At 46.8% G+C, this 144179-nt stretch overlaps 1 protein-coding gene across 2 annotated transcripts; it reads left to right on the forward strand.

Annotated features, from left to right (window-relative positions):
• The first annotated feature begins 4115 nt into the window (after positions 1-4115).
• LOC142577974 (uncharacterized) lies at positions 4116-65686 on the forward strand. 2 transcript variants are annotated; one of them, XM_075687399.1, is made up of 6 exons: positions 4116-4311; positions 19244-19353; positions 23634-23829; positions 62079-62188; positions 63548-63770; positions 65465-65686. In XM_075687399.1, the coding sequence occupies exons 1-6, from the start codon at positions 4213-4215 to the stop codon at positions 65480-65482; spliced, it is 756 nt and encodes a 251-aa protein (XP_075543514.1). In that variant the 5' UTR covers positions 4116-4212; the 3' UTR covers positions 65483-65686. The 2 variants fall into 2 exon arrangements, with proteins under 2 accessions (XP_075543514.1, XP_075543515.1); XM_075687400.1 differs by having other exon boundaries at positions 63548-63706.
• The last annotated feature ends 78493 nt before the right edge of the window (positions 65687-144179 follow it).

Consider the following 144179-nt stretch of genomic DNA (forward strand, 5'->3'; position numbering starts at 1 on the left):
GACGCACGGTATGGAATGGAGAAGTGCTGCTGAATGCCATGAAACCTTAGGCAGAGCCTAAATTCATGGGAATTGAAAGCATCGCCATAATCTGACAAACAGTGTCCAGGGACGCCGTAGCGACAGAAAACTGAATCCAAGTAGTGAACTGATTGCTCTGTGCTAGTTGCAGACATTGCACCAGGTTCTACGAAGTGCGTAGGAAAGTCGATTATATTCAGCGTATACCTAGTGCTCTCACCAATAGGCATTGTAAGTTGATCAATTAGGGCAGCATTGAATGAGACCTCCATCGTTGGCATAAATCACATATCTCCCACATTCTAGTTGTAGGGCGGTTGTAAACTTGACATATCTGACAGCCCTGCACATATTGAAAGTGAAAGTGAAAGTTTATTTCTCAACAAATAGAGGGCGCCAGCACAAGTCGCAAAAGTCTGAAAAGGTTCTGGTCCCGCGTAGGACAGCTAGCATTGAGCATGACGCAGCAAGTGAACATGCATGAATTTGTACATGAAAAATAACAACTACAAAAGCATAGACAAGTTATCGTATGAGTGATGCAAACGAAGATATGTAATAATTTTTTTACAAACATATAAAATATGTTTGTCACAATACGCAAAACAGTAATACAAAGCTCGCAACGTGAGCGTAAGAGAAATTCATTTCAAAGGTAGTAAAATTAATAATGAGTATATCGACTAAATTGTTACGTCATTCCATTTGTTCCAATAGGAGTTTTTTAATGATAGATATAAAATGCTTTTGGGGCAAGTAATATTCAGCCTCGAAAGGAGATTGACCTATTACTGTGTTGAACTAGGCAGCTTAGTGTTAGCCTCAGAACATTGACGGACGTGTCCGCCATCATCACGCTCAAAGAGACGTCGACACCAAAATTTTTCAAAGTCTGACCAGTGCCGTTTACAATGCGTAACAGGGCTCTTGAGGAGCTGCAGCGCATGCAGTACGAAGGGATAATACGAACCGTGAGGGCTTCTAGGCCGAGTGGCTAAGCACAACGATCGAGTGTGTATATGTGGTGATTTTAAGGTGACCATCAACCTTGCTACGATTTAAGAAAGCTACACGATCGCTAGGATTGAATAACTGTTTGCCAGATCTAGTCGCGGCATGAAATTCACGAAAGTTGGAAGAGATTTGCAGGTAGAACTGCGTGAAGACTCGCAGGAACAGGTAACAATTATAACGTTGAAGGGACTCTTCCAGTTTACGAGGCCCCCGTTCGGTGTGGTATCGGCGCCTGCCTTGTTCCAGCGGAAATGAATAATTTGCTCGGCGGCCTGCCTCACGTCGCTATTTCGACGATATCTCGGTGACTGCTACGGGTGACGAAGACCACAGGAAAGAATGTAAGCGGGGTGTTAAAGCTCGTCCGGGAAACTGGCCTGTGGCTGAAGTTAGACAAATGCGTGTTCATTACGGAGCGCGCCGAGTACTTGGGCCACATCATTTCGACGAAAGGTTTGCACCCAAGCCCGGAAAACGTTGAAGCGGTTAGTTTGGCACTGAAACCACGTGATGTCTACGCATCCAAAGTTACATAGATAAACCTTTACCACAAGTTCATTCCTGATCTGGCCTGATCTGATCTGGTTCCTGATGTGGTTCATTTTGATCCGGGAATATGTAGAGCGTTGGTTACGGACGCGTCTCCATATGATACTGGAATCTTCGGGTGAGTCTTCAGGTGAAGAGAGACCGATAACATTGGCGTCTTGAAGCTTAGTGACGGTGGAGCGAAACTACAGCCATTTGTAAAAGTGGCCTTTGCCATTGTGTTTGGTATGACATGGTTCAAGGCGGACCTACGGGGTCGTCATTTTGAAGTCACAACTGATCATAAACCACTACTGGGCCTGCTCAGGGAAAACAAACCAATTCCCAAGTCGCACTCGACACAAATACTACGCTTTCCTGTCGGGCTACAACTACACACTGAAGTACAAGCCTGGTGGCTAGATTCGCCATGAACATTGACTGAGTCGTTTTCCGATTCCTATGGCTTAATGTCTGGTAGAGTGGCTAGCCGAAGTATTTATGCCCCAGGGATGATAGCCAAGACTTGTCGACTTATGCTCTGATAACCAAGAGTTGTCGGTTGAGGAATCAGCGACCACAAGCCGAGACCCGTGCTTGTAAAAACCTCGATTGCATTGTGGGCTGGAAAAAGCGTTCCTCCGGGAGAAATCTGGGTGCTGTTGTTAGCTCGCTACGAAGAATTGATTGTTCAGAGCAACTGCATCTTGCTTGGAAATCGAGTCGTCATGCCCGCGTTGTTTCAAGTTGAAGTACTGCGGCTATTACATGAGGGACATCCGGGAATTTAGAAAATGAAAGCTGCTTCAAGGAGCCACGTCTGGTGGCCAGCAGTGGATGGCGATGTTACGGCAGAAGTGCAGGCGTGCCGCACTTGCTGGGAGAATAAGCTAGCCCAGAAACTAGCACCCGTCAGTTTGTGGCTATTCCCGGAGAGGCCATGGTCTCGGCTACATGTAGATTTTGCTGGACCTTTGAGGGTGAGCTACTTATTTATAGCTGTCGACGCATATTCAAAATAAATTCAGGTGTTCCCAGTGTCAAAGCCATAAGCACCAGCTACCATTCACCGTCTAGGGATGGTGTTAGCCGCACAAGGCCTCCCAGATATGTGAGTGTCTCTGATAATGGACAGGCATTTGCCAAAGATGAATTCGGGAATTTCCTTGCAGAGGAATGGTATTCAGCGTAGACTCGTTCCCCCGTACCTCTAAGCGTTAACGTAACGGCTGAGCGAGTGGTACAGACAATCAAGCAAAAGATGAAGAAAGCAGAGTCCGGTGACCTACACACACAGATCGCAAGGACATTGCTGCCCTACCGAACAACACCACACGAGGTGACGGGCTCTTGCCCGACTGAACTTCTCATAGGCCGGAAGTTGAAAACAGCGCTGGACTTGCTCTGACCGGATTTGCGAACTGCAGTACTTTCCAAACTTCTGGACCAAAGCATCCAAAAAAATACAAATTCCGCCAGACCTGTGGTGATAACAGCTGCAGCAACCGTATAGGCCCGTAATTTGAGGCCTGGTCCTTCCTGGGTACCAACTACAGTACAGCCTGCCCAGGGATTGGCGACGACGTTTTGGCTGCCAGAAAGTTGTCAATGGATCGGACACCACGACCACGTACGCGTAGTGCCACAACAGCTTGAGGCGGCGAAGACGCCCGAGCATGTGTACGTGTCAATTCTGCACGACGTAGTACTGTATCAGCTGACAATAATTCAGATTTTGCTTCCTCTACTGATACTTCGCATACGCCACTTCTTGATCCCAGCTATGCTCAAGCTACCAGTGCTGCGGACGACGAATGTAGCGACGCTCAGTCATCGAGTCAAACTGCGTACCGCTATGCCGCTTCGGGACCACTAGGACACACACAGGTTCATGATCACCTGCGGCCGCAGCACTCGAGTACGACAGCATGTTGTGCAATACAGGCCCCTGTGAAGGTACAATAAACTTTCTCGTGCGGACAAGCTTTGATTTGTGTTCCCTTGAAGATAATACCTCGATAAAGGGGTAATAAAGATGTTATATCCGTTGTCATCTGGCGGACCGGAGGTTTTAAATAAACGGGCTCTGGTCAGACCGGCCAGCACGCACTTGCACACCGAGCCTTGTGCGTGTCTTGTATCACGACCGAACATAAGAGTAGACGTTTTCGCATCATTTTGCTGAGGGCTCGAAGCCTGCTTTACCTCCGCCGCGGGTTGGCCCGGTATTGACGACCTCCGGGGTCGACCCGAAGGTCGTCACTTTTAGTTTTAACCTCCCTCGTTTATTTCGCTGTTTAGATACTGGTAAGGCACTCAGTGACTGCATTCTACATGCTTTGGCATTCATATCAAGATTAAGGATAGCCAGGCTTCTCGCGTGAGACGGATGAGCAATTGTTCTCGGTTTGGGCGAAGATATAGGGCCCTTCACGGAGAAACGCGTGGCGCCTGAATACATCAAAAAAGCGCAGTGGATTGTTCTAGCGGCCGGGCTACGTCCGAACAAATGCCCTTGGCAACAATAACACGCCATTCTGCAAGTAGGCTGCACCAGGTCCACAGCGCAACATAGCCGGAGCGCAAAGCTTTCTGTTTCTTAGACTACTTAGGTGAAAGAGCGGACCAATTTTTCGCGTGGTTCTAGCGATGGCGTTTTCTACATTTCGTTTGGATGAATACAGCTTCGCTCAAATAGAAGAAATCCTTGAGCAAAGAAATAGGAGCGGCTTTCACGCTTATTATGAGGTAAGCATGGGTTCCATTTCTTAGAGCTTTCGTGAAAATTAAGTTTGTAAGTTAAAATATATTGTTTCCCTCTCTAAAGAGTTATGTAAGAGCTTGCAGCAGGGAACGCAAGAACTTAATCTTACCTTTGCATGATCGACACTGCATATACACGGGAGTGTCACATGACAATATTAGGTATAAACATCAGAAATACGAAGATGAATAGAGGGAAATGCTCGCAAGCAAGTCTCCGTACGCAAAGTTCCTACGGAGACCGTACGGGCGCTATGTGTTCATGATCTGCTTCGTTGGAGCTCAGATCGCCCTGCTGCTCGGCAGTATTACGCACGGGCAAGTCTGAGGACGCTACAAAAATATCGTTCCCGTTCCAACAGTAATGACCTTTTCTGGTCCTGAGGCGGAGAACTCAAACCATAAAATGTGGCAAGCAGAAAGCATGTCATGCGGGCTTGAGAACGCAATGGCCGCACCTACGGCCAGTGGCACTACTACCTAACACCAACCAAGCCACGTACGATGTGCTGATCCCAGGATTCAACGCTTGAAGTGCGCATTTCCTATTATTCTCCAAGTGAAAGCTGATGAAGAATGACACGGGAGCAGGTTGCCTGACGAAAGCTTACTGCGGGAAGTCATGCAGCTATTCGCTTTTCTTCTTCTTTTTTCTTGCCACAGATTCAGTGTGGACGCACGTGACCGCGCTTTGCGTATGGTCACATGGCAGTGCCCGTTGATGTGGATGTCGGCAATTTCGAAGCTATCAAGTTCTTTTCCTGCAGTGTCTGGTCCATTCTTTCTCAATGCTATTTATTTTGGGTTTGTGCAATGATTATTCAAAGGCAAAGTAATGATGAAAATTGGACGGAGTTTCCGAAATATATACTCGATTTTTCGTCACTCTAGGCTTAGCGGGGGACGGTGAGCTGCCTATAGGTGGTCTTCATCCCGCGACGTCAAGGTGATGCGGTAGGGCTGTCGTCAGTAGTGACGTCAGTAGAAACAAGATTTGGCATGTATCTGCTGCAGCCTTTAATGTGGAGACCATTCAGCCCATCCTAATGGAATGCAAAGGCATTCAGCTAGTGAAACCCGTAGGTACACTATCCAGGAGCGCTTGGATTTAAAGCGCAGGAGAGCATGAACCGCTCAGCAGCCGAGATGGCCGAGATAAGCATGATACATTTAGAGTGTTAGTGAAAGAAAAAACACAGTAAAGAATTTTACGACCGGATCTGTTACAGGCTTAGGAAGTGGTATAAGGTGGATAGGCAGGCTTTGAGGAAGATAAAAATGGTTAAGATAATGTATCCGGAAATGTTTAAGTGGAGAACATGTATAGCATGCCTGATTCGCTCAAACAGGCTAGGTGTGTATTTTTCACCACCCCGTTTCAAAGGAGACGCGAATAAGTCATCATCGTCGTCACTCAGCCGGGGTAGGCACCCCGCTGGCTCTGCCCATGTATAGTTGCCGCGGCGTTTTCGCACAGGCGTGTACGATTAGCAGTGTTGCAAGAAAGAAAACGGAATAACCTGACGATTTGCGTTGTGGTGGGTTGCGCCAAAGGACACAAGAAAAGAAGATTAAGTGGTTATCTGCTGAAGAAAAACACTGCAAGCAATGGACCACTGCAGTAAATGCGAATGCTGGGTTCCAACAATGGTTATTTGGTTGTGTGCTGCAATGGCGTCGCAGTAACGCGTCAGTGCTATTTTGCGGTTGGCATGGCGTGCTTCATTAAAAGAAAGTGTTAAGACTTGTGAAAAATACGCTAAAGGCAAATATTAAGCTGACCTGTACTGTTAAATTCGCATTGAAAGAACCTCCCAGCGCTTGTTTCGTGTCAATAAAAGACAGTTGAAGAGCAAATTGCGTCTGAGGGGTCCGCATACCTTTAGCGTAATTCAAGTCACCCGCCCGCTGTCGGGGCAGTGGTGGTGACGTGACATACGTCATCATCGCCCTTTACTGCCGCCGCTAAGTAATATGGCGCCCGAGACACTGCGCTGTGTTCTTTGTGCAAAACGCAAACGCGCAGCCATGGACAAACTGAGTAACGGCAGAGCGTTGAATTCTCCGCTGCTGCTTCTTTCGGTGAAGTGGCGTGGATCGTTCGGGCATCCGCGACATCACATGGACGTAAACTTCTCTGGTACTTTCAGTTCGTGTGAGTTTCGCGAGGCAGCAAAACCAGCGCACTGCTGCGCGATAAGGAAACTACTGAAAATCGAAAGCGTGAGCGCCGCAGAGTCGAGCGAACACAAAACGTTTTGAACAACCGCGACGTTGTCAATGGCAACGTTAATGAGTCCTTTTTTTTAAACATCGAATAGAACATTACAAGCAGCATTTTTTACAGTCATGTTATGCAATGCAATGATCTTTTTATTACGAAAAGTTGAGCACCAGTGACCGAACTATAATGAGGAGTGCCTCCGTCATCGGGCTAGTACTTGAATGCAACGGGTGAGTCGCAAATCGTGTCCTGCATTTACCTCTATTTGTCTATTGCTAAAATATTATTCCTAATAAGGCGGACGCCTTAGACGTTCTCGAGCATTAATATACATAATTTGCTTGACTTAAGATTTGTCTTTAGTATCTCGGTTTTAGATTGCCATTATTCCTCCGTCGTTAATTATGACGACACGTCATTTTCCTTATGCCGTAGTTTTTTTTTGTTCATCATCATCATCACAATCACATCACAATCGCAATTTCTTAGTAATGGTTCCAGTGTCCTTCATGCTACTGTCGTCATGTCATCTTTTTCAAGCGCGTCATGGACGCGCCAGAAGTTTACGTCTAGCGATGCGGGTTCCCGGTGAAAACGCGCCCGACTTTCTCGTGTGTTTTATAGGCTGCATGCTAATCAAGTACAGCGCTCTTAGCGAACACCGCTAAAGAAACTAGCAAACTTGTGTCACCTGCACGATCATCACATAATTTCCAGCAAAGCTGTCTCATTTACTTCCAATTAAACCGCAGATTTTAAAACGTTCCCTTATAGGACCAGCCCGTTTGAAGCCTTGCCAGCATCTACTGTCTTCGGGCACTTGGTGATGAAATTTTACAAATGCAGTATTTATTCCACACGCATTTTACTTAGCGGTAACATTGACCATACTGTTTGCCGCATTTTCACTGAATATGCCCTTGTTCGCGTTTGTAGCTTCCCCAGAGCAGCAAGGTAAGTTCCGCTTTGTTTCTAAAACACAGTTATAATGCTGCGGATAGCCTGCATACGAAACCTGCACTTCATACGTTATTTACGATTTACCTGAAGCCTGCCTGAATTTTTAAACTAATATAAAAAGTGTCTTCGTAGTTCATCGAGGATAGCGGGCAGACCTACAAAGAATCTCGAATAGCACAATAAATAGTAGAAAAAGAAAGTTCAGTATTTATCTGCAATCTTTCTAATCATGCCAGAAACATGGACATTTCGTCACACGGGGCAATAACATGACCTATTTTTTTCAGCAAACATAGGCTCCTTCTAAAATAGAGTTATCGCGCGTTGCTTTGGATGTTGAGCTGACAAAGAGTGTAATGACGCTTTTGAGTACTTTAGATTTCGTGCGCTAGTGAAAGACTACTAGCGTAAGGCAGTGCTTACAGATTTAATTGATTACAAAAGCCGCAATAAACTGACGCACTTACAACTTTGCCAAACAGAAACTCAGTGCCTTGTTTAGTTCACCGAAGACACCAGGTGAACGTCGTACATTATAAGGAAATAACGAAAAAAATCGAGGGTTGAATAATTATTCATACCGCTCTTAATTCGGTCAGCAACGTAATACTTTCGGGACACGTTACACTTCAGATGCCCCCCATTTCTGTTAAATATAAATATTGTATAAAGCAAAGTTTTTGGGAACATTGGGAAACAGCTTATAACGGCAGCATGACACTTGCGAACAGTTCTTTAAGAACTTCTCTGCAAAAACTATTTGAGCCACACGCATTTAACTTCGTACGTAAAGTTGCCATAGGGCACCACCCAGTTTCACTAAGTTTGATGCTAGTGGCCTATATAGGGTGCCCCAGCTAACTTTAGCCAGAAACCCGCAGGTGCGTCACCGTCAGCAGGCCTTCGTGTGTTGCGACACCCCGTACCCGAGCACCCGCGCGTTGGATTCCCGCGCATAGCCATGCCCGGTTTAGCCGTGTCTGGGGAAAGGGAGATCCTAAAGGTTCAGCCGCTGCCGGATGTTTCGAACTTTAAGAGCCCCCGGAGGAGGCAACACACTTGTTCGGCCTTTGCTTTATGTAGACGGCACCTACAGACTGAAGCCACCTGGAGGAAATTGGCATTCGCCTTTTGCTGGTCCGCCTCTTCAATATTTTGCTTTCTCTCTCACTGTTTCTTCTTTCCTGTCTTCTTATCACTTCTTATCACTTGTTCGCACTATCGAATTTCTGGGCAGCAGGGGTTAACCTTGTGTGGGTAGCCAGCCTTGGCTATACCATATTTGGTTATAGCAGCAACATACAGCTCGTTCTTACAGGACGTGTTTTACACTTTGTGTGGCGTCCCCTTATTGGGCGCCACGGTGGGCGGGTGGCGTTGCTGCCGAACACTGGACACTCCTTATGGATCACTTCTTTCCGCGACACCCTGATCGTCCTCAAAAACGAGGGCGCACCGAACTAATTCAATTCGTTGACCACCGCGGAGAAAAGCTTCCTGAGTACTCAGAAAAAACAGAAAAGTCCGCGAGTGATATCACCATTCCTTGCCGCAAAATGTCTAAGTGATGCCATAGGCCTAGGTTTTAAAGCTACGAAGGTAGCTAGTGGTGAGCTTCTTTTGGAACTGCAGGATAAAAAAACATCATGAAAAGCTAGAGAACATTGCCTCTTTTGGGGACATTCTAGTTACCGTGACTCCGCGCAGAACTATGAACATTATCCGCGGCATTTTCCTGAAGACGACCTGATGGATCTGACAGAGCGCAAACTTTTGGAAGGTTGGAAAAGCAAGATGTGATACATGTCAAACGAATTAAGATTAGGCGTGATGGGAAGCAAATAGAGACAATGTAGCTCATTATCACCTTCGGTTCAAGCGTACTGCCCGAGACAATCGAGGCAGGCTATGTAAAGATCCGGGTCAGACCATGTGTCCGGAACCCTCTGCGGTGCTTTAAATACGACCGATTCGGTCACAGTTCACCGAACTGCCAACGCCACCAAACTTGTGCGAAATGCAGTGCTCACGGACACTCCTCTGAAAACAATGAAACTCTCTGCGCTGTGAAAACTGTGTTGGGGCGCATGCCGCATATAGCGCTCCTGCCCCTCATGCAAAACACAAAAAGAAATTGGGACAATCAAAGCAGAGGAAAGCATTTCATTCAGACGAGCACGCAGGCTGGTATTGTAGCTGCCAAAGAACAGCTCTGCCGATGTGGCGCCTACGGGTGCAACGCCTTAACGGTCTCCGGCTGCTGTCCGGCCCACTCACAGTGACCCGGAAGTCGCGACATCTGCCCCCTCGGCGGCTGCGGTTAGCACTGCTCCGCCATCCCAGAACAACGGGCCATTGACTCCCGGGCTGGTGGCCTCAAGGGTATCGTCCTTTGAGAAGAGGCCCCCTCATCAAACAAACCGCTCACAAGAGCTGTTGTTCAGCGCCTCGGACGAGGTGATGGACACAACACCCATTCAGACAGTGCCCTTCGTGCCGAAAGAGTGGCGCAAATCCATCGACAGCTCCAGAAACGACAAACCTTGCATCACGGCACCCAGAAAGTGCTCTGTGAGCTAACTCCTTTTTCTTAAGCACACAGCACCAAAACCACAGTCAATATGGATGCACAAATATTACACTGGAGTATAAGAGGCCTCCTCCACAATGCCGACGACATTAAATAGCTCCTACGTGTACGATTCAAAGGTGCTGTGTGTTAAAGAAACACACCTCAAACATTCGCAAGCAACTTTTCTCCGACAATATGCAGTGTTTGGAAAGACCTCGACGACACTGTCGTGTCGTCGGGTGGTGTGGCTATCATAGTCGACAGAGGCGTTCCCTGCCGGGAATGAAAACTTCGTACGCCTCTAGAGGCCGTTGTTGTCCAAGGGGTGCTGTTTGACAGGCTAGTCACTATTAGCTCTGTATACATCCCTCCTAATTATCAACCTAATAAAACCGAATTTCCAAACTACATAGATGAACTTCAGGCACCCTACACTCTAATAACAAAAGTTCCGGGCACTCTCTTTGAAGGAATAACTGCTTGTCCCGTATTTCACTTTTTGCGAGAGGAGATCGACCCTCTTTGAGAGAGAGTGGGTCAACTCCTCCTGACAGAGTTTTGTTACTCCACCGCAAGGGAGTGCTAGTACTCTTCCACAGAGTGCCAGTACTCTCTCCACAGGGAGTGCTAATACTCTTTTGCAGAGTGCTAATACTCTCCTCACAGGGGTAATAGTACTCCCCTAGACCGAGTGCTTCCACTCCCCCAAAGCGAGTACTTCTACTCCTCCAAGCCGAGTGCTTCTACTCCCCCAAACAGTGCTTGTACTCCTCAGAACAGAGTGCTTGTACTCTTCCCAATAGTGTGAAAGCACGATGTAGATCCATGGTCACGTTTGAAGAGATTTGCAATACTCACATGTGGGAAATATTTGATTCCTTCATAAGCAGCTTCCGCACTTATGTTTGGTGAACAAGATGTTCTCTGTAGGCGCCGAGTTACTGGAATGAAACATTTTCTCTCTTAAAAGGACAAAATCTTTATTGATCAGTCACAAGACAAACTGAATAATGATTTGAGAAACATACTGACAAACACATAAAGTCAGATTTCAATGATGCCCATGAAGTTGAGAACATATTTTGCAATAAAACATAAGTATATTCTCTAACGTTTCATCAGTATTACAGTGTACAAGTATCCTTTAATTTCAATTGGCTCTTTCTTTACAAAAATATACAATGGAAAGTTAAACATAGAACAAACGTGTGCAAACTCACAAAGCATTTACACTATGATCGAAGAGAAATATGCGCCACGTTACTGGCCAGCAAACGCATTTCTGGCACGAAACGCGTGCACTTATATGGCAGAGGTTACCAGATGAGCTGCTAAGCATGGGGCTGGTAATGTAGATAAATTGTGCAAGAAACTTGTTTTCGTGTGCCATATTCTAAGAGCAGCTCATATGATAGTGTCCTGTACAGCGCATGGATGTTCCTGACTGAGAGTACAGTGCATTTAGAATTGTGTTGTATATTCTCATGTGAGGCCGCATGTCTAACTTTGCTTATATTTCAGAAAAAGTTATTTATGTATGGGGTGCACCCCATTGTTTCTAAGTGTGTCTTGTCGTGGCTCTGCGGCAATATCCTGGGGACCCGGTCTGAAACCAGTACAGAGGCGTATTATATTTCCTATTCGGTTGGCCTCCTCACGAAAGTAGTTTCCTGGTGCTGTTGGGATTCATCCGTTACACTTTCTCACAAATAAATAAAATTTACATTATCTGGTGTGTAGCACATGAGTATTAAATTGCAAGGAGCATTGGCTATAAAATCTTGTGCATTCAATTTCTTGTCATATATGGTAGCTTTGCATTCCCACTAGGGTAAGAATGCTATACTTCTGAGGAGCAGCTTGCATAATTACATGATCAATTACTGTGACTCGCTGAGTATGCGATCTCACTAAAGTATAGCATGGCTTCAGATGGTGAACCAAAATCAGATGTCACGATTATGCACCAAAGACAATATAAGCATAAGTACAGACAGAGAAGTGCACGAAAAAACAACGAAGCAGAACATAAATTGAGAATGGCACCATCCTGTTTCACATATCCCTTCCATGCAAGCGGATTTTGCCTGCGACTATGCATATAATTGCACAATGAACCAACTACCTGAAACCAAAGATTTTTCCCTACTGAAGTGGTTACCTCCACTAGCATAATTGGTTGGAAAGTGGACTAGACAAACCACAATTTCTCATTTTAAAAATAATTTGCAATTCCAAGTGAATCTCCCGCTTCTAAGACGTAAGGTGTGCACCACGATGTACACAGATGCCTTAATTGCTCCTTGCTTGCGCTTCGGGAGGCACGAGCGGTTCTAATGAACTGGTTTGATGAGCATGCACGTAAATGATAATGACTTCTTAAACATAGGATTCTCTTCCCCCAATGCTTCCCCTAATTTAGCCATAATTCTAAAACTAGGTGTAAAAATAGATAAAAAGGAAGACATGAAAATCTGCTTGCTTCATGTTAGCATTTAAAATACAGAATCACGGTGGTTTGTATTTGCACACATGCATTCATATGCTGTTAAATGTGAGCTAATAAAGCTTTTAAATGTATGTAAACACCTAACCAAGCATGAGCTGTTGCTTTTTATAGTGAACACAGGAATCATGCTCATTGCAAGCATGTATCATCTCACTAAGCAAATGTGCAATTTCATTACACCATTATTTTTTATCATATGGATATATCTATTGAGAGGCAAGACAAAAAGCAGTCACTTCTCACAACTAATGAGCTTTTTTTAAATACATTTCTAACTTTTCAATGACACTTGCTCCTATGCATTTGTCTCCAGAGAGCATACATGAATTTCCCTTTCCCATCAAGGACAGTACACACAGATACCATGTTAACATGACTGCCTAGAGCACGTGAGAATTTTCATCTTAGTGTGACATACTCTATTTTGATTTTGTTGACGTTTAGTCAAATGGCACACTCAATATACCCACATTCTAGTTTTCTTGTCCAAATTGCATGTCAATGTATTTTGATTCTTTGGCGAGCGCTCCTCTGCGCTATGTGAAGTCGCGCTGGGCGGGCTGTTTGACGTCCTTGTGTGATTGCGGCTGCCATCTTGCGTTATATAAAGCGGGTGCCTGAAAAATATCGTGTGCAAAAGTCCGCACGAGGACGTGGTGTAAAACAACATCAAGACAGCCAAGGTCCTGGCACTAAACGAGAGTCTTAGCTCTTAGTCTTCCTACTGAAATGCATGCAAAACTTCTAAATGACTGCAACAGTCAACTGCTAAACTTCAATTTTTAGATGTAAACAAAAAAGAAATAACTGACAGTTCACCCTCGTCCGGCACCAACGTTAAAATACTCCCGCTAATAGACAGAATATTGGTGATTGTCAAATGTCATAGGCCTGTCATTAGTCTGGTGTGTCGCAAACACGACGTGAAAAATCCTAAGCAGGTGCCCAGTGTGCCCCCGCACCATCTCTGGTTGTGCCACTGCTCAAGCCATAATTTGAGGATCATATCTGCAAACATGATGCTCAGTATGGATGAAAATATGGTCCTCCAGTTCAATGTATATGACTGGATGTGCCTATAAAAAGGGCCAGAAGGCTTGTTATGGCAAGCTTACCCACATTTCGATAATAACAAGAAAGTTCACTGTGGCCTGAAAAGGGCATTAACTTATTTTCATTTATGAAGTGTGCAATGGAGTTCATTTTTTGCAGACTTAAATACTGCTATAGTTTGAAATCTAGCATTTTACATATTTGAAGACATGTAAAAGCTGCAGTTAGACCACAGTTATTAGTTTATTAGACCAACTCTTTGTTTTGTGTACGACAGACGACTGGTAACACGGAATTTAAGCAAGGTTTTAGTTTGATACTTTATTTCTCTACTAAAGATACCAAAGCGATAACCACATTTTGATCTGCCATGCAATAGCAAGATGCACACTTTACGCTTGTAACCCCCAGATGAAGGGTGATTTAGCTGTTCATGTGACATAACTCTGAAACACCAACTCATTAGAAAATGCACAGGCATGTGCAAAACAATAAGTGCATGCAAAGCGCCCCTGCAATTGTAATTCCACACAGCAGCCGTTATATTCGATGCCTATGCATAACTCGATGCTTGACAATTCACCGAGTTCGTAGACATAAGTACGATTTCAGATTCCAAGGCCGCTGTCAGGGCCTTTCAGATGGAAATGGTGGCTCCCCAGGCCCTACGTATCATCCGAAATGCTAAATACATCAAACATCACTCTTTGGCCTGGTTCCCTGCGCACCTTGGAACCATTGAGGGTGCGTCGCTCAACCCCAACGAGGAGGCGCACTCGGCTGCCCGAGGTTTTACTGACCGTGCGCCGGGTAACGCGTCCTCTACTGGGCGACCCGGGCCTCTCTGCTCGTGCAACGAGATCTGCAAAAATAATTATCTATCAAGAAGACTCCTGTCTTTGCCGCACTCCTCGCTGTTCACGGCCCAGGCAGTTACTTTCAGACTTCTGCAAACAAGCACTTGCCCAAGCCCCGCAGCGCTGCACACAATGTACCCAGAACGGTTCCCAAGCCCGGACTGCGCTCTGTGTGGTGGTTATGCGTACTTCGAGCATGTCCTGTGGGGATGCGCTTGTGCCGGTCCCCCTTTCAGCCAAGAGCAAATGGTGAAGCTCATTAGGGCACAGGACCAGGCCTCTCAAATCCTGGCAGTCCAGAGGTCTCGCGAGAGGGCCGTCAGGTTTCACCTGATGGTCCCCGAGTGGGTCTAGCCAGGTGACGTTGAGTTTCCTCGCGTCTATTGTGGACCAAATAAAGTTGTTTCACTCACTCACTCACTCACTCACTCACTCACTCACTCACTCACTCACTCACTCACTCACTCACTCACTCACTCACTCACTCACTCACTCACTCACTCACTCACTCACTCACTCACGGTGTTCGAAAACCGCAACAACAGACATAACATCAGCCATATGATCACACCATTTCAATACATGAGCAAAAACAGTTCAGTCTTAGGGCTAAACGCCATGAGAGCGATTTAGTGCTCGACGGCGACGAGCTACGGCTTCGAGCTACAAAACGGGCCGTCGCTTGAACAGATCGCTCGGTTCTGGAAATCTAGAAATCGTCGCTCGTCTTCGGGAAGTGCTATCAGCAATTAGCCGATAGCGCGAAGCCGGAACTGGATGTACATTGCTCAGTTACTACCGATTGTCGCTCGGAACGAGCAAGCGATTGAATTTTTATACGTGCAAGAATAAGAACCTAGTGCAAGACCTTCGGAAATATTTTATGCCACTTTTTACAGTAAAATACATCAACTTAAATTACTAAAGGACGCGTCACCTAGTTTCGACGCGTGTTTGCAGCCTCCGTTGCGGCAACACCGTGGAGGCGTCGCTCAAAATCGTCGCTCGCACGGAGAACGACTTGTAGGCGACGAGCGAACGCTGTCGCGCGCAACATCGCTTACATGGGGTTTATACTTTATGCAGAATAAAACATGGATTCCTCATGCGTTTTCAGTAAGTTCAAGATTACGCGCCCAATTGACCTCTTGCAGCATTCAGCTGAATGCCTGTGACAAAGTTTCTAACTAGCACTGGTGCGGTACGTAACTTCAGTGGTCGCAGATTACCCATGGGCGAGACAACCTCAACTGCGCGGCTTATTTATAACGAAAGCATGCCGCCAAGAAAATGAGGCGTTCTGTTATGTGACTCCTTAATTCAACAGCGTTCCGTACCCAGTAGACTGCCAAACTGATTAAGTTCAAACACACAAAACGCACGCTAAGCACGCTCCGCATAGGTTCGGAATCATGGGCTGGCGAACAAACCATTTTAAGCACTCTCTAGCCTCACGTCTTATGAAGCATACCATGGTTCTGGCAGCGTTTGCGATTTTCAAAGCTCTTACGGATAGCGGCAAGTGATAAAATCACATGCAGTTATCGCGACGACTGGCTTTTTCGATTGACTTCGAGAGACACAGCGTTTTTGCCTAGTCTGTTGGCAATCGCGGCGCCTAAGCGCCGCGACGACTTCCTGGCGATACCATGTCATATACGCAGAATGTGCACCTAAGGTAGAATTCACTTACCGTGGAGGATTTGTTGTTATATCCAATGAATAGCGAATGACTGTCGTGTTTTTGCGGCGACGCGATGTGACTGACCCACGACCTCCCTTGGATAGCCTTCGTTGCAGCTCGCTGGACGGATCAGCTTTCTCCGGTGCTGTGATGTTCCGCGATGTTAAGCGCGTGCGTGGTGGAGCAGCTCCGAGTGTAAAAGTAGAGCGCTCGATACGCGTTCTATCGAACTGTGGTTGCCTGCTCTCTTAGAAGCAAAACGGTGTGTTCTTTGCTCAGCGTGCGTGAGCGATACATCGCCATGTTCGGGGTCAGCCTCCTACAGTTGAAGCAGGAGATTATGCGACGTATTGTTTTTTATTGCCGTAAGAGTAGAACGCGTATTCTACTCTGTCTCTGGAGGGCAGAGTGAAAAGCTCATTTCACTCTGTCCTTGGTGACGGAGTGAACAATGCATTTTACTCCACTCGATATTTTGCGAGAGTGAAACAACACTTTGAAGAGTAAATCGGCTGCTTCACTCCTGCGATACCCTCCCTAGGTTTTAGAGTGTATGTACTTGTTGGAGATTTATATGCAAATGCACACAAAATTAGCGCGCCATAGGCCGCTCGAGGCACTTCGCGTGTGTTCGCGTGCTTCTTTCACGCTCGGGAGAACACCTTTATGTAGCATGTACTGAGCAACAGAAAGCAGTCTCGAGAGTTTTTCACGTCGCTCTACAATTTTGTCATTGACACTGTTAATCTGATTATGATATTTGAGATGTTGATTAATGAACGACGACCATTTATCTATTTAAGTGGAATGAAAAAAAGATAGTTTTAGTGTCTCCAAGCAAAGGCAAACAACCTTACCTTTATTCCGTCCAACTACGTGGCATTTGCATATTTATTTAATTCTGGCTAAATTTAGCTGGGACACCCTGTATAGTTATGTCATGGCAGTGGACTAAATTATGCGTCGCTAGTAAAAATCAGTCATATATCTACTGGAGTGCTTGATTACGTAATTTATTGCAAAGCGCGTGATTAACCAAAACACTTTCAATTTCCCTACACATTATCCATAACTTTCCCCCTGTTTCCTTAAAATGTAATCTTGGCGTGACGTAGAGTTCCCTCAGGACTCCGGAAAATATACCAGGAAGTGTAAACGTAACGCATTCGAGCGCATCCTTAAAAAATTGTTCGCAAATGTTGGATTTATTTTAGAAGTATTTCATTTCGCACATTAAGTTAATGTAGTTTGTCCCGGATGCTTGTTAATTTTAATTCTGATGGCCCTGGCATTTAGCATGTCAGGACAGGGAGCTAGATTTCGCGCAGCTTGTACAAACCAGTCATAACGCTCCGGAGCGCTTGCATGTGCAATTTATTCCCAATGCCACAATAAACCCACCCACTTCACATTTTGCGTGCACATCACTCTAGACCTGCCTCTTACTTTCGCCGAACGAGCGCCGCGTTTATGGTTTAGCTCATCAAGGACACCTTGCGAAGGGGTACAGTGAACGAAAATACTGAAAAAAATTAAGGTTCAAGAATTATTTCTAACGCTCTTAACAAAACCAGTAGCGTTTAAATTTTGGGAAACGTCGCACCTGAGATTCCCCTTCCCCCCGTTTGTGCTACATGTCACGACTGTGTAACGTAGAGTTATTTATAGACCGTGGGAAACGTTGCTGATAACGGTAGCGTGACACTTGCGAAGACTTGCTGAAGAATTATTGTTTTTACCAAAGCTCTATTTGTCCACACGCATTTAACTATCTATGGCCATACATTCACCACACACGTCCTCCCATTTTTGCTAAGTTTGATTTTGGTAGCCTATTTAGTTATGTTAAGGCAGCGGGCTAAACTTTGCGGAGCTGGTAAAACAAATTCTTAACGCTTCGGAGCACTTATATCCGTAATTTATTGGAAATGCCGCGATTACGCCACATATGTCGAGCTTTCCGTATACGTCAGTTGTAACCTGGCTCGTCGTTTTGCGCAATATCAATATAAAAAAATGCCTGGTCTAGTAGGCAGATGACCCAGCAGAGTGACAAATAAAAATATGGAAAATACGAGTGCTCAAGTTTTTCGCAGCGTTTCTATTGAAACCACGAACACGAACATTAGGCCACACGTTACATTTAACATTGCCCGTAGTTTCACTAAGTTTGAAGCTTGTGTTTTGTGCAGTCCTTTTAGGAGTTTTACGACTTCTTAGGACTTTTAGGAATTTAGGCAGTCGAGTATGGCAGTCTAGAAAGCTTGAATAAGTAACTTTCTACAAAGGCATCCAGCTACAGAGATGAAACATTTATCGTTCTACATGCATTGCATGTTTGGTACTTCAGTCGAATATAAGCGCCATGCTTCGAACAGCTCGTCCGTGAAACCGGGTAACATCAAATACATGCCTTTCATGAAGTACAAAAGTTGTGAGAAGACCAGTATTCAGCAAATTTTCAAAGCGCATAATTGTCGTGCACATTTCAAATTTTAGGTAAATTACGATTTCGCTTAATTACAAAACATCTGCCCTTTATGGCACTCAGAAAAGAGCGAAAACATTTCCAATATTTTCTATAATGCTTCGAAAGGGGTCGAAAAGGATGATTTACAATTTTCATTTCATTCTTGACACAGCCATGATATATTTCGAGGGTATTGCCTTTAAGAATTCGCATATCCTTGATCATACATACGTAGTGACCGATTTCAATTTTCAAAAAACCTTCAAAACAGGCATGAAACGTTTCTGAGAACTTCTTGCCACATTAACAACTTCGCTAATAAATTAGCCTAAACATATTTCCATAGCGCGTGGGACCTAAATATTTTGTAGCAAACCAATTACATATAATATAAACGCTGAAGAACTTTATATGCCAGTCATCACTGTTTTATGAGAGGATATTCACGAAGATTATATTTTAAGGAAATCAGGAGAATGTTAAGAACAATATTATGTGGATTGTTAACCGACAAGCTAGGAGCAATGAATACGAGGCTGAGGCTTCGTAGTACCCCAAGTTTACTAAATTTCTTCATAACGTCCGCAGGATGGATATGACCAGAACAAGTTCGTCTGTATCGCTCCCTGGTACATGAGCAATGGATCCATGCTGACTTCAGTGCTCAGGTACCCGTCTAAGAAAACTGGCGAACTAACGTGAGTACGGTAATTTATTCCTGCATATTTCAGTGTTAGTGCGTGATGAAACTTCACACATAGACTGGGACACTAGTGTGCAAAACTGGGAGCAGTGTTCATTGACACGCATTCTCTTTCGCGTGATATCGCCGAGCACCTTATATCGCCGAGCCGTCTATCTTATGCATTGAACGCCCGAATTCGGTGCTCGATAAAAAGTAGAAGTAGTAGGAAGTAGGTAGTAGTAGGTAGAAAGTAAGTAGTAGTAGAAAAAGTAGCAGAAAAATAGAAAAAGCAGAACATATCGCTCGATAAATGCGGACGTAAATGCGGTTAGCATTGAAGCAATGTATCGATAAACCGTACTGTCAATGCCGAAACATGTACGCACCAGGGCCCCTCTATCGCGCTTGTTACTGCACACGGTGTTCCATCTAGCGGTGCCGCCACAAAGGGCGCCCGTGGCGCGTGCTGAATTCTGCTGAACATCGGAAAAATGCAAAGGCTCATTTTTATCTTTGTAGAGTAGTACAAACCCAATGGCATGCATTTGCTCAAACTCACAACAAGGAGGTTCGCTGAATGGTGGCACGTACCCACTGGTGCACGCCATCTGACACATACCCAGTGGTGCAAGTTAGAATGAAAATTTTCGATGAGGAGCAACACAGCCCGAGTGGATCATATACAGTGCTCCAAGTCCGTGGAAAAGAGATTCATTGATTGGGAGAGACAGAAGGAAGGCGAAAGGCACGGAGGTTAATAAGAGGTGATTATTTTCGATCAGAGCTCGCTATCGCGATTGCGAGCGATCTTCTCTGTAAATTGCAGTGGGGATAGCGGTACGTGCCCGTATGACATATCCTGCGCAGCATTACCAGAGTTAATGAGACGCCACAGAAAGAGGCATACAGTGCCATACAGCCCGTTGGTCTGACGGTTGGTTTCAAACCTTACTTCAATAACGCAGCATCCCAAGGCGTTACGTGCTCACAGGCCACGGACTACTGAGCGATCTAGGTTTCTGGAAAATCCGTTAGATAGGTAGATAGATAGATAGATAGATAGATAGATAGATAGACAGACAGACAGACAGACAGACAGACAGACAGACAGACAGACAGACAGACAGACAGACAGACAGACAGACAGACAGACAGACAGACAGACAGACAGACAGACAGACAGACAGACAGACAGACAGACAGACAGACAGACAGACAGACAGACAGACAGACAGACAGACAGACAGACAGACAGATAGATAGATAGATAGATAGATAGATAGATAGATAGGGCGTGGTGACCCCAACGAGAAGAATGAGGGCCCAGTCGCATGCTTTTAGTGTTATCCATAAATACACAGCGAAGACGTTGATTTGGGCAACATTGATGCATAACTTAAATTGAGGACGATGCGACGAGAAAGAAGAATGATGGGTGTAACGTTAAGGGATAAGCAAACAGCAGATTGGGAGAGGGAACAAACGCGAGTTAATGACATCTTAGTTGAAATCAAGAAAAGGAAATGGGGGGGGGGCATTGGCAGGACGCGTAGCGAGAAGGGAAGCTAACCGATGGTCATTAAGGGTTACGGACTGGATTCCAAGGGGAGGGAAGCGTAGCAGGGGGCAGCAGAAAGTTAGGTGGGCGGAAGAGATTAGAAACTTTGCAGTGACAACATGGCCACAATTAGTACATGACCGGGGTAGTTGGAGAAGTATGGGAGAGGCCTTTGCCCTGCAGTGGGCGTAACCAGGCTGATGATGATGATGGTGGTGATGAGGATGATGATGATGCATAACTTGTGTGTCTTCGTTCTCGTCTCTTGTCCTCGTGTTATTTTTTGCGCTTTGCCTAAGTTATGCAGTAGTAACTAGCCCAGCAGTCTGATCTCTTGAACCTTGATGCCAGTTCCAGCCTTTGGTAGCCTTCGGTAACCTTTCGCGTTCGTGTTTTTTTTTTGTTGCTTGCCTGCAAGAGGGTCCAGAATAGATTTCGGCCTCGAAGTTTTAAAGCTTCAAAACACAAGTCGCTAACTGACCGAAGTGTGATGGGCGGGATTGCTTCGCCAAATGCTTCAGAACACACCAAAGAAAAAGAAAGGGGGTGAGCGGTGCCTGGACACCGTCATAGAACACGCCTTTGTGCCACCACGTGCCACCGCAAGAACTTCTCGCAGTTAATAGAAGGCTTCAGGAATGAAGGCTACTGACCGTATTGTAGTTCTAAAATATATTGTACGTGCCTTTTAATATGAAAATAATTCGAGTCTTCAATGTGATAAGCGATGTGTGGTGGCATTGTTGACAAAGAGTTAAGCCAGCCGCTGTAAGACTAAAGAGTTCGGTGAGCATGCACAAGAATATTTAAATAAACGGGTTATCCAAATATATTAGAAAAAATATCGCAGTTAGCAGTTTGGACTTATTCCCTTAATTATCAAAACGCACAAACCTGATAGGCCTTTTACGAGCGTTTTGAGTGAAGTGTAGGGGGGGGGCGCCTGGCCACACTACTTTATCTGATTCCTGTTGCGCACCATGAAGAACTTTCAGGTGGCCAATCAGTCCTTTACAATGAACTCGGCGTGTATGACTGAATTCGATGAGGGTGGCAAGAATGTCCTGTTAGCCCTTTTAAGTGTGCATAAAGGTTCATTCTGTTGTATTTCTCATGATAAATTGTGCGTTCGCCTCTCTAAGGCCTTATGCTGAAGGAAACGGAGCTGTTTTTTAAGAACTACGCTTGTTTGTCCGGCAACAAGATTATAACACTTTTAGAAGCTTAGATGAATGTAACTTATACTGAGCTGGACAAATAGTTTTTTCTTGTGCTTGCAGAGAAAGGGGATTTGTTATGAGTTTTCCATAGCATTAATACGGCGGACATTTTCTGTTCGATAAATTGAACAGTTTGGACAAAAGATTCAACACAGTGTGTTTTAAAGAGCTTTAGATATGCTAAATTTTCAAAGGAGTGTGATGTGACAGAAAAATGTGGTGGTCACCGAAATATTATGATTCTTCAGATAATGTTGGTGGGAAGTGCATTTTTGATGTGTACTCATGGGCGGTAGTATTAGGTTATTAATGAGCAAGCATTCCCTGGCAAGCTCACCTGCTCTCTCACTCGAAATGTTTAACGCCCTAAAGTTATACAAAAATGCGTAATTTGTCAAGTTATGACGTTTAATCGTTATTACAGTGGATATGTAAATGATTGGTACCTTTCAAGCCATGTGGAACAAGAGTGGAACAAGTTCAAGCGAAAAATAACATTAAAACAGGATACCTACAGAGATGCAGAGGGCTTGCATGGGGAAGCTTATAGTAGAAGTGGGTCGACAGAAATTCGGAGGTGGGTCAACCTGAAATTTGGATGTGGGCCAACTTAACATTTGTGGCTAGGCGGACTTGTAATTTGCAAGTGGGCCAACTTAAAATTTGGAGGTGGGCAAGATTTTGGGGGTGGGCGGCGATAAAAGTCTGACAATTGTCTATTAAAGCCTAAGCATTCTTTACTACCGGAAAGGACATGTGTACACGCGAATAAGCTAGCAAAAGCAAGTAAGAAAAACTAACCAAAAATGAAGTCACAGCCGAGCCGTACAATGATAACGCATTAGTAGACAATTCTCAGAATTTGTGTAGCTTTTTAGTTTAAAAGAAAACTGAAGATCAATATACACCGTGCCCATTTTTTAGTACAACGGAAAGCTTACCGGTGAGAGTGCCTAATCATGAAGCGGTAACAGCGAAAATACCGTGAAACATTCTTCAGAACTTCTCGAACGGCAGTGAGGATGTAGTCGGCAGTGAGGGTCTAGAAAAGCGTGCATTTCAAAGTCGCTGGTCAATGTTGCAGGGGACGCATGTATTCGACGATAAAGTTTGGTCGTGGCTGAACGAAAGGGGAAAAGGGGAGTACTCGAAGTGTCCTGGCCAGAACCCCTAAAGTGGATGTCGCAAGTATATAGCACTTGAAAGTCCTAAACACGCTTCGGTGTTTCCAACAAAGAATTGCGCTCTTGAGACAGTTTTCTTGGCACTCCCATGGTTTCCGTCGCGTTTAATCTCGCGGTGATGCGTTCATTGCTTGTTCATTGCCTTAGTGTCAGTGTTCGAATTTTTCGGCTAACCTTGAACTGGAGTAGCAGAATCGGGTTGTTTACAAACTCTTCATCTAACGCCCGCAATCAAGCCTGCCTACCAAGATGATTAGGGTGTTGCTTTCATAAATGGAAAGTGAATTGCTAAAGACTATGGTGCATCCCGAAACGAATGTTCTTTTTTCAGGGACAATTCAGAGATTAGCCTTGGACGGTACAACCGCCACAGGTACGACAGGATCAAAATACTCTTCGAAAAAAATAATGCCATTTTTATGGATTATGTTCGCGATGAAAACTCTAAGGATAAGGTCAAGCTGACGGACAAGAATGTAATAGGGTCTCACGTCTTCCGATTTGTCAGAGGTGATGACGAATTAACGGTACGTGCATTTTCGTTCTTTCATTATTTTGCCGCTGCCGCACGTTTTGTCACTTCCCGTGTACCCACAGCGCTAGCTCCCTGACTTTGGTGGTGAGCTGCAGATCAAGAGATCAGACATACAACCCTTGTCCCTGCGGCCGCATTCATACGGAACGAAGTGCAAAAACATTTGTCTACCTTGCATTTGGCGCACGTTAATGAATTCTAGGTTGCCAAAATAAACCACAGCCTCGCGTTACAACGTGCGTCATAAGAAGACTGTGGCTTTAGCACGGGAAACCAATGAATTTGATCTGATACGATAGTTTTAGCTATCGATAGCGATAGCTAGTTTTAGCGATAATTTAGCTGGGCGGCACAATTAAGAGCAATGTATTTAAATATTGTTACACTGCTAAAATCAAGGGTTCACATATGAATATCTATTTAGAGTATTTAGAAGTAAGGCAACAATGCACAATCAAGATAGCTACCATGACCAATTTTACCTTGACATGTCAAGTCTTCCGCTTCTGTCTTTGGCACCACTCTTGTAGCGTAACCTAATCACCGGCTATGAACATGTAGTATCGGCTCTAGTTATGGTGCAGGAGACCTGGTGGCAAAGTAAGGCTTCAGCAGAGACAAAAGCACAACGTCAGCGGGGATGCGCGAGTTCAGCAGGGCAATCTCGTAGTTAGCATCACCAAGCGGACGTAATATTATATGGGGCCCTGTGTAGCGCGGTAGCCACCTTTTAGACAAGACGATGTGGCCACATGGTGTCCATAGGACTACAGAGCCAGGGGGAAATCGAACGTCCAGTTGTCGGCTGTCGTACCGCATCTTCTGTGTGGCCTGAAGCACAGTGAGTCGAGAGCCCGCAATCTGGCGCGCCGTGTGAGCCCGGACTAAGACGCGTGGATCACACTCAGTAGGAACGTTCATTGGCGAAGGAAGGAGTGTGTGAAAGGGCAAATTGGGCTGGCAGCTGAACGGAAGATACAAGTGAAAAACCGAGCGGTCTCTTGGCGGAACGAATCGCATGCGAAGTTCACAAAGGGTAACATGTTGCCCCACTCTCTCTGGTACAAAGAAAGGTACCTAGACACCATTTATGTGAACCTGCTATTCAGCCGCTTCGTGATTCCATTTGTCTGCAGGTGGTAGGCAGTGGAAAGTTTGTGCTCGGCAGAACAGGAACGAAGTAGGTCTTCAACAACTCGAGACAAGAGAAACAAGAGGGTGAGGCCGCCATCAATGAGGAGCTGACAGGGGTATGTCGAAGAAAATTCGCAGCTCAGTTGCAAAGCTTGTGGACAAAGTTCGCGTGCTCACGTACCGGGTCGTCGCAACACTGTCCCACTTATTGCCAGGCTTCGACGTCGCAGCATGGCCGAAACGATCGAGACCAACTCGAAAGAATGGTTGCGAAGGTACATCTATGGAATGAATGCTCCACCAGGCAACACAACACGCTTTTGCGGCGCTGGCAGAGCACACAGGCTGCAATGTAGCGGCGCACGGAGCGGTACAGGCCTGGTTAGCATAATCGGCGTCGAACGCGGTCGTAGCTACGTACGAGAGACGCCGATGGCCTGTAGCAGGTTCGTCTTGTTACTCCTCATGAAATGATATCCTGAGATGGAGTTGTACACGAATAAAAATTCTGGTGATTCAGGCGTAATCTGCGACCATGGAGAACGTCGTCGCGGAGTACGAACGTGCGAAAGGGGTGCTCGGACTCTTCAGAATTGAGACGACAGGCAAGAACATGTAAGCAGTCATCACGACATTGTTCAGTGAATGTCGCGCAGACCTGAAAAGGCCATAGCGCAAGCGTCAGTGTCATACGCATCTTATTATGTCGGTCAACAGGATGAGGGTAGGACAGACAGCCGGCGCACTTGTGCGAGTGGCGTACCCACTATAAAACACATTAACATTCTAGGAGCCGTAGCGGCCATGAACCAAATCATCAAATGGGCATTAAGTGAGGAGAGTCAGCACAAGGCATAGTGATCGGTAACCACGGAAAATGTGCGGCCATGCAAGTAGGGGCGGAATTTGGCTACTACCACAACTAAAGTCAGGATCTCCAGTTCAGCAATTGACAAAATGGTCTCGGCAAGTGGCAGGAGGCGGCTGACGTATGCAATTACACGCTCTGCGTTACGCTGCCATTGAATCAGTCCAGCCCTAATTCCATGGCCACTGGCATCCGTGAGAAATTCAGTGGCGGTTCAGTGTCAATGAGCTCTAGGACACTCAGGCCAGCGACTACATTAATCAGGTTCTATTTGGTAGGAAAAGTGATCAGAGGGTTTTGTGGTCGAGTCGGCAATGCACCGTCACCTCTAGGAGCTGCAGCACTTAGTTTTTCTGGTCGAGTCGTTAGTCCACCGTCACTTACGGAAACTGCAATGCTTAGTTTTCCGCTGACGGGCGTCGGATTTTATCAGCGACGCTGGGCGACAGAGCCTGTGGCGATAGGAAGGACGGGTGACAATGCATGGTGGCAAATGGTACTGGTGACGCCGGAATGACAACGACCGACTCTTCAAAGTGACACGAGCACCATCGTTAGGCTGTTGCGGTTCAAATGGAGACTGGTAACCATGCGTGCTTGGGTCGGGGTAATAACTGGTGAATGGCAGTCACAGAGGGTAGGGGACAGTACGGTTATTACAATGGCAATCAACGCGACCGATACCCCGTCATGCGAAAAGATTGGCCCATCGTCTCCGGTTCACCACTCGGCTGGATTTCGGTTGCGTAGGTGATACCGCTGACCAGTGGAAGGACCACGAACATTAGAGAGCGGTGAAGCGGCAACTGCACATCCAGAGTGAACAGCAAGATTAGCGAGTTATTCGCGGACTATTGGGTGCACAAATTGTGCTTTAGGCAAGTTTTTCGGCTCACAGGGGCAGGAAAAAAGGGCTACAGGAGCCGTGACTTCAAGTTCTCGCCGCACTATCCGCGTCAGGTCATCTGATGATGGTGGTCGCTGCATTCTTGGCCTGTCGCCACAAGTGATGGCGCAGATGCGGTGGGCTTATGCGCGAACGGTGTTGTAAAGCGGCGGCTCTTGGCTTGCTCAAAGTGTTTAGACCTGTTCATTGCTACGGCAATCATATGGACACTCCAGGCGTGTTTTTTTTTTTGCTGTCGTCGTCGGCGGCGCCGTGATCTGTATAAAGCCCAAGTGCGATAACCCCGTGGCCACGTACAGCCTTATGCTGTACGTGCGAATGAAAGCAATACGAGGGTGGTGGCTTCATTTTTCGCGCGCAAAGACGGAAGGCGGGAGAGGAAGCGTGCCGTTTTGCACTGCATTAGTCGCTCAGGGAGGGAGGTTAAGGCCTTCTGCTCCGGCTGCTGCTGCTGACTACGTTGTTGCCGAGCCTTCTGTAATCACGTCACATCCGCGACGCGAATAGCGCTGTAAATTCTGGAAGGCATGGAAACACAGATGATCATGCTGGAACCTTACACTCCAGTCGGTGACAACTTGATAATTACAAACAGGCTTCACCCACAGAAACGCAGTGTACCTGTTCTTCACCTGTCAAAGAAACCTGAAGCAGCTGGAGTCCGTTCACAGATTAGTGGCTTTGGTCGGCTAATATAAATGCTAGGCTAATTGGAAAAGACCACCTATTTCTCTCAAGCTAAAATATTACTTCTGGCTGAGCAGTGACATCATGATGTCCTATAAGATCTACCTAGGCATTCAGCTTGCAGCCTGAAACAAGTGACACAAAGACTGATCTGAATGGATTAGATCGCGCATCTTTCCGTGCGTATCATCAGACTGGGCACCACGCATTGTGTCTCGGTTGCTTAGGTGTAGCAACCATGCGCAAAACAGCGTACGTACATCACCCAACGAAAGTCTGGTGCTTTCTCTGTCACGTGTACCTGCTTAGACAGCGGTTGACGTCATCATCGACTCCATTGAAGGTTTCATAGGTGCCGGAGGATTGCACTATCTGCAGCATTTCGGCGGCAACAAATTCTTCGCAGCTGATTGCGGCAAAAGGCTCTCTGCTGTTCGCCAACAAGGTCGTACTGCTGACACGCATGGGCGCTTCAGGGATTTATGCGATGGTGTATCGTCTTCCACCCTGTGTCAGTGTCAAATCCCTGATTGCTGCTAAAACTAAAACCGGTAGAAATTGCTGCTATAACTAAAAGCGGCTACTGCTGCTTTTAGTTTAATTAGGGCTGTCTGATCAGGCGACAAAGCAATATATAGTTTCGGCATATCAGTGCGTTCAGCTTACCTTCCTTCGAGGTACAATACGGCAATGAAAGCTCGATGGTCTGAAATTTGACCGGCGTCTGCGGGGTGTTCGAGGATGCTCCACTGGACAATTTTCTATGCTAATTCAGGGGAAATACTTTAGATCTAGACGACACTGCGATTACCTTTGCTGCCATGTGACCCCAAAAGTTCCACCGTGCACAAGTACCCAGACATCTGATGAATTGCATCCTTTCACTATACGAGATAATTGAGCTGCGTGCGCATTGGAAGCGTTTTGACTTGCGACTCATGAGTCGCGCACACGGTCGAGTACATAGTTAAAAACGCCAACCATGAAGAATGGAGCCTTGCAAAAATGTCATTGTGGTCTGGGCGTACGACGGGCCCACATACATTCAATGTCGGAACTTTCCTCTCGCCCAAGAAGAAACCAAAGCTATTACACTGCATCCTGAATCATATTCCATGTAGAAGCTCCCCACGAAAAACAACTCCTACCCCGCGATATAGTACGTGGCTATATAAAAAATACGCTTTTACAAAAAAGTCATCGAAAAACCAAGCTTTCTAATCCTTGCTTGTTTACTTAGTTACACGCCTGAAGAAGCAGGAGGTGGACTTTTTTCTCGCGGGATAAATGAATTACTTGTGTTTTCTTATCTGTGGTAGGAAATCCTTGTGCCTTAAGTGCCGTTATGCGCAAATGCATAGTGAATTAGTTCTTTCCGTGCAAAAATAAAGGCAAATGGCTTATCACAATTATGTTGCGCACTGAATCGGCATCCTACAGAGTTGCAACAGTCAAAACGCAGTAAAGCAAAAAACGATCATGGCCCAAGCACTCCGTGAAGATGGTTAACGATCGAAGCTAAACGCGCGGTCCCAGTGTTTATCACTGAGTTAATCCCGACGGTTCATTAAACGACGACTTTTTAAACTGCCGGATCTTCGGTACGCAGTTGCTTCTTGCGCTCGGCTACACGAGCGTGTTCTTGTGCCCGGCCGGATCAGCACGGCGTAGACGAGCCCGCTACAGGTTCCGCTTGCGGCGTTGCTGATCGAAAGCTGCCTGCTCTTAAGTAGTACGTATGACGCGTGGCCTATCGATTTCGGAGTCGGAGGGAAACTGCAGCGCGCGCGCTCGGCTGCGACGAAAAGCAACGACTTCACTACTGACGCAGCTAATGCAACACCACCTAGAAGCACAAGGCCGTTTCATTCCGATCTATGACATCATGTTACCTGGCCAGACTGTCATAGAACCTAATGGGGATGCTCCCGACTCGGCAACAGTCATTTTGACGTCACCGCTTTGATCACGCTAGCCTTGTCAATAGAAATTTCGGACGAGATAGTGTGACGTCATGGGTCGGAGTAAACAGGCCTTGTGCTATCTAGGTGGTGATGGCTCATCCCGCACCTCTCTGTCGCTTTCTATTTTTCGCGCATGCGCATGGGGTTACGCCGGGGCGTTTTTCGGCGTACAGGCGACCGAAAGACGGACGGACGGAAGAATCGTTTAGTCATACAGAGCTTAGCTTAGCTTAGTCCATTCCGTTCTGCGATGGATGGTTGACCAGCAGAGCTGTAAATATTGTGGGAAGAAACTTCTGATAAAGGCTGTTTTGGCATCCCTCATTTTCCTTCCCGACGGTCACAATTGCTTTGTAGTCGCTATCATATACACTGATCGGCATACTCGCAACTGCAATCACATTCTTTGATAATGGCAAATCGGTGCACGTACGCCGCTGGGTGGTCGGCTGGGCCGGATTGATGTGGCATCGCTAGCGATATGTCTCCCACATGATACGCGTAAAGCAGTCCCTTTTCGGTCCCGACACACCTAGACTGAAATCACCGACAACGACCACAGGGATAGTGTCATCGCCACTAACCCGCACAAAGTGAGTTGCCATGAACATTATGAGGCTATGAGACATTGCATTTTTGTCCTGCTTATGGGAGTATGAGCCATTGCTCACGGGCTATTGATTACTGGGGTATGAGCCATTGACGTGAAAGTTTTGATCATGTTGTTCTGTAAGTTGTATGTGTGAATGGAAGGAATGTACGCACTGTTCGCTTCACTTTGCTGAGTGCTTGTAGCCTCTGCCTTACGGGACTATGAGCCATTGCATTTTTTGCTCGCTTACGGGAGTATGAGTGCAGATAGGAATATGAGCCATTGATGATGATAATTTTCGGGGCGGACACGAAAATCCTGCGGTACCCTAGCCATAAGAGCTCCGCTGCAAGAAAACCCCCGGTATATGTAAAAGGAAAGCCGCGACAGATTTGCTCTCTCCCACCATGTCAATGTCTTCGATGATCGTATCTGGCAATCAACACAAGGATTTAGAGTAAGACTCACTATTCATGCATGTTATATACAAGACACAACTTGCTTTACATAGAATGAGTTGTTATGCGTGGACTGTCACACTGCATTGCTTCTTGCTAAAAAAAGCAAGAACGAAAAGGAAATACTGCGACGCTTTTCACCGTAACGCTCAAATATCTCTCAATGTCAATCTCCTCAATGTGCTTCTCGAAGACAACTCATGTTGGAGCGTTGAATACACTTGAACGAAGTGCTTCGCTTGTGGCGAGGGAACTAGTGCAACTTCCGCGCGCCAGAGCCGCTGCCACGATGGATGGATGGATGGATGGATGGATGGATGGATGGATGGATGGATGGATGGATGGATGGATGGATGGATGGATGGATGGATGGATGGATGGGTGGATGGATGGATGGATGGATGGATGGGTGCATGGATGGATGGGTGCATGGATGGATGGATGGATGGATGGATGGATGGATGGATGGATGGATGGATGGATAGATGGATGCTACGAGCGCCCCCTTTGGGACGGGACAGTGAGCTGCCTAATCAAGCTCTTGTTATTATTTTGCTCCAATGTCTTATATATCTTCCAAAAAAGAAAAATAGTTATCAGGAAAATTTCGGTACCTGTATTGGAAACATTGTTTTTGTACGCCTCCGGTGTTTGCCGTCTCTACTTTTCTTGCACCAAACTTACAATCGCTTCTCACTGATCTCTACTGTGGACATGTTCACTTTCCTCTTGCTGCCCATGCAACTGCTAGATGTCGGGACACCTTGTGGAATATAACGGAACTGCAATGCGAATTTTGTACGTATTGACGCTGCGCGGCGCGCATGTCAAATGGCACAATACGATGGTAATGATGATGAATTAATGGCATTCCCTTTGAAACGATAGGACGAAAAACAGTCACCTAGCCTGCTTGGATTAAGTAGGTATGTCACAGATGTTTTTAATTACATCAATATTTAGACATCTTCATAATCTTTGTTCAAGACTTCTATATCTATCTTGCACCGCTTCCTATGCAGCCTCTACATGGCGTGCCATTTGATCTAATAATATGCAACTAGGAATGTAAAGGGCGCACGCATAGCCGCTACGCGGCGCGAATATCACATTGCTAGGAAAATCGCACGATATCATGCTAATGATGATGCTTTATGGCATCCAGTTTGAAACGCGGTGGTGACATGGTCACATAGACAGCTTGATTTAATCAGGTACAGAATGTATATTTTTTAGCATTCTTGTGTGCATCTCCTTAAACTTCTTTTTCTTCCTCAAACCTTAGTTAACTGCCTTGAACCACTACGTGTGCATCTACTAAATGTTATTCTACTTGGTGTAATAATATACAAGTGCAATGCAAAACGTGCACGTATTGACGCTATGCAGCCCGCATGTCACATCGCGTGTCTCCTCGCGCGCTAGGGCACGATTATAGGACGTTCTTCTGCTGCATGATAGCAAGCGCATTGGAATCAGTGTCCGCTGCGATATCTTCGTGTGCCTCGCGATAACTCCCGTAATAGTGGTGTTCATTGGACGCCCACGATAACCACTATCCGTCGAAAGCTGACAACCTGGCAGGGACGTCACCTCTGCATTTTTGTGAGTGCTAAGGCATGCAATATATTACTTGTTTCAAAACTTCTTTATGTTCTGCAGGTCTTGCACTGATCACGTATTGATCTTCAGGGATTTCGTAGAATATTTTCATGTCTTATTTGGCGTTCATCATGGGGTAGCCAAGAGAAGGGACAGCCTTTTTCTTCCACTGGAGAAGGGATGCCTAAGTCTTCTGCATTTCTGTGTGCGACAATTGGTCATGCGATTATTTTACCTTAAAAACTTCCATCATCCATTCCTTCTCGCAGTAAATCGAACACGTTTTGCCTCACACCTCCCTTTGCTTTTTGTCACGACAAACTTTGCCCAAGAACTGCCATTATGGGGCTTCCTAAAAGAACTTGTCGACACTATTTCATTTTAGACTCTAGAATATTTCTTTAGCGTTGATCGAACGTCGCTAAATATAGCACTTAGACATAACCTATTCCCTGACCCTATATATAGGAAGCCGTGTATTTCTCTGTTTGGCCAATTCGGTCTTTGCTGCGTCCGTAGAATGTGTATTACGTCAACAGCTAGAAAACTTTTCTTTAAGCTGCGTACTTCCAACCTACCAGTTAAAATGTAGCTTCAGAAAAAAGGCTTATGTGAACGCTAAAATACAAATGGTAGGCTTTGCAGTCATCAACGCGAGACAATAGAACATTGCTTTATTGTTTGTCGTGGCGCGTTTGATTTTGGAGACATTTTACAAAGAACTATAACAAAACCTTTCTCTAACACCTTGTGGTATCTGGTTTCTCTCTTTCGAAAAGACAGCCAGTAACGCACCATGCGATTTGCTTATGTTATTAGCACTTTATTCATTATGAAGGAGCCAAATGAATGACAGATATGCCGAGCCACCTCGCTCGACAAGATCTGTCTTTCGTGAAGAGGCTGCTCAAGTGCACAGTGTGGACGCTGCCGTTGATCCCGTACCTGAATGGATTTCGCATTTGGACACTTGTGTTTGCTTTCCCGAATTTCGAACTTTCATTGGACTGCGTACCATATGTCCATTTCTTTCTCATGTGTGTGGAAATGTAATGTTACAATTTTCGGATGACAACACTCATAATTCAATGCAATAAAGAAAAAGAACGCTGACGTGGCTCAGTGGTAGAGTAGCTGACTCCCACGCAGCGTGCCCGGCTTCGATCTCGGCGGGAACTGGTGTTTTTTCTCATTCCCGGTTAGCTACTACGGACAACGGGCGGCGGCAGCGGACACCATCGGCACCCACAACAGCTTGCACTCTAATATTACGAAAAGTTTCTTGACAAAAGTTACAAACTTATTGTCAAATTTCCACTCCGTAAACCCGATTTTTACCTTAACACACAAGCACAGACTCGCGACTCAATGCGCTCGCACACGCACGCACACAAAAAATACACGCACCAAAACATCGAACTGAGGGATCCAGCTTGGCCTGCCTGAGACACAGGCATATTCGCACCTTTGCACGCTTTTCTTTGTACGGTACTATTCGTGTAAGCCTATAGGCGACTCTGAATAACTCTTCAGCCATAGGGATATGTTTTTGTTCTAAGAACTCCCCTTTTTTATCGCTATTGTACCTGTAGTAGCCCAGCGCGAACCATTACAAAAAGTACCTTTATGTTTGGTGAAGCATCTTCCGAAATAGCATGCTGTGTTGCCTAGTGGTAAAAAAAAAGACAGTTGAACCACTTATTTCGGGCTGTATTATTCTGTCTTGCCACTTTCGACCTCTCAGGTGTTTTTTGATGGTAAACTGGTGTCTTTCAATAATGAGAAAGTAAGAGGCCCCGAAATCGACGATTTTGTGGTGTTATACACGGACGAAAGCAAACCCAAGTTCTCGATGGTGGAAACGCACTACACCATGACCGACACGACACTAATAAGGACGGTGAGCTTGGAATCGGATTGCTTTGGTAGTTGGAGGATATGGGGGGGGGGTGTAGGGAGACGGCATTTGAATGAACTCTCAACCCTCTTGCATCCAGCTCGAAAATCGTGCACAGCACCCTCATGCGTACATCAGTTATCGCTAATAGACCGAGAAGGCAGCAGAAAATGAACCTCAAAGAGAGCCTGCGTATGTGTACAAGCGTCTGGATACCTTAATTTTTGGCCCTGAGATACTCCTCCTGACTATCAACACCGCCTTACCTCCTGCTCAGGCAATATGAGAGGGAGGAATGGAGCTTGTACATAGAGAATTACGAAATAGAATTTGTGCTTGTTGCTGTCTTCACCATCATCACCATTTATTTTACGTTTAAGGGCTCCCATTGGTGCATAACCTAAAGGGGAGCAGGATTAGGAAAGTACAGCACCTGGTCACTAATTCGAACAATGCACCTTATGCCGTGCACCTACTTAGCGAGGAGTTTACCTGGAGGGTTATCATAACCGCCGTCTCCCTGTTTATGTTCGCTGCAGAACGAAGGCCGCCATCGGCGGTCTTCAATTACCTTTCTCGTGAGCGACCTCATCCCCATCTGATGCGTACAAATTTGCAAATTTTTTGACACCACCTAGTTCTCTGCCGCTTCCGAGTGTGTGTCCCTCCCCTTCGCAGCCAATGCCACTCGCACTTGCTCTCAAATATAAACTCGTCCATGCCCATTTGCTCTCAAATCTACACCGCCGTTTTTCTGTCCCCACGCCTGCCGGGTGAGTGAGGTCAGCTGTACCCATTCTAGTTTCTTTTCGGAATGCTGGTACTTGTGCTTAAGCTTCAAGCTGTCTTCCCCTTCGCCGCCCCTGCGGAGCTTGGTTAATGGCATATGCCATGACATGCCGGTTGTTGCTGAAGTATACTAGAGCACCTCCTTTTCCTAAGTGCGACACCTATCAGGGAAACTTTTCCAGGGAGTGCGAAGTCATGGCACGCTTTCGCGGGAAGTGGTTCACCTGCATTCTAGACCCCTCAATGGCTGCACCCACGTTCGGGACACGGGAGACACGCGTGGGAGCACTCCCGTCTGTGTCCTAGAGGCCTCATTGACAGTCGCGGTCATAGCAGGGCATGGACTACCAATAGTGTGTGTTGCAATTTTGGTCAGCATTGGAGACAGTGTATACGGTGACAGCTCAGAAAGCAGCTTTGAAACATGGTAATAGGACGCATATGAAGCCGTCCGGCAGATTTCTGTGCGACGTGACGCATACTCCCGTCGGCAAGAAAAGGCGAAGACAGTGACATATTATCGCAGCTTTGAGTTTGTTTCGTGTTCAAACCCATAAAACCACAACGTATCTTACATTTACTATTTAAACAGGCGTGACTACATTTTCCTATGAGCTGACTAACTGCCAGTTTAGTTCCTAAGCCCTCTCCTCAGCCGCCGCCTTGTTTGGATAGCAAATTGGCCTGCATTGTTTTTCGCTTCGATGCTGTTGTCTTGAAACTGTCTCTTTTGCGAGTTTTTTCAAAGATGGAATGACAGAAAAAATGGCGGCTGTTTGCCTAACTGCCTATTTAGCCATTTACGGCGATTATTAGAACATAGGCCAAGTCCCCTGTAGCGGCAGCAGAGTATCGTAAATTTCACCTTAAAGGAACCGTAAAGAAGACGAGAAGAAATTGTGATAAGAATAAAGTAGGTTACTCGTGCGCAATATCAAAGCGATTGCTCTCAATTTTCTCAATTTAAGAGGAGGTTCGCTCCTGAATGACGGCAGAGGCCGAGCCCCTCTGCCATCACACGGGCCCTCTGGACAGCCCTGAGTTGGTCCGCCAGCACTTCACTATGCAGCATCCGCTGCCACCACTGTTCACCTCGAGAATCATCACCGGCCAACGCCAAGCAGCGCCAAAGCATGTGTTCTAAATCGAGCAAACCCCCACACTTACTACAATATACTGAAGCCCCGCAGTCCGCATTAATTTTATTCATGATGAACGGGTTAGGGTACGTTTGTGTCTGCAGAAGCCTTAATGTAACCGCCTGTGGTGTATTTAATTTAGAATGTGGCAGGGGCAATGCCCTGCACCCTAAGTAATAGTGCTTGGTGATCTCGCTGTAGGTTAACAGTTGGTCCCTGCACTAAGGAGCGGGAGATCCAGCCCCTTTAGGGAGCACACGGCCCACTAATCCTCGTGCCTCTCTGTGCGCCACCTCGTTGAGGTTACGCGGTGCTCCCTCCACTGTTCCCATGTCCGCCGGGAACCAAGTAACTGTATGCGAAGTGATATCCCTACCCTGCAGCAGTCTGTTAGCCGGTTCCGCAACAAGTCCTCTAGAGAAGGCTTTAATCGCAGATCGCGAGTCACTAAACACCAAAACTCTTCTTGAATCAGTTAGTGCTAGAGCAATAGCCACCTGCTTGACGACCTCCGGATCTTTGGTTAAATGTAAGCGGCATTTCTAACGCTCCCTTTGCCATCCACTACCACCACCGAATAAGCATGTTCCCCATTTATCCATGCGGCGTCAACAAACGCAGACTCTTCCTCCTGATCCTTCGCCTCTCGCAACAAAGCCCTAACCCTCGCGACCCGCCTCTCTACATCGTGCACGGGGTGCACATTCCGCGGAAACGGACGAACCATGATGTTGGCCCTAAGGTTCACGTTCAACTCATGTAGGGGCGCCCCATCGTGCGACACAGCCACCGATTCTTCAATTGACTTTAAAATATACCTACCCGCTGGTGTACCTAGCAACTGCTCCCTCTGTGCGGCACGCTGAGCCTTGGCAATTTCATCTAAAGTATTAGGCAAACCCAGTCGTAACAACACACCGCTTGAAGTAGTCACAGGCAGACCAAGCGCAGCCTTGACGGCCTTTCTGATGCAAGCTTCCAATTTATTTTTCTCCCCCTATTACAATTTAGCATAGCTGCCAGATACGAGAAATTACACATACTAAATGCATGAACTAACCGCATCACACCTTCTTCTCATAAACCTCTATGCCTATTAGAGATCCTCCTTATAGGCATTATGGACTCCTACGTCTTCTGGGTAATACGCTGAATGGTTCTAACGTTCGATCCATTCGCTTCAAGTACAAAACCCAGGACCCTGATTGCTTCAAGTTTGGGTATCAACGACCCTTCCCTAGTATAGATTCTAAGGCAAGGTTCAACTTCCGGTACCCAACGTTTCGGCCTACGACCTAGCTTCTTAGATTTGAAGATCAACGACTCCGACTGTTTAGTGGAGCACTTGAGCCCGATAAGACCCTAACACTCTTCCGGAAGCATTACCACCTTCTTCAGCCTAGTCTCAAGCTCTCCATCATTACCACCTACACTCCATATAGTAACGTCATCCACCTAGATAGAATAGCCAATATCCAGGATAGTGTCCAGTGTATTATCCAACTTCGACATCGCCACATTGAATAACAGGCGAGAGTACGGATCCCTGTGGAGTACCACAGCAAACCAATTTAAAGATTTTCAACTTTATCTCCCCAAACCTGAGACATGTCCTTCTATCCATAAGGCAACCCTTGACAAAATGGAAAAGCCGCTGACCCATATTCAAGTCCGGTAGCACGCGTAGAATGAAAGATTGTCGGATTTTAATGAAAGCTTTTTCCACATCAAATCCAATTAGTGCCTTAGTATCCCTTGTGCGCCGGTGAAGGAGCTGATGCTTAATCCTGGTCATAGCATCCTGAGTCGAGAGGCCGGGCTGAAATCATTAATCGAGTGCGGAAAGACCCCATTGCCCTCAACATAACGCGTTAGCATATTGAAAATGATATGCTCAGCGACTTTCCCCAAACACGATGTCAAGGAAATGGGTCTAAGATTTTGAAGCCCTATGGCCTTCCCCGGTTTGTGTATAAGAACAGTAGTTGAAGTTTCCACTATTCCGGGAAAGAGCCTTCCTTCCATCAGCTATTGATCTCCCGCGTAAGGAACTCCATTTTATTAACATTTTATTCGTAATGTCATACGGCCCTGATGCCGAGCGTCCATTAGGATTCTGCAGCGCCATCTTTATGTCACTTTGAGTAAATTCCTCATCCGTAACTGTATTTTCATCCCCACTATATTCCAAAATCACGTCAGGTGTATTGTGCCAGGTCTCCAACGGCAGTTATCTCTCAGCCAAATCCTTCAGCAACTCCTGCTCTGTGGAGTCGCGACACGGCTGATGGACCAGCTTACCTATCACAGTCCTCTGATTAGATTTAGTGTTTGTCTCATCTAGTAAATGAGAAAACTCCAGGCGCCTCCCCTCTTAATGAGCCCATCAATAGAATTGCATACTTCATCCCATTGCTGTTTGCACAGTACCCGACAATGGCCTTCGATTTCCTGATTAACCACTGCTATACGTTTTCTAACCCTTCTATTCAATATCTGACCCTTCCATCTCCCTAACATCACCTGCTTCGCTTCCAACATCAGTGCCAGGCGACTATCCATGTTTTCCGTGTCAATATCGCTCTGAACTTCTTTAGTGGACGCCTCAACGTCACTTTTAAGCTGACTAGTTCACTGTTCCAAGGTCAACTCGTTTCCCGCATCTTCGATTCTCTGCGCTCTTCGTTTCCTAAAGGCATCCCAGTTAACCATCCTGAATGTGCGCTCCTTTTTATTAGCCACTACCAAAGTAATCATAGGTATGTAATGATCGCTACCAAAATCTATATTAGAATTGGACCAGCACGAATTCACCACCCCCCGAACAAAAGTGAGATAAGGTGTCGAATCTCTACATGTCGACGTGCCACATCTGGTGGGATATGAAGAGTCTGTAATAAGAGTTAACTTCAAGTCTAGTGCCTGATTCCATAGTCTCTCCCCCTTAATAGTGCTCTAAACATACTCCCACACATCATAGGGTACACTGAAGTCTCCTCCAATAAGCAACGGGTTATCCTTAGCCAGATTGGTTACATTGGTCAAGAGAGATTTGAAATTCTGCTTCGTGTCCCGGGGGCTACTGCAGAGGTTAAGCAGGTAAACGCTCCTCTGACATGACCTTTGCCGACCTAAAATTACCTCCACCATAAAATATTTAATCTTGCAATCCGCCATGTGAAGATCATGTCTCATATACGCCTACCTCCTATTAATGAGAGTAGCGAGTACCCTGCCCTGTTCATTATCCATAACCTCCGCTTTGAAATTTGTTAAGCTCACGTTAGACGTCAGTGTTTCCTGTGACATGATAACTTGAGGTTTCACACCATGCGTTTCAACAAACTTCAGCAGAGACGCCTTCTTATAGTTGGACCCCCTACAATTACACCGCCAAATACTAAATGGAATAGTTAATAGAGCCATCTTGACGAATAAAGGGAAAATCAGACATCCACCCGTTCGTAGCAATTGCTACAAACGAAACCCATACGGGTTCCTCGAAAGAAAAGCCTCATAGTTGAAGAAAGACCCGTCCTGGTCCGGGACTCGAACCCGGGACCGCCGGCTCTCCTGGGCAGCCGCTCTACCATCTGAGCTAACCAGGCGGCTAGCAGATGGCAGGGCGAAGTCAAATTTGGCGACAACCCGAAGCAAAGGCAAGAGTTTCACATAGTAGTTCTGCGGAAGCCCGCAAGGTGGAGAGAAGTAATGAGTAAAGGGAAAATCAGACATCCAACCGTTCGTAGCAATTGCTAGAGAGGAAACCCAAACGGGTTCCTCGAAAGAAAAGCCTCATAGTTGAAGAAAAATTCGTCCTGGTCCGGGACTCAAACCCGGGACCACCGCCTTTCCGGGGCAGCCGCTCTACCATCTGAGCTAACCAGGCAGCTAGCAGATGGCAGGGCGAAGTCAAATTTGGCGACAACCCGAAGCAAAGGCAAGAGTTTCACGTAGTAGTTCTGCGGAAACGCGCAAGGTGGAGAGAAGTAATGAGTAAAAGGAAAATCAGGCATCCACCCGTTCGTAGCAATTGCTAAAAAGTTCCTTTGCAGCAATTTATACGAACGGGTGGATGTCTGATTTTCCCTTTATTCATTACGTCTCTCCACTTTGTGGGTTTCCCCAGAACTACTACGTCAGAGCCATCTTGACCACGGAAAATCGGTGAACTAGTTTTAAGCTCAAATCCACTCGGCGACTTACCCTGCTGGGCTAGCGGCTGAGTGAACTCCCGTTCCATAACAGGCACCACCGCCTCGTTTAGATATATTTGAAGTTTGCCTAATCTCTGATCCGTGATATTTTCCCGCTCTTCTATGCGCTCCAGTCCACTAATAATCTGATTTACACTTTCTTGCAATGTTGCCATCATTGCTTTAAGCTCGGAACCGACTTTGCCCTGAATCCACACCGTCGAGGATAGGGCCGTCTTTTTCGGAGCAGGGATCTCCTCGTCAGCCACATTCTCTTCTGCGACCTCCACAGACCTCGGTACCTCTATCGAGTCATCATGTTTCCTAGCCTGTCCTAAGCTACCGCTGTTACCGGAAGGTAAGCCGTTCCTAAGTTCAGTTATCTCTTTGATAAGCCCGTCCATGGCTGTTTTTAAGCTATGATTCTCTCTCTCCAATTGCGCATTCCTATCTCTATCCCTATTGCCATCCACATGCTCCTGGCGCTGCTCACGCGCTCGGCCGGCGCTGATGCTGCCCTTGACCTTGTCAGCCCAGGTGGTCTGGCCTCCAGCTGCGCCGCCACCTCCACCAGCTGCAGGAATGCGCACCCGCGCCTCCCTAGAAACGGAGCGGCTCCTGGTGGTTGGAGCCCCAGACGATGGCCGCTGCCTCGACCTGGAATAGCTCGTAGAGCGCGAGCGCCCCAAGAGCGTTGGCGGGCGCTCACCAGCTGCACTATCTCGGCTGCCTCCTGTTCCGCCGTTAGCTCCACCCTAACTCTCGCCTGTCTTCGAACACGCACGACGTAGGGAAGCTGGTATCATTGATTGCATTGTTTATCCACAGTCAGCTGTCGTCCGTCACAAAGCTTGCAACAAGATACACAGTTGTGATCCTCTTCAGGGTTCCGAGCCCCGAATCCTCGGCATTCAGAACAATGGGGTGCCGGACAGACATCCGCCCGGTGTCCAAGCTTGCCACACACATAACAAACATCTAACTACTTTCTATACAGGAAACACCGCACCAGGGTTGGCTCATATCTGACAAAATTGGGCACTTTTAACCCGTCGAAAACAATGATAACTGATCCTGTATTCTTAATTCGTTTGGCCGCCATAGCCAGTGGATTGCGATCGTTAACGATGTTCCGCTCAAGTGTCGCTGGGCCATCCATAATTTCTACATTGCGAATGACCCCTTTACACGTAGTGCGTGGGGCCGACTCGTACACACTGACTTCAAAATACTCGTCTGCCATTCTCACTGACCTGAGTCTCAAATATCGTACAGCGTTGTTCCTTTCTGGCGTACTAGCCACCACGATACTTTGCATAAAGTTAGGGCAAATAATACCTTCGCTAATCTGCTCAATACTGAGACCTGCAGCGTCTACGATTGCCTTGCTTTAAGTTCACTTTCTTTAAGTTCTGAAAGTTCTGGACTGAACTTTCTTTAAGTTCAGTCCACCCCATAGGCGAATGAATATGTTGATATGTTCTTGTGGCATCGGTGGCATGCGCGACGCCTTCACAATGCGATACTTGATTGCCGAGCCTGCGCGCCGTTCACCTGCGCCCCGTCGATCAGGCATCTCGCCTTTTGAACCGCCATCACCCAATCCAAGCCTCATCGTAACTCTAGATTTTCGGCTGGACAAGGTCCGCTATCCCAAATATTCAGTAATGTCCTACGCAAGGAGCACTTCCCCTTCAACGTGCATTGCTGCCATGCCGCGCTAGGTCTACCAGACGCTAGCTCTCGGCCAGCATGGCGTGAGCACAAAAGTTCTAATAAAGTCCAAAAAGGGGTTGGCTCACCTCAAAATCAGGTATCCGCTGAATCCGCTCGTCTTCACGGATCCGGCGATATCAAATTTACGCCACTAGATGACCAAAAAAGGCTCGGATGCTTTGAAAAAGACGGGCCCATAAAAGCCCACAAGCCTCCTGCGAACTTCGTCGTCTTCCCCCCCCCCCCCCCGGGATAATCGTGACCATCATGAGTTTGTTTCAACGCGAATAAATCTAACTACATCAACGTTTTTACGGTTATGTTCCCATAGAAGTCCAGACACCCAGAGGGCATTGGATATGAAGTAGAGCGCAATGTTAATTACGGTGCAGTCACTGAACAGGTTAAGGTCCGATTCAACCAGCCGACATCAACCCCATGGTGCCTGACGTGTGTGACAACATCAAAGACAGCGGGTCCGCCGTGGTGGATTTGTGTCTACGGCGTTGTGCTGCTATGCGCGAGACCACAGGATCAAATCCTGGCCACGGCGGCCGCATTTGGATGGGGACGAAATGCGAAAACGCTCGTGTACTATGCACTGAGTAGACTGTAAAGTCTCCAGGTGGTCAAAATTATTCCGAAGCCGCCACTGCTTCATGATTATATTGTGGTTTTGGCACGTAAAATCTCAGAATTTAAAATAAGACAGAGCGGAGCTCTGACACTTTGCGGCAAAATTTTATTGAAATTTCTGGAATAAATATCGGCTTCAACAAATGGCGGTCCTTAGTTTAAGGCCCCAAAATCCGCCCGCTGAGCCCCCGGGCTTCCATCACGCCACACGGCCCATCAAGTGTTGCTCGGCTATGGCTGAAGTGGATGAGGTGCGGCACCCGGTAGGCGGACACTGACATTCCAACTTTACATGGCGTAACGTATAACATAGAAAAGCTCCGAAACCTGGAAAACAGTCGCGGTTTGGATCCTTGACCGCCCACTGGCGCAGGCGACACACCTCTTTGACCTCTGCTTCACATAGACGGCGCCTCAAGACTGACCCACCTAAAGGAAATAAGCAGTCGCCTTTTCATGTCCTTCTCTTCAACCTTTGTCTCTATGACTTATTTTTAATCTTTTCAGTCTTTTCTATTCCATTCACTTCCAACAGTCCTTGCTGCAAGGGTAAACCTTTTGTGTCATAACCACCTTCGGTTATAGGTATTTGGTTATTTCGGGAACGTACAGCTGGCGTTTGTATGGCTTGTGTGTAAAGGCCCTACAGCGTCCTCTCGTCGTAGTCCATGGGGCATGGCTGGCGTTGCTGACGGAAGATTATTATTTTTCATGACTAGTTGATCCCCCGCGCTACCCAATCACTCCCACAGTATGGGGCGCAGATATTCAAATTTTTTTGGCCGACATACAGTTTCCCCCATTCCATGTCATTTATCGGGAAAAATCTGAAAAGACGGCGAGGACGATCTCAGCTTTTCTAATTCTAAAGGGTAAACTTTAGCATTTGGTGCATAGTACAAACTATCAACGATGACTAGCGGCGATCTCCTGCGGGAATTACGCGACTGGTCCTACCGGCGGGCACGCTATGGGACTGTCGTATCTGCCTTCGTGTTTCTCCAGGCAATCGTGTTCGACCTCGCCTAGCTAACTTACAGCAGCTTTCCCCGTGTCGTTGGCACTGGCTTGCAGCCGTTCAACTTGCCCCGAACTCAACGTTTGTGTGCACTCGCCCACTCCTGCGACCAGCACCATACCAAATGGAAGGCGTTCAATCAGCAGCGCACCCTATGACGCAGTCATTCGAGGCACCGCCCCGAGTTACGCTACTGTACTTCAAGCCACCTTCTGACGGACCGACATCCGCATTCTCATCAGACTTTCTTTACTTCTTCCGGCGTTCCTGAGCCTAGCGGCAAGCAAACTCTGGGATTGATCTATGTGCAACTCTTCGTGTTCATACAGGTAAAAAAAGAACTGTTCATTATATGCGCTTCGAACACGTTACCGCGGATTACTAGTCCGACCAAGTCCACACTGTTGCTTCGCTGTTGCATATGAATACGCTCAAGTTTTACTGCAGTTATTAAAGCTATCAGGAGGTGCAGAAGAAAATCCAGGACCTAACGTCCGCACAGCCACTACAGAAAACTCCAGTCATGTGAGGCTAGTTCTGGAAGAAGCCTGATCTGGCCAAATAGCTTGTCTTAAGGAAATAAAATCCGTTCATGTAAGCTTTCGGAAGACGATAAACGTTTCGTTGACACCAATAAAGGGCTGGCTACAATTGAAGATGATCGCTAATCTGTCACAACAATAGAAGAGCAAGTGCCAATGTTCAGGCCTTTTCGGAAGACAACGGATTGAAAATCACTTCCCTGATATCAAGAATGGTTGATTACGAAGACAGGGCTCACCAGTTCGACCTCGTGTTCCTGGGCTTCGATGAGTCGATTCTGGTGACGTAGCAGCAATAGGAAGAACTAGTAACCAAAGTTTGCGCTGAGAAGCTTGAGGTTCACGTGCATGCCGGGGCATGCCTCCTCAAAAACAAAGAGCCGACGTTCTATAACGTTACAAATGTAACACTCCCATCGATAGACATAAGCATAATATCAGGTACTCTAATGCCATACCTCGAGTGGAACGTCATCACGAACTCGCACAGAAGTGATCCTTTTCCAGTTATTCTAAATCTAACAAAACCAGATGAATGATGCCTACAAGTCCCTAGGTGGAAAGTCAATTCTGGAGACAGGACGCGTTTTCGCGAACTTACGCACTTTACCACGGATGATCATGCCCACAGCATTTATGATGCAGTGGCATACTTAGCAGCGTTTTTATTTGATTGCATATCAATATGGTATCGATAGGTTCGGCTTGTAAGCGATGTATTCCCTGGTTGAGTGAGGAATTAAGGGAAGCTCGAAGGAGGCAGAACAAGGCGTGGCGCTGCCTATGTGGCCCTCCTACGGCAGAGAACCCCGTGAGCTCTAAACGCGCTAGATCACAAGGCAGGCGACGTAATGACAAAAAGGAGAGCTGGATAATGTACCTATCGGCATTTATTCGTGCACACGAGAAACAAAACTCTGGAATAGTGTAACAAGAATGTTAGGTGGGCTTTCTCTCCACTTCCCGTTGGTTGATGATCAAAGCTACAGTCTGGAAGACCAGGCCGATACCCTCGGAGAACATTTCAAGTGTCTCTAGTTCAGAACGTTACTCCGAAGCCTTCCTGAAGCACAATAAACAGCAGAAAGCAAAACATTAAATCGAAAGTGTAGCGGATGTGAACAATACAACCGTCCTTTTGTTGTTGCCGAGTTCATAGTGGCTTCGAGTACTCGGGAGAAGTCTGCTCCGGATACTGATCGGATTTTTTACGTATTCAACAGACACCACCATCATCATCATCATCATCATCATCATCAGCAGCAGCAGCAGCAGCAGCAGCAGCCTGGTGACGCCCACTGTGGGGCAAAGGCCTCTCCCATACTTCTCCAACTACCCCAGTCATGTACTAATTGTGGCCATGTTGTCCCTGCAAACTTCTTGATTTCATCCGCCCACCTAACTTTCTGCCGCTCTCTGCTACGCTTCCCTTCCCTTGGAATCCATTCCGTAACTCCTAATCACCACCGGTTATCTTCCCTCCTCATTACGTGTCCTGCCCATGTCCCCCCCCCATTTCTTTTTCTTGATTTCAACTAAGATATCACTAACTGGCGTTTGTCCCCTCACCCAATCTGCTCTTTTCTTATCCCTTAAGGTTACACCTATCATTCTTCTTTCCATAGCCCGTTGCGTCGTCCTCAATTTAAGTAGAATCCTTTTCGTAAGCCTCCAGGTTTCTGCCACGTACGTGAGTACTCGTAAGACACAGCTGTTATAAACTTTTCTCTTGAGGAATAATGGCAACCTGCTTTTCATGATCTGAGAATGCCTGCCAAACGCACCCCAGCCCATTCTTATTCTTCTGCATATTTCAGTCTCATGATCCGGATCCGCAGTCACTACCTGTCCTAAGTAGATCTATTCCCTTACCACTTCCAGTGCCTCACTACCTATCGCAACAATTACAACCCAAGCTACAACCCAAGCAACAATTTCTCTATCTGCGATGATGTTTTATAGTTCAGTTATTAACTTTGTCTGACAAACACAGTGAAACGCTTTAGAAAAATCAAGTAGGATTATGACCGCTTGGCTGCGATTGTTAATACCCAGCGCGAGATTGTGTATGACTTCGGTTAATTCAGTTATGGTCGATAAACCCGTGCGAAAATTATGCTGGTTAGGGAACAGGATGCCTTCATTTTCAAAAAAAAAAGAGTTAAATGTTTAGAATTATATGTTCGAGTGGTTTGCATACCGTGCTCGTTAACGATATTGGTCTGAAATTTCAGTCAATGGATTTATCTCCCGATTTGTAGATCGGAATAACTTTAGCTCTTTTCCAATCTTTGGGTAGTTTTGATGTTGAAAGGGAGTTACGGAAAAGAAGATCCCGGTATATGCTGCACCACTGTGCGTACCTTCTAAGAAAATGTTTGTGTATATTGCCGGGACCACATGCGTTTTTAGTGTATAGGGCAAGAAGAAGGTTAATAACACCAGCGTCTGTGATAACGAGTGCGTCAATAGTGAAAACAGTCTGTGGAACTAAGTCTGACATGACGCCATTATCTTTTGTGAAGACCGAACGAAATAATTTGGTATATCTATTGGCTTTATCGGCTTTTGCACTTGACGAGAGCTGAGTTGTGACTGTTTTTTTTTCTCGGCGGAAGTGGTTCCAGAATCTATGTGGGTTGTTCTTTATAAAGCTGAATGAAGAATAAATATAAAGAATGAAGGATAAACTGCAACTGAAACTCAAAGCTGGGGAGTACAGTGTTGAAGTAATGTTGTTTCGCTTCTTTGGATTTCTGTTTGAAATTTTTTGCTGCAAGCGCTAGCCTAGGGGTGTTAGATGGGTTATTGCCTGTTGCCTTGCTAACTCTGCGTAACTTTTTGACTCGGCGTTTTCTATGTATTACTTCCCGAGTAATCCACGGGTTATTTTTCAATCTATTTTTCGATTTAACAGGAATATAATTAGTTACACAGTGTGACATGATGTCTTTAAAATGCATCCAAACAACATTTACACCAGTCAATGGATCTGAGGCCAATGCCGAAAACTCTTGGAATTCGTGAGCTAATTAGGTTTGTAGGTGGGCGTTGTCTGCTTTGTCGAAATTGATTACAGTTTGGGCCGCGGTTCGCACTGATATTTTGTAATCTAGAGGTAAGGTGCACATCGGAATATTGTGATCGGATATTCCTTCTATTACTTCTACCTTCCCTTGTCCTAAGAGAAAGTTACTACTTAACAAGATCAGGTCAAGCATATTCCGAGACTCGTTGTGCTCCCTTTTGGGGCATTCCACAATTTGGCGAAAGTTAAAATTTAACATCATATCGAGAAGGGCTTCTGAAGGCTTTGTTGTGTGCTGCATGGTAGACCAGTCAAGGTCGGGAAGGCTTAAATCACGCATAAGAATAACACGGCAATGTTGAGCATGTTGCTGCAAATATTCTTGTATCGTAATTATGCATTTGGGTCCACTTGCGGGGCTTCGATATATGCAGCCAACTATACTTGTGCCTTCAGTGTTAACCTTACAAAAGATTGCCTCAGCATCAGCTACTTCTGGAAGAATGACCAGTGCGATTGATTTCTTTATTGCTAACGCCACGCCTCCACCACATGTGGCCTATATTTCTGAACCAGTACGTAGTTTGGGGGAGTAACTTGATGACTTGAGACAGACGATGATAATCATGTTTCGGTGGCTGGCACTATATCTGGTTCACGATCGAGCAGTAAGTTTTCAAATCGCTGTACCTTATCCAAGACACTTCGAGGGTTTACGTTTAACTTTATTTTTTCTTGCGCTGGTATTGGCGTGTTGCCGGGTGGTTTACTTCGTTTTTTTTCCACGTTCTTGTTCTTTTTAAGCTCCATTTTGTCGTGCTTCTTTAGTTCTACCCTGTCATTCTTTTCGTCATCCCAGATTAAAACACGGCTGTTAATGAATAGTTTGTTGATAGCTAAGGACACCTTGCCTTTATTTTCGCGGTTTAGCTCAGCACTGTCCCAAAGTTTTTTTCGGGTCTCTCTAAGTTTGCACGAAAAATCTTTCCTTGTCAAAAGGTCTTAGTTCTCTAGTTTAAAGCCGTTTTTAGTATGGCACTTTTACCTCTTCCGTCTAGTAATTTAAATATGACTGGCCTCGTCTTGTTTGGTCCTCGTCTTCCTAAACGATGTATGCGCTCAATGGGCACAGGTTCGAGTTCAAGTATTTTTGCGATTATTTCCTCGTTTAGGGCCTCTTCTAGTGCTTCGCTTGTTTCTTCTTCCATTTCTGGTAGGTCATAAACAATTAGGTTTGACCTGCTGCGGTTTTCTAGGTTGTGTATTGTTTCTTCAAGACACTTAATTACGTCATTCATATAAGCCATTTCTGTATGGCATGCGGTGACTTCAGCTTCAAGTTTCCCAATGACGTCAAGCTTGCTGTCTATATCCGCTAGTCGCTTTTCTTTGATATCTATAATGTCGGAAGCAATTTCGGTAAGTTGTTTGGCGATTTCCTCGAGGTCAGGGCCGGGGTTGCTTTCAGTATCTCCGGCCATCAACAACAGCTTCTTAAAATATGTCATGCACGATTCACACACAGCTCTATATTGCCATGGGCACGGCAACACCAGCAAGAGATGGTCACTTGAGCCGATGCATTTTCCAAACCGCATTCTCACCTGCAAAATGTAGACGAACGGGCAATTTGTGAACCGCATGTCGACGGTGCCACTGTGCCCAGTGACAGGGAGCCCCTTGTGGAGCGCATATAGAGCCGCGGATTGTGCCTACCCTGGGTGGTGCTCTACAGTAGATGGATAGGCGCATGGGCCAGTAAGCTGATGCAGCTGATAGTCGATGATCCGTGTTGGCAGCGTCGGTGCGTAGTCATACCTTGCATGCCAGTCCGGCGCAGTCGCAGTTCCGAGGCGCACATCGCCTGCGTCGAGCAGCAAGTCGAAGAAGAACTGAAAACTCTAGACGAACGGGCAATTTGTGATTCGCATGTCGACGGTGCCACCGTGCCCCAGTACTACCTCATATAATATATACATATTATAACCTCGACATCTGCGAGCGACAGGTTCAACTTGGCCTGAACAAAATGTCGACATGGGCACAGGAGAACGGATTTAAACTAAATCCTTCAAAAAGCTCCTGCGCTCTTTTTCGATAAACAGAGGTATAGTACTAGACCCCCATGTTGAGCTGCATGGTCAACCCTTACCTTTAAGAAGGCAATAAAAATTTTGGGCATCCTTTTAGACACGAAGCTAGCCTTTATTCCGCACCTGAAGTACGTTAAGAACAATTTCCTAAAAACAATGAACTTTCTAAAAATCTTGTTGCGTACAACGTGGGGTTGTGACACGAAGTACCTCCTGAACGTTTAGAAAAGCCTCAAACAAACACCCTTAGGTTAGGGGGCCATAGTGCATCAATAGGCTTTTCCTAGCACCCTCAATATGCTGGACCGTGTCCACCACCTACGTATCCGCCTGGCACCCGGTGCCTTCAGGAAAAGTCCTGTAGAGAACCTCTACGCAGAATCTAAAGAGTGGTCGCTTCATCTTCAGATGTAGTACTCCAGTTTCATGTACCTTGTGAAATTCCAAGCTAACTGCGACCATCCCTCTTATATAACCGTCAACGACATGACTTCTGCAACGCCATTTAATAACCGCCGAGAATATATAGTCCCATTGTCTCTATGCATAAAAAAGCTTTCTGAGGAAATCGGAGTTCCAGATCTCAAGCATAACCTGATGGTCGCAGCGAAGCCATTGGCATTCTATGGCAGCCCATAGAATGCGACATATCATTATTAAAGGTGACAAAACACGCCCAAAAAGCTCATATTCGAATGCATTTCCTATAACTTCAGTTGAAGTATTCGTGCATCCCGCACGTCCTCCTGGAGTGCCGGGAAGCCGAAGCAGAGACAAAAAAAACCGCTATCATATCCCCCTCTGTTCATTGTGTTTCTTGGTGGAGAACCGCTTTTTAACACAAAAGCAGTTTTAGGTTTTTTGAGCGACTTGTTATTACATGTCATCAGCCCGAGGAATTCGTAGCGCATCCTCTCGCCAGATGATGTTGCTGTGATAGTAGTGTTCTGCATAGCACATGCCTCCATGCTCTTGGCTGCGAGGGCTCTGTCAAGGCAATTGTTTTTACGGGTTCTTATCGTTGATATTTTCAGTGTATGCATTATACTTTTACAACGTATCTTTCGCGTTCATAATATACATCGCTGGTCATTGGCATAATCTTAATACAATACATCTTACGCACTTTACAGTGACTGCTGCTAAGGTCGTTTTACAGTCAAGTAATATCTACCTCTCGCAATTCACTATCACATTGCTAACTCATTAACACTTGCCTCGCGCTCCTTGGCCGTACTTGGCCCTTGCCATCAAACAAAACTCCATATATCCTCAACCAAACAACGTGTCTGGAAAGAAGTCATGAGCCGCAAGAAACGATTGCCATTTTTCGAGGATGACGTTCTCACTTAGTTTACCGAGGTAAGAAAAATTGGCCGTAGGTTGGCGAGTTATAGTGATTTGCCGGGCTTAGGATTTAGTGTTAGCTCTGTGAGTCACCGTTGCTTCGGTAGTATTCGGAATTGGCAGTGAGTGTTACAGAATTCAGCTGGTGTAGGTCTTCATCGTTGAGGTTTCGAATCAGGAGGCACTAGATATAGTGTTTGACTGGTGGCTTGTTGCGCTTGATACTAAGTGTGTCAGCTTAAACTTCATGCATCGTAATTTCCTCATCCAGTCGTCTTCAATCATTATATGGTCAGTTTTTCTATCCAGGCCAACAACTTGTAGTGATCTACCAATTCTGAAGTTGCTGCAGGATTTTGTTGTTTTTGTGTTTTCTGTAAAGAAGTGTTTTCATGGAGCTGGTTCCATGGGACTCTGTGCTCTTCAAGACACTGGGTGCACTGAGTAGAACCCACGTGTGAGTTGTACTCCGAGTGAAATATGGAAGGTGTCAGTAGTTGCGATTGAGCCCTGTGGTATATTATCGGTTTGCGGCCCGAGATCCGCTATGCGAAGACTTAGCCTGCGATTGTGTTGTTGTCTACGCCAGCGTTCAGCTAAACTTTGGCGCTCTTCCCTCAAATGTAGAATATGCTGTCTATGTATGTGGTTTCGGAGGTAGTTCTTGTGCGCTTGGTTGATTTTTTCGTGGTCTGATTGGAGGCCCTACAGCCAGTTAGCTTGTGACGGCTCATTGGCATAATTTTCAGCGCGCTTCATCCTAAAGGTGTCCGAATTAATCAACCTTATCTTACGCTCCAGAGTGCGGGGGTTGACGGTATGCCAAGTAGTTGAAAGAATGCAATGATTACTGCCTCGCGTTTCCAGTAAAATGAACCAGTGACCCTCCCTGAATTCGTTGGTTGGGTGTACCAGTGCACCGTTTGATGAGGCCTTTGGTGTTTAGGGCCAGCGGGAGTGATTCCTGGATCACTATGCTGAACGATGTGGATGTCTTTTGTATATGCTGTTTCTGTTCAGTTACGATTTCTTGTGTGAACCTGTAACATGTATCTGAGTTCTGCGGAAACAATTTTTAGTGCCTGGATAATCATATTACTTCCTTCTTCCGTAAGCTAGTCCCTCGGCATAGTGAGGGCATCCTGAAGCTGTTCTTTTGTGCAGTAGTGTGGGTTAGAACTATAAGATCAGATACGGCGGATGTGGAATGGTGGTCATTGTATGAATGGAGGTGGCGGATTTTTCCTAGGACGCCCTGCTTTCCAACCCTGCGGAACCGGAGGCGTCTGTGCAGCAGGCGCGGAGATTTTGGAGGGTGGTGATGCTGACGTTTTCTCGTTGCAGGCTCTGTCCTTTTACTGGGAACAGTACAGGGTCTGGCTGATGGCTTCGATGTGCCTTTTGATGTGTTCTAGTTACCTGGCGAAGACCTGTCTTGTGACTGCTGCCGGCTCCTGGATCGCCTGCGCCTCGATCGAGACATGGGTCGGTGTCCTTTTGGTGGGGTTGTAGGTAGTGGCCACATGCCTTTGGCCTGGAGCGCTTTCTTCAGGCAATCCTTTTTGAGAGATCTCTCGTCCATGGCGAGGCACGTTCTCTGGCTTGGTGATTGCTCTTGCAGTGGAAGCACCCAGGCATGTAGCTGCCATGGTACGGATGCCTCTGTTCCACAGATCTCACAACAGCACACAGGGCGGGGCCGGACGAACGTCTACCCTCTGTCCGGACGCAAGTTAGATCATGCAGACTTGTCTGGGTGGTCGGTGAGCCCAGCATTGTTGTCCCGCGCCCTAATAATAGACATAGGCGGGCACTTGCAGGCCCACAAAAGCAATCAACGCAGTGCTGGTGGCGGCCATTTTGAGGGCGTGTGGTATCTCGGGTCTCGTTGCTTAAATCTCAAATAGTTTGGTAGGTGCTGTATTACCCTTGGGGCTGGTGATTATGCCCTTGCAAGAGTATTATGACGAGGCTACATAAGCTTGGATTTCATATCCCTTAGATCCGATTTGTGGAGTCGTGACGGCGTGCGTGTACCGTTGCAGCAATGGTTTTGTCCGGCGTACTTGCCACGTCAATGGTATGTTCCAGATTACTGCAAAAAAAGGAAGTTGTCGACTGAGTAATCAGGTAACCCTGCAGCCATGGTGAAGGTGAGTGCCACCAAATGTCGTGCCCATTCAACGAGGCGAATACCAACTTTAAGGCGTCCCCAAGTAGTGGAGCTGGCTGTTGGGCCGCTTGGTTTTCTGTAGTCTCCAGTAGGGTGTTTATGGCTCGCTGTGGTCGTTGGTTTGCGTCCCTTGGTGCCCGTGAATCAAGACCCATCGCCCATGTGGGCGGGGTATTTGTCAGAGTCTGCAGCTTCCGTGGCTGCGGAGTGGATGAATTAGACTGGTGGCGTCAGGTCGCAGTAGTGAAATGTGGGTAGTGGCACGCCTAGGATAAGTACGGCGTGATTACAGCCAGCAGGAGGTTGGCCATGCACTGGCAGTTGCACCGCATCCGGTGCAGCAGCGCGTACATGTTCCTGTCCCACCGAACGAGCTTGTGGGTTGTTAAGTTTAGCTGAACGTTTCCTTAACTCGGGAAAGTGCTAGTATTTTAGCACCAAAACCTGTATTTGATTACTTAGAAAGTCGGCGCAATCAATGCGGCCTGTCTCATTGCGTGTTGGTCATGGTTACAAAAGTTCAGGGCAACAAAAATTATGAACCCTTCCCCTACCGGTAAACTTGTCCTGCGTGCACGTGACCATCGTCACGCTTAAGTAACCCACAGGTAACGGTGCCAGATGGCTTCGGCCTCCCACCCTCTCAGCTCGGGATCTTCTCGTTGCTGTCGCATTGTCCGAGCTCGGGCGGCTCTAAAGGCGCATTTATAGACCGACGTTATCGGCGCATGGGCGAGCATCATTAGCCGCCGGGCGCGTCCCAGGCCATTGGCGGCGTTCGATTACATTGGCGGCGCCAGCACGTCGCGTCATGGGTTGAACTTTAGGCACTGCTGTTCTCACCAACGTGTGGTGACGTGTGCGCATGTTCATACTACGTCAGACTAAAGCCGTTTCATGGGCGAGTTCTTGCCGGCGCTCGTCGAAAGCTCCCAGTTCATAGCGAGAACGCACAACGCACGGCCGTCCCATCCATTTTGCGTAAATGAACTGAGATACATAGTGATCTAAAAAAGAAAAGACGCTTGATTCTGCAACCTGTGAGGGAGCACCGCGAAGCGTCGTCAGGGGAGAGGGAGTGGGAAGTGAAAGATGATAGAGGAAGAGGGAGGATGTGGCCTAATAGACTCCACTATGCGCGAAAGGTGACAGGCCTCAGTAAAGTGGCCAGCGTTGTAGCGAGTGCATACAGGGTGTCTATTCTAGTGGAATTTATAAACTCCAACAAGCTGGGCAGCGCAGGGAGCTAGGAACACACCGGGAACAGCCCCTGGAAAGCCGTGGCGTCTGTAAGTGTTGATCACTATGGAGTGTTCCTGCGCGAAGGATGAGTAGGCACCGAGAAGGTGCTCCAGAGTCTCGGGGTCCCCGCACCTCTTGCAGACAGCTGGCATGGCGCGGCCCTTGGCGTACAGCCGGGCAGCAGTCCAAGTGCAGCCAGTCCGCAAGTGCAGGAGCGTTGAACGGTCTCTTCTGCAGAGGCCGTTCTCTGGAAGTGGGTTGGGGGCCCTTCGACTAGCCACTCCGGCGTCCGGGGGAATGGAGGTGAGCAGGCACCGTAGCCAATATCTCGTTGAGTGCGAAGCCGTGACCGCTCTGGTAACCGGTAACTAGTAACACTATGGTGGGCAGCTTTGGCGTAGGTATCCGCCTCTTCGTTACCGGCTACCCCGACACGTGAGGGCAGCCAGTGGAAGGAAGGATATTGGGATTCCGGTAGTGGTTAGAGCCGTTAACTTGGCAAGCAGCAGCACCCTTGCAAGTCCTACCCGCCGTGGGTTGACGAGGGCCTCAAGCGTGGCTTAGAGTCACACATTACCGCTACCGGCTGCTGGAGGGCGGCGCAGCTCGCGCGGCTGCTGGAGGTACAGCCGCGCGAGCTCAGCTGCAGTAGAACTCGCTGTAAACGGGAGCCGGCACTGCCTGTGACAGGCGAGAGCTATAACTTTGCACGTCGCTGCTGCCAACCCGCTGGAGAAGGCTGAACTATCCGTGAACACCAGCAAGTGTCCTTCCAACTCCTCCTGGAGCTTGCAGGCTGCAGCCTGCTACAGGGTTGTCGGTGGTGCTCTCCACTTGGCTATCCCCTTGAAGGAGAGGTGCACGTACGGAGGTCGGTGATGGGGAGGAGGAAGAGCCACTGCCACAGGTAGGTGGGGAACTGGCTCCTCATAAAGGCGGCACACGCTGCCCATACATGAAGCCGGCAGGCTCCGGAGCCAGTCTAAGAGAGCTTAGCCGTCTGGTGCGCGATGTAGCCTGTCAATCTGCCCCCAGTCCCCACTGCAACATGAGCAGTGACAGTCGCCATTCGACGGCCTCAGCCAGCGTTGCGGCGATCTTGGAGTGCCTCGGAAGCCCTAAGACATTTCTGATGGTCGTCTTGTGCAGGACCTCTAGTTGTCCTTTCCTGGCATGCGTCAGGGAAACCAGCGGCAGGGCATACAACAAGGACGATGTTTCTGCCGCCTTGTTCAGGCGCAGGGCCCACTTGGTGGAGCATCTTCGGCCTCTCTGCAGGAGTCGGCCCACGGCTAGATGCACGCGGCGCACCTTTCGCTGAGGTCATTAGTAGTCGGGATCCACGTCAGCCGGTGGTCTATGGTGAGGCCAAGGTACGTCACCATGTGCTTCCGCGGAAGGGCGTCGGTGCCGATTCTCAGCTGGTGGGCGCTGAGGCTGGAGGCATCCCTTGGGTGTATCAGTAGGGCCTCCGTGTTTGCAGGAGAGACGGTTAAGCCGATGCTCCCGAGGAATGCTGTCACCACGTACAGGGCTCCCTGTAGTAATCTCCGGACGACTGGAAGGCACCGCCTTGGCCACCAGACCCAGAGTGCCACATCATCAGCGTAGATGGAGCACTGCGTGGGGTAGTGAGTGTCTGCTAGTGGTGCGGCTTGCAGATCTGCCAGGGCTGCATTGAACAGGACCGGGCTCAGCACCGATCCCTGCGGCACGCCGATGGCGATGACTGGAGGGGTCCTGAGTGCTTGGCCAGCTCGTACTCAAAACGTTCTTCCCGCCAGGAAGGCAGAGACAAAGCGCCTGAGGCTACCAGTGAACCCGACGATATCTAAGGAGGCCTCGATGACCTCGTGGGGCAGGCTGTCAAAGGCGCTCTGCACGTCAAGCAGACATGCAGACCTTAGGGATGCAGGCAGCAGGGATGAGGGACAATGGCTTGTACGAGGAGAGTGCCGCGGCAGGTTTCCGTGGCTTAAGGATTGGCGCTACCAGCGCGGTGAGCCAGCTGTGTGGAAGGGCCCCAGTGCTCCAGATGGTGTTGAAGTACTCCGGGAGACGATCTTGCTCTGCATCTTGCAGGTTGCGCAGCTTCTGGAACGTGATTCTATCGGCTCCTGGAGCGCTCCGTCAGTTGCTTTGTCCTAGGGCTGCGTACAGGTCAAGGGCCCGGGGGGTGGGAGGGGGGCATGCCGCCAACAGCATCAATCTTCCCTAGCACCCATTCCGGGTGGTGACAAGTGGGGGAGACGCCGAGGCCCAGTAGCTGGCGGAGGCAAGACCGGCTATACCAGGGACGGGGCAATAAACCGGTCGGCTAGTAACTCAGTCAGAATAGATGCGGAGATTCCCAGGGAGATAGCTGCGGAGAGTGCACACGAAGTCCATTCAACAACGCCCACGGCGACAGGCACGGGCTTCATCCAGTGCCTTGATGATCGTGGCACAGTTTCGTGCCTGCGTTGCCGGGAGTGTTGTCTACAGGCAGCGTCGATGCGACGGTGTTCGGTCAAGTGCTCCGCCTGATTGGTTCGTAGTACTCTACGTTCACCCCTGCGCTTGGCAGCTCGTAGTTAGAGGTGGCGAATGTCTGGTGCTGGTTGGCCCTCCTGCGCACTGGACCAGACTGGCTGCCCGGCCGCTGTCCGCCACAAAGGGCAGGAAGCCCCTCGTACTGGAGTCCTATTGGTACAGCTTACGGAAAGCACTCCAATCCACAGCGGCGTACACGCGCGTCCTGGGGGTGTTTCTTCACCGTGAACGGGGCCAGCCCGATAGGGAAGTGGTCGGACCACCAGGTGTTCAGCTGCGGCGTCCAAGTGTATCGGCAGAACTCAGTGGCCAGGCTCACGTCAATTACCGTGCAGACGGCATGGGATATTCGGCGGGCGAAAGTGGGAGCCCCGGTGTTGAGTCTTCAGACCCTGCTGGTTAACAACGTCCACAACGCTGCTACCTCGCCCGCTGCAGCGGCGACTGCCCCCGATGGTGTGCTGAGCATTGATGTTTCCACAGGGGACGAGGTCTCTGCCGAAACGTCGGCCTAGCTGCAGCAGGCACGTGGGATCCCAAGGCTGGCACGGTTGAATATACACGCTGGCCATGGTGGCGTCAATGCCTCCAAGACGCACACGAACAGCACAGCATTCGAGTGGTGCTCCGGTCAGATTCGCCACGGCGACCTCAGCTTGCAGCACGCCCGCCCGCACGCACGCCGCGCAGCGCGGAAGTCCCTGCGGAAATTCTTTGTTGAGACATGGGGTCACCGCGCAGGGTTGCAGCGTGCACGAAGTGCGGCTGCTGTAGCCTACGCAAATAACCTGCAGCCACGCAGGCTTCCTGCAAAGCAAGTACGTCGTAGTCGCTCTGCAGAAGGTGCAAGGAGAGGTCTGCTTGTCGCCGCCGCAATGAGTGCGCGTTCCACGGAAACACGCTCGGCCGGCGGCGGTGGTTCCCAACGGATGCGTTAGCCATGCTGGCTCTGCTGAGGTGGCTGCCCACCTGCCTGGAAGCAGATTGAACGCAACTTTTTGTCCGCTGGCAGCACGTCAGCAACAGCCCGCAGAATGAGCCTTAGGTTGGTGGCCTCCGAGTGCTGCTCAGAAGTATGGCTTGACGGCGCCATGTCAGTTGCGGCTGGCGGTGCGCCTGCTGCCTTAGGGGGGGGCGCCTTGGGCCCCAGCTTCTCTTGGCCACGCCGGGTTCTTTTCGTGGAGGCGCTTTTGGCGGAGCCGGTGGCCACAGCTGCATAGGTGGGGCGCGCCGCCGTCTCCAGTGCATGGACCCCCGAAGTGATGGAAAAGGCTTGCGTCTTGGTGGAGGCACACATAGCTGCTCGAGCTTCCCGGTGAGGTATGTGAGTCGGCGCTGTGGCCTTTATCGTGGCTATGCGCCGCTCACCCTGCCACAGCTTACAGGTAGCGACGTCGGCAGCGTGCGCGCCTCCAGAGTGCAAGCACTTCGGCTTGGCTGTGCACTGGTGATCCCTAGCATACTGACCGCCACAGCGCAGGCACTGCTCCGGCTATTTGCGCGCCGCCGTCACGCGTCCATTGCGCCCACGCCGCCGGCACAGCAAGGGCCGGGGCCGTGACGGTCGTACATCAAAAGGCAAACCGAGAAGCAGGATGCGGGCCGCGGGGCTCGGGGTTGCGAAGCGCAGGGTCGGGCTGTGACCGCTCCGCTTGACCACCGTCACCGGCACGACCGAAGTCACTGCCACCAAAAAGGCCTCATCGGAGAAGTCACCCTCGATGCCATGTACCGTGCCTCTGCTTTGGAAATGGTCTGCAGCGAAAGGAGCAGCGACAGCGATCCCAGCCACCTTGATCGTAGCCAGCAGAAACTGTAGCCTCGCGGGTGTTGCGGCGTCAGCCGCCACAATGTTCTTTTTCGTATTCATGCGCACCTCCTCGACTCCAGGCAGCGCGGAGAGCGCTTGCGCGATGGCGAGACGAGATATTCGGTGAAACGAACCTGCCGCCGATGCCGGCTTGAAGAGGACCGTGCCAGAGACGCTGGGTGCAGGCGCGCCAGCCCCTGTGGTCCCAGCAGCAACAGGAACAGCTCCTAGGCGGGAACCAGCGTCGGCAGCAGGCAGCCCGGTAGCAGGTATTGGTGCTGCAGCGGGTCCCGAGAGGTGTGCGGCTGGGGCCACCACAGCGGCGATACCTTCTCGTGTTGATGAAAGCAGACGGTGTTTTTGCTTGCGCAGTGTTGGAGCACGCGACAACGGTCAGGACACGTTTTGATACAGTGCTGACTTACCGACACCACATCCTGCTTGACCTAAGGTTATGTAATGACGTATACTCGCGTATCCGCTGCGCTAGCCCTGGTTGCTGCCAGCTCCTGGTTTTGACGAGTCGCTAAATGTAGCATCGCCTCTATTTTCTTATCGGTAGGTTTCGTATGAGGCGGCACGTGTGAAATGCGAAGAAACGTTAGAAATGTTGGCACGCTCCGTTTAATTTGATGTAATACTAAGTGTATCATTTTTCTGTCATAAGATATGGCGCCATTATTACATGGAGGGCGTCGCATATCTGAACCTACATGCCACCCACCTCAGATGAGTGACATACTTCTGCGACGAACCGCCAGAACGCACAGCGTGCGCCAGCGACATAGCGTGTCGCTTAAAGGCGGCACAAAGGCGCACAATCATGTGTGATTTGACGTGATTTTACCTATTAAAGTTTTGTTGCCATATGTGAAGTTCTTATTCTGTATAAAGCATCGCAGATCAAATACAACTCCAATGCAGAACGCGTGGACTGTGAATATGGAATTGTCGCGCACAACGGGCGCAGTATGAAATCAAGTATACACGTGACGGAGAAGTATCACTCAATGGATTTTTGAGCTCACGAACTTCACTACTTTACCCCAGTTCTGGAGCAGCGGGCGAGAAATGCTGCTCCGATCACCCTCTCCACATCAACGGCTAAATATCTCTCTCCCTGCAGCGTGAACACGATCAACATACGTACACAGAGTACACGCCGTGGTGGCTAAATTGTAGTAGTATACAGGTGCTGTTCGCTGATGTATTCCAAGAGCGGAGTCGGAGGAACTTTTTCTGTTCTTCTTAGAGGAAGTGTCGTGCGATGACAGAGTAAGGGCGCGAGTCTTGCGTTCCAACGAGATATCGAAAGCAGATTTCGAGCGGCGATTACTCCTTGGAGCTGTCCAATGGGCTCCAAACAATCGGCGGAGAGGACCGGAACTCTGCGTGACGTATTTCCTTTACGCGGGTATTTTCGTTTGTGTTCTGCTCACCGCACTCAGTGGCACGGTGGTAGTTGTCGCTTTCGTTGTGATGGCGGGCGCCATGAACGAACCGTCGGGGCGTGACGTACTGGCTCCGACTCGGATTTCTCAAGTTCCCATACGCGTCAAGAATCGGACACAGGCAGCTACGCGGAAGTCTCCACTTACGAGCGGGCATTTGATAGAATGCAAAGACAGGTCCGCAAAGAGACCCAGACTTATTGATTTTGATTGCAGACATTGTTCGGCAGGACATTGCAATGGCAGACAAGCCACAGACAGGCAAATGATATTGGCAGCGAAGAGCGGAAGTCGATAACCAAGTGCGGAGTATTCTGGGTAACTCTGAATCCAGTGGAAACTTCAGCCTTCTTTCTGAGGTTATGCGCTTTGGTGCCGTGGGTTGTGTTTCAATAGCCGCTTTGGAAGCGTTGCTCTACACCAGCATGTGCTGTTCGCTGCGAACTCGGTTGGCTGCTCAGACTCCGCTATTGGATTTCGCCAAAGGCAACTGGTTCAGTTTTCCGTATCGGCGGCTGCATTCCACTCGGAACGGAATGTAAGAACTCTAGTCTACATGTTTTTAAGGCGCGTTGAAGCACAACTATAAGAAAAAGGGTTGTCATAACGTTAAGAAGTAGGAAGATTGAGCTGTCGATTACAAATCAAGTGAAAATAGCGGATATTGTAGTTGACATTAAGACTAAAGAATAGTGTTGGGCCAGCCATGTTACGCGTATGGTACATAAACAATGGTCCCGTGCAGTTACAAAATGGGCGCAAATCAAAGGCACGCACAGTCAAGGATATGTCAGAGAAATATGTGGTGTAATAAAATTATAAAATTTGTAGGGCATAGAAGGCGCCAGTTGGCGCAAGACAGGGGTGATTGGAGATCGCTGGGAGCTGCCTTTGCTCGTGTGGTGCCCATAAACTGAGCTGACCGTGCTGATCGTGTTCATGACGAAGAAGACCAGCTTTTAAAAATCGCAGCCCATCATTTCTCAACGCCGCTTCTGAGCCGCAGTGTGCGTTTAGTGTGTTAATCAATTTAATATTTAGTCCCACATTTGTAATCACACTGTGTCATGTTTTTTTTCGGAACACTAGTTGCTGTCTTGCATTTGACGAGACCTTACACTAAAAAATTCGAACTCCTAAACTTATTATTTTTGCATACAAATTCTGGGTAAAAGTTCCAGGCCCATGGCTATTATAAATGCCGGTGTCGGAGCGGGTTTTCTTGGGCACACCTCTGTAGAGACAGTATGTCCATTCTTGTCTACTCACAACCTTTCTGTCGCCTATGGCGGAAATGATTCATGGTGAAGTAGTTATTTTTGGATGTTGTGGTATTTAGAAAGTTGGCATAGGGGAACTCTCTCGGCCCTTTTGCCGAAGAAGAGCCCTGTTCAATTCCTCTTCATTCTTAAAAGTCTTAGCAAGATTGCCACGCTGAAGTGGCAGTAAAAAACAGTAGCTAAATTGTGAATCGGGAAAATAACTTCTTCTTGGGTGGACCTGTGCCCACAAAAGTAAATGCCACTCGAAGCACAATAGCGGCGAGCGCCGTCGGCGATCGTCAAAATGTGATATGCGGGTCAAGCGCGTCAGCTTTTACACACAACTCGTCGAAGGTTCCAGCATAATCGCTGGTGCCGGCGTGCCTTCTAGAACGTACTACACAATTCGCGTACACTCTTAAGCACAGTTGCACCCTTTTGCCACACAACAATAATCGTCATCTGTCCTGTCCGCAATTCCATTATTGAAGGCGGCGAGCCCGGTACTTCAGAGTCACGAAAAGCATGCCCATTATCAGGATGACAGAGCATCCTCGACAGGAAAGTAGCGAGCGCAGCGTTTCCAAGGAAGGAAACCCAAGCAAGAGAGATGACGATTATTGTTGTGTGGCAAATATACACCCCAAATGGTCTACATGTGCTTAGGAGTGTACAGTCTCAAATGTATACCCTTTCGGGTATATATCTGCCACACAACAATGATCGTCATCTGCCTTGCTTGCGTTTCCTTTCTTGTAAACGCCGCACCCGCTACTTTCCGGTCGGTACTGCTTGTCAAGCTGATAACGCGTATGCTGTTCGTTACTGGGAAGTACCGGGCTCGCAGCGTTGAAGACAGGAAATGCGGACAAGACAGATGACGCTTATTGTTGTTTGGCAAGATACAACCCAAAGGGCGTAATTTTGCTTTAGAGTGTAGCGCTTGCAATCACTTTACACAAGTTTCGGTGACAACAGACAACGGATAAAACCATCGGTAACATTAGAGAAATCTCCGATACATTCAGGCGCGGCCTGTGCCGAGCCATAATGTTTCACAATTGTTGGCCGCTCAAAAGTGGTCCCCAGAGAATGATGAGCATGAACGCGTGTCAATATTCAATGAGGCTCATTGTGGATGTGCCCAAAACTTTGCAGGATCCCGCTTACTTCAACAGCGTCAAGAACTATTTCTTCTCCCATCAGGGCGTTTGGCTTCGTATGGGAGGCTACGCGCTGTGGAACGGCAAGTGGAAGCCAGGAACGAAGTAAGTATCCAACGTAAAATAATTAGCAATGGTGCTCACGTACGCACATGAATGCTTGTACTGTATGAAAGCAAATACTTCGAAATTATGGAGAATGGTTCGCACGGGGCTGGGAGAGTCCATTCCTGTGGCTGAAAGCTCAACCATGACGCACTCAGCTTCAAAGTTGCGTAGTTATTATGTCGCAACATGCGCTTCTTCAACGCCCTCTTGGAATACTAGTGCAGCGCAAATAAAATGTTTCGTTTCATTTGTTAATAAACATAAAGCTTGTTTCGCCTAATCGTACGTTAAGAAAAGTCCTCCGTAGAAACAAATGTCAGAAAAAAGAAAGACACGGCAGGTTCAACACGAATTTTGGAATCCACGTTAAGTGAGGCTTGAAAATTTAATGCAAATGTTTCAATTAAATCCTATACAAAGAAACTATTGATGTGTGGAAGTTGTTTGCCAAGTGCGCGCAAGGAATTGTTCACGCGCCAGAATTCGCTGCTAGCCAAGTTCCTCTCTCATCGAAAAGGTTTTGGACTATTTTGCTTCCTGGTAACGCGTATAGCGAATAGGATCTTCCCGGCCACGAAGGCGAAAACCATCGTGGCCCCCCTAACTCCAACCATGTGAACTGCTCGATAGGAGATTACACTGTTTCTGGGATCTACAAAATTTACTAGGCGAGAATAGCCAATCGGCCCCTATTGCCAGCTCTTGAACATCAGCGCTGTGCACGAACGAAACCACTGAGCAGCATTTTTAAAAATGATATTTCAGAAGAATGGCTGAAGTTCAGCAATATTAAGTTCGCGACGAAGGGTGCGCCCTTCTAATAATCGACATATTTTTATACCTATTTGTAATTTTCATGCAGCGTTTTAACAGTGCTTTAAACAGAGCGAAATTCTGCTGCAACGCAGCAAGGAGGTTACCACTAAGGGCTGTAAATATGCATGTTAATAAAATGGCCTACCCTACTAACGTCGCTGCCCAGTCAGATAAGCTCGTACGCAGCGGTTGAAGTTTGACAGATAGCCGGAGGGGCAATGTCCAAAATCCCTGGACAGGTCCAACGTCCGCGAATGAGCGGAAAGGTCCGTTCATTGAAGTAAATATAGGACGCAAGACTTACATATGTTGCAGCTAGATTCTATGGGTACAGTTTGCTGTTTAATTGCACAGTACTGCAAGGAAGACTGACCGTTACCGGCGCAGTTGCATGAGCTGTACTAATGGCTATGTATGACCGAATAATTATATATATGGTGCCCTTTGTGGAGCTTTTGGGCAAAACGCGGTCAGCAAAATCCGAGAGGCTTCGCAAAGAAAGATTCGCTTTAGAAAAAAGTACCTTCCTTTTCTTTTCAGGGTCTCAGCAAGAGACAATGATGGCAACCTTTATGCCGGGGAAATTGTGGTCCCACCGTCAGGAACCATGCTGGCAATGTTAAAAGTTTACTATGACGGATGCGCATTTCTAGACGCTGCGGACGCAACGACAACGCGAATCCTAAGGAACAAATACAGGTGGGCTGAACTGAGTAACCTTTTCATCAAGCCCGATCCGGACATTCTGGTGGACTTCAAAGCCGTAAGAACTGTAACGTAGATGTGTAATGGCGGGAGTGCTTTTCTATATTCTTCGTGGTATGGTCGATTTCCATCTTCATTTGAGGCACTGCTTTTTTTTAGTGCATGCTGTTGTTTCATGCGTTTGGCGGTTTTTATATTATTTATTTTTACTTTATACAGCACATCCTTTAGGACATCTGCCGCGGGAGGGCGTACATAAAACAATAAGGAAGTAGGAGAAAATTTTCATCCACGTATGATGATGATCACTGGAGTTTCCTCACGCAAGGACCAGAAGTGTACCAAGGGCGCCAACGTAATAATAGGATGGTGTGATAGAGGAAGGCCTTTTTAGGTTTCATCTGTAGCTATGTGCTATAGTCGAAACACGATTGGACAAAGTGATGAGAACTATCGAATTATTTCGTTAAATCTGCAAGTTTGTAAAATCGAGAAAGTTTTCGGTCCTTCGAAATCTGAAATTGTAACGTAGCGACACGCAAAGGCAACTGCGGCATTGTATTTGCCGCTAATCCAGCCACCTGTCGCATAAACCAATAAATAACGGAAGCAACCACCTCTACAGAGGCGGTGTTAAGTCGGCTGTTCCGTGCATGGGCGCGGCGTGCCCTCTCGTCAAAATAAAGCTTGGAATGTGACTATGGCGTCGAGATGTTTTAACGCGTGAGCTTTAGAGTGCACGCTTGAAGGATAAATTGTCTGTGTCAAAATTAGAAAGAAATCACCGCGTTTTTGCTCATTTATTTATGAAAAACTTCGTTAAATCGAGTTCGGCCAAGTTTGTTTCCTTAATACGGGTTGATGATAACATTAAACCCATGTGTACTTGGCGGGGAATGTAAATTTCTTCGTTAGATCGGGCCCTTCGTAAAATCGCGTTTTGTTTGATCGAGTTTTAACTATATGTGCTATTAGACTGAGAAAAAGATGTCTTTCAAATGCAAACGTATACACAAGTGAGTGCTCTTTTAAGTGGAGTTCAAGGAGAACAGTCTAAGAGCGTTCAAGGTCACTCCGCGAGCAACGGCTGATTCCAGGCGTTTGATACCATAGTTATGTTGTCCAAGGCAGAAAAGTACACTTATAATAAATATTTTCCGGGTGCAAAAGTCAGATTTGTTTTGTTCTTGACTAAGGCAATGCCTATACGGCAACGCCTATACGGCAACGCCTATACGGCAACGCTTATAAGGCAACGCCTATGCGAAGCGTTGCCTTATACCGCCTGTCGGAAGAAAATGCCGCCAAGGATCCAAAAACGAATCGCCGCTGTAATACGAGGGCCCTGGCTGTATGATAATGGACGCTTGCTTATGCTAGCCACGAGTATTGTTTTTTCTGTTCGCACAAATATTTTGGATAACTACATTTTGCAAGCTTTGAAATACTTTAATTGATGTCGCGTCATCGCAAACGTTGTGGTGGATGTGGTACGACGGATAACAGCCTTAAAGGTGATCAAGTACTTCTGGAGTTGCTTTGTGCGAACTGCCCTGTGCTGACTCTGCTTTAACAAACTGTTGTGTGGCTCTCCATGTTGTTCGTTATCTATTCCTGCGCAGTAATCGCTTCTACACTGTAAGCAGTTGTTATCAGACTAGATATCTACACTTTCCTCCTCATCATATACTGTCCGCTACACCAGAGACAATCGCATAACGTCATCTTTCATTTCCGAACCGTTCCTTACAGGTCACTGGCATGCTATAAGTTACTAACAGGACATGGATAAGGAGCGCATCACCAGTGGAGGGGAGCGTGCCAATATCAAGCGTCATGTTCTGCTACATTCTTACCTTTATTGCCAAAGTGTGAAAAGATCGGCGTCAAATATTCCTGAACTTCCTTAATTTGACAAAACATTCACTTTCATTTGCCTTATTCTGTGAAATATTAAAAGCCGTATGCACGATGTCGGGCCACCATATTTGTTTTATTCTTCAACTGTAAACCCACTCCATACGGAGGACAATTCCGTCACAAGGTATGTGTCTGCATGCGTGAAGTGTTGTATAAGCATGTCTCATCTCCACGCGTAAGTTGTTCAGATGTTACTGCTATTAGAGGGATCACTCACTCCCTCAAGTAAGATAGTTCTGCTGTAAAATAAAAAATAAAATTTCCGATATATTCTCAAGTCAAGGTCCGCAATTAGAGAAGCATTTCTTGTTCACAGTGTGCAGGAGCAATTTGTTTTAAACACGCATTATTTCCTGCAGCCCTGGTATCTATTCGTGATCTGATATGCACTCGCTGTTTACTTACAAAGTTTCTTCAAGATTTATACTGTCTTACTGTCAGCAGTCCGTTGGTAAATATCTTCTTTTTTCGTATCTTGCCTTAATGTGCATGTCCGATTCATGCTTTCTTACTCTGTGCCTGTTTACGATGCATTTACGTTGAAAAACTCAATCTATAACATCAATTGTGTTTGCATTTTTGTATATTGTATAACATTCTCGTATGTACTGGACACGCATAACGAAAATATCATCAAGAATCACACTTAGCAAATACCATCTGTAGAAAGCTGACGGGACGCGAAGAAACTAGACAGAGAGTTACTCATCGTTCTAACTTCTATCGCGGTGCTCTCCTGCCCCAAATCTCCATGCTCCCGTCCCTCAGTAGCCTTGTCCAATTCGACCTTGTAGAATTTCTGCACAGGCCTTCTTACAAACTTGCCATCTTGAGCTTTCACACTACAGGCTCAGGTTGTTCCATATTGACCAGGGAAGACGTCCACGAGCCGTCTCAGTGGCTAAATACCTTTAGTCTTGTTAGGCTCCTCGATGAGGGACACGTCACCTGCTTGCAGACTTCTATTAGGATGCGATTGGTAGAGGTGAAATGTCTGCAGCTCGAAGAGATGCTCTTCTATGATATCCACATGTGGCAGACGAGCTTCTGGCGGTATCGCAGCTTCTTGCTAAGGTGACGTCTAGTAGCCCGAGCAACTAGAGCGTCTCAGTCACTGTTGGTTCGCTCTGGAGAGGCACAAAATGAATGCCCGTCCAAAAAATGTGCAGGAAATGTTGGAGAAGGCTCTCTAGCGCCTGTATTTTCAAGTGGGCCACTAAGTCGAAGCTTCCCGCTTTCTTCCAGGTAAGGACGGAGATCGCACAATTCAGAGTGTTTCGGGACAGTGTCTCTAAGCCGGAGGTGCTCAGTTTCATTGGCGAATACTTCGACCTGAACACGACATATCCAGAAAATTTCAACCTTGTTTATCTCCTCTGTCGAAACAGTGCCACCGAACCACGTTTGAGTACGACGGCACAAATCTAAACGTGCAGGAGAGCTTCCGCCAGTTGCTGAATTCCCTTAAGTGAACCAGGGTGGCCACTTTCCTCGGTATTTGAAGAAGTACATGTTACGTGTCACACTGTGTCTCTTCGTTGATCTGTGTGCTCGCGCATGATTTTGTAGGCCAGGCTGATCTTGGCTGGGATCAACCAATCTTACCAATGTTCTTTTTCTACACGTTTCTAATTGTAACTGCCCCCCCCCCCCCTATGTAATGCCCGAATGGGCCTTTAGGGTATATGAATAAATAAGAATAACCATTCAGGTCCGCTCCACCAGCTGCGATATGTACGAAGAGTATTTGCCGATGCGCGCCTAGTCAATAAATCTGACGGATTGTCTTCTCCTGGGCAGGCACGCCAGAGAAGTGGGACAGCAACTCCTGCGATTTCAGTCACTCTATGTTTTACAAAATGACCTAGCTTCTTATGGTCACCCCGGATACAGCTCAATGTGAGCGTTGAGTGCGTCCACATGACGCAGAAAGAATGCGTTGAATCCTACAATGAGTGATGTATTTTACTAATCCCGCTTCTGCTACCGCGACCATAAGCTCGAGTTTCAGCAATGTTAAAGTATTGGCAGCTGTAACTCGAAATTTCGCTACCATTATTGATGTAGCTGAATTTCCGCCGTCATCAAATGCTCTCAAATAAACACATCATCCCTAAGCCGCCAGGCTGGTGTCGACGAACATACGCAGCTCTGCCTTCTCAACCGCTCCATATAGCCCATATCTGACGCCTTGATCTCCTCTGGTAACTCGTCATCCCAGGGCTGGCCTAAAACCTACGAGCATTAGAACGAAAGGTTTGCAGGGATGGTGAAAGGCAATAGAATACCACGAGGGTCGAAAATTCTGGAAGAAGCCTTGAGTTACCTATGTCTTGTGTCGGGCTGAGCATAGGCTAAATATTGTGTAACAGATTTGGCAGAAAAGCAAGTAATCATCAAGCAAGTAATCAGTGAAGTCGGTTCCCTTGATGCACGTTCCACTTGCTCATTTTGGTTCTCGAAAATATTCCGTAGTTCCGGGTTATCGGTCTTCCATTTTCGTAGATTCCTTCCTGCATCTCTTATAATTCCCTTCGAACACTCATAAACGCTCAAGCCTCCTCCGAACGTCTTCGCGCCGACCAAGAAGTCAACTACATTAAAGGCCTTCTTCAAAACCCTCACAAGCGTTGTCCAAGCAGGGATGAATTGTCACCGTAGGCAAGAAAAAGCTTGTTGTCGATCCAGATGGTGCCCGGGTCAGACGCCATTGGAGAATATTACTGTTTTGGATGACGGGAATGTCATCAAACCACAGAAACTGGAATGCATCTCGGTCGTTCTCTTGTATATCGATTTGCAAGAATACATTCTCGATATCCCTCTTCATGGTGATCGGGAATCATCGAAAGCGAAGTAATATTTGTAGGAACTCTGAATTGAGTTTGACCCCTTTATCGAGGCGGTCATTGAGGGATGGGAGGCCTTGAACACGTGACGATGCACCGAACACGACCTGGAGTTCGGTTGTCAGTCATTGTTCTTATAACTTCCCGATGTGGCATATAACAGGTGGCCAATTAAGTAGGAACATCCTTAGATACCACTTCAACGTGTCCTAGCTCCATATATTACGGGATAACTGTGTAGTATCGCTCCAATAATCCTTCATTCATTGATAGCTTCTTTGCCAGTCTTTGTAGACGTGTGAGTGCATTATGACAGTTATTCCAAGTAGTTGTTTCTGACCTTTCTTCCAAGGCAGCGCCATGGTGCATCTGGCATTTTCCTTGCGAACTTCTCCATGGAAGCGCACAACGAACTCATGTGAGAGAGCTTCTGCAGAAACTATGATGCCTATTGCTTTGAGTTGCCAGAACGACGGAAGAATCTGCGAGCTTGTTTTACCGTCACTGATTGTTTCCACTCCTAGAACGCACACTCGAAGGTTAGCGTCGCAGTCAAGAAAGGCTTTTCGGTGACTGGGCCCTTGCAGCGTCCATCCAAATTGCGTGTTGATTGCTACCAATCCTGGAATTTCTATGCTCCTTACAACTCCTCTCTTCGTGATTTTCTAAAGATGGTACGCTCCAATCAACAAGTTGAGGCCGTTCTCTGTCTGCGCTTCAAGTAAACGCTTTTCGTCAGCAAGAAATTTGCCCTAAGATTGGTACATCTGAATGCAGTTGCCATCAGCTATTGCTGCAGCAATGTCGTGACTGAGAACTGGTACCAGAATTGCTTGGGTGATACGGATGTCAGAACAATGTTGGCTACGCAGTGGTACTTCAGCAATCTTTCGTACTGCGTTGCCAAACGCGTTGCATGTAATTCGAGTTTCTACCAATGCCTACAGTTTCACTTTTACTGCGATATCTTCTGTGATGAATAATGTTTGACTGCCTCCATCCTGAATCCCTCTAATGCAGCTTGATCTGTTTATTTAACGTTAAGGGCGCGAAAAGTCTGCAGGTACAGTTCTCTGTCCATCTTGCGCAATCGCCTGTGAAATCGCTGTCGCGTAGCATTACTGAGCGCAACGAGACGATCACTGCTGTGCTACCCGAAGCTTCCGCTTGTCGTGAAGATTCCGCTGTAGTGCCTTTCTTTAATTAGGTTCACATACACTCGAGCCGTGTCTTGCGTGAGAAGCTGAGCACGTGAGGTTTACGTGACAAGACCGCGCCTGGTGACTTCGTGATGTACGTCTATAACAGCGGTTGTCCTTAGCTAGGTTCTTTTTTTATAAACAAGAGATAGGTTGGCGTTGCAGGCAGGTGTTCTGTGCTTCTTTAATCGGCAGAAAAAGACATTCGCTTCAACTGTATGACGCACTGTGCAGTACAGAAGCAGGGCTGCTGCCTCGAGTTCTCTCAGCACGGTCATCGACAGACCGCTGTGACCAAGAATTGCCCTGTTCTCGGATTCCTAACTCAATAAGTGTAAACGTGAGGAGGTCTTTTGACTGTGCTTCCGATGTTGCAGCCGCCAGCACTGGCTCCAGGACGTTCGGCTCAGAGACGTTAGTATCAGACCCATGTTAAGGCTGCCTACGCTTTCCTCGCGTATTTGCTAGAACGATCTCGTATGGCAGAGCCTTCTGTAGAATATTAATCAGCATTGCAGAAAAAAGTAAGAGTGAGTACATTCAGTGCAGGCAGACGGTGAATATGTAGCCGCACGGCCTCATAAAGTTGTCGGAGAGCTCGAACGTCGCTTCCCCACTTTGCATGAGGTAGGTGGCGAAGCGCTGACAGCTGGTGCTGCACTATCCTTTTTCCATCGCCAAAACGTTCTTTGAGAAGTTACACGGCACCTAAGTAGCAAGTTTCAGAAGTCGTCAAACTGGCTATGGGCGCTGCGGCTTCCCCCGCCAGATAAAGCCGTAAATAGAAAAACTTCGTCGTTGCCGATATAACGCGCTTGACATGAACAATCCGCCCCGCAGGGGCGTCTGCGTCAGCAGGCGTTTGGTGGTTTACGACACCACGTACCCGAGCACATGAGGGTTGCACTCTCCCACGTATAGCCATGGGCAGCTTAGACGTCTTTGGGAAAGGGGGATCCTGCGGGTTGAACCAATGCGGGTGTTTGGACCTTTAAGGCCCCACATCGGAGGCAACACACCTCTTTGGCCTCTGCTTCAAATAGAGGTCACCTCCAAAACTGACCTACCTGAAGGACATCGGCACTCACCTTTTCCTGTCCCCCTCTTCAATATTTTGCTTTCTTTCTCGCTGTTTCTTCTTTCCTGTCTTCTTATCAGTTCATCCCACTTCCGTATTCTGGGCGGCAAGGGTTAACCTGGTGTAACTATTCAACCTTGGATATTTTATATTAGGTTATAGTGGCGATGCATGGCTGGCGTCTGCAGGTATTCTCCCGACCTTGTAACGTCCCCTTGTTGGGCTCGGTGGTGGGTGGCCCCCATCGCCGCCGAATTTTCCAACTTTGTACGGCAAACGCTTTTCCCCCACTGCCTGATCGGTCCCTGAAGAGGGGGCGCACCGATGAACCCTTCAACTTTTTTATGCAACCGAAAGACTCCCGTCCCCAATACCAGGTTGTTCGCCGTCAGAACGAAAGTAGGACACTCCGACTGATCTCACCGTTTCTTGTAGCTAAATCTCTCACTGAAGCAAAAGGTCCGGGTTATAAAGTAACAAAGGTGGGAAGTGGCGATCTTGTTCTCGAAGTTCGTGACAAGCCACAATACGACAAGGTCTCGAAAGTTGTACCGTTTGTGGAAATTCCTGTTTCAGTAGGCCCATACAGGTCGATGAACATGGTGCGCGGTGTCATCTCGAAATATGACCTTCTCGAACTTAGCGAAAGTGAACTGCTAGAAGGATGGCAAGAACAGAACTTTGCCAAGGTACAAAGCATTAAAATAAGGCGAGATGACAAATAAATACCGACTAGGCATAAAATAATTACCTTTGGAACCAGTATTCTTCCTGAATCGATTGAGACCGGTTGCTGTAAGCTTCATTTTAGAGCATATATCCCAAATCCGCGACGATGTTTCAAGTGTCAGCGTTTTGCGCATGGGTCGCAAACCTGCAGTTGGCGTGCTACTTGTGCTAAGTACTTGTGCTACAAAGTACTACTTGTGATAACCCACTGTGCCAACTGTGAAGCAAACCACCCTGCTTACTCGCGATCCGGCCCCTCGTGGAAAAAAAAAACAAATAATGGAACTCAATATGAAACTAAATCTGTCTTGAATTGTAGCGCGAAGTGACACAGACAGAGACAAGAAGCATATAGGACGAGCGCTAACTCTCAGCTAAATGTTTATTGAAACTAACAACATATACATAGGTGATTGCTAATACCACAGAATATGAACATAACAATAGCTTAACGATCCAGGAGGAGCACGTTTGTTGGCAATATTCACCTAGGGCAAAGAAACCACTGCTTGAATTTTCTTCTTGGCATTCCAAATGTGTTAAACAGGGGATAGCATACCCAGCTCTTACGTCTGCCATTGCTAAGTCATGTGCACACAGTATGCAACAAAGTTTTTCACAACAGACAGATAGGCTCAGAAGGCTGCTTATCCTGTGCATTTGTTATCCCTAACCTGCGAAAAGCTTTTAAAATGGGTAAAAAACCCCGCTAAAAACAAGAAAAAGAGAAAAAGGACAAAAGATTTGCTGTGGTGCCCTATGTACATAGGTTGTCCCATGGTGTACGGAACTTGACCACTAGATATGACTTCAACAGAGTTTTTTCGGCTCCCCGCAAATTGTCTATCATGTGCCCCATGATAAATAGGAAACTTGAACAGGTTGGCCAGAAAAGAAAAAAAGTGATTGCGGCGTTAGACATCTGCCCCCTTTTGTGACTTGTAACGCTGGTACAGTTTATCAGATTACACTTAAGTGCGAGAACCCCTACATTGGACCGAGCGGCAGGTGTATTAATATTAGACTAAAAGAACGCAATCACTTACCAACCCTAATGCTTCACAGCTAGCGTCGCATTGTTTCAATTGCGGTTGTAAACCTTTGTTTGAAGACAAAAAAATTATTTCAAGACACAAATGGCAAACCACACGGTCAAGGCATTTCACATTAAAAGATAAGGAGAGATTAGCATTAGCCACGCATCATTGTCTCAGTTAGAATGCGAATTTCAATATCTTCACAGCACGTGTGTTAATCTCTAGTAGTGTCTTTTTGTTCTTAGCTTTTTGGATTCCCTACCTCTTGATATGTTTAACTGATGTCTTTTGACTTTGTCATTTTCATATACTGCGGTATTTGCAATCACCTATATATATGAACTTCGAACTTTTATTTTCGTATCCATACAACGTACAGATGGCACGGGCATAGACAAAAAGCCGTAAAATCGGCTTGACTAGGACTGTGTCCCTTATTGGTTTTTTTGCAACACGTATAAATTCGTGCATAAATACAATATGAACACTAGTATTGGAAAAAGAATATAAATATAAACAATGTGTGGATAAATGGGACTATTTATACAAAGTTACTTTCGCACAGCGGCGAAAAATTGACATGAAAGTCGAAATTGTGATTGCCATGCAAGTTACGAAAAATAGGAACAGCAAAACAACAAATCAGACAACATAAATCACTTTTCATTTACGGGTAACATTCGCAGAAATACAAAACGAAATAAGTCAATGGGAAATTATAGCTTAGAATGCGTGTTCATCAAAACAAAACACAAAGAAAAGCACTAAGCATACACGTGAATGACAGTATGAGTGGCAAGTTTGAGCACGTAAATGAAATGATATTAAGTATACCGATTAATGAAGAGAGTTAAGTAGAGATGGCAGTGCATGGCGCAGCATTTGATTCCCGTAGTTAGTTCTTGAGTGCGGAATATGCCAAGTTTCTCCGTAACTTGTACTGAAACTGCTTGTATTTAATTTTAGCCTTGACAAGTGCTCGAGAAAATTAGTGCTACCTTTTCTTTCTCTTCAACAGAGTTTTAGCAAAATTGTATTGCAGACCTTTTTTATCGGCGCTATATCTCATTGACAAAAAAAGAGGATCAGCATGCGCATCGAATGAAGAGTTTGAAATTGCACGGATGGCTTTCTTTTGCAATAAATGTAGATTGTTGATGCTATTGCTAGTCGTGTTGCCCCAGACGAGGTGACAATAGTTAACATGAGATAAAAAAAGAGAATTATAAAGTAGGAGCTTCACTCTTAATGGTAAAAGGAAGCGTAATCTTATTAGTGTTCCAACAACTCGTGCATGTTTGTTAGCAATAATGTGAACATGGTCATTCCGTAGCATATTGTCTTAGAATATGACACCTAAGCTTTTAACATATGGTACTATGTCTATGAAAGAAGTACCTAATCTTAGATGTCGGTCAGTGCTGTGCTTTTGGTTTTTTTGACTGAAAAAGCACGCCATTCGTTTTCGTAGTATAAATAGTTAATTAGTTGAATAAGCTCCACTTGTTTATTTGGGCTAGTGTACCATTAGCAATACATAGCAATTCTTCCACGTCCTTAGAAGTCATAAATAAACTAGTGTCGTTGGCATAGATACAAATTGTGTGGCGGTATGCATATTACATATGTCATTTATATACAGGTGAAACAAAAGTGGTCCTAGCATGCTTCCTTGAGGAACTCCAGCGAATACAGGCAAATTTTTTGAACAGTTGTTACCTATGACAACGGTCTGATACCTGCACTACATATAACTTGTACTTAAGTTCAGGAATGTTTCCCTAAAGCCATAAATGTCAAGTTTTGATAGTAGAGTGTTGTGATTAAATGGGCCCAGAACCACCCCTCGGGCTTGGTGAAATAACATAGTCCGCGGGTATCATACGCTGTTGTGAACATCGCAGCCAAGTTCTGCTGTCGTACGCGGTGCGTTGAGCTCGCAAGCGCAGCGCAAAGTCACCTTTTTCTCATGCGCTCTCGTTTCGAAAACCCCATGATCCTCGCTCTTTTCTGTGTGCTTTATTTCGTCATAAGGCATACTCCAATGCGCGGCTGCTATTGGTCGCTGCGCTCGGCTACACCGCGGCCGCCACGAGGGGCCGCCACGAGTCCAGTGGCTAAGCGCACTGCGGCTCTCTGAGGGCAGCCGTGTTTGGCTTACGTTTAGCACGGCATAGCTACCAAATAGGAAATTTGAACTGCGCGCCACGGTGACGTCTCCGCCGTAACCTTCGCAGTGCAAAGTACTGGAAGAGGAAAGGGAGCATAGCTGAGGCCGTGCTTGATTGCCGATAACTCCGCTTCTGCTGAACGCATTGAAGTAGTTTTTGCGGCAAAGTGGTTCTGAAATAGCCTATCCTCACTTCAAATGTCTTTCTCCACTTCGACAAAAATGGTTCAGGGCCCCTTTAATGGTGTCAAAAGCCTTCGAAAAATCAATGAAGACGCCGAGAGGAACTACATTGTCTCTAAAGCCTCGCAAAATTATCTCTTTTTGTATCAGTAAAGCTATTTCTGTTGAACGACCTTTTCTAAACCCATACTGGTAATAAGTAATCACATTGTACTTTTTACAAAAAGAGGTTACTCTTGTATTAATCAATTTCTCAAGACATTTAGAAAAAGATAGGCAGGATCAATATTGGCCTATAATTTGAAAGCTCGTTTCTGTCCCCAGATTTAAAAAGTGCTGTTACCTTCGCTATTTGCATGCGCCGAGAAAATATACCATTCGCCAACGAAAGATTGTACACGTGCTCCAAGAAAGGACAGATAAGGTCTAGAACATGCTTAGCTGGGCGAATCTGCAAATCATCGATATCGCACCTTTTGCTATTTCGAAGGCTGTAGGTTTGCTGAAGGCTACACGTGCTGTAGATTTCATGAGTATTAGTGAGGCTTAGGAATGCACTTTCGACGACTTTTCGTTTTACGTATTCTGTGCGACGACGATCGTAGGAACTATTCACCAAAGATACAAAATTATTGTTAAAAGCGTCAGCCAATGCCGTGCCTGATGCCGGCTGATTATGTATTTCTAACTCTGCTGCATTCTTTGGCTGATTGTTTAGACGAAGTAAACTTTAGTTTTTTCCAAGTGGTATCGGTTCACATTGTCGTTTCTTCATTAAATAATTTCTCGAAATATTGTGCTTGTGCTTTTGCTACCCTTAGAGTACCATTAACCTTATTCCGGATTTTTGTAAACTCTGCTATATCTGTTGCGTCCCTTGTGCCCAGTAATTGCTTCAAGAGAGCATATTTTCGTTTGATCACCTTCAACGTACTGTCAGTAATCCAAGGTTGCCATTATTTTTTGGCTTTTTTTGTTTTGGGTTTTAATGACTGTCTGTAAGCGCTCTGAAAAAAGGATAGAAACAACATGTACGCCTTGTCACACTGTTTTTCGTCATATACGTCTTGCCAGTTTATGCGCAATATTTATTTGCGAAATTTCTCAAGTGTGAATGGGTTAATATCCTGAAATGTGAAGTGTTGATTTTTAGAAAGACGCGAGGGCAACACGGATGAATTAACAAGTAGAAAGATAGGCAAGTGTTGACTGACGTGAGCAGTGATGACTCCTGCTTCAATGTTTTGAGCGTAAAAATTCGTAATGAAACATCGAGTAAACTTTCGCAGTTACCTTGAATACGAGTAGGAGCTATAATTGTATCAATGCAAGCCTTTGATTCAAGTTGCGGTAATGTGTCTCTGCAAAGTGGGCTATCGTGCAACATGTTGATAATAATAATATTGCCACCCACAACTAAACTGTAGTCGTTATCGTTAACGCAGGATAGCAGATTGTCGATGTATTTAGAAAAATTGACCATATTTCATCCCGGTGGCAGACATACCACAGAAAAAATACTGCGACCATGAAGAACAATAAAAATTTCAAAGTTAGCAGTAACTTGGGTAAAGTATTTCAACATTCGCAATGCAACTTAGTCCTAGTAAGCAACAGGACACCGCCGCCTCCTTTATTGCACCGATTCAGATAATGGAGAGACATAGTCTGATATTTGCAATACTTCTTCGTTGTGATACCGTGTTTCGCAAAGCATGACAATATAAAATAAAAAAAGAATATAGCAATGCGTTGAGATTATCGTCCTTATTAATAGCGTGCAGATTGCGTGTTTAAGTGTAAAAAGGACGTGCATTTATTTCTCTTAGAAAATATTTCACCAAAGTCGGTTGGTGGGAAAAGTCATTCAGCCATGTTTAACTGCTGCAGTAAGGACGACGTCCGATGCACACTCCATTTTATCAAGGTCTTGAACTGCAGATATGCGTGGTGTCCGTGACGTGTCAGTTTTCCGCGCCAAAATTTTACCATCTCGAGTCCACGCATACTTCCACTGTTTGTCTTTCTTTCGCGCAACAACTTTTGCCCAAGAAGCTTCTTTAGTGTTGGGCACAGGTGCTCATTTACGAAAATAGAAGCATGACCACATTTACCCAGATCAGTGGCGAATATGCGCGTTTTTCGCGCCTTTTCAATGAGCCCATCACTCTTTGAATGCGAACGAAACTGAACGACAATATTCGGAAAGCCACCATCTTTCCGCGGCACACGGTTACAAATATCGACGATGGCCTCAAAGATAGGCTCATTGACCAGGCTGCCGAGCTTCGCTACAACTGCAAAAAGATTTTCATTTTCAGTGAATGACACACCTTTAATTTCAACATTTCTGTTTCTTGAGTACTGTTTCTGGGTTGTCAGCCTCTCCTCAAGGCCACACACTTGCTCTCCAAGTTCCTGACATTTGGCTGCCAAAGCAGCCTTTTTTGTGTCGTCATTGCATCAAACTTGGTGCTGAAGAAATCAATAGAATGCTTCATATTTTTGAATTCCTTTCGGAGTTCTTTTTCTATAACGCTTCGCATGTCACGCATTTGTTGGACAATGACTTTAAGGAACTTGGTTAGTACAGGCATTACTTTACTACCGGACATTTAGACTTCACGTTTGGCAGCAACGACGGAGTAAGTAAGAAAAAGAAACATAGAAGATTCCGCACAAACCAGTATGTAGGACGATCAAAGTAAGTAAATATGTCGGCTCCACCGCCACTACTGCCAAAGTGCCGGTCAGGTAGAAGATGCAGGTCCTTTATAGCCAGGGGTAGAGTCAGTGGAAGGTCACGGGGCGCTGATGTCACTCGGAATGCTACATCAGCCGTAAGTGCACATGCCACCTAACCGAAGACGGTATGATGTGGCAAAACGAGAACAATCCCGCGCAGACGCAGCCGTGAAGCCCCAAGTGGCAGTCGACGTCGTTGCCCCTCGAGGCCGGCAGAACCTGTGTGTGGGATGATCAAAGTAAGTAAATATGTCAGCTCCGCCGCCACTGCTGCCAAAGTCTACCTAGATATATGTCGTTAGTTTCAATAAAAATTTTGTGGAGAGTTAGCGCTCGTCCTGAGCTTCTAGTCCCTGTCCGTGTCACTTCGCGCTACAATTCAAGATCATGTTATCGTACCAACTCGCCCAACTTTCTACCTTTTTGCCCAAATCTGTCTTTCCTAGAGGCACGTACGCGTTTCTATTCCAACAATAAGTCTAGCCCTTGTTATGCCGATGTGGCGCGCCGTTGAGCAGCACCACACCATTCGGCGGCTGCCCAAGTCAAACGGAAAATGATGACAATCACGCCATCAGGCCTCCTGACTGGAACAACCAACGCAGTTCCGTCTCCCGCAAAAGAGGGCCAGCAGACCTTTGGGCCTGCTGGAACCAGGGCCACTGCCTGTGCAGATCGACCCAAAACTCCCGCGAACGTGCCCGCTGCGTGAGCTATCCACCGCTTCAGAAGAGATGATGGATACGAATACAACTCCGGTGTCCCAGACGCCCAAGGAACGGTGCAGTACCCTCGAGCGCGTCGGGAAGAAAGAAAAATCCCGTAGCATGGGGCCGGGAAGGTCCTCGTGAGCCAGTATAATTTAATCTGTATGACACACACCACAAAACACACATAATATGGACACATAGATATTACAATAGAATTTCAGGGGATTACTCCACAACTTAGACGATATTAAGGAACTCTTCCATAAGTACATTCCAAAGGGTTTGTGTTGAAGGGACACCTTCACAAACAAACGTTTTCCGGCCGTATGCAATTTACCGAAAATACCGGAACGAGTCCCATGCCTCGTCGCGCGGGGTGGCAATAGTAGTAGATAAGGGTGTTGCTTGCCGGCAATTACATCTAAAACGCCCCTAGAGGTACTTGCGGTCCCTGTGGTACTTTTTAATAAGCTGATTACAATTACCTCTCTATACATCCCCCCGAACCACCATCTTTTAAAAACAGAATTTCACGGTTTTATCTATGGACTGCCCGAACCTTATACTGTCGTGGGAGATTTTAATCCACACAACACCCTATGAGGAGGTTGTCGTTGTGATGCCAGAGGACGCTTAGTTGGAAACTTCCTCTTTCCTACAGATGCTTGCCTGCTAAATGGGAAACATCCTACATTCTACAGTTTCGCAAACGATACATTGTAATCTATTGATTTAAGCATCGCATCGAGTACACTCTTGCCGCATCTGGAGTGGAACGTGATTAAGAATCTGTACGGGAGGGACCATTTCCCCTTTGTCATAAAACTAACAATAAGTTATGAGTGCTCTCCACATGTCTCCCAGTGGAACGTCGATTGCGCCCACTGGACACGATACAGGGAGCTCATGCCTGCACACCTGCACACTTTCTATCGATGATCCAGTGGTATGTTTCACAGGGTTTATAGTTGATGCGTCGTCACTATGTATCCCTGTAACAAATGTACTGCCCTGTGCGCGACGTGTTCTATGGTAGAACGAAGAGTGTAAGGAAGCGCGTAGAAATCAAAATAATGCTTCGAGCCACCTTCGAGACTCCTCAACTACGGGGAACCTGATCATATTCAAGAAAGTAAAGTCTGAGGGTAGAAGAAATTCTAGCATTAACTCTTATACTGACGAAAGAAAAGCCTGGCACAGAGTGCAATAGATTTGTCCACAATAAGTTTACACCAGTCATCTCCTACATCCAGTTCGGTCCGGCGTTGATGAAGAGCCACGATACGCAGTCTTTGTTGTGGAGTTGCCTGAAGATTTCGCGTGACCCGCAAGATCCAGAGATGGACGTTATATTAGGTCTAGGGGTCCACAGAATGTCCCCCAACGCTGTCTGTCAAGCTTGTTGAAGAACATGTTGAGTTCGCGGGCTGTCGAAAGAGTTTCACAGTAACTTTGTGCTTGCATCGCCATTCTGCGCGGTGAAGTACTGCAAGAAAGGTGTCCTGTTGTGTGTCGACGGATGATCTGTGCCTCGGTACGTTAAGTTATCTGGTTTTGTCCCACAGGATAGAAGCAATGATGTCCTTTATTTCGGATGGAGATGTCATGCGCTGAACGCCAGTATCGACCGCCTTCTTATATAAAGTCCAGTTTTAAATAAAATCCTATCACAATATGTCGACTTTGCAGCACAGACTTCACATGCAACCAATCCATCTTCACTTTTGGATGAATGTAGCCTGCAAATAGTGAGGACGTGCGCCATTTGTCTTTTATGGTAACGTATGCGTAACCATTAATAGTATGCAATGGGGCATGTCTGAAGTATAGCATATAGTGACGTATACAAGCTAATACTTTGCTTGAGGTTTGGTCGCTACGAGACCATGCCTAGACATTTTCAGAAATGCGGAAAGGAGAATTCATATTTGGCTCACAGATAACAATTGGAAATCGGTACTGAAATACCGGCTGTCGCAGGTCCGACAAACGACTGTGCAGATTTCGAGCATTCCATTGCATAAGAAACAATGGACGCATCCGTTCTTCAAGCGTCATCAGCATACTTGCTAGTGAAGGACCACCAGTACAGTAGTGGTTCTAACACTGGAAGTAGCTTCACGGCAGCCTTAACAGCCAGTGTATTTAGGCCGGAAATAATCCTGCGAATTGAGTCCATAAGTTTTTAGCATGCCCTTGACGTCAGTTTCATCCGCCAGGGTAACGAAGTCCACTCAGCCTTCGACGTGTTCGGGGCCGATAATGAATCCCCTTGCACTTTCGTAGAATATAAAGGCTTTGAGGCACGTGTTCCCACATTCCTCAAACGACGAAGTATGAAGGCTGCCCTTGAGCCGTCGATCCTTCATCGCGACGAGCGCTGCGGTTCCGTTGGTGTCGGTGTCATGTAAGGCTTCTGCGGCGGCGAATGGCCCTTGCCGCTTTCGTGTGTGTGGAAAGCTCCCTAACCAATTTCTCCAGAATACGTATTTCAGTGCTGATCTTGGGCATTCTTTTGATGTTGCGTCGTGGGCACCAGAGGAATTTGTAGACTTTGCAGAAGCGTTGCAATTGCTGTCACCGTGAGGGCCACCACATCGCTTGCACGTCACTGTACCCTTGCAAAATGCACTGACCTACCCAAGTTTCATGCCCTCACGACACTGTAAAAGCCTCGGCACGGAAGGACGTAGCGAGGGCCCCACGTAGCGAACCTTGACGTGCGTTGGCAAAGTATCCAACTAAAATACTATTTTCACACATTGGGACCGTTCAAATAAAGTTGCGAAAGCTGAGCACAGGAGCCGGCGATGGTATTGTTTTCTCGAGGTCAATGTCTGTAATCTCCATGTCCACACCGTCGGTGATGCCTCCTGTCCCTTGCTTGTAATACGTGGAGAATGTGCCGACAGGGATGCTTCCCAACTGAGGGAAGCCTTTCAATGCTTTCAGTAGGGTTTGTGTATTGCACCTAAAAGATGTTCTTCCGAGCGTCCTTGCGTATTTCTTCATCCTGACCAGGGGCAGTTATTTCGAAATAGTCCGACAGGCTCTGCGTATTCAGTGAGCCGAGGTTGTCTATTGTCTTTGTTAGTACGTATGCGATAGTGTATACTCGCCTTTTCCTGCTCCGCACGACTAATCGGCGATGTCTTTTTTATCATTATTTTCAGATGGCGGCTTGACGCCAAGCTAAAACCACCGCCCGAGCCCATATCTTCAGTGTAGGAGCTATCAGACCTATCAATTGGGATCACGCTGGGGTTGAAGCTGTTTCTTACCAGTACTCACCTACGGGGCAGAAAGCTGGAGGCTTACGAAAAGGGTTCTACTTAAATTGAGGACGATTGCGCGGCTGCCTGCGCGGGAATTAAACGTTAGCCATACTGCTTATCTGTGTCCTAGTCGTTGGGTCTTAATTTCCTTTAGTTTTAACACTTATCTAGCCTCGAATCACGCTACGCATAAGGTGAGGCTTGCTTGGTGAGCAAGCCTCACCTTATGCGTAGCCTCACGCTACGCATAAGGTGAGCGCTTGCTTGCAAGCATACGCTTGCAAGCAAGCGCTCACTCGGGGCCGCGCGTGGCTAGGCGCCTACGCAGGCATCGCTTTGCATTGAGAAACTCTCGACTCTAATTATTCGCTCGCTGCCCAGTGGCCACGCCGAAAAACAGCTGATCGAGGGTCAGGCTTGAAGCGAAAGAGGGTCACTTATCACGGCGCGTCCTGAACGCCTCGTACTTCCAAAATCATCGTGATGCCGCGTCGCACAACTCTGAAAAAAAAACAGATGTTGGAAGACTTTTGCTGTGTAAGATTATGCACGTCTCATGACGGTGAAAGGACCGCAACGTATCATTTCATCGTTTTCCAAAGAAGCAGAAGACGCGCCTTCGAGAGCTTGTATAACAAACTTGCCTATTGGCAATGTTGTCTGACAACACTATGCTGGTTTTCACTCGGAGGGTCTTCTTTCGTACCCGCGAGTCGACAGTTGTTTTCTATTTATATACAGGGTCTTTCACCCAACACTATCAGCGTGTTTTTTAATGGGGGTGGCAGGTAGCACAATTGTTGTCCATGAGCTGGTCTACCCGAAGAAGCGGGTATTCCGACAAGAAGAACAATAATTGCTACTGAACTCACGTCTCGACGGCAGTCGATGGAGATGCGATTAGCATTCGAGCAACACGTAGCGAAGCAGCGTATTTCCGAAGAATGATAATAAGACATCTCAAACAAAAGTAACTTCATAAATAGGGCGACTCATTACATGGCTCGAACCCTAGTTGCTATACCACGGGCAGTTATCGTGACATGAGTTCTGCCGTTATTTTGCGTCTTTCGTTTCTAACGCACCTGTTTTCATTTAGTGGCTACATTTTTATGCGTCAGTAATCCTAGCGCATTTTACGCATTTTCTAGGGCCAACCATATCTACCCATGTTTCTATGTATGTTTGTATCTAGCCATGCTCCCATCTACCCGAATCACTGGCTAGTCGCTAGTCCATGGTGGAATGGCTGGCGCTGGTATGCTGGTATGGTATCGGTATGCTGAGAGGGAAAAGCGTTCGAAAGCAAGCGTTGGACCAACTTGGGTGGCTGAGTATGTGGCAATCTCTTTTGCGCCGACATGCTCACTCTAGATATTTGACTGGGTAAGCATCGCTGTTCAGTGAAACTCTTTGGTGCCGACTTGGAGCATTTGGTATGTGTCACTCAGTCTTAGTTGGTGTTCAATGGAACTCTTTTATAGAAACTTGGGTCACTGGGTTTCTTCCAGGGGGTCTGTGTCGCTGTTCAATGAACGTCTCTCACACCAAATTGGGTGACTAGCCGCTGGGAATGTACACTTCTGCAATAACGAAAGAAGATTGCTTAAGTTTCTCCGACGTTGAGCGGATCGAACGCAAATCACAAGGGTTCCTGAAGGACATCAGCCCGACGCATTAGCATGCTGCGCCGAAAATGCACTAGCTTTGCACCGCTTTTCAAGGAACGCCTTTCACGGCAACGCTTGAGCGAGGTTTGACATGAATGCACTGGGTATGCGCCGCTTTTGATGAACGTGTCGCCGACTTGCGACCCTGAGTATGTGGCACTGAGTATATTGCGTGTGCCAAGTGAGGGAACAATCCTCCACGTTCGCAGACACTGACACGCCGCGCTTGTCATCTCTGGGGCCATCTGGTCATCTCTGCAGAAGAGTTCTCGACAGTGACACTTGATGACGCAGCGTTTCCAGGGTGAGTGAGTGATTGAGTGAGTGAGTGAGTGAGTGAGTGATTGAGTGAGTGAGTGAATGAGTGAGTGAGTGAGTGAATGAATGAATGAGTGACTGAGTCATTGGGGGAGTGAGTGAGTGAGTGAGTGAGTGAGTGAGTGAGTGAGTGAGTGAGTGAGTGAGTGAGTGAGTGAGTGAGTGAGTGAGTGAGTGAGTGAGTGAGTGAGTGAGTGAGTGAGTGACAACTTTTTTACTCGAAGGGGCGAGGGGTAAGGGAGGCCAAGCTAGGTAGGCTCCCAGGCTGTGCTTCTCGATGACGTCTTCAGCTCGTGCCAGGACCCATGTTTCCAGAAAGCAGCACGAGAGAGGGGTCCCGTGGCCGCAACAAGTGTTTCTCAGCGTTCACACGCGCCATTCACTTATAAGGACACGCGCACGCATAACGGCGACGGCGCTAGATGGCGCCGAATGTTCATAGCGAAACGCAAAACAGGAGTCCCGCTGCGGTACAGGCCTCATACATGACTTGTTTCGCCAGTGGCAATATGCTGTGTTGCTATATTGATTCAATGCTAACGCATTACCGGCGACAGTCGTTGTGAAATTGGTTCTGCCTATTTTTTTTCGTGTTATGTAGTATATTATATTACTTTGGGCTAACAGAATTTTGGCTCACTCACCACAGCGGGCGTGGTGAATTTTCACACGTAAGGCTACATTTACATTTATTGGCTCGACTGTCTTCAGCATTGTCGAAGCCGTCTTTTTTTTAATACGTCGTGTAAATAGTTTTATCCAATAACAATGCCAAACACCCTTTCGATGGTAGAAACACCTCTTAGAAACAGGAGAAAATAAAATCTCAGTTCAAATTGTGGTGATGCTTTCATTGATATGTCGGCATAGAATAGGCACCTAATTGAAGCTGTAGTGCTTTTGCATATAGAGGACAGTTCTATTACACCACTTTGCAGTTCTCACTAAGAAATCGCAACTTTCCTGAAATAGTTGCAGAACCCTTATACCTGATTCTCAGCGCTGCAAAATGTTAGCGGTGGGATTTTATTTCTTTCCTCCTTCTGCGTTCGTGAGTTATACCGTGCTGTTGATTTTTTTTATGACGCGCAATATTCTTTCCGGGACCCTTTGTGTCTATGCATCGAAGCTCGTGATTAAGATACGTTTCGAAATACCAGATCCCATTGTTTCGGGCAAGATGAACTGGCGCTGCTTCGAGAACCTTGCCGTACCTCGATATATCAAGCAGGCGCCGCGATTGTGCTCACGTCCACACTGCGTACGCAGAAGCGCGCTTGGCAACGGAAACTTCCATTTAGTTCGCGAAATTTGCCGACCGCACGGCTACTTCTCCGCTCCTCTGCCTACCTGCTAGACTCCTTAGCAGTCAACTACATTCTGAGGAACACGCAAGATATCCTATTGGTTCTGACGATGGCCTTCTCACTTCTGCCTTTCGACCGACTCAACGTCAAGCAATTACAGATCGTCGCTGCGCAAAGACGGAGGAACGGTTTTCATGCTTACTACACCGTACGTAGCACGAGTGGAAGTGAACAGTTTGCGTTGGTTTCTTTCCCTTCAGTTGTTGGCACTGACACGCTGGGACCTTCTAATTCGAGACTATGCTATGCGCTGAGAACCAACGGCTGAAAAACAAAAAAGTGCAATTTCCTGTGTTAATCATAAAAGTAACTATTAGCAGCGAACTTTCTATTCCTCAGTGCGCACTCAGTGGGCATTGAGAAATAGAAATTTACAATAGAATAAAGAAATTAGAACAGAATAACGTAGAACAGAATTGGCTTTGCGGAATGCCATTCCGCTGCTGAGAACGTGGTCGCGGTGTGATGCCCTGACGCGGCAGCCGCATTTTGACGGGGCAGAACTGCAAGAAAATTATGATCATAATTAGGACCATTTGTTTGCAATCCAACTAGGTTACCGCATAAGCTGCCGCCGTTGAGTGCAACATAGGGAACGACGAAGGTAGTCACAAGTTCGTTACGAATAGTAGGCGGCATTGAAATGTGCATTCTAATCGCGGACGGACCAGTACATTTCTAGAGCATAAACCAGAAGGCGAGGAAATATTTTGCGTCGGGTAAACGCGACGTGGCGCACTCAACAACCACAGCATCTGTACTTTCCCACTCCACGAAGCTCTCGCGCGGCATTGTATGAGAAAGCTATTATGGTTGGCGTTCGGTGACGAACGTGCGCGTTCGAGTACGCAAACGTACGATATGACCAATAGAAACGATGCTTCGTATAAAGTTGCAGCAATATAAATTTAAATGAATATATTCCGAGGAGGGGGATGCGGGGGTTTACATACCAAAATCACGACCTGGTGATCAGACATGCCATAGCGCCGCCCTCGGAATTAATTTCGGCCGCCTCAGGAAATGCGTAGGAAAGGCGCACCGCACGGGGGCGTTTGCATTTCACATCCTCCAAAGTGCGGTCGCCGCCGCCGGGATTTTACAGCGCCACTTCGGGCTTAGCAGCACCGCGCCTCATTAGGTTACCTCGGCGGCTCTACAGTAGACACGCCGAAAAAAAGTGTATAATAATTTAGTAACAGTTAGTACGGAATATCATGCCTGAAAGTGCATGTTTCTTGCAGTGAGGGTGTTTAGGTAGTGTCTCTTGTTTCGTTACGTGATCCTGTAGAAGATTAGCCGGCAACCGACAAAACCGGCAGTTGTAGTACAAATGGCTATAAGGTACTCCTGTGCAAACTCTAGAGGCTGACAAGAATTTAGGATCGGCAGTCAGCCTCTAGAGCCTGTACTGCAGTACGTTTATCTAGGTCCTTTACGCACAGAGAACCTGATCATGAGAAGGAAATTTACAGAAGAAAAAAAAGGGCTTGGAGTTCATACAGCAGGCATTGCCAAATGCTGACAGGGAGCTTAGCACTTTTTGTGGAAAAAACGAAGCGCGCAATAATTGCGTTTTACCAGGGCTAACACATGGGGCAGAAACTTGGAGATTGACAAACAAGCTCGAGAACAAAGACCGCGAAAACAGCGATGGAACGAGAAATGTTAGTTGCAACATGAAAAGACGGGAGGAGAGCGCGTATGGATCAGAGATCAGAGATCAGAGATCAGAGATCAGAGATCAGAGATCAGAGATCAGAGCCAATGTTCTAGTCAACAATAGGAGAAGAGAGTGGAGCTGGGTAGGCCATGTAATGTGCAGGGGTAGATAACCGAAGAACCGTTAGAGTTACAGAATGGGTCTCCAGGAAAGGGAAACGCAGTCGAGGACGGCAAAAAAATATAGGTGGCGTGATGAAACTAGGAAATTTGCAGGTGCGAGTTGCAATCAGGGCTGTTCCCTCGACACGTATGGCGGCTGCATTGACGCCATTATGCGCCTTGTTGACTCTCTGACTGGCTGTCGAGAGCTCACGTGCTTTAAAATTCGTGCCAGGAAATGGAAGCTTCGCAAAATGCAATGTTGCGTTTCCATCAAGGTGACGAAACGCGCCGTGGAGCTGCAAATTTCACCGACAAAGACTTTTTTCTGGCCTTTGGCAGCCATACAGCTAGTTTAGCGCTTTAAAAAGAAATTGAGCGGTAGCGTGCAGAAGACCGTAAAATGCACCTGCGATTTTGCGTATATGTGGTGCTGGTCCATTATAGCCGCCATGTCAGCGTTCTGATTGGCTGAAGGAGTATGCCCTCGGGAGCGTCACAGGAAGGGCCGTTTCGTAAACGTCGATTTGACGTTGCGTGAGGTTGCGCTGGGCCGCCATTGCAGATATTTCCCGCCATATTTTGCGGTTAAACGAGCCACGTGAATTATGCCAATGAGCGGCCATATGCAATGGCGCTCGAGAGGCATGCGTGTCACCGCATTTGCCGTCGTTTGGGGCAATGAAATTCTTTTGTTCTTAACACGTGCACATATTATTTGCGTCCCTCTCGGGTGTTGTTGGCATTTCCGTTTTGGGCCACCAATTTTTAAAAGAACGCTTTTATTTGTAGCAATATTGGTTGAGCATTACAAACCCTCGGCAAGCTTTTGCACTTTTCACTGCTGTGTTTATATTGTAATCAAGATTAATTACTTTTCACATAAGCAGAGGCTATGAAAGCGGCGCCTTTTAATTTATAAAAAGAAAAGCACACAAGGCGGCGCCTTGAAGTTTCCTCAAGCGGTGCAGGTGAACAGTGAAGTGAACAAGAGATGGCAGCGCTGGCGCCGCGCAAGCGGGTACCTTTGGCGCACGCAACGCTATTGGTGATAGTCGCCCGACAGAGGGTAAATATTGTCTTTGTGACTGCTCCATATTTCGAAGAGGAGAGGACCGCCCTTTGGGCAGCTTTGGGGAACATAGACGGCAGGCCCTTCACAGAGAAGATATTGGGCCCGCGGCCTCGTGCGTCTGCTATGCGCAAGGCCACAAATGCGCTGATACATTCTTGAAGTTCACTAGCCCGCATGATCGCCTTTGAGTGACTCAGCGATGACTGCTTGTGCGTGTAACAGTGCAAACTGTGAACTTCTCTCTGCCTTCTTCTCTATCAATTCCCTTTCCCCCGTCCCCTGTGCATTGTAGCTTACCGGGCTCAGCCTGGTTAACCTCTCTGCCTTTCCCTTGTGAGTTCTCTCTCTTTATTCCAAATTATTTCCATTTTATTTGTACAATCAGTCCTCCACGATTGGTCAAACAAGTCAAACAACCATGAAGTCTGATATAATATGGCATGTACACAATGATTATATACGCACAACTACATCGAACAAAAGAAAAATTATTTTGAAAGCTTTACCTTTTGGCCATGGCCACAGCTATTGGTCAAAGGTTCGTGCTGCCTTCCCTTTGCCTCTCTGTCACACGACATCCAAAAAAGACAGCAAGAATGTACGGCGTCAAAGTGACGTACGTGTAGAAATTAAACAAGCATTATATGCCGAACAAAATTGTATTTCTTTCTGAATAGATTTATTTTCGCAGAATTTTAACTTTCTCAAGCCCTTTTGGCACCCGTGCGACATCACTCTGCTAACTCTTCTTCGATGAGGGTCCGTTATAAGGACACTTCTAACTTTCCGTTGGACGCAACTGCGATATCTGAGCGGCCACCGGAAGGCCAATCGCCGACACCGGCACTGCCCTCCTCACCCGGTTAGCTACTTTCGATGAGCTAGCTCTGCTCTACCAAATTCCTCTACACCTCTGCGTTCTCTTCGCATCTTGTCCGCCAATTAGATTAGAAAAACTTGTCAAAGTAGGCAATGCTGTTCACTTTGCAACAAACCTCCAACAAATGAGCGAAGCATTTCATTGGGCTGTTGAAACAATGCGACGGGAACGTAGCTTTGACATCAGCACGCTGGAAAACAAACTGATAAAAATCGTTTTACGTAATAGACCCCAGAAGCCGCGCTTCTTGAGCGTTTATTGACACGACTTTGAACTAATACATCGCTGGTAGCACTCTCTCTTTCTGATCAGGTCAGATGTGCGCAGCTGGACCGATTGCCGACAGTAACTTCCAGGCTTGCACCACCTGAAATAACACAGCGTGACCGCCACAGCGAGCACAAATTAGCACGCTATCGCAAGCTTCGATAAGCCTGGAACTCACCGCTATCCTGCCCACTCAGACACGATTGACATGGACATGAGCCATTTCCACTTTCGATAGCAGCGAAGCCAAACCTAAAATAACCGCCAAACGCTTCTGCGAGTTTTCTTTCTGCGCCTTGAATCAAGCCGAAGGCGAGCGATCGCCCGGCCACTTGCCAACCTTCTAATTTGCACAGTACAGAATTAGACTACCATTCCCAAATTAGATGATCAGCGCTGGCGAAAAGAAGGACGTCGTCCAAACCAACCACTGTCGTCAGAGCAGGACCACAAACAGGCGCTTTTTGCTCGCGCATACACGTCTGTAATTATATACACGTCTATATATATACACGTCTATAATTTTTCAAGGACTTGAAAAATTATAGACCGATGAGCTTACTGTCCGTTGCCTACAAAGTATTTACTAAGGTAATTGCAAATAGAATCAGGAACACCTTAGACTTCCGTCAACCAAAGGACCAGGCAGGATTCCGTAAAGGCTACTCAACACTAGACCATATTCACACTATCAATCAGGTGATAGAAAAATGTGGGGAATATAACCAACCTTTATATATAGCTTTCATTGATTACGAGAAAGCGTTTGATTCAGTCGAAACCTCAGCAGTCATGGAGGCATTGCGGAATCAGGGTGTAGACGAGCCGTACGTAAAAATACTGAAAGATATCTATAGCGGCTCCACAGCCACCGTAGTCCTCCATAAAGAAAGCAACAAAATTCCAATAAAGAAAGGCGTCAGACAGGGAGATACGATCTCACCAATGCTATTCACAGCGTGTTTACAGGAGGTATTCCGAGACCTGGATTGGGAAGAATTGGGGATAAGAGTTAATGGAGAATACGTTAGTAACTTGCGATTCGCTGATGATATTGCCTTGCTTAGTAACTCAGGCGACCAACTGCAATGCATGCTCACTGACCTGGAGAGGCAAAGCCGGAGGGTGGATCTAAAAATTAATCTGCAGAAAACTAAAGTAATGTTTAACAGTCTCGGAAGAGAACAGCAGTTTACGATAGGTAGTGAGGCACTGGAAGTGGTAAGGGAATATGTCTACTTAGGGCAGGTAGTGACGGCGGATCCGGATCATGAGACGGAAATAATCAGAAGAATAAGAATGGGCTGGGGTGCGTTTGGCAGGCATTCTCAGATCATGAACAGCAGGTTACCATTATCCCTCAAGAGAAAAGTTTATAACAGCTGTGTCTTACCAGTACTCACAACCCGCCGTGGTTGCTCAGTGGCTATGGTGTTGGGCTGCTGAGCACGAGGTCGCGGGATCGAATCCCGGCCACGGCGGCCGCATTTCGATGGGGGCGAAATGCGAAAACACCCGTGTGCTGATATTTAGGTGCACGTTAAAGAACCCCAGGTGGTCAAAATTTCCGGAGGCCTCCACTACGGCGTGCCTCATAATCAGAAAGTGGTTTTGGCACGTAAAACCCCAAATATTATTATTATTACCAGTACTCACGTATGGGGCAGAAACTTGGAGGCTTACGAAAAGGGTTCTACTTAAGTTGAGGACGACGCAACGAGCTATGGAAAGAAGAATGATAGGTGTAACGTTAAGGGATAAGAAAGGAGCAGATTGGGTGAGGGAACAAACGCGAGTTAATGATATCTTAGTTGAAATCAAGAAAAAGAATTGGGGTGCATGGGCAGGACACGTAATGAGGAGGGATGATAACCGATGGTCATTAAGAGTAACAGAATGGATTCCACGGGAAGGGAAGTGTAGCAGAGGGCGGCAGAAAGTTAGGTGGGCGGATGAGATTAAGAAGTTTGCAGGGACAACATGGCCACAATTAGTACATGACCGGTGTAGTTGGAGAAGTATGGGAGAGGCCTTTGCCCTGCAGTGGGCGTAACCAGGTTGATGATGATGATGATGATACACGTCTGATCCCTGGCGAAGTTGTCACAGATATATAGTTAACGACGACAATAGGCACACGGCCGCATCAGCCTTACGAATTTGTCGCTATAGAAGTTAGAATGTACTGCGAAAAGCAAGCATCAAGCTGCTAGATTTGTCGCAGCGACAAATGTGGCAGCTTGCACACGATAAGATTGCAGCGCAGACAGAACGTATCAATGAAAGGTATGCTTACAATTCCTCTGCCTCTTGCGCCAAAGTCTTTTGTGGTCTGCCTACTCGCTGCACCCATTAGCGGCCGAAATGGCAATAGTCTTGGCTGTGCCTGCGGCCGCTGTGTCCATTATGAACACGCGAGCAAACTTCCATCAGAAGCCACTCAATGACGGGTGCTCTCACGTGATCAAATATGGCGGCGACAGTATGCATGGTGCTTTAATAGCTTTATATCGCTCTGAATTGCGGCTAAAGTATTTCGAGTAAAAATAGTGATCATAAAACTGTATTTTTTTAAATGTTGCGCTCTCTTAGGCTCAGTGATTTAACAAGAAAAATTTGTCACCTTGTTAACAACTGTCTGTCATGACGAATGCAGGGAGGATTTGATGCCACGAAAAAGCAGTTCGGTTTCGTAACACCCGGGTATCTATTGCAAGGCTGTTCCATCACCACAGTCTTCATGTACCCAAGCCCCGGTGGCACGAAACGTGGTTCAAAGTGAGTACCTTGCTTTTCCCAGTCACTTACGCGATCTATCTTCACATTAAAAACACTTGCACAAACTTCACAAATCTTTAATTGTGCGATTATGAATAACGCATCGCGCCATGCGCTGAAGAAGCACGTCTCATCATTATTATTATTATCATTATTATCATTATTGCAAGCACTCGCATAATGCTGGTACTTTTTTTCGCGCAGAAAGGATGCCACAGGAGCGGGTGCGATAATTACGAGGCGGAAAATTTTGCAGAGACCCTTCTACGGGCTAAATACAAAAGATTGTCAAAAATGAGGAACCCATTCGCTTTTAACAGTGGAGCTGTTTAAGCTTTAGTTCCGCCTTGGAGCGTTACCAGAAACCTCAGTCCAGCTGTGCGCCGCTTCGCGTTGCCTAGCACTGAGAGCACTGAGCCGCATAACCTCCTCGCACCCCATGCGCGTAGGCAACACCGACTAGACAAGATGGCCTGAGTGCTCGGTGAGTGACGTCACGGAGAAGAGGCCATCGGCACGCTCGGGGATACGGGTTGAATGAAGGGATCGCGGCTTGGTTCACCTAGCAGCCATATGCTTTTATTGACCACTCCACACTTTCTCTTCAGTCTAAACTGCGGAATGAGCAGCAGGCACCTTACAAAGCATTTCTTTAGAGGCACAGATACAAAACAGCTTTGTAAAACATGTGCGGGTATTGATTCCAGCAGCTTTTTATAGCGTCGCGCTTTGTCGTCTTTGTAATGTCCGTTGTTTGTGCATTAAAATAATTATTATTATTTATAATACCTCGCACTTCACACCTATTACTTCAAATAAATTGAATCCATAAAAACGTTTCCTTCCGTATTTTTGTACCTATGGTTTTTCTGGCGCGGCAATGATGAATGTAACGCACTCTATTAGCTTCACAATTGCGTATGAACAATTTTATGGGGGACACATGTACTTATTGCAATCTAGATTATGGTTAAATGAATAACTTCGCTGTCGACGCACTAATTACCACAGTGCGCTAATTTACAACAACTCAAATAAGTATAGAAACGGAATATAAAATATTCGTGTAGCTATTTACAAGGAAACAGCTGCCTTATTGCGCAGTTTCAGCTTTTCTCTTCCTTGCCTTAGCATTGGCATCCAATATTTTGTGATTCATCTTGCAGCAGTAGTTTTTCAATAAAATATTTGTGCTACACCGCAAAAGGTGCCTTAACACAAATTGACATTTGTGTCCATCCTCGCAAGCGTCGAACCATGAAGAATCATCACTGACGAGCAGTTCAAGCGTGAGGTCAGTGACTAAACGACGTTGGTTTGGCAGATTAGCAAATTGCTCTTCCTGAACGTAAACTTTTTGCTTGTTATAAATTGCATCAGGCCTCCTAGATTTAGAATCTTCTCCGCTTCCTTCTCCTTGCGGAATGCTTCAGCAGACGCTTCACACGCTTTCTCCAAAGAAGCAGCTTCAAGACGCATGCGCTTGGAATCAGAATCCTCCCTCGAGGTGCTTGGCTTCGAAAGACAAGGTGGACATTGAGGAAGCTTTGATGGGACTGCGCCTGGGCGAAGACGCAGGCGTGAGAGTGGTGCAGTGACGGTGTGCCTTGTAAGGTCGTCGAGGTGAGAGAACTCCCGCACGATGTCGGCCTCAATGAAGTTCAGAAACCTAGAAGGAAGTTAAAAGTTGTTCGAAATTTTATTCTAACATTCTTGATTTAAAGCAACTTTCTGTTATTGAGCAATTAACCTTCCCGTATTTTTCAAAAGTAACTATTTAATGAAGTGCTGAACATCTTACCCTGGAGTGCGGTGATACAATGAAATCTGCACGTGGTATCTCCCTAATCCAGGCATTCTGGGCTTCTTCATCTTGCGGAAACTTAAAGACGTGATCTTTCTCCCCGATTTGTAATTGCTCCAGCAATTGGGCACGCAGCACTTATTAGACATATCTTGGCATGGCACTCCACATTCCGGGGCAATGAAGACTCGCGGTACACACAATCGCAAGCACAGCACAAGTGTTGAGACTGCATGCACTGGTCACGTCTAGAAAAACATGTGCGTTCGGAAGCATGCGGCAGCATGGCTGAGCATGCCGGTACTTGTTTAACCGCGAAGCTATTCGAGGAGGCACGGCTCCTGGAACTAATCGAATTGTTGTCGCCGCCGTCGTCGCCTCGGTCTTCTCCAAATAGCCGGGGTTAACTATTGTATATCTTCCGCGCGTCATTTTCAACACAGGTACGCCGCTAGTAGCTTCGCAGCGCGCTGCACGGAACTTCTATGTTGGCCTCTTCTGCGTGACGTAGCTCAAGGGGAGAGGGTCAGCCAGAAGGCCTTAAGTTCTCTAGAGGGTGTTGGCGTAGGTCGGAGTCGTGACGTCAGAGGCGAAGAAAAGCTCCGAACAGGCGGCGCGGCGGTACATCTCTCGCCCCCTATACTCCGTGGGCGACCGTGCGTACGTGGTTCTGCCATGGGAAGACCGAAGAAAGGCCGGACGCCCGAAGAAGAAGTGGCTTACCAGGAAGAGTGCCGTACTACCATGCGAGAAGCGATGCGTCGCCGCCGAGCTGATCTGGAGCACCGCACTGAAGCTGTGGCTGAGAAGAGGCGGCGCCGAGTCGAGGACCCCGAGTTTCGGTCCAGGGAACGCGAGGGTCGGCGCGTGAACGATCGACGTCACCTAGAAAGCGATCTCGGCCTGCGACTGTACGAAAACTTCCAGCATCAAGCCCGCCGAGACATCAACTTAGCAGAACCTAGCATAACCTGGCAAAATCTAGAAACAACTTAGCCAAGCCTACCATAACGTCGCAAAATCTCGAAACGACTTAGCCAAGCCTATCAGAACCTAGCAAAATCCGGCATAACCTCGCAAATCCTACAAACAACTTACGCAAGCCACGTAAAAGCTATTCCGATCAGCGGATCACAAGCTCCGCTGTTGACTCCAGCCTTGCACCACTAGTGCAAGCTGCCCACGCATGTTCCAGTACAGAGTACACCCGTATCACACAAAAGAAGGCTTAAGTATTCCACAAACTTATCAAATTACACTCTTCGGTGCCTGATCTTAATTGTTCACGTAAAATGTGGCATCACTTAGAATTCAGCAGCACGCCAGGTTAAAAGCTGGAGCATTGGTTACCGCAATGCTTCGTGTTGATTGTGCTTCAGCTGGCAGTTGCGTCAGAATTGTTGTGTTGCTTTCCAGCCAACGAATTTCTTTTATCTAAGCCCACCAACAAATAAAGGAGCCAACGAAAGCCGAGGGGAAGTTATTTGTAGTCTTTAATTGAAGTGAGAAATGATAAGATAAAGGGAAAGGAAAGTGGACAGTAAAACATATTCCTTGTTTCTTGGATTCATAGGGTTGTCGCTAAAACAAACTGGACCCTCAGTTTTTCTTCTCGTATAGTGAGTGCCAGGACTGCCGCAGTTTTGATGGCTTTAGGTATCATATACGAGCTTTTATTGGTCAGCTGCTTCCTCTGAAAACGTTCTCTTGTTACCTCCTCGCCATCGGACAAAAGAATTATCTATGGTCGCCGCCATGGCCTTGAGTGGTGTTCGACAACAGTCCCAGGATTATAACCTTGCACACAAAAATACCCTTGAACGTGGACGGGCTAACAACCGCCACCGCAGCACAATTAGTAGTGCAACACACCCGCAATGGGGAAAATTGTGGGTTTGGCTCGCAGCAGCAGCCAGATGGTTTTTTTCTCTGGTTTCATTTCCCTTTAGCTTATTAGCGCCATGCTTCAATTATAAAGTGCAAATAATTTGCCTTACGCTTTTCTTAGCCTACTTATCTGTTGGCTTCACGTGGGTGTGCGTAACAAAAGTTCGGCCTCTCAGTACGCCTTCTTCTCACTCATTGTGCACATCACATTTGTTGTTTCTGAACTCTGCTCCGTAATTACCTGATATAATTATTATATTGCCATCATCGCGATTTTCTGTTTAGTGGACATACTACAATGGTGACGTGGTCGGATTTTATAATCGAATGGTATGCAGAATTGCGTGCAGTGTAAGCTTTCTTAACGAGGAAGGTATTGCTTGAGGCGAACGCTGATTACCCTATTCAAGTACGTGTAAAAAGAAGACAAGCTTTGGACAGACAATCACTGCACCAATTTGAGTAAAATTCAATTCTAAGAAAATTAAAGAGAAATTCAAGAAAAAATTCAATTCTGAATGAATTTTCATGTGGGCCACAAATGTTTTACAAAAATTGCCGTAAACTGGAAAATAAAAAAAATAGAAGTAACAATTTTACAAATGCGCAACTCTGCACCTGCTACAGCATCTCACGCGGACCGACAAGTTATAATAATGTACATCTTACGTGAAATTCCTAGAATGCTTAGAAGGTTTTGCAAAGGTCCTACTCAGTTATCAGTGGTATACTTCAGAACGCGCTTATTATATTTGTGTGCTCTAGATTATTATTATGTTCAAGTTACCCGCCGTGGTTGCTTAGAGGCTATCGTGTCGGGCTGCGAAGCACGCGGTCGCGAGATCGAATCCCGACCACGTCGGCTGCATTAAAATGGGCGCGAAATGCGAGAATACGCGTGTACTTAGGCTTAGGTGCACGTTAAAGAACCCCAGGTGGTCCAAATTGCCGGAGTCCTTCACTACGGCCTGATCCATGATCAGATTGCGGTTTCGGCACGTAAGACGCCGTAATTTAATTCAATATTTAGGTAAATTATACACAAATGCTATAGCGTATTTTGATTCTGCGGTGCCGCGTTGCCGCCATCGAAGGGCCAGCAACCTGGTGGCTCGGTGGTCCTAAGGGCTTCTCCTAAGGGCAAGTCTAAAACACATGACCATTCACGCCTAGTACGCATATCGAATACAATGCCACCTAGGAGGCAACGAATACAACCCCAGCCACCTCGGCATCGTTGGTGTCGAAGGACCGGCACCACTGTCTTGAGCGTGCCGTGAATGGAAAGCAGCGGATACCAGGGCCCGGGAATAAAAACGCCATTTAAGTGTCAGCATCTTTGTATATAGAGTGCGCTTTTATTATTATTATTATTATTATTATTATTATTATTATTATTATTATTATTATTATTATTATTATTATTATTAAATTATAATGGTGACGCAGATACCCCAGTGGGTTGCCACTGGGGTATCTCCTGCGTAACCTAGATGACATTAAAGAACTAATAACAAAATTCAGTTTTAAGGTACTCTGTATTCAGGGAACACATTTAAATTTGAACACGAATTTCTTGACCCAATATGCTATATAGCGTCAAGGCCGCGATGACGGCGTAGCCTCATCAAGCGGCGTTGCAATCATCGCAGTACACCCTATAGCAAGCCGGCAACTGATACTTGTCACTCCACTTGAGGCAATTGCTATTCGTGCTACCACACTGAACAAAATAGCACCAATTTCCTTGAGATACATCCCTCCTAAGTTTGGACTGACCCGGATAGCGCTCGATTTGTTACAGACCAGCTGCTGTAGCCGTTTATTTTGTTCGGTGATTTTAATGCGCACAACTCTCTTTGGGAAGATGTTCAGTGTGACGCGAGGGTCCGCAGTACAGAGCAGCTCCTCTAGAGCTCGGGTGCATGCTTATTGAATAAATAAGCCGACATTTTGTAGCCTAACACACAATAGTTACCCTGCTAGAGACCTAGCCATCGGCTCAGCCTCACTTCTACCTGCCTGGAAAGGGATCTAAACAAAAGCCTATATGTTGGTGATTACTTTCCCGTCTGGCCTAAAACATCAGAACTTCATGATTTCTTCGCACAGACCCCTCGATGGAAACTACAATCCGCCGACTGGCAAAAATTTCACCAAATGACACATATGCCTCGATGTGCTCTTAACAACTTTGATATCAACGATGCTTTCAACTTTTTGACTGCTTTTGTAATTGACGACACATTCAAGTGCATACCGCGAACAAATGGGGCTGCAAAGAATATGCGCGTGCTTTGGTGGAATAAAGATTGTAGGAGTGATCGTAAGAAGCAAAATAAGGCGTGGGGCTTGCTACGAAAGTTTGCGACCACGGCAATACCTCCTACGTTTAGAGCAGTGAAGTCGCAAGGCAGGCGAATGCGACGTGAAGCCAAAAAAAAAAGAAGAGAGAGAGCTGCCAAAAATACATCCTGACTATAAAATCGTAACGCAGGTAGCAGAAGTGCGTAACGGACGACGGAAATTATCAAGTCGGCAACCAAACCTATTGTCGTTGTTGAACGATCAAGGCGACAGCCTTAAAAACTAGGCTAATGCACTTTGAGAGCATTTCCAGCGTGTGTCCAGTTCGGCAAGTTATTCAGAGGCATTCCTAAAACACAAATCAATAGCGGAAAATAATGCGCTAAACAGTAAATGTAGCCCCAATGAACCCTATAACGTCTAATTTAGCATTGTTGAGCTCAAAGATTCTTTGAACACCTGTATGAAGCCTGCCCTGACACCTGATATAGTCATGTACACTATGATTAAGAACCTCATCCTGACAAACAAGTAGTATTCCTGTCTCGACACCATCTGGGCAATAGCGCACATTCCTGATTCATAGAAAGAAGCTATTGTGATAAATATGGTGAAACAAGAAAAATATCCGTCCTTAGTCGCAAGTTACCGGTCCACAGCACAAACAAGCTGCATCTGCAAGTTATTTGAGGATATGATTAATCGTCGGCTATTACATCTCCTTGAGTCAAACAAATAATTGACCCGCATCAATGCAGTTTTAGAGAAGGCCGTTCTACAACCGACCATATCGTTCGCACCGAGGCATGCATTCGTGGCGCTTTCGTCCACAAACAGTTTTTTTCTGGCCGTGTTCCTGGACATCAAAAAAGCATATGAAGCAACCTCGCACTACAGAATCTTGAGAAAAATCTCGCAAATGGGCATCGGTGGCAATATGCTTATTATAACTGAAAGTTACCTATCCAACAGTACATTCCGTCTTAAAGTTGGCGATTCCCTATTCAGGCCATTTATTCGGAAAACTGGCGTACCACAAAGTAACGAATTCTCTACGTGCATGCATTTCACGAAATATGTTTTACTCTACTTACGTTGATGACGTACAAGTATGATTCAAGTCCTGTAACCTCGCAGTCTGCGAGCGACAGATTAAGTTCGGCCTAAATAAAGCGTCAGCATGGGCGTTTGATAACTGATTGAGGCTAAATCGCCTTAAAAGCTCCTGCGTCCTATTCTCGAGAAAGAGATGCCTGTTCCCGGATCCTGACGTCCAGTTGCATGGACAGCGAATGCCTGTCAACACAGAACGAAACTTTCTAGGCCTAATATTAGAGTCTAAACTAAGCTTTATTCCGCACATAAAATACCTCAAGAACAAATGCCACGAAACAATGAACATCCTCAAAATTCTGCCGCATACAACGCGGGGTAGTCACAGCCAGTGCGTCATGAACCATTACAAATGCCTCATACGAACACCTTTAAATGAAGGTGCCGTATTGCATCAAACATCTTCCTCAAGCGCCATGAAGATGCCGAACGCTGTCCACCATCTAGTTATCCGCCTGGCGACCGGTGCCTTCGGGACAAGTCCTGTAGAGAGTCTCTACGCTGAAGCTAACAAGTGATCGCTTCATCCTCAGAGGTAGTACTCCAGTTGCATTTATTTTGCGAAAGTGAACGCAAACTACGACCATCCCTCTTATGAAACCACAAACTATGTGACATCAGCAACGCTGTCTAAGTATCAACCAGCAGCTAGAGAACCCTTCCCTCTGCGCGTACGAAAGCTTTCCAAGGAAGTGAGAGTTTCATTGCCCGAGCATAACCTCATGGTCCCAGCGAAGCCACTGCCGCCATGGCAGTGGCAGCTAATAGCATGCGAAGCATCAGTCGTAGAAGTAACAAACCACGCCCTTGAGGCACATATTCGATTTCATTTCCCAGAACTTCAGTCTAAGTACTCGCGCATAGAGGTTTACACAGACGCTTCTAAGTCTCATGCCAGCGTGTTTTATGCAGCATTCGGACCGCCCTTCTTGGAGTAAGTGATTCCTTGCACCCGGAAACAAGTATCTACGGTGGAGGCCTTTGCACTGTAGTCGGCTGTAAAATTTATACGAAAATTGATACTTCAAAAGGCGACGTTAAAGTGGATTAAGGTGTATTAAGCTTGGTAAACATTATAGCAAGGTGGATTAAGCTGGACTAAGGTAAAGTTATTAAGGACACGCGACAATGTATGACGTCACGTTAGGTCATGTCATATTTACAGAATCTCTGAGGGCAGAAAAAGCACTAATGTCGCTGCGTAAACACAGAAACACTGCACTTACTCAGCTTTATGCCATTCTTTGCACGACGTGTGTGTCTCAGCAGCATGTCATTATATACTGGGTGCCCGGGCATAGGAACATATATAGGATAATATGTTGGCGGACGAAATTGCCACATCAATTAAATATAAATCCTACCGCTGCAGTGCTCGCCTTGGATCTCAAGCCTTTATTCGAAAGAAAATGAGAAGCCACTGGCACCGATAACGAGATCCACGTAATTAAGCAACAGTTGTGTCCCTTGGCCTCCACAGCAAAAACAAGGCCAATTGATGTCCTATTCTATCGTCTAGAATAGCACACAAAGTTTTTTTTTTGCCGACTGGTGATGAAAAACCTACCTGTGGTAGATATGGTGAGCGGCTCACCATCCTCCACGTCCTCCTGGAGTGTCGGGAACCGGAACAGAGAGAGCGAAAAATATTTTCCTCTAGCATACCGTTATCATGTCCCCCTCCATCCCATCATGTTTCTTGGTGAAAAACCGCTTTTTAACACCGAAACTGTCCTAGGTTTTATGAGTAACGTTGTATTACATGTCGTCAGCCCAAGCAATTCGTAGCGCATCCTCTAGCGACAGGATGCTGCTGCGAGAGTAGCGTTCTATACAGCACGTGCCTCCAGGCTCCTGGGCTGCAAGGACTCTGTCAAGGCAGTTGTACTTCTTACGAGTTCTTACTGCTTTTATATTAGGATATCTATTATCTGTTTAGAATGCATCTGTCTTGTCCATGGTATATATCATTAATCATTACTATAACCTTGTTAAACAAACAGTTGACGCTTTTTACAGCGACTGTATTAAGGTTCTTTTACAACCACATCACATCCGCCTCTCGTAATTGACATTACATTGTCAAATTCTGAACACGATGCAGTGTAGAAAAACTTGTTGGGCGAGCCAGTTGGGAAAATGCGCCAAAATGAGAAAACACCCATGTGGTTAGATTTAGGTGCATGTTAAAGAACCTCAGCTTGTCCAAATTATTCAGGAGTCTCCCACTACGAAGTGCCTTTTATTGATATCATGGTTATGGTACGTAAAACATAATAATTTAATTATTTGGCGTTTGGGCCGTGATCGCTGCATTGTGTGTCTCCTGCATTTATGCGCTGTTGGCGTTTGGCGTGGTCGATCGCAGTTAGGCGGAACAGGCACTGGCAGTACATAGGGCGTATTCGACGTAGAAGCCCTTTCCATAGCGAGATACGACGCGAATCTCCGCAGACGACATCTGGCAGGCTGAGAACACCACCTGCAGCGGCGTTTGTATAGCGCAGTGGCGCTTCCTCCTCTCCAGTACCAGCCTTTCTCATCATGTGCACAGTGCATGTGTGGACACGTTTCATCGTATGGTGTGGCCCGTGGACCAACGGTAACGCAAGGAATGAGGTGGCCTTGTGTGACATGACCTAACGTGACGTCATACATGCGATCTAAAAACCAATTTCACTTCCAGTTATCAGGTGCCCATGACACGTGACGTTGTACATTGTCGCGTGTCCTTAACAACTTCACCTTAGTCCAGCTTAATCCACCTTGCTATAATGTTTACCAACCTTAATACGCCTTAATCCACTTTAACGTCGCATCCAGATGGCTGCGACGTGACGTATGCAATGACGCAGGCACTAGGCACACCTTTGGTCAGCCAGAACTGTGGGGCCGCCGTGGCATAGGGGAAGCCGGCTCATTTCGCACCGCGGAGGGCTGAACTCGATTCCCACTCAGACTCAAATGTACCAAACCTTATTTTCAAGGCCATTAATTTACCTTGTCTAGGAAACTCCATGACAAACTCGATGTCAATAGCATTTTTGAGGTATTTTTACTCTTTGTGCTATTGTCCATTTTTCGAACAATCGCTTGATCACGCCAGATTTTCTGCCTCATTGGACATATAATCCTTTCGCATTAAAAAAAAAAGTCGCAGTTTTGCCGGAAAGGCAAAGCATCGATTGCGATTGCAAATTAGCAGACAGCCATACGAAGTAAGGATAGCGCTTTTATCGGCCGTATCAACTTGTAAACATTCACAAGTGGTTCAAAACCCACCGCAGGCATTTGTACTCAGGTCAAAAGTATAGCGCTAGCACCAGACAAAGAAGAAAGGAGAAAACGCACTATGCGCGCCTACTATTACCTGAAGGCATCGACTGAACTTGCTCAGTTCACTTTCCTTAATAATTGAATCTATACTGTCTCTCGCTGAAGTGACGAAGGCGGAAAGGAGCGTCCTTACAAAAACTGACGTCCGTAGCAATGGGCGTACTAAGATAACTCCTAGTCTCAGAGTGCTGAGGTTAGGAGTAGAGGGATTGCGTTCGCAATTAAGATAGCGAAGGAGCGTTATCGTCTCCTCTGACACAGCCAATGCCAATATCACGGTGCTAAGAATTCCGAATGGTCTGCCGGGAGCCGCATTCGGAGTGCCACCGCGCTAGTTGAACACAGGGCGAACTTTTGGTTTCGTCATTACGCCGGCAACTAACAATCGGTTGCCTTGAAGCGTGCCGTTCAATATGCCTGAATTTTCTTTCGGAAATTTCTATGCAGCACAACGTATACGACCAACCTTGGTCATTACGACAAACAGTTTATATCTTTAGTGTCCCTAACATTCGAGGGAGATACCGAGGCGTACGTGGAATACTGGTACGAAAATGTGAAACAGTCTGGCTACGACCTTAGGAGCAGAAACATGAAGGGTTTCCATGTTGTCCAGTACGAAGTCAACGGAAACGGCCTGCAGGTGAATGCAATTTTATCATTGTTCCTTTAGTCTCAGCACTTTCAGAAATTCTCATTTTGGCACGCAGAACCGAAGTGATGAACCGAGAGTTGTATACGTCGTTAACATAGATTTGTATGAATTTCGGAAGAACAGCTTGTAGGACTTCTGCCTTCCCTGTGGTAGTACTTAGCTGCGGTAATACTTAGCCAATGCTTGTCTTACGATTAGTGTTACTCAAACATAATTCCAGGAATCCCCGGCTTTCACTTTTGCAAAAGTGAATAACTAAAACATTATGTGGTTAACATATTTTAATTGGTACATGAACACAACGATTTGTCAACCAAGTAATGTCCGCCCCTTACAGAAAAGTACTTATAAATACGTAACGGTGCTATCTGTAGTACGAGATATTCCAAAATAACGGCAGCACCAATCTCACGATGACTGTCGAGGTTAATGCGATTGGCATTCAGGCAATGCATTGACAAATCGTATGGCTGAAGGCGCCTTTATTCACAATCTGTAGTGGCGGAAGTAGGCTAAGAATGTTGTTCACTTTAATTTACGCATGCGACAAGGCGCCACCACAGTTCACAGCGTGTACACCATCAGAAGCTACAAAGACAGCTTCACAAGATACGGCCTCCCAACCAAAGACAGCATTGTAAAATTTGGGTTCAGTATACACGAGTTAGAATGAGCTACGGCGCAATATGCATGAGCGTCGACGTCATCGTTAAACGTTTTATTCATTATCAGCTAGAATAGCGAGTGTTCGCACTTTTGAACGCAGACTGAAAAAAATGTCTGCAGTATACAAAGAGTGCGGATCGCGTTAACACGTTCTCTAATAAAAGCGTGCAGTATGAGCATACTATGGGTGTGATAGTTATATTTAATATTCTCCTGCCAGAGAAAGTCACCAGGGCTTCTCAGCTACATGAGAGCAATACACCATGCACGCATGTAATTCACTGATTACTTGTCTTTAATATTCTACACATTATTTTCTTTTCCCTGCGAGCAACCTGATAACGAACAATAATGCTTACGTTTCTTTTCCATGCGGTATCTTATGATGTGCTATTGTGCCACTACGAATCTGCCAGGTGATCGTCGACGGTGAGTCGGTTATTCCTCCAGGCACCATCACAGATGTGGACTACTACACGAAATATTACACCAGCAGCATCTTGGAATTAGCCCCGTTCGCGTTCTTCGAGACGCACTACACCATGGACGACGTGGCAGCCATTATCAATGTATGCTCTCACTTTCTCCAAATTATATCGCGTACGTTTATCGCAACAGCAATTGAAGGGCGGCTCGAACCACGTTTGTGTCGTGGTCGTGATATCCCGATATCAGCTGCTCATGCGCCGCTCGCGCATTAGATTAGACGGTTTCGATCAATTTGTTGGAACGGAACGAAAACAAAAACGAGAAATGAAACAAAACAATATTTTTGACCGGAACCAAAACATAAGGGAAAGGTTATTTATTATTTTGTTTTGGAGTGAAACCGAAATACATCTGATAAGTTTTCGACTCAAGGGGAAATGGACAATCCGAAACAACCGACTTGAGGCAATGTCGGAATTACCGTTTATCTCAGGAGTGCCCATAAGCGCGTATCTCACGCAGGGATAGTGTTAGCGATAGCCGGGCGAGCGCTCCATTAATCTAAGTCTGCTGCTCGGTGCATCAGCAGATCGGCATCGTAGCAAAAGCCCGGGCTTGATCACTGAAGAGCTTGTCGTTTCGTTTCCTACTGGTCCAACGCTTTGTTACCAAGTTTTATCCTTCGTTTATGTCCGTTTAAGTTCGTTTCATCGGAACAGCGGTCTCGCATTTCATCGAGTGTAAATCTTGTTTCCGATATCATGCTCAGTGCCTTGAGTGAAAACAGTGAGCATGATCTCAGAATTCATAATCGACTCATTGAAAAAAATAAATATTATGTTTTTATCGTTATTTTTGGATGCGAGGCAAAGCCGTTATGAACCCTTACGGATCTTTCTTCTTTTTTTTTCATTCTTGAGCAGAACCGGAAGGGAACATTTTAAAATGGAACGAAAGTACAACCAGAACGAAAAACATTTCATTCGGACATCTTATTTTTGAGAGATGCGGCTTGCGTTTGCAAAAAAAATGATAAAATGAATTGGACACGCCGTCAACGTTCTGCTTAGTGGCCATGGGGCTGGAGTCAGGCCTTCGTTCTGCCTTTCACTGCTGGCAATAAGCTTGCGCGCAACCATGCTATAAACACACTAGCTTCCCTGCTGTGCTGCTGTGTGTAGACACTGGCCTGGGCGGATCGTAGAGTAAACGTAAAGCCAACGGCATGAAAACCTTTAGCGGGGCACTGATCGACGCCGACGGTTTCCCGTCTGTCTCATCTCTTGCAACGTCGAGATGCGATGCCTGCGACACAGCTGTTGGCATTCGTGTATAATAACGGCAGCGTTGTGAGGCACCTAGTGTACATTCAAACATCCTCGCATTTAAGTCAATAAATCTCCCTGAAACAGCAATCGCTTAATATATTGTGTGAAGAGTGCCACTGCACCTTACCATCGCTCGGCGATGCTTCTGTTCAAAATACGGACATGGTTCTCGGGCTTGTTGCAGCAAGGCTGCCTGTGCCAAATTGGACCGACGCGAGCAGCGTAGATAACTGGTAAATTAAAACCTTTGCGCAAACTGCGATGGAAATTATCCTGGATACACTCACTCATGTCCAGTCTGGAAGACCGAGAAAAATGAGTGACAATAATGTGAAGAAGGACGTAACATTTCCTGAGGCACGTAAATGGGTGTCTCAACTCTCTCACTTTTCAAAGGCTTCTGTCACCGACGCGGTGCCTCCGTCAGCCTCTCCAATAATGACTGACAAGGAACGCCTGCGCCCAAGAGCGGACGGCAATGGCTACCCATTAGCAACAGTCGCCCTGTGACCAAGAAAATACTTCCTCCGCAGCATCTAGGCCAACAGACGAGGTCATGGGCACGAGTGCGGCTATATCCGTAGCCTATACCATAGGGCGTCGCAGCTCTCTGGTACTTTCGAAACCAATGAAGCCCACATTCATGAGGACAACGGTGAAAAAATTAAACTTGGGGCAGGACTGCAATTTCCTTTCTTTTTCTTTTATAAATATCCATGACTAATAGTGGTTTAATTTCCTGGAATTGCCGAGAACTGAGAAATAATATAGCCAACCTAGAGGAAGTAATTATCGAAAACAGGCCGTCTGCCTTGTGCCTGCGAGACACTTTTATCAGCTCCCGTACAGAAAACCTTTTTGCCCCAATTTGTGGTGCACAAAGAAGGATAGAGATTATGTGTGGGTGTAACTCAGCAGATGGATGGGCAAATATTCCGCTTGGACTCGTTGTGTCGAAAGAAGTGGATAATAATTTGTCTCTAGAAGCGTTAATTGCTAGAGTGACTATGGTGGGATGGCTATTCACTGTGTGTTCCCTGTACAATCCTCCTGATTATCGCTTGCGTAGCGCCGAGCTTGAAGATCTGTTTGATGACTTGCTTACGCATTATGTCACAGTTCACGCTTTTAAAGGGCCCCTCACCAGGTCTGGCTATTTTGAGCTCACAAGCGCAGAGCATACAATGCGCGCCAACGATCGTGTTTGCAAAGAATTACATTGCTACGCGCCGCGGAAAGGCCCGAAATTTCAATCCGAACGCCGTTTCCCTCTTCACTCGCGGCGAATCCGCCCGGAGATTGACGGTGATGTAACCGGGCTCCTGCGCCTACGTAATCGGTTCCGCAGTGTGACGTAGCTCGTGGTGACACGTGACTTCGAGAATTATTCAAGGCAACATCTGTTATTTGTGTGATGTGTTGCTTGGATTGAGGAATTGAGGTTTAGAGAAATAATAAAAAAACACAAACGTGATGTCTGCGTGTTTTTTTTGTTTCACTTCGCACACAAGCAAGAGCGATGTACTTCAGTTTCGTCTGCTTGTTCCCACGGTAGTTCAGTCACGTGCGCAGGTATCGGAACTATGCTATCGTTTGCCGTGTTCCAGCACGTGATCAGGCTCTGCTATCCGCTTGTTCTGCCTCAGTACTCGTGTAGCACTGAATTATACCGCTAGTCCCGTTTGCTTGTGCACAGCGCGCAAAATCGTGCGCTGCGTGAACGAGACAGCAGCTCGCACGCGGCGCGGTCAGCGGAAGTGCGTAGCGCAGGAAAAAAAAAGCGAGGAGAAAAAAAACTGAGGCAGGGCCTGTGACGCTTGCATCAAGCGATCCTCGAGGTCTGGTATGGGAGAATGCAGGGAAGGAATTTAGCTTGCGAAGCCTAGACGGGGCGAGTGCAGAGAGCGTCTTGCTTGGCAGTGGAGCCCGCCTGCTGAACTCATTGGGTCCCGGCACTGAAATATTTCTATCTCGGCTATTAATGGAGCCGATTTGAAATATTTTTTTGCGGAAGAACGCTCCCTAGAGGACACGTAACAACTTGCAGCGTATAACCAAATTTGCTATGGGTGCTGGTGAGGGCCCTTTAAGGCACACCACCCTCTCTGTGTCTGCTCTCATGAATGGCGGGGTAGTGCAATTCAATATATATTGATTTCCTGCGTCGCCTGCATGCTGAACAAAAAAACTTCACGGACGATTACAGAATCATCATCATCAGCCTGGTTACACCCACTGCAGGGCAAAGGCCTCTCTCATAATTCTCCAACCACCACGGTCATGCACTAATTGTGTCCATATTGTCCCTGCAAACTTCTTAATCTCATCCGCCCAACTAACTTTCTGCCGCCGCCTGCTACGCTTCTCTTCCCTTGGAATCCAGTCCGCAACCCTTAATGACCATCGGTTATCTTCCCTCCTCATTACATGTCCTGCCCATGCCCATTTATTTTTCTTGATTTCAACTAAGATGTCATTAACTCTCGTATATTCCCTCATCCAATCTGCTATTTTCTTATCCCTTTTCTTATCCTTCTATCACGGACGATTACGATGTTCCCTAATGCGAAATTTTAGCGCAGCTCTATACGTGTTCTCATTTCGCGATATATTGATTGGCACGGACAATCTCTCTCGTGTGAGACGTTCAAAAGGGAGCGAAGTGTGGCGCGACTGGGAGATTGCGATGGGCAGCGTGTGGGCGACGCATGTGCTCCATTCACAGCAGCCGCCGCAGACACACATCCGTTCAGGCAGCGCCTTGTTTTCACATATGGTATCGGCGGGCGGGCGCCGCCCATGCCTTATCGTTGGCATCATTGGCGAAAAGGAGACGCGCTCTGGTGTTCCACAATCTTGTCGTCATCGTCGCCGCATAGCCTGTCTTGCACAGCACTAGGCTTTTAGTCTCATGCTTTCGTCACACCCTCCTCCTCCGCTTTCCTCCTCGCGCTGTCTTCGCTATCGCCGTCTCTCATCCACCGCTGCGCTCCGCGTTCGCTCTTTCATCATTCGCTGTTCTCTTTCGCTCGGTTACGAGAAACGCCAGCGCCGACGCTCCTTACAGGAACGAGGTCCTAAGAGCTTCGCTGTAAAAGCAAGCTACAAATTTTAGCCCCACATACAGAGCTTGCACTTCAGTCAACCTCGTCATATGCTACCTAGCACTCTTCCCCTGTTTTTTTTATCTACTGCTGTGGAACATATTTACGGAAGCGACCGCTTTTCTGTCATTCTCAGCGAAAATACAGAAGTAAAGCAGCTTGTTGGCAATCTTCCTCGTTGGAAGCTGGCGACCGCTGGTGGTTCTAAATTCCGTAAATTTACCCCACCCTTCAGTGATGTTATAAATGATATGACAATTGATGAAGTCATAGCATATGTTACTGCTAATAATTCCAAAACTGATATGTGTTGCGAACACAAGTTTCCTTGCAATCAGAAACGCTCTTCCCTGATAGACTGGAGAATTGTGTGCGAGACCGCAGCAAATAGAACAATGTTGGGAGTACGTTTGGTAGTCTTCCTGCAATAGAAAACTTGGTCAAGGTTAAGTACGTTAAGACGGAAGGCAGACGTACGCGGAGGCAAGCACGGAGAGAAGGTAGGACAGAATTTCTTACGGGCATAAATGCATATACACATGAATAGAAGGTCTTGAATAGACTAATGGACCTAAAGGAACAAGCCTATCAAATATTTCTCGTTGTTAAAGATGAATAGGGAAGCATGGAACAACAGGCAAATACTCTTGGAGCGTAGTTTTAGTCAGTCGCTAGTTCTTCGCATTACTCTGGACAGCTTTTATGTAAAAAGGAAGAAACAGAACGCCAGGCGCTTCAACTAAAATGCCGCAGAAATGAAGCGTGTAATGGTGCTTTTAGTATAGCTGAATTTAGAACCCCTCTGAACCCTTGTAGAAATTCCGCGTCAGGAGTGGATACCGCCGTGCATGGAATGGCAAACAGCTTAAGTCCCGACACTCATATGACTCCTCTTGCACTCTACCAGAATATGCCTGCGCGTGACTCGCCCAGCCTTAATAGCTGCGTCAGCAAGGCCTGAGATGCCAAGAGGCGGAGTTGAAGAGACTCTGGCTCATTAGTGACTTTCCTGTTTGAAGCCGCTGTTGGAACTCGCATCGCCAAGCGAAGTCCCTTTGTGTGCACTACCTCCAAGCGCTCGAATTGACTCGATGACGGTGATATCAGAGGGAGCTGATAGAGAAGGCGGCTTGTTATCGGTGCAGCGTTCAGTTTAAGCATGGATATAGGGTTGTTTCCCCAACGTACACCTGCCAATCGACGATGTGCATTGATTCTTTGCACTGATGCAGCCACAACACTTTCGACCGCACCACGCCATAGTAGCTTGTTGTCGATGGTGACACCCAGGAATCGAACATTAGTTGCACGAAGAATTGAATGCCCTCTGATATTCAGCGTCAGACGTGTTGACTTGCGTCTCACTCCCGGGAAAAGCATAAAGGCAGATTTTTCTGCAGATAAAGATAGGCCAAGCGTCGATAAGTGGCGATCGATAGTGGAGATTGCGGCCTGGGCTATCCGGGCCAAACGTTTGTGTTGGTACCCCGAGATCCAAATGCAGATGTCATCTGCGAAGATGGACATTTTAACTGCCGTCCGACCTACTTTCAGGGCATCTGGAAGGCTGGCCATGGCAACGTTAAAAAGCAAGGGAGATAGGACACTTCCTTGTGGGACGCCGAGGGAAATTCGTCGCTTGTCACTCAGTATACTTCCGAGCTTAACTTGGACACATCGATCACTGAGAAATTCATGGACGAATCGAAGAGCATTTCCCGAGACGCCCATGGCTCGGAGTCCGTTGATGATGCCTGTATGAAGCACACAGTCGTATGCCTTGGCAACGTCCATAAAGATAGAGAGTGTTTAAAGGCCGTCTACGCGATGGGGCTCGATATGGCTAAGAGCAAGAACTCGCTCACATTGCCATGCGGCGCTGAACACCATCCAATTTTTAGGATTGGAATGGCCTAAACGAAGTCGCCTTGACCCGCTATGGTTTTTCCGGACGTTACCTGCAGCCTCAATGTACCCCACCTACCGACGAAACGCACCATTTCAATTGCTGAAGGCAAGTTTATTGTGCTGGACCACTTGAGCACTGTGTTTAAAAGCCATCTACAAGTGTACACAGATGGTTCGGTGTGCGCACAAACAGATAGCTCTGCAGCGGCATTCTGCATACCATCCCTTGATGTGTCATGGTCTGGCCGACTGGATCGCGTAGTTTCCTCTACAACAGTAGAAAGCGCCGCAATCACCGCGGCTTTGCGGAAACTACGGGACTCTTCTGCACGAGATGTCGTGGTGCTGACGGATTCCAAGTCAGCATTACAGAGATTACATCGGGGCCTACCTCTAGAGAAATTTGCAAGGCAGTCTCTGCCACTGATTGACGACCTAACGAGCAAAGGATTTAACATAAGGTTTCAGTGGATTCCATCACACGTAGGAATTGATGGGAACGAGGAAGCTGACGCCCTTGCACGCCTAGCGCTGACATGTGTCCCAAAAGTAAAAGCGCCAAAAGCTTTTCAAAACCCTAAGGGTGCAATCCGCCTTCACTTTAAAGAGATGCACAAGAATCCACACGAATCCTGTGTGACTCATGGATTTACACGCGAACAAGCGACGCTTTTATACCGCATCAGGACCGACTCCGCGTACACCCCAGCTTGGTTATTCAAGACTGGGCTTCGCGCTTCCCCACTCTGTGTGTCTGTGGTGACGTTGGCGACATCGAACATTTCATTTGGCTATGCCCGCAGTTTGACATAGAAAGAAAAGCGATGGTTGACAGCTTACAAAAAAGCGGTCTCACGCACAGGACCTTTGAAGACGTTGTTTTCCCCGGAGGGCCCGCGGCATTCAGGAAGAGAGCGCAACGACTGCTGATAGCCTTCCTGCGAGACACGGGGCTCATCGACACCTGGTGACACACCCCTGATCTCAACTCGAAGGAAGATCAGGCGGAACAATTGCCGGCTATGTATGCCAGGCTAACCCTGCCTGCTTCAACATCACCACCACCACCACCCCACCACCATCTACCAGAATATGGATCAGTGGTTGTTTTCCGCCTTCCTAGAAAGAGGCAGTTGTCTGAATAATCAAAGACGAAAGTGATCCCTAAGGGCCAGCCAGCTATATACAGATTGCTCTGACTAGCTCTATGTAAACTTCTTCAAGAAGAGCTTAACAGCCGTCTTAGGCATTTTCCTGAAATGAACAACTACAGTGAACCCTCACTTGAGTGAACTTCAAGTGACCGAAGGAAATAGCTCACTTAACTGAAAGTTCACTAAAGTGAGTGAGTGAGTAAAGACTTTATTTGAAAACAAGGTATTGACGGATGACCTTGTTGTTAGGCAGCCACGAGCCCCTGGGCCCGGGCGGCTTCTTCAGCTGCAATTCTTGGAGCAAAAGACATGGCATCCATAGCGTTGGAAATGTGTGAAATAGAATTTGTACATATCAACAAGCACAAGGTTAATAGCACTTATGATGCTGCCTTTCTCACTTAGAAAAAAATCTGTAATCTTCTTCTGCCCTTCTACTTTTAAGGCACAGGAAGTAACAAAACTGTCCAAAGAGTCAATGTTTTGTACACTTCTTCTGGCACAGTTTGCTGTTGAGACACAAAGTCTCTCAACTTTCCAATGCACCCCACAGCCTCAGCTAGAGTTAAAGGGCTTGAAACTGGCTTGAAACTGGATGTTCTTAGCAGAACATCTAAAGAAAACGAATATCCACCACAGGCTCCTGGCTGGAAGGTTGATACAGCCGATTGGGAGAAATTCCGCACTCTTATTAGTATCTCATGCGCTGACATGTCTTTGTTAAGAATTGATGCTGCTGTGGAGTATATAAAGTCTTCATAATAGATGCCGCATCTAAATGCATATCTGAAGTAAGTGGCTAGGTATGCAAACGGCGCGTCCCGTGGTGGAACGACGAATATAGGACCACTCGTAAGAAAGAGAAGAAAGCGTGGGGGTTGCTACGCGCCTCTCCCACTGCGGAGAATCTGATTAACTTTAGGAAAGTAAAATACCAAGGCAGGAGAACGCGCCCACAGGCCAGAAGAGAGAGTTGGCAGAAGTTTTATTGGGTATGAACTCGTATACAGATGAGGCCAACGTCTGGAACAGGGTTAATAGGATATGAGGGCGATAAACACCATTCACTTCCTTAGGTAAACACACAAGGTGATACAATGAAAGATCAGGCAGACTCACTTGGGGAGCACTTTGAGAGCGTGTCAAGTACAACCCACCATTCAAAACCCTTTCTCAAATATTAGCAAATAGAAGAATGTAAGCCATTCAACAGAAAAATGCCGACAGAGTGAACCGTATAACCGTCCTTTTAGTATTGCCGAGTTGAGAGCTGCCTTGAGCGCATGCAAGAGCTCTGCACCGGAATCTGACAAAATCATGTATTAAATGATCAAAAACCTACACAATGGCACGCAAGTTACACTACTCGTACTTTTCAACATTATTTGGGTTGCAGGATACCTTCCAACCGCATGGGAAGAAGCCATTGTGGTCCCTGTTTTGAAACAAGGCAAAGACCCTTCCTCAGTGGCAAGTTACCACCTGATAGCACTCACAAGTTGCCTTTGCAAGGTATTTGAAAAAAATGATTAATTGGCGACTCATCCATTTCCCTCAACTGAGCAAAATGCTTGATCCCTATCAGTGTGGTCTCAGACAAGGGCGCTCCACAACCGATCATCTTGTACGTATTGAAGGACATATCCGTGACGCAATTGTACACAAACAGTTTTTGTTATCCGCATTCATGACATGGAGAAGGCGTACGGCACAACGTGGTGCTATGGCATCTTGAGAGACTTGTCAGAAATGGGCATTCATGGCAATGCGCTAAACATAATAGAAGGCTATTTGTCGAATCGTACCTTCCGGGTAAAAGTCGGCAATGTACTGTCACTTCCTTTTATACAGGAAACTGGTGTACCCCAGGGAGGCGTGCTCAGCTGCACACTCTTTATTGTAAAGATGACAACACTTCGTGCTTCATTATCACCGGCCATTTTTTGTTCCGTCTATGTGGACGACATTCAAATAGGTTTCAAATCATGTAACCTCGCCGTGTACGAGGGACAGGTACAGCATGGCCTGAATAAAGTGTCAAAGTTGGCAGAGAAAATTGGATTCAAAATCAATCCTCACAAAAGCCCTTGTGTTCTTCTTAGAAGAAAGAGAGGCCTGGTCCCGGATCCTTGCTTAGAACTGTGTGGACAACGAATACTTGTGAGCAAAAAGCACAAATTTCTAGGTATCATACGTGACTATAGGCTCACTTTCATTCTGCACATTAAATATCTTAAAGAAAGATGCCTAGAAACAACGAACTTAATGAAACTTCTATACCAGACTACATGGGGCAGTGACAGGAAGTGTCTAATGAATATATACAAGAGCCTAATTCGGTCACGATTGGATTATGGTGCCTTAGTGTATAACTCTGCCGCCCCGAGCGCGCTAAGGATGCTGGATCCTGTCCACCATCTAAATATCCGCTTAGCCACTGGCGCTTTCAGAACAAGCCCGATAGAAAGCTTATATGCCTAATCGAATGAGTGATCGCTCCACCTGCAGAGATCTTACATCAGCTTTACATATTTCCTTAAACTGCAATCTAACCCTGAACATCCATCTTTTAATAAGTTTCCGACATGACGTGTGCTACACTTTTCCGGAATCGTCCCTCTATAAAACAGCCTTTCTCGCTGCGTGTGAAGGGGCTTCGCGATGAAATGCATGTCCCACTCCTCGAGCATCGCTTAATGCACTTAACCAAGCTCTTACCTCCTTGGGAGTGGCAAGTGATAGAATGTGACGCATTCTTTCTAAAAGTTACGAAGCGCGCTCCAGAGGTCGAAATCCGAATGTATTTCCTAGAACTTCAGTACAAGCACTCGTGCACGGAGTTCTACACAGACGCGTCCAAGTCACATGCATGAGTGTCCTATGCAGCCGTCACTCCATCCTTCTCGGAATCCGATGTAGTACATCTAGAAACAAGTACCTTTACGGCTGAGGCCTGCGCACTATTGTCGGCAGTGAATGATATAAGGAAATCAAAACTCCAGACATCAGTTATATATACGAACTCCCTAAGTGTTGTGAAGGCCTTGATGTCATGCTGTAAGCACAAATATCCAGTAATTAATTAACTCTATACCGTCCTGTGTAAAGCATATATATCTAACGAACATGTGATTATATGCTGGGTGCCTGGCCATAGGCGCATCGAGGCTAACGTTCTAGCGGACCAGATGGCCACATCAATTTCATTGCATGCAGTTAATCCTACTGCTTCGGTCTCTGTCACAGACCTGAAGCCCTTCTTACGAAGGAAACTACGAAACCACTGGCAACGCATGTGGAACGCAGAAATAAATAACAAACTGCATGTGATAAAGCCAGTTAGGTTGTTGGCCCTCCACAACACAATCACGGCGAACAGATGTCCTACTCTTTCGTCTCAGAATAGGACACACATTTGGCACGCGTAACTTTTTACTCACTGGAAATGATCCTCCAACCTGTGGTAGATGCGGGGAGAGGTTGACCGTCCTCCACGTCCTCCTGGAGTGTCGGGAAACCGAGTCTCAGAGAAAGAAACATTTTCCCGTAGCATAACACACTGCCCTTTGTGCTCGGTTTATAAGGGAGTTCTTTAACACTATTACAGATTGTGTAGAAGTGCCGTAAGATTCAATTGCAATATTTCTGTGTCCATATTGCAGAAGAGATGTTTGTTCTGCGTCTAATATAGGAAACTTAAGTGAAATTACAGAGCCTTTTTCGGGTCCTGGGAAATGGGCTTTCTATTTTTTCAGCGGTTGAGAGGTTCTCGACGGTGCTTGAGCACCGGTCGTGCCGGTTGACTGAAAGTCGCGTTCATCACTTTTTGCGGAGCGCCGCACACACGCTCTTGCGGGCGGTACGTACACCTTGAAGGCCTCGCCTTCAGGAAACACACGTGAAACCTACACAGACAAGCTTTTTTACATAGTGCGCATTTTACGCAAAGACCGCGATCATGCTCTTGCCCGAGGTGTGGCTACAATTATAGATAAAGGTGTTGCCTTCCAGCAATTGCAACTCTAAACATCCTCCGAAGCTGTTACTGTCCGAGCTTTGCAGTTCTGTAAACTAGTGATAACCTCTTCTATTTACATCCCTTTTCGCTATCAACTCCACAGAAACGAATTTTAGAGCCTAGTCGAAGAGCTTCTCGAACCATGCACAATCCTAGGAGATGCAAGCGTGCATAGCATCCAGTGAGAAGAGTCTCGCTGTGGTGCGAGAGGCCACCTATTAGTAAATTCTCTCTTTTTCTCAGCTGCGTGCCTACTTAACAAGAAAGAGCCAACATCCGATAGCGTTACACATAAAACATTCTGCATAAACACAAGAACAGCATCAGGCACACTCATTGCGTACCTAGAGTGGAAAGTCGTAAGGAGTCCTTACGGAAGTGATCGTTTGCCGATTGTTCTAAATCTAACAATACCAAATGAATGCTATCCACAAATAATATCACAAGGCACGCAAGCACGACGTATTGCTGGAAGGGAGAGCTGGCAAAAGTACACCTCAGGCATTCGTTCATATGCGCAAGAAACAAAAGTATGCAATAGGGTAACAAAATTATTAGGTCAGCTTATCCACCATGTCCCGTGCATTGATGACCAAAGCTAGAGTCTGCAAGACCAGACGTATGACCTTGGAGAGCATGTAGAGAGTGCTTCGAGCGAACATTACTCCGAAGCCATCCTGAAGCAGAACAATTTAGCAGAAAGTAAGGCATTGAAACGCAAGTGCATTGGAAGTGAACAACACAACCGTCCTTTTGTTGGTGTCGCCGAACTCAGAGCTGCTTTGAGTACTTAAGAAATCTGCTCCGGCAGCTGATCGGATTGTATACGTGATGATAAAACACCTACACCTTGATGCACAAGTGACTCTGTTGTCCGCTTTTTATACTATTTTGGCTACAGGATACATTCCGTTAGCATGGAAAGAGGCCATTGTAATCGCTATCTTGAAACAGGGTAAGGATCCGTTTTCCGTAGCAATTTACCAGCTTATAGCGCTAGCAAGCTACTTGAAAAAAAAATCAATCGCCGGCCATTACACTTCCTCAAATCAAATTGCTTGACCCTTATTAATGCTCAATTAGAAAAGTTCGATCCACAATTGACCATCTAGTACGGGTTTAAGCATACATTTGTGAAGTTGTTGTCCGCAAACAGTTCTTCCTGATGGTGCTCCTTGACATAAAAAAGGCTTATGACACCATCTGGCATTACGGACTTTTGCGAGGTCTCTCAGAAATGGTTATTCGTGACAACATGCTTAGTGTAATAGAAAGCTATTTATCAAACCGCGTGTTCCATGGTAGAGTAGAAAATGCTCTGTCCAAGCCATTTATCGAGAAGCCTGGGGAACCACATGGTGGAATGCTCAATTGTACAATTTTACTTGTAAGAATTAATTCGCAACGTTAATTTATTGCACAAAGTATGTTTTATTGCATCTATGTTGATGACGTGCAGGTGGGATTTAAATCATGTAAGCTCGCAATATGCGAAAGACAAGTTCAACTTTACCTGAACAAAGTGTCAAGATGGGTACAGGAGTATGGATTCGAGCTAGATCTTTTAAAAGTCTCTTGTGTCCTTCTTTTGAGAAATAGCAGTATGGTACTAGACCCACATATTCACGTGCATAGTCAACCATTATCTCTAAACAGACAACAGAAACGGTGCGCATCATTTTAGATACGCAGCTTACGTTCATTCCACATCTGAAGTACCTTAAAAATAAATACCGAAAAACCATGAACATTCTTGAAACTCTGTCACACAACGTAGGATAGTGACAGGAAGTGCCTCATGAGCCCTTACAAAAGCCTAATTCGAACATGCTTAGATTACCGACCCAAACGACCCACTACTTCAAGAACCTTCAAGATGCCGGACCCTGTCCATAATATAGGTATACGCCGGGCCACCGGCGCCTTCCGGACAAGTCCTGTAGAAAAGCTCCACGTTGAAGCTGACGAGTAGTCGCTTCATCTTCAGAGGTCGCACTCCGCTTTCAGATACTTTCTGAAAATGAACGCAGACAATGAACACTTCTCCTGTTCAACTCCAAGTGATATGAATAGTGTCACCCTCTTTCATAACCAACCTCCATTAAGAGAGGCCTTGGATTTGAAAAACTTTAATAAAGGTGCTGCTGGACGCACGTCAGCGCGCAGTACCTGGCGGCCGCTGCGTGAGCCTGCTGGTAAGAGAGCCCTTGTCACTGCGTCCAAGGAGCATCAGTGAGGAAATGGGTGCTCCACTGTTTGAAGATCGGCTATTGGCTCCATCGCAGCTTCTACCGCCATGGCAATGGCAACTCGTTGAATGTGACACATAATTTATTCGTGCAACAAATCATGTTCCAGATCATCATCATCATCAGCCTGGTTACGCCCACTGCGAGCAAAGGCCTCCCTCATACTTCTCCAACTACCCCGGTCATGTACTAATTGTGGCCATGTCGTCCCTGCAAACTTCTTAATCTCATCCACCCACCTAACCTTCTGCCGCCCCCTGCTACGCTTCGCGTCCCTTCGAATCCAGTCCGTAATCCTTAATGACCATCGGTTATCTTCCCTCCTCATTACATGTCCTGCACATGCCCCATTTCTTTTTCTTGATTTCAACTAAGATGTCATTAACTTGAGTTTGTTGTCTCACCCAATCTGTTCTTTTCTTATCCCTTAACGCTAAACCTATCATTCTTCTTTCCATAGCTCGTTGCGTCGTCTTCAACTTAACTAGAACCCTTACCGTAAGCCTCCAGGTTTCTGCCCCGTACGTGAGTACTGGTAAGACACAGCTGTTATACACTTTTCTCTTGAGGTATAATGGCAAGCTGCTGTTCATGATCCGAGAATACCTGCCATACGCACCCCAGCCCATTCCTATTCTTCTGATTATTTCAGTCTCGTGTTCCGGATCCGCGGTCACTACCTGCCCTAAGTAGATGTATTCCCTTACCACTTCCAGTGCCTCGCTACCTATCGTGAACTGCTGTTCTCTTCCGAGACTGTTAAACATTAATTTAGTTTTCTGCAGATCAATTTTTAGACCCACTCTTCTGCTTTGCCTCTCCAGGTCAGTGAGCACGAATTGCAATTGGTGCCGTGAGCTACTAAGCAAGGCAATATCATCAGCAAATCGCAAGTTACTAAGGTATTCTCCATTAACTCTTATCCCCAATTCTTCCCAATCCAGGTCTCTGAATATCTCCTTTAAACACGCTGTGAATAGCATTGGAGAGATCGTATCTCCCTGGCTGACGCCTTTCTTTATTGAGATTTTGTTGCTTTCTTTATGGAGGACTACGGTGGCTGTGGCGCCGCTATAGATACCTTTCAGTATTTTTACATACGGCTCGTCTACACCCTGATTCCGTAATGCCTGCATGAATGCTGAGGTTTCGAGAGAATCAAACGCTTTCTCGTAATCAATGAAAGCTATATATAATGGTTGGTTATATTACCCCACATTTCTCTATCACTTGATTGATAGTGTGAATATGGTCTATTGTTGAGTAGCCTTTACGGAATCCTGCCTGGTCCTTTGCTTGACAGAAGTCTAAGGTGTTCCTGATTCTATTGGCAATTACCTTAGTAAATATTTTGTAGGCAACGGAGAGTAAGCTGATCGGTCTATAATTTTTCAAGTCTTTGGCGTCCCCTTTCTTATGGATTAGGATTATGTTAGCGTTCTTCCAAGATTCCGGTACGCTCGAGGTCATGAGGCATTGCGTATACAGCGTGGCCAGTTTTTGTAGAACAATCTGCCCACCATCCTTCAACAAATCTGCTGTTCCCTGATCCTCCCCAGCTGCCCTCCCCCTTTGCGTAGCTCCCAAGGCTTTCTTTGCTTCTTCCGGCGTTACTTGTGGGACTTCAAATTCCTCTAGACTATTCTCTCTTCCATTATTGTCGCGGGTGCTACTGGTATTATATAAATCTCTATAGAACTCCTCAGCCACTTGAACTATCTCATCCATTAATTATATTATATTGCCGGCTTTGTCTCTTGACGCATACATCTGATTCTTGCCAATTCCTAGTTTCTTCTTCACTGCTTTTAGGCTTCCTCCGTTCCTGAGAGCATGTTCAATTCTATCCATATTAGACTTCCTTATGTCAGCTGTCTTACACTTGTTGATTAACATCGAAAGTTCTATTCTACAGATGTGCGCGCTCCAGATGTGCACATACAAATCTACTTTGTGGACCTTCGGTCGAAGTACACGTGCCTGGAGTTTTACAGAGATGCAACAAACTCACAAGCCAGCGTCTGTTACGAAACTGTCAGCCCATCGTTTTCGGAATTCAACCTTCTACACCGCGAAACCAGCATCTTCATGGCAGAAACTTATACAATACTGTCGGGCGCTAAACATATCAAGAACGCAAAGCTCATTATATTCACATATACCATATTTTTTTCAAAGCTTTACAATCTCTACAAAAACATCAAAATCCTCTATTCAACGACCTCTGTTCGCTGCTCTGCAATATGTATGCATCTAACCAACATACTGTATTATTTTGGGTGCCTGGTCACACTTGTTCAGAAGGTAACACGCTTGCAGATGTGAATGGCAGCTTTCGTAATAAGGAAACCTAGCAATCCGCCAATACTCCTTCCTGCCAGAGACGAAGCCATTCTTACGCAGAAAACTGAGGAGCTATTGGCAACACTTGTACTTTGCGCATACATTGAATAAGCTCAATGTAATTAAGCCACTTTTAGGGAATTCGCCATCATTAACAAAGCCACGACGATCTGACATTCCTTATTGCCACCTCAGAATAGGGCACACCTATGGCACCCATTCATACTTTTTGGGTGGCACTGTGGTAGATGTGGCGAGAGGCTGACCGTACTCCGCGTCTTGCTGGATTGCCGGGAACCAGAAGCAGAACGAGAAAAAAAAAACCTTTTCTCTGGCCTCTGGCAGCTATATGATATACCTTATATACGACATTATTTCTTAGCCCAGAACCTTATTTTGAGACCAAAGCAGTACATAAGTTTTTAAATGACGTTGTTCTACGTGTTATTAGCCCGAGAGACTCGTAGCCATGCTTCTATAGAGATGGCATTGCTGCGAGCGTATTGTTCTGTAGAGCACATGCCTCCAGTTCTTCTCGCTCAAGGGTCGCAGTGAGGAAATAACGCATTTTCTTGTCTTCTCACTTCACCCTAAATTTTTATGTTGACCGCCCGGATTAATCGTCTCCGAGATTATATTAATGCTTACTGTTTTTCGTAGCTTACAGCGAATATTTTAGCCCTCTGTACAACCAGCTTGCATCTGACACTTGTCATTCACCACTTCATCGATTCCGCACACCATTTCTTCGCGCTTTTTGGCTCATCCTTGGCCCTTGTGCTAAAAACCAACATGCACCATAATCATGATTTGTGAGGTACCATGCATGTAACTTGAGGCGTTTAACTCTAGTCATCAAACGATCAATCAGTCAAATCAATCAAATTCCACCTGAACTACCATTACAGTGTCAAGTTCTAATGACAATGCCCGAACTGACACAGTGTTAATTCCGGACGCCTTTTCCCACTGGCGAACATACCCGCCTCGCATCTCAATGGGGCACGCGAAGAGACCGACAGCAAGCCGTCGGCGTTAGTCGGCACAATGTTACATAACGTTAGTACGACGTCTCCTGACCTTTCTTCTCAGATCAGTGCGCACACACAGCAGCTCAGCAGGAACTCTGCTCTGCTTACAGTATGTCGCGTACAATGCTCATGCCAGCAGCAGTGGAGGACAACATGCTGGCCTCATTCTTCCGCCAAGCCGATGGAGCTGGTTCGCCACCAAACCGACATTGTTTCGTCTCTTTGCAGCCATGCCCACTCCCTGCCTCTGTCTGCCTCTGTAGCGGAATAGCACGGTGACGCCGACGCCGACGGCCGCACTAACGGTGATGGCCCGGACACGGCTCGAGCCTCCGTATAATTGCTGTTATAGTACAAATTGAGCTCATGCTTTCTTTCTTTTGTCGTTTGGTTTCTCGAGGTTCGCTAAAGAAACTTAAATTCAACTATTGTAATACCGTCACTGAGTGAGTGGCTTTTAATATAAAAGCTAATCTTTATGCACATACTTTCTCCTTCTCAACAGGTTCCTCCCTATTACAACAGCAGTAAAGAATTCTATTTTCATCACGACAACGTAGCCATCTCCGTCGGTGGCTACGCGCTGTGGAATGGAACGTGGTCACCGGGACAGCAGTGAGTACCCAACGTAAAGGATATTATACAAGGGGCAGGTCAGTCGTATACCAGCGCAGCGAGCATAGAAGAATTCTTCGCCTATTTCAATTCACCTTTGGTCCCACGGATGCCCTAGGGACGTAGAACAGTCAGCACGCAGTGATAATCAGAAAGAGAGCGCGCTCAAGAGAACGTCAGCTTCCTTTGACAAAAATATCTGTGTAATGCGTCAATTCCCAGGTCCATATAAATACAGGGCATTTAAATCTAAACTACCCGTAATTTTAATAAACTACTTGTACCTACCCTAATTGTTAGTAAATATGTTGGCCTCATGTAATGCATTATTCAAGTTTTCAAGAAGCATCTCAGCTAACATTTGCTGTTTATTAAAAATATATAACAGCAATACCATGGCTAAAACGTTTCACTTGTGTGGGGGCTTCTGTACATTCCGGACGCTGCGATTATCCTTTTGTGATTTCAAAACCATTGACACTTGTCCATCGCCGTAATGCAAAGCCTTCCATACAAATCTAGCAATGCTGAAGTGCTCACACATGCAAGCTGCATCTGTTTCCCAGCGACACGCGTTCTTTTCTCGGTTGCTTCTTAAAGGGGCCCTGGACCACTTTTCAACGAAGTGGGGAAAGACCACTTTGCTGCAAAAAGTACTTCAATGCGTTCAGCAGAAGCGGAGCTATCGGCAATGAAACACGGCCTCAGCTGTGCTCCCCTTCCTCCTCCAATGCCTTGCACTGCGAAGGCTACGGCGGAGACGTCACCGTGGCGCCCACTTCAGATTTCCTATTTGGTGTCTATGCCGCGCTAAACGTAAGCCAAACGCGGCTGTCCTCGGAGAGCCGCAGTGCGCTTAGCCACTCGACTCGTGGCGGCACCTCGCGGCGGCCGCGGTGTAGCCGAGCGCAGCGACCAATAGCAGCCGCGTATTGGAGTGTGCTTTATGACGAAATAAAGCACACAGAAAAGAGCGAGGATCATGAGGTTTTTGAAACGAGAGCGTTTGAGAGAAAGGTGATTTTGCGCTCCGCTTGCGAGCTCCACGGATCGCGTACGACAGCAGAACTTGGCTGAGATGTTCGCGACAGCTTATGCTCCCGGCAGACTATGTTACTTCACCAAGCCCGATGGGTGGCTCAGGGCCCCTTTAAACATTACGTAGATGATATTTGCGTCAAATATACAAGAGGTGACCACTCGCATTTTGTCCTGCGTGGAGTATAGCACTAGCAAAATGACAGTAGTGCTACCTCGCATACCATTCTCGACCTTGGTTTTCGACTGAAAGACTGTGGTTTAATAACACGTGAATCGGCTTACAAAGCTTATTCGTAAGATCATCATAAGTTTATCCAAGCTTGACCAAGTAATGTGCAGCAATGTAGTGTCAAAAGTCTGAAATGCATGATACCAAATAAGAACTGCTCCAGAAAAGTAGCAATCTCGTTGCCCAAGTATGATACAATATTATGCCATAATAATGCATAATAATAATGCATAATAAGCACTATATTCATAAATGTGCCTTAACGTGAAGGCACGACATGATTTGAAGTCCGGCTCAAGATAATGTCTGACGTGAACGCGCCTAGGAAAACTCAGCGAGAGTCTTAGGCACGTTCCCTTCAGGCGTTCTCAAGAACCGGGCTTGACAAAGCCAAGACAAGGCTTCAAATTAAGGCGCATTTCTGAATACGTCCGGTTGCTGTCCTAGGTACCGAAGGTACCCAGTGCATACCAAGGTACTTGGGTAACTAGGCGTTTGGGTTCCTAATTTGCAATGAAGAAGCGTCTTTGGCATGCTTCTGCTTGCAAGCGCGCAATCAGTCATGTGTAGAGCCGTATTTTTAATGTTTCAGCCTCAGGATTGCTGTTTAGCTTGTAAATACGAATGGCGTAATACCGCGCCGCTCCCCACAGGGGCGTCTGCGTCAGCAGGCGTTTGGTGTGTTGCGTCCCCACGTACCCGAGCACATAAGGGTTGGACCCTCCCGCGTGTAGCCGTGCGCGGCTTCGCCGTGCCTGGGGAAAGGGAAATCCTGGGTATTGAGCCGATGCTAGGTGTTTGGAACTTTAAGGCTCCCTGGCGGAGGCAAAGACACCTCTATGGCTTCTGCTTCACATAGACAGCACCTCCACATTGACCCGCCTGGAGGAAACCGGCAGTTGGCTTTTCCTGTCCTCCTCTTCGGTCTTCGTCTTTCTCTCTCACTTTTGATCTTTCCTGTCACCTCTTCACTACTACGCACTTCCAGATTTCCAGGCCGCAAGGGTTAACCTTGTGTGGGTAGCCAGTTTTGGGTATACCATATTTGGTTATGGCAATGGCGTACAGTTGGCGCTCGCTGGACCTGTCTTTCCAGGTCTTGCAGCGTCTCCTTGGTGGGCTCCACGGTGGGTGGCTGGCATTGCTGCCGAATAATTTGCCTCTACGTATAGAAAACTCATTGCCCCTGCTCCCTGATGGCCGTCAGAAACGAGGGCGCACCGAAGAAGTTTGCAAGTTTTCTTGGCCGATACATTGAGAATTTTCCACGATTTCATCTAGTACATTCACAGAAAAAGAAAAGGCAGCGAGAATGGTGTCACCTTTTCTGTTTGCAAAGACACTTACTGAAGCTTTTGGCCCAGATTATAATGTCTCCAAGTTGGCAAGCGGGAAACTCCTTTTAGAACTCCGCGAAAACAAACAATACGAAAAACTCTCTAATCTACGGTCTGTCGGAAATCTTCCAGTGAAGGTCACACCTCACCCCACAATGACCACCCGCGGAGTCGTTTCCTATGCTGGTCTCATGGAGCTGACTGAAACTGAACTGCCGGAGGGCTGGATCCATCAAAACGTGATCAATGTCAAGAGAACGAAGATGAGGCGCGATGGCAAGGAGATCCAAACAAAGCACCAAATCCTAACTTTCGCATCAAGTATGCTACCTGAGACCATTGAGGCTGGATACATAAAGGTCCGAGTCAGACTGTACATCCCTAATCAGCTTAAACTGCCAAAGTTTTGGCCACAGTTCACAGAGCTGCCGAGGCCGCCACACTTGCGCTAAATGTAGTGCCCAAGAACACCAATCTGACAATGACGAGAATCCTCCACAATGCGTGAATTGTCATAGGGAGCACGCCGCGTTCTCCCGGCCGTGTCCATCATGGAAGAAAGAAAACGAAATAGTAACAATCAAAGTTAAGGAAAACGTATTCTTCAAAGACGCACGAAGGCGGGTAGCATACCTGCCTAAGAACAGCTTTGCCGTAGTGGCGCTTCAGGGGGTAGCGCCACAACCGCCTCGGGGGCTGTCCGACCCACACCCAGGGAGGCGGCAGTGACGCCATCCGCCCCCCCCCCTTCCCGGCGGCTGCAGCTAGTGTTGCTCCGCCGCCACAGAAGATGAGGCCATCTACCTCTGAGGTTGTGGCCTCAAAGGTTTCGTCTACGGAGACGAGGCCTTCACATCAAACGCAGCGCTCGCAAGAGCGCCTGTCCAGCGCCTCGGAAGAGGCGATGGACACAACCAGCCCGCCGGCGCCGCCAGCGCCTAAGGAGCGGCGAAATTCACGCAATGGCTCCAAAAAAGAAAAACACCGCATCACGGCGCCCGGAAAGGCTCTGCGAGCTAACTTCTTTTTCTTAAACACAGAGCACCAAAACCACATTCAACGTGGATACCAAAATTGTACACTGGAATGTCAGAGGTATCCTCCACAATCTCGGTGAAAATAAAGAATTCCGACATAAATATAGTCCAAAGGTACTGTGTGTTCAACAAGCGCACCTCCAACATACGTAAAATGATTTCCTCCGACAGTACTCAATATTTTGTAAGGACCACGATGACACTATCGTGTCGTCCGGTAGTGTGGCTATCATAGTAGACAAAGGTGTTGCCTGCCGGGAATTAACAGTCCGTATGCGCCTAGAGGCAGCTGCTGTCCGAGGGTTGTTGTTTATCAAGCTAGTCACTATAAGCTCTATACAGTGAACTCTCACTTGAGTGAACTTCAAGGGACCGAAGGAAATAGTTCACTTTAATGAAAGTTCACTAAACTGAATATTCACTAGACCAACATAAGACATGGCATACAGAGTCAAAAATTTGAAATGCAATTCATGGAGCAAATGACATGGCATCCATAGTGCTAGAAATGTGTGAAATGGAATTTGTACATATCAACAAATACAAGGTTCATAGCAGTTATAATGCTGCCTTTCTCACTTAGAAAAAAAATCTGTAATCTTCTTCTGCACTTGTTCTTTCAAAGCACATGAAGTAACAAAACGGTGCAAAGAGTCAATGTTTTTGTACACTTCTCGCACAGCTTGCTGTTGAGACACAAAGCCTCTCAACTTTCCAATGTACCCTACAACCTCAGCTAGAGTTACAGGGCTTGAAACTGGCTCAGCATTTGCCTCTTCTTCAGCTTCTTCGCCTCTTAGAAAGAGACGACGACCATGCCAGGACTAGCCGGTAGAAAAAAAAAACACCACGTGGTTTATGGTGTGACAGATCGCCGCTTTGCTCTGGCGGCGTTGTAAGCGCCAGCGATGTTACTTTGTTCATAGTATCCGAGATTACATGCTTGATCGTTTTGCGAGGGCGATCTCGGAGGCCATGCCTCGTTGCCGTGCGTTTTCCCCGCCGCCGCTTTGCCTCAGGGGCGCTGTAGCGCCAGCGACGTTAAATTTCCGCTGGAGCGGCGGTTTGATGAGGGCGCGCATCGGTTCTGATCGTAAAAATAAGCCTTGGTCCTCTGAGCGAGTTCGTTAAACTGAAATATTGGCTGTTCTGAAATTCGTTTAAGTGAAACATTCTTGCATAGAATTTTTAAGAAAACTGCCGGGTATTTTTAAAAAGTTCGTTATTGTGCAATATTCTATAAACCGACGTTCGTACAACTGAGAGTTTACTGTATATATATTCTTTTGAATTGCCAACTTCACAAAACCTTATTTCAAATTTATGTAGATAACTTCTGGAACCATACATAGTGGTCGGCGACTTAAACGCACATAACAATTTCTGGGAAGACTCTCGTTGCGATGCGAGATGTCGCCTAATTGAAAGCTTTGTCTTTTCCTCAGGAGCATGTATACTTAATAAGAAAGAGCCAACGTACTACCGTGTGGCAGATAACACGTACTCATCCATAGACTTAAGTGTAGTAGAGAGTACACTAATTCCGTATCTGGAGAGGTCCGTTCTGAAGAACCCTTTTGGGAGCGACCACTTTCCAATTATTTGAAACTTAACAAAACAGGATGGTTGGTCGCCACATTTTCGGCGACAGAACGTGAACTCAGCCAACTGGGAACTGTTCCGAGAGCTGGCATAATTAGGCGGAGATGACATTGTTGGTTTTAATGTAGACGACGTTGTGGCATATCTAACAGGTTTCATTATATGACGCTGCAATTAAATGTATCCAGCAAGCAAACTAACGGACTGGCAAATAAGCGTTGCATCCCATAGTGGAACGACGAATGTCGGAAAGTGCGAAAAAATAAGGAATAAAGCTTGGAGATTGCTTCGCAATTCTCCAACCTCCGAAAACCTTACTAATTTCATACAAGCCAAGTCACAAGGCAGTAGAACACGTCGACATGCAAAGAGATAAAGTTGGGATAGGTACATCTACACTATAAATTCGTACACTGATGAAATAAGAGTATGGAATGCAGTCAATAAGTTGAGAGGTCGGGAGTCACATCCCTTACCTTCAGTAAGTAGCCAAGCTGATAGTCTGGAAGATCAGGCGGATTCTCTAAGCGAGAATTTTCAGTATATCTCAAGTGCATTGCACTACACAAACATTTCTAAGACTCAAAGAACGCGAGGAGTGGCATCCCTTAAACCGCAAAGGTTCATCCCCCCAAGTGATGCTTACAATTGCCCATTTCCTTTGGCGTGACTTAAGGCGTCTCTCGCGTCTTGCAACAACTCGGCGCCAGGTGGCGATCGTATCACATACTAAATGATTAGGCACTTACACCCTGAAACACTGGAAACACTCCTATCTCTTTTCAATGCCATGTGGGCGGAGGGGTATATTCCATCGTCCTGGAAAGAAGCTAGAGTCATCCCCACACTTAAACAAGGGAAAGACCCGGCCTTAGCCAGCAGCTAGAGGCCAATAGCGCTAACAAGCTGTCTCTGCAAAGTTTTTGAAAAAATGGTAAACCGGCGCTTATCAGCTTCCTAGAAAGTAACAACAAGCTAGGCTCCCTTAAATGTGGATTCAGAGAGGGAAGGGAAACATCACTGAGCAAACATCAGAGACGCATTCATTCATAAGCGGTTTTTACTCGCAGTATTTCTAGACCTAGAGAAAGTGTTACACACGACGTGGTGGTTCGGGATCCTCCGCGACCTTTCCGTGATGGGCGTCCGTGCGAATATGTTAAACACAATTGAAAACTATCTCTCTAACCACATTTTTGGCGTAAAAGTAGGCAATGCTTTATCTAAACCATTCACCCAAGAAATCAGTGTTCCGCAAGGGGGCTTGCTTAGTTGCACACTCTTGTAAATATGAACAGCCTGCATACAGTCGTTCCACGCGCAATGTTTTATTCCGTTTCTGTCGATGATGTACAAGTAAGTTTCAGATCATGCAGTACTGTCCTCTGCGAACGACAAGTGCAGCTTGGGGATAAATAAACTGTCTAAATGGGCGGATGAGAAGGGCTTCAAAATAAACACCCAAAAAAGTACCTGTGTACTCTTCTCAAGCAAGAGAGGATAGCACCACTGCCTTGTATTACGATCAAGCGACAAGCTTGATCGTAAGTACAAGCTTGCTGATCAAGATCAAGTACAAGCTAACATTCAGCATCCTTGTTATTCAGTCATAAACGATATCACCGCTGCTACGCTCTACCATCACCGACCTACAGTGAGGAAGTGGTTTGCTCTGCGTGTGAAGAATCTCATTAAGCAAATGGGTGTTCCACTTCTTGAACATTGTCCTATGACTCAAGCGATGCTGTTGCCGCCATGGCAGTGATAGCTCACAGGCTGTGATATATCGTTTGTGGATGTCACAAAACATGCGCCAGAAGCACATAATAAAATGCATTTCCTAGAACTACAGTATAAGTATTCTTGCGCTGATTTTTACACAGACGCTTCCAAGTCACATGCAGCGGTTTCTTACGCCGCCATCGGCCCATCTTTCTCGGAATCGGGTGCACTGCAACCGGAAACAAGTATATTTATGACCGAAGCTCATGCACTCATGTCGGCAGTGAAGCATATAATGAAATCAAAACTTCGAGAAAGTCATATTTACAGACTCCCTTAACGTCATAAAAGCCCTCAAGTCATTGTGTAAAAACAAAAACCCTGTTCTACTCCATTCTGTGCAGAGCGTACACATCTAACCAGCATATAATTATATACTGGGTACCTGGCCATGGAAATTCGAGGATAACGTTCTAGCAGACCAATTGGCCACATCAGTTACATCGCAACCTACTCTTACCGCTGTGGTGCCTGCTACACATCTGAAGCCTCTCTTACGAAGGAAACTGCGAAACCACTGGCAACGCTTGCCGAGACGGGGAAACAAATAATAAGCTGCAAGTGATCAAGCCACAGTTAGGTTTCTGGCCCTCCACAACAAAGTCGAGCCGAACAGATGTCCAATGCTGTCGTCCCAGAATAGGACCCACATTTGGCACCCATAAGTTTCTGTTTATTGGAAAAGAGCCTGCAACCTGTGGTAGATGCGGGGAGAGGTTAACCGCCCTCCATGTGCTACTGTAGTGTCGGGAAGCCGAAGCTGAGAGAGAGAAATATTTTCCTCTGGCACACTGCTATTGTCTCCCGCTTCACCCGTCTATGTTTCTTGGCAAATAACCGCTTTTTAACACCAAAGCAGTCCTGGGTTTCTTTAATGATATTGTCCTACATGTTAACAGTCCCATGCATTCGTAGCACTTCCTCTCTACAAAGCAGGCCGCTGCGATAGCAGTATTGTATAGCACATGCCTCCGGGTCCTTGTGTCTCGAGGGCTCTGGTGAGGCCTCAGTGCTGTGGCCAATCTTTGCATGTGAGATGTTTTGCACGTCATATCATTTTTCGCAATATATTTTAAGGCTCATAGTACACCTCATTAGTCATCACCATAATCTTATTACACGTAGATTTGACGCACTTTACAGCGACTATTTTTAGGCCCCTTTACAGCCACGTCACAGCAACTTCATAAAACCCATCACTCCACTGCGAAGTGACTAACATTGGCATGGCGCTCTTTGGCCGTACGTGGCCCTTGCGCCACTAAAAACCACACATTCATTCAATACCGCGCCGCAATACTGATGATGGAAGAAGTGCACCCAGCACTTCTTTCTCGTAGTCCTCTTGCTTACTTTGCCTGCCGCGAACGTATTCGTGTCATCAGTGGCGCAGTTTGCTGAACCATCTAGGGAGCCTTCACGCCGAAGCCTACTCCCTGCTTCATGATAGTGTCAGCTTTATTTTATAAATGCTTTCACCCGTAAAATGCTGGAGTATTAAAAATCTTTCCGCTAAACTCCGGCAATTTTATTGCTTAAAAGGACGCTCTGAGAAATTTGGTGGCAAATAGCGGTAGACCATGTCGTAAAACTGACCACCTTAGCCGGCGCTCGAGTGTCTCTGTGAAGACTCCCTGACTTGCCTGGCATCGAGTGACAGACGGCACCATCCCTAAATTTCCGTCTCCCGTAGCCTCAAACGATGCGTACGTCATTTACTGTTCGATTATGAAATATTTGAGGAAAAGAGAGAGGGGGCTTTTGTTGTCTAAAGAAAGCATATAGGTCTACCTGAGCTGGTGTGCTCTAGCCTGCAACTCAGCACTGGGGAAGAGGAAAGGAGAGTGTAAGCAGAGAGAGGAACGATTGAGGAGAGAAGACAACGAATAGATGCGTGTGCATACTCAGACAGCGGCACTACTAAAGCCACTCGTATAGTCTGGTGCCGTACAGGAATTTCAACACCGGTTCATTAGTCCCTCTCGCACTCGCAATATCAGGCCATGGGCAGAGAGTAGTTATTTCCTGCCAAAGATGGCTAGTAATTGATCTTTATTCTGCCTATAACCTAATAACTGAGTTACGTTTGATCACGCTATGACTAAATGTGGGCGAATATTCGAAATTTCAAACACGAACGCAGCAGTATTTGGGATTCTAGTGGTATTAGAGAATTCGTTCTTCGATTTGGTCGAAAGTTTGGCGCCATTGCAACATTAGAAATACGCAGCATTCACCGGAGGATCGAGGGATAAATATTTATGTAAGTGCTCCGAGTGATTCTGCTGCAGGAAAGGGCCACGGTTGCTGCAAAGAGGCGCCAGTTGGTAAATGAATGCATCATCAGCCTGTTTTATGTCCAGTGCATGACGAACGCCTCTCCCTGCAATCTCCAATTAGCCCTGTCTTGCGCCAACAAATTCCCACTTACGCCTGCCATTATCGTAATTTCTTCACACCACCAAGTTTTCTGCCGTTTTCGAGTGCGCTTCCATTCCCTGGCACCCATTCTGTAACACTAATGGTTCACCGGTTAGCTACCCTACTCATCACATGGCCTTCCCAGCTCCATTTCGCTTCGCTTAATGCCAACTAGAATAGCGGCTATCCCCGTCTTCTCTGATCCACACTGCTCTCTTCGTGTCTCTTAACGTCGCTCCTAACACTTTTCGTTACGTCGCTCTTTGCGTGGCCCTTAACTCGTTCTTCAGCTTCTTTGTTAACTTCCAAGTTTCTTCATCATATGTAGCACCGGTAGAATTCAATGACTGCAAACTATTCTTTTTTCGTGACAGTGGTAAACTCCCAGTCAGTATTTGGCGATGCCTGATCTATGCACTCCAACCCATTTTTGTTCATCTGTAAACTTCCTTCTAATGATAAGGGTTCCCTATCTGTAATTGAATTGTATAGACATACTCATGTACAGGCTCTAGAGGCTGACTGACGATCCTGCATTTTTGCTCCCTTGCCATGCTATTAAACATATCTTTGCTTTCTGCGTATTACTGTTCATCAATACTTTTTTGGGCGAGTTGGTTGATCTTGAAACATGGGCAACAGCGCAAACCGAAGACCACAAGAAGGGCGACGCTTACACACACACGCAGTTTGTGTACGTGTCTCCCTTCTTGTGGTCGTCTGTTTCCGCTGCTACCCATATGTTTCAAGTGATACTCTCCGAACCCACTGTTGCACTTGTTTAGTTAAAGTTTTCAATCATTTCTTGTCATTCGTTCCCAATGTTCCTGAGCAGGCCAATGTCATCTCCAAAGTTTTAATATCCTCACTCCTAAGCCTTTCCAGTCTAATACCTTGCTAACTTCTAAGCAAGCAGTGAATAGCATTGGAGAGATTGAGCTCCTTTCCTGACCCCTTTCATAATAGGTAACTTTCTACTATTCTTACAGATAAATACGCTTCTGAATGATTGCCGGTCAATCAGTGTAGATGCCTTGCCTTTGGACATCAAATGTGAATTGTTTCCCAGGATTTAGGCGAAATAAGTTATTGTTTGACATTCTCAGCCGATTCGATCACCCGCGTAAAAACAACTCCCCAGGCCGGACATTAAACTTCCCTCCTTCAACGTCTTACGACGTACTGTACCAGTGTTTCATTGCTTTAATTGTAGTGGTGTGCCAGATGACTTGCCTGTCAAGTGTTTCCCATTTACTCATAACTACAAGACCAGCTCGAACTACATTAAACCTATCAAATGTAGTAAACCGTATTGCATAAATAACATAATGTCTAAAAGATGATAATGTAAAGGGATGATGCGATATAAAATCAATATTCCTTATTCGAACCTGCACGAAACCGTTGAAAGTAACCTAAATGGCCCTGCAGTGCATATAGCCAGATGCGTAGATGACTGCCTATTTTGGGTAGATTCGTCTGATTCACACAAAAAGATGATAAACCTCATGACGACATTCAGAGAGCAAGTTCGAAGTTTAAACTTCACGTGTGAATTTCTCTCTGAGCGCAGACTGCTATTGCTGGACTTAAATATAGAATCAACAAAAAGTACTATTGCCCCCAATCGACTAAGCCATTGCTGAGCTCCAACTGGGCGCAGTTAAAAATTGTGAAAAATAGTAACGTGCTTTCGAACTTTCGGTCAGCCATGGCCAAATTTTGTGCGCACATGGGGAGAGAAAGTGGCTCGAAACAGATTAGCTGTATTTGGAATGCTGGGTACCGAGTCGCGAATACCGACGCGGGATTTAAAGCGAACGGTAGCAGGACGCAGACGTGCGGCCACCTAGAGAAAAAAAAAGCTAGAGAAAATACCATTCACCCCATGCATCAATCACTTATGCCACAGGCTGAGCAAGATAGCCTCTAGACACGGTGTAAATGTTGTTGTTGTTTGCCTTTAAAAAGAAGAATGGTGTTGGGAGTGCAGCCCTTCAGAAACACATTGCATAGGAGGCACAGGCGAGCCGTTTCCCGTGCGACCCGCCGTGGTTGCTCAGTGGCTATGGTGTTGGGCTGCTGAGCACGAGGTCGCGGGATCGAATCCCGGCCACGGCGGCCGCATTTCGATGGGGGCGAAATGCGAAAACACCCTTTTGCTTAGATTTAGGTGCACGTTAAAGAACCCCAGGCGGTCAAATTTTCCGGAGTCCTCCACTACGGCGTGCCTCATAATCAGAAAGTGTTTTTGGCACGTAAAACCCCAAATATTATATTATTATATTAGTTTCCCGTGCATCCTCGTGAAGCGGAGAATGACGACAGCTCCCGGGTGTTTGGTGGTGGTGCTGCAGTCGTGTGAGCTGTACGGCGCTGCGGGCCAAGCGCCGAGAAATCGCTTGCGTTGTTGCTCCACTCCGAGGCTTTTGGGCTCATCAAATATGTATTTTTTTCTTGGTATGATTATCTCAACGTGGTAACTTTAGCGAGAGGCGACGCCAAATTGTCCACGCCAGTAGCTCTGCTTTTTGCCTGATTGTAAATGGAAGTCGAATGAACAGCCATGGTAGCTGTGTAGCCACAGCATTGGCACACGTCCCCACACACATCCACAGCCACACCATGTAGCACACGTCGCGCGTTATTAACCCGGCGGCGGCGGCTACATTCTGTCACGTGGTAGTGACGGTGAAGAAGGTAGCAAAACTTTGATTAAAGGAACAACCGTTTCGTTCGGCGAACTTCTGCCCTCAAAAGCACGCTACACTCAAAGAACGATAGCGGCGAATACACTCGGCGATCGCCGAAAATCTGATGAGTGGGTCAACGCGTCGGCTTGTCAAAGTTGTCAAATGTTCCTGAGTAATCGCTGGGACCCGCATGCCTTCCACAAAGTTCTACATTATTCGCGTCGCGCCCAGATGCAATCAGATTACACAAGGTTTGGTCACAGACAGCGGACGGAACCATCGACAACATTCCAGAAAATTCCGATACATGCAGTTGCGTCCTGAGCTGTGCGACAACATTTGTTAGGCGGGGAAACGTGTCGCCCGATAAAGACAAGTACACCGTGTCAATACCCCCCTCTTAAAAAGCATCGACCCGATGTTGCAAACAAACGAAAGTAATAAAGAAACGCACTCGTAGCAAACAAAGCAACAAAATAAGGAAGTTCGTCAGCGTCCGTAGAAGGGTTTAAGACGCTCCACGAAGACCACTTCAGATCGTGCGCGGCACTGCTGTGAATGCGAAATGCCGTCTGGCATGACCTCATAGTCCAGTGCGCCAATACGTTGGATGACCTTGTAGGGTCCGAAATAGCGTCGCAATAGTTTCACACTCACTGCTCGTCGGCGTATCGGGGTTCATATCCAAACACGGTCGCCGGACTGGTACTCGACGAAGCATCGTCGGAGGTTGTAGTGTCGGCTGTCGGTACACTGCTGGTTCTTGACCCGTAGGCGAGCGAGCAGTCGGGCTTCTTCGACGCGCTGGAGATAGGTAGCGACGTCAAAATTCTCCTCGTCAGTGACGTGCGGCAGCATGTCGTCGAGCGTCGTTGTCGGGTTCCTGCCGTGAACCAGCTCAAACGGCGGGATCTGTGTTGCTTCTTGCACCGCCGTGTTGTAACCGAAGGTTACGTAGGGCAGGACGGCATCCCAGGTCATGTGTTCGACGTCGACGTACATTGCTAGCATGTCGGCGAGGGTTTTATTCAGGCGCTCCGTAAGACCATTCGTCTGTGGGTGGTAGGCAGTTGTCCTCCTGTGCCTTGTGTGACTGTACGGCAGAATGGTTTGGCTCAGCACCGCTGTAAAGGCCGTTCCTCTGTGGGTGATGAGGGCTTCTGGGGCGCCATGTCGCAGCAGGATGCTTTCGACGAAAAACTTTGCCACTTTGGCTGCAGAGCTTTAGCAGAGCTTTCGGCAGAGCTTTAGTTTCAGCGAAGCGGGTGAGGTAGTCCGTCGCCACGACGATCCACTTATTTCCGGATGTTTACGCCGTAAACGGTCCCAACAAGTCCATCTCGATCTGCTGAAAAGGTCGGCAAGGAGGATTGATCGGCTGTAGTAATCCCGCTGGCCTTGTGAGTGGTGTCTTGTGTCGCTGACAATCTCGGCATGTCTTGACGTAACGGGCGACGTCGGCGGTTAGGCGCGGCCAGTAATAACTTTCTTGTATCCTCGATAGCATCGGGGAGAAACCGAGTTGCCCGGCGGTCGGATCGTCATGTAGGGCGCGCAGTACTTATGGACGCAGCGCCGACGGAACAACAATAAGGTAGTTGGCGCGGACTGGGGAGAAGTTCTTCTTTACGAGTAGATTGTTTTGAAGCGTGAACGAAGATAATCCGCGCTTAAATTCCCTAGGTACAACGTCGGTGTGCCCTGCCGAATACTGGACGAGGCCTTTTAGCTCCTGGTCTGCCCGTTGCTGTTCAGCGAAGTCTTCCGCGCCTATTATTCCAAGGAAGGCGTCGTCATTCTGATCAGCTTGCTTCGGCGGGTCAATGGGGGCGCGTGATACGCAGTCGGCATCACAGTGTTTACATTCGGGCTTGTAGGTAACAGTGATGTCGTATTCTTGTAGTCTGAGGGTCCACCGCGCCAGTCGTCTTAAAGGATCTTTTAAGTTCGCTATCCAACACAACGCGTGATGGGCGCTGACAACTTTGAATGGCCTGCTATATAGATAAGGGTGAAATTTAGCTGTAGCCCAAACGATGGCGAGACATTCCTTTTCGGTCGTAGAATAGTTGCCTTCCACTTTTGACAGCGACCGGCTAGCTTAAGCTATTACCTGTTCGACTCTGTTTCTTCTCTGGACTAGAACGGCACCGAGGCCTAGGCTACTGGCGTCAGTATGGATTTCTGTATCGGCGTACTCGTCGAAGTGCGCAAGTGCCGGTGGCGACTGCACGCGTCGTTTGAGTCCTTCAAATGCGTCGGCCTGCGGCGTTTCCCACTTGAACTCAACATCACATTTATTTAGACGTGTCAACGGCTCAGCGATGCGTGAGAAGTCCCTGACAAAACGCCTGTAGTAGGCACACAGGCCAAGGAATCTACGCACTGCCTTCTTGTCGGTGGATTGCATGAACTGTGCGATTGCAGCTGTCTTTTGCGGGTCTGGACGGGCACCAAATTTGCTGACTACGTGGCCTAGGAACAGAAGCTCATCGTAAGCGAAGCGGCACTTTTCCGGTTTCAGAGTGAGCCTTGATGATTTGATGGCCTCTCATACTGTCGCAAGCCGCCTAAGGTAGTCGTCGAAATTTTCGGCGAAGTCAACGACGTCATCCAAGTAAACAAGACATGTCTGCCACTTAACACTCTGTCTATGACGCGCTGAAACGTTGCAGCCGCCGAGCACAGGCCGAATGACATGGCCTTGAACTCGTAGAGGCCGTCTGGGGTGATGAAGGCGGTCTTTTCACAATCTCTTTCGCCGACTTCTATTTGCCAATAGCCAGACTTGAGGTCCATCGACGAGAAGTATTTAGCGTTGCAAAGCTGATCCAATGCGTCGTCTATTCGTGGGAGGGGGTATACGTCCTTCTTCGGGGGGGGTGGGGCAATCTTGTTCAGACGACTATAATCGACGCAAAAACGTAGGGTTTCGTCCTTTTTCTTCATCAGGACTTCAGGAGATGCCCACGGGATTTTCGGCGGCTGGGTGGTGTCGTCGTACAGCATTTCGTCGACTTGGTGCCTTATAGCTTCATGTTCTCGCATCGAAACTCGGTAAGGGCTCTGGCGGAGTGGTCCAGTGCACTCTTCGGTTATTATGCCATGCTTTGCGACTGGTGTTCGTCAAATCCTTGATGACGTCGAAAAGCACTCTGTATTGTCGAAGCAGACGTCTCAGCTGTCGCTGCTTAATCATGGGTAGAATTGGATATATGTCGAAGTCTGGCTCGGAAACTATGGTCGTCGGGGTAGATGCGGCTGAATCCGAGAGGACAAACGCATTGCTGGTTCCCAGAATTTCCTGGATGTATGCCATCGTCGTGTCCTTGTTGATGTGCTTGAACTCCTGGCTGAAGTTTGTCAGCAACACTTTCGTGTTTCCTCCGTGCAGTCGAGCGATCCCTCTCGCGACGCAAATTTAACGGTCGAGCAGTAGACGTTGGTCGCGTTCGATGACGCCTTCTACGTCAGCGGGTGTTTCGGTGCCGACCGAAATGCTGGAGCGAGGCGGGATGCTCACTTGATCGTTGAGAGCACTCAAGGCGCGGTGACTAGGAAAGCTCTTTGGCGGTATCGCTTGATCTTCCGACAGCGTTATTGACTTCTACTTTAAGTTGATGATTGCGCCTTGTTAGTTCAGGAAGTTTATGCCGAGAATGACGTCTCGTGAACACTGTTGGAGGCTAACGAAGGTGACAGGGTAGGTCCGGTCGTGAATGGTAATTCTTGCCGTGCACATACCAGTCGGCGTTATGACGTGTCCTCCAGCGGTCCGAATTTGAGTGCCTTCCCATGTAGTCTTAACTTTATCAACTGGGCGGCGATGTGCCCACTCATGGCGGGGTAATCGGCCCCTGTGCCGACTAAGGTGGTGGTTGCGTGGCCGTCGAGAAGCACGTCCAGGTCAGTGGTTCTTTGTCTTGCATTACAGTTCGGTCTTTGCGTCGGATCACGGCTGCGTCGCGTTGACGTGTGGCTGTCTTCGTGGTCGTATCTGATAGAAGACCGTGTTCCGGGGGCAGCTGTTGTTGCCGGTGGCTTGCTCGATGTTCCGGGATGACGTTGGTGTTGTGTTTGCGGCCCGGGCTTGGATTACGGTTTGTCGGGGGCGTCCGGTAGATGAACGTAAAGCACCTCCACCAGATGTCACGTGGTAGTGACGGTGAAGAAGGCAGCAAAACTTTGATTAAAGAAACTACCGTTTTATTGGGCGAACTTGTGCCCTCAAAAGCAGGCTACACTCAAAGAACGATAGCGGTGAATACACTTGGCGATCGTCGAAAATTTGATGAGCGGGTCAAGCGGGTCGGCTTTTATACATCAGTCGTCGAATGTTCCAGAGTAATCGCTGGGACCCGCGTGCCTTCCGCAAAGTTCTACATTATTCGCGTCACGCACACATGCAATCAGATTACACAAGGTTCGGTCACAGATAGCGGATGGTACCATCGATAACATTCCAGAAACTTCCGATACATGCAGGCGCGTCCTGCGCTGTGCGACAACATTTGTTAGGCATGCAAACGTGTCTCCCGATAAAGACAAGTACACGTGTAAAAATGCAAAACTACACGGCGTACTGTTCTTCGGGTGCGTGTCCAAGAATCCCAGGTGGTCAAATTATTCCGTACTCCCCCCCCCCCCTTCCCTCTACGAATGTCCACAATGTAGTGTCACCAATACAGACGCCAAGAAGCTTAGTGGCGACTTTTTTTTTATATTTACGTCACCTTTTGACTGATGGCGCGACGGAAAACAACAAGTACGTAGACTATGTTGCAGTAGTCGCGCTGTGGCCACTGCGGTCAGCGACCAGATCGCTGGGCAAATGCATTGACGCTCAAGCGGTGTCGTGTCTATCCAGTCGTTCTTGCTTTAAATAAGTAAATATATAAATAAATAAATATACTTCGGTGCACTATACCCGCATAATATTACTAAAAATGAGTTATTCTATTTGTGTTCGAATATAAAATGTTCTTGTCATTCCCGAATAGTCAGATCGCGGCATAGCTTGTTGCGCCTTTCCTAGACTGCTGCTCGAAAACTTTGTATTCTGTCGATTGGATCAGTGCCAACAAAACTCTGGAAACGAATTTTCACAAAAACAAATCGCATAGGCGCGATCGAAAAAAAACACATAACGAAGCCCTGAAAAGAACTTATTCAGAATTAATCTTAAAAATTTCATTCGCCGAAAAAGAAACGATGAAGCCGTTTCTGACCGAAAGCAATAACGTAGCTGCAGTATGCACGACATCTAGGGGCCGTATCTTATAACGGTTCTGTTGGGGAACCGTTTGTTCGGCCCCACCTGATTGGCGAAAATTTCGGTTACGTCACAGGTCGTCAGAGGCAGCGGGGCGGTATCGCAATTTATGAATACGTCACGCATATGTCAATCATCTTCAAAGCGAACCGGTCGTAGGAACCGGCGAAGGGCTAGTCCGCTTTGGGTTCCGTTGCTGTGGCTTGGCTGCTGGCTTGCGACCCTGGCGCGTGCGCCGGTCGCGCGACCCCGGAGACACGCGGGCGTCGCGCGCGCGTGCGTTGGTTGCTTCGGAGGCTATATTACTTGCCTTCGTCGTCTGCTTGGCGTTGCTTGGCGCAAGTGCGATACGCGTTCGAAGAAGTGACGGATAATGAGTTGCACCACCCTTGCCGGCTTTCTAAGTAGACCTTTTGCATGCTACGCTATCAAATCGAGGAGACTCGGCTGCAAGCGTACCAGTGGTCATTCCACGCAGAGGAAGGAATATTGCGCGCTGCGGTTCATCGCCACCGGCCTGCAGCTCCCATTGTTCGGGCGGACGCGAAGCATTCATCGGAATGGCCTAGATCACTGCTGGCGACACTGTCCACGAAGTTGCTCTCGCAATTACTGTGTTGGCCGGTTGAAGGGCTGGATCAGCTTTCCCGTGACCTCCGCTTAAAAGCCAATACCAAGGCGATATGTGCATGGCGAGATCAAATTCCTGGTGCTATCGCCAGCGGGAATACCTCGCAAATCGCCGTTCAGCGATCAGAAGGGTTCAACCTAGGCTGGTTCAGCGCGTCCTTCGTTCAGCTGATAAAACTGTACAGTCACGATGGGAAGATATTGTGGAGATCTCTTATTTTGCTGCCCTTCTTTCTCTAGTTCCCGGGAGTGCCACACTTTGCTCCTCAATTTCACGGCACAGCGCGCACCGTCAGCACCACACTCTTCGATTTGACTTCGCGCAGGTAATGCCGGGCCCGTATATCGTAATGTTCGATTTCAAGTTCCATTGCTTCTATCACGCGACACGCCGTGGGGCAGATCGCAGTGATAGCGGCAACGTGGCGTCGAGCGAGTCATGTCCGAGACGATGACGAAAAAAAAAATAAGGAAAATTGGTACAGTCGGCTAGTAAAGTGTCCCTAAGAACCAGTTCAAGGTTTTGTCGCGCTCGCTACTTAAGAAGTGCTGGCAGTGCGTTCCTGTTGCGTGCATCGTGCGAGCTCCTGGTAGCAGACGACATAGCGCTCCGCTCTGCCAACTCATTTACGCTTGCGATACCGCCTGTCGGCTGAGAGTGAAAAAGAATGACATTAATAAATTACTTCTGCATTGCGTAAACGCCCGGCACCACAAGTTTTTACTTCAGAAGTTGGCGTATAAACCTTAATGTATATTTTACATTTATATAGCAAGCAGAAACATTCTGCATTTCCTCGATTAGGTCGTCATATAATTACGTACACTTCAGAGGTGGCACCCTCTCGTCTATTGGTCGCGGATCCCCTTCTTCCACCACCGGCTTGGGAGTGGCACATTTAGTGACGTAAGCGGCGAAGCGAACGGTTCGTATTCCGAACCGTTATAAGATTCGGCCCTAGGGCGCTATTCTCGACACGCATCGCGGCTACACGGAGGCCATTGTCCGCCATGTTGACTCTCTGATCGGCTGTGGAGCGCTCACGTGCCTTGAAATTCGTGCCGGGAAACGGAAGTTTTGCAAAATGCAATTTTGCGTTTTCATCAAGATGACGAAACGTGACGTGGAGCTGCAAATTTTATGGAATAATAAATTTTTTGGTCCTTGGCAGCGATATTGGGACGTTAGCGCTTCAAAAAGAAAGTGAGCGGTAGCGTGCAGAAGTCAGTGCAATGCATCTGCAATTTCGCGAATACGTGATGACGATCCAAGACAGTCGCCCTGCCGGCTTGCTGATTTCCTGAAGGAATATGCTGTGGGGAGCGTCACAGGAAGGGCTGTTTCGTAAACGTCAATTTGACGTTGCGTGACGTTGCGCTGGGCCGTCATTGCAGAGATTTTCCGCCATAACTTGTGGTGCGACGATCCGCGCGAATTATGCTAATGAGCAGCCATATGCAATGGCGGCCGAGAAGAATGCGTATGGCCACATTTTCCCCGTCGTTTGGCGCCATGAAAATCTTTTGTTCATAATGCCTGCTCATAGTATTTGCATCGCTCTCGTGTGGCGTTGGCATTTGTGTTTTGGGCCATCAATTTTTTAAAAGAACGCGTTTATATGGAATAATATTGGTTGAACATGGAAAACCTTCTGCAACGTTCTGCACTTTTCACGGCGGCATTTGTATTGTAATCAAGATTAATGCTTTTCCGCACTGTCATAAGTTATGAAAACGGCGTCTTTTCAATTTATAACAAAAAATGCACGTAAGGTGGAGCCTTGGAGTTTCCTCCCGTGGTGCGCGTAACCAGCGAAGTCAACAAGAGATGGCAGCGCCGGCGATTGCGTCGCGCTAGCGGATGTGTCTGGCGCGCGCAACGCTATCGGTGATATTCGGCCTTTCTCAGCCAGCCGAGTCGGCCTGAGTCACTTAAGTTTAGCGAGATAGCTTCTTCGGCTAGTTCTCGACGCTTGGCTGCGGGTTTACCCACTCGTACAACGGGGTCAGACTCGCGCCAACGACGTTTCTCTTCGACATTACGTTGCATCCACTCGGCAGGGGATTGAAACATATGCTGTTCTATGTGTTGTATGGGTGATTTCAATGAATGTATGCACTGACTTCACTTTGTTGAGCGCTTGTAGCCTCAGCTATATGGGGGTATCAGCCATTGCATTTTTACTTGCTCACGGAGGTATGAGCCATTGAAAAGGTCACGAGTTATTTTTTTTTGTACCAATGGACAAGACGACGCGTTTCTGTACGTTGTATGCGTACTTCCAATAAATGTATGCACTGTACGCTTCACATTGCAGAGTGCTCGTAGCCTCTGCCTTACGGAAGGGATGAGCCCTTACATACTTTGCTTGCTTCGGTGGGTATGAGTCATTGCTGCTGATGATAGTTATTGTGCCATTGGACCGCACGACGCGTTTCTTTTTCAATGTCATTGGAGGTATGAGTAAGCGAAAGCTGTCTCCTTTTAAAAAAAAGGCTTACAGACGGGCGCTGATGAAAACAGTCGTGCCATGTACGGCATTGAAACTAACACTGCCATGGTAGCTCTACGTCGGTGTGGTGCAGAAAACGTACGTAGCGTAAGATTGCAACGTCCCTACAAAGCATATCGACCAGGGCTTCATCTGGACTGCACTGTGAGCCAAGTAGTTGCCACCTTTCCTTGATGGCTGGCAACATTAACGAAAAGAAACCCTGCATTACGCTTAGGCAACATTTAAGGCCATCACATTCCTAACGAAGTCTTCTTGCAGCGTCGGCCATAACTTGCTGGTGGTAGCACCGCCTTCCTGACATCACGTTCCTGTGTCTGGCGGCCCTTGGCGTAGTTCCTCGGTGTAACCAGCGCACGAGCACAGCGAAGGATGAAAGAGCGAACGCGGAGCGCAGCGAGGGGTGGAACACGGCGATAGCGAAGATAACGCGAGGAGGAAAGCGGAGAAGAAGGGTGCAGCGGGACCCTGAGGTGAAAAGCGGAGTAGGAGCGTATGGCGAAAGCGTGAGAAGAAAAGCGTAGCGCCGCACAAGATGTGTTCAGCTGCGACGATCCACGGAGGCCGCGTTAGGATGGGCAGAAATGCCAGTGCACGCGTTTTACTTAGATTTGGGTGCACATTAAAGAACGCCATTTGGTCCAAATGCTTCCGGAGCTCCCAATACGGTGTGCCTTATAATCGGATCGTGGTTTTGGCATGTAAAACTCCAAAATGTGTATATCACGAAATAAAAACACGCATTGAGCTGCGCTCAAATTTCGCATTAGCGAGTATCGTAATCCTCAGTTAATTTTTTTTCACACCCAGCCGACAACGACGTAACCGATGGGCGCTCGTTACCGTATTGCGACGGGCTTTCTTGTCGACGACACCGATAAAATGAGATCGCCGACGATCGGTGGATCAAACCCTACGCGAACGGCCATCGAACCGACAGCGCGATAGGCGCCGTGCCTGCGCTTGCATATGTAAATAATCACCCTCAAAAATAGTCGGGACGCGCCCACACCCTAGAAATACACAAGCCTCAACCCTCTCAAGCCGTGCACATCAACTTTGAACCAATGTTAATATCCTGTTAAGCGAAAGTTAGGCCTGGTGCCGTCGAGCTCGTGGACCCGGTGGGCGCGGGCCTGAACCGAAAAGAGTTAGGACGAAAGCAACTGCTTTCGTAGTTAAATGTTGGTCTTGGCGTTTTGAAATGAATTACTCTTCGCTTCGCGCGTAGCGTACAAGATAAGCGGCAAGCGGCGACCCAGCGCTGCACCAACATCTGTACGTGACCGCTCCCTTAGGCTGCCGGTCGCATTCGCTATGTAAACGGAGGGTACGTGTTACGCTGGCACATTTCTCAATTCAAAAGAGGCACAGTTTACCTCTGCGTCATAAGGGAAACAAGACACTGTGCAATCAGTACAGCAACATGAACAACCGCCTCGCTCAGCATACACACCAATGGTGTCAGCGACGACATCCGGCCGCGTTTTCGGGAGAGAACAACGAGGCCGATAAATGAGCGCTTATGCGAGCACATTTTTCTGTAATAATACTTTATGGCATGTGTAAACGGCTAGTATGAAGAAGTTATGCAAAAGCGATAATCAGTAATAAATTAACAGCCCGTAATATACGCATCTGGATCCCAGTTGCCGTTGTTTGAGCGGTTCGGTCGCTCATATTGACTCGTCTCATAATGGAACGACGCGGCTTATATTATTTCATATCAGCGATTCACCTTTCCCCGAATATTTGACGGTAACAACGATATGTAGCTGCAGCAAAATTGTACGAAAAGCGCGTTAAAATCCGACGCGGAAGCCTGCGCTCGAAGACTTCTTGAATACGCGAAATATCTAAAGAATGTGCAAAAAGAATACGAAAAGCAA

Source organism: Dermacentor variabilis, chromosome 4 (genome assembly GCF_050947875.1).
Source record: "Dermacentor variabilis isolate Ectoservices chromosome 4, ASM5094787v1, whole genome shotgun sequence".
NCBI classification, from domain to species: domain Eukaryota; kingdom Metazoa; phylum Arthropoda; class Arachnida; order Ixodida; family Ixodidae; genus Dermacentor; species Dermacentor variabilis.

Excerpts from the sequence above, each read along its gene's own strand:
- LOC142577974 (XM_075687399.1), top strand. The coding sequence starts at position 4,213 with ATGGCGTTTTCTACATTTCGTTTGGATGAATACAGCTTCGCTCAAATA. Across the intron at positions 23,830-62,078 it reads GAGGTGATGACGAATTAACG|GATCCCGCTTACTTCAACAG; the intron begins GTACGTGCATTT and ends AAAACTTTGCAG. Across the intron at positions 62,189-63,547 it reads AAGTGGAAGCCAGGAACGAA|GGTCTCAGCAAGAGACAATG; the intron begins GTAAGTATCCAA and ends TTTTCTTTTCAG.